The sequence below is a fragment of the Excalfactoria chinensis genome, chromosome 18 (assembly GCF_039878825.1).
Source record: "Excalfactoria chinensis isolate bCotChi1 chromosome 18, bCotChi1.hap2, whole genome shotgun sequence".
In the NCBI taxonomy this organism is placed as follows: Eukaryota; Metazoa; Chordata; class Aves; order Galliformes; family Phasianidae; genus Excalfactoria; species Excalfactoria chinensis.
Window position 1 is genome coordinate 5,899,091 of NC_092842.1, and position 121,896 is coordinate 6,020,986.

The following is a 121,896-nucleotide window of genomic DNA, read 5'->3' on the forward strand; positions in this document are numbered from 1 at the left end:
ATATTTCCACTTTAATACTTAACAAGGATTTAAAACCCTTCTGCAGCCGGAGTTTGTTGGCAGCGATAAATTTTGAATAGCTTATAAATAATGGAGGCAAGGTGGTGCCTCCGGCTGGGTGAAGGGGTGAGGCCCCACCTGCCATGAGGATGGGGTGAGGAGCAGCCCTGGTGTGCAATGCTCAGTGACGATGGCATCACAGTGCACAGCCAAACATGGCCACGCTGCTTCACACCTCCTGATAAGGATCACCCAGCATGCAAGAATCACGGGATGGAATTATGGATGGACAGAGAAATGCATGCAGTTCCTTTCTATATATATGTGTGTATATGCATGTATAGAGAGACAAATACATAGAGCTGTACACAGCTACAAGCATTCAGTCTTGCATACATCTCTATGGGTCAAATTGCCCACCTGCCTTTGACCTCCCCTCCATGCCTTGCACCCATCGAACCCACATCCCACCCCATGTGCTGCAGATGCAACTGACAGCCCTGCAAGCAGCAGCTCCTGCAATGCACCCCACACACTGCTCCACACTTTGGGGCCAGAAGGGGATTTGGGCAGAGGGCTGGAAGGGATGATTTCATCCCCATGAGAACTGGAGTGTGTTTCTGCACGCCGCAGGGGTGGATGCAATGTCTGTTCTCTGCATTTCCCTGGCACCTCGTAGCAAGTCAGTAATTAGGTTATAGTACTGCTCTGGCTTAATTTCCACGCACCAACGTCCAATAAATGTGTATGGAGTTTGTATGTGTGCCTGTAGTATATAAAAGCTATAGGAAAATGGCCAGACTTCACTACATTAATTCATAAAGCAGGTCATTCTTGTCTGGCCCTTTACCTCACTTGTTATTTCTATTTATTATTAATATTGATGTTTCAACCAGGGATCAGGACCCCATTGAGCCAGCTTTAATAACAGAAAAGATTTAGCAGGAGAGAGCCCTGTAATGAACCAATAATCACAACACCAGCTCTCACGTAGTGCAGCTCACAAACACCGTTGTTATTTGGACAATGTTTTATTTGCTATTGCACTTTTGCAGCCAGCCCAGCACCTCACACTGCAGCAGTCTGGCCATGCAAAGGCTTTGTTGAGGTTGAAAATGGAATGAATGAGTCTTGGCTTTGGAGGGCCATCAGTGTGGGTTGGTACCCATCGTGTAAGCTGCCAAAGGGTTTGCTGTGCATATGGGTGAGTTCTCTTCTCTGCTCACATCACCCTTCCAAAGGGCTTTCACAACAGCTCCTTTTGATACTATCTTCTGCTGAAGTTTCGGCACATGATGGAGAGGACGGAGCACCAGCATTCTGCTGGCTAAAGCAGGGGGTGATGTGGGATGGGGAGATCCCATGGGGCTGTGAGTGATTGGGCAACGCAAACCCTAAGGGCTGGCACTGGGCTGCTGCCGGCACAGCGGAGGCATTTGGGCTGCATTAAGGAACGATCGCACACTGTGAATGCCAAAACTCATTTTTCAATCAGAACCACTTGGGAGCCGTACAAAGCCCAGGACCACATCTAAACCAACTTCAGATTCGTCGCCTGCTGAGACATTGAACACGAGCCAGTCCTCAGCTATGAGCCAAGATACACTCAGGGAGGGTTTGTCTGGCAAGAACCTCTGGAACTATTGATCCGTGAGAAAAAGTGATCAAGGGGAGAACAGCTGTCCTGGTTATTGCCTTACCGTGTTCTCTACCAGCTCCAAAGCTTTGTCAGCAGAGACAATGAGAGATGAGCTGCGCAGCATCCTTCCTTCGTGTAAACTCCGCTCTGTTCCTGAAAGCCCATTGCAAAGCTGGAGCTCCTGCAGCACTGGGGATGGTGCAAGGTGGGGAGAACTGGGGATTAAAGATCATCTTAATATGGATAAAGGCATTGCAAATGGAGCAAGGAGTGCTGGTGGATCTCCTGTCAGGCAGGATGGTGTTACCTCTGGATTTATACTGTAGTAATTTCTGTATTTCTGTAATTTCTTAAATTGCCTTTAAGATGATAATATTTCCTAGAACATGGTGAATAGATTAACTGCACGCTACGGCGCTATCCAAAACTGCTTCGAGCAGCATTAAAACCAGATGTTCCCAAAGAGCCAAGGGAAAATGTTACCTGTGCTACTCACCAGCCAAGGGGCAAACTGCCTGTGCCTTATGTAGCAATGCTGGTTTTCCTGGGATGATGGAAAACTATTGGAGCAGGCTGTGCAGGGAGGGCTGGAGCTCCAGAACTACAGCAGTGTGGCACTGCGGGAGGTGGTTGGTGGGCACAATGGGGGTTGGGGATCTGAGAGGGCTTTTCCAGCCTTAATGATTCTATGATTCTAAGAGCAGCAGCAGGACATGCTGTGCAGCAACATGAGGCATCTCCACACTGCAGCTCTGGCAACGTGTGCTCCACTGGATCCCCTTGGTTCCCATCCTGCCTGCTGCCATCCATGGTTGTGGGTCACAGGGACGGCATGGCCAGGAGCAGCAGCCTGACCTACTTCAATGCAATGCAATGGCTTTGCTACCATGCATCCTCCCACAGACACCAAGCACAGTCTGAGGGCAGCAGATCTGCATGGGATGGGATGCTGTCCCAGCCTCCACCAGCACTGTTGCAACTGCCTCCGAGTGCTCTCATCGCTGCATATCAACACACAGGCTCCATTAACAAATCAAATTGCCACTGATGTGCTTCTCATTATATCTCAGGGCTTACGCGTCGTTATTCCATTTAAAAGAAGGCATTTGTTTTCCCTTCCCTGATTCCACGTCCCCAAAACCTCATTAGGAGATCGCTGCTCGTTACGAAGCGCTGCTCAACTCTACGTGCTGGGGGTGCAGGACCCAGCAAAGAGCCCCATATGAAGGTGGTGGTGGTGGGGGGGTGTAATGAAGAGACACTGAATTAAGAGTGTTCATTTGGGAGGAGAGGAATGGACCGTAGATGTTGACAGCACCGTAATGCAAATCCTCCTCGGAGCACCCAAAGAGTCGGCCTGAATGGATTAATGTGAGGACGGAGAAGAAACGACTTCAGTTGTTTCCCTAATTCGATTCCATTTGTTTTTATACGGCGTCTTCATACAAAGTATCTCCCAGCTGCTTCATCCAGAAGAGGGATAACAGAGAATCACCGCTCTGGCACAGCTCTCACCAGTGCTGGCATTGCAGCAGGAGGGAGGAACACAAATGCTGCCCTTGAGGATTTGATTTCCCAAATCATCAGGAAATCATATGTCATTTTTCCCCCTTCTTTTTCCAGTTCCAATATTGGTAATTTCCCTAGGCTTTCCTCAACCCATCGCTGCAATATACTCAGGCTGATTCTAATCTCACGCTGCTTTTATAGCACTGTAATTCCGATCTCACACTGGTTTTATACTGGTGCAGCCCCACTTATTTCAACTGAGTAAATTCCTGATTTATGTCAGTGCAAACGACAGCAGGAATGGGCCTGCAGCTCTCCCTGGAGCAATGCCTGGCTCCCACCAGGGTGAAGAAGAGGAAGATCAGCTCATTTGCAATGCAGATGGTGTAGAAAACTGCTGCCACGTTACACCCAGACCCTCACTTTGCAATACACTTTTGCTTTCTTCTATGAAATGCGCTCTGTTGCATTTTGGAAATCCACAGGAGGTCATTAAGAAATGGGGACCGACCCATTTATCACCTTCACCCTTCTCTCTTCCTCAGCCTCACCACCATCCTGTTGCTGTTTTGAGGACATTTCATTGCCTTGATTTACTCTCCGTGACGTGAAGGGATGGAGCAGCCATCCTGATACCTGTCCCAGAGGCTGCACTTCACCAGTGCAGTGTTGGTGTTGGTTAAACAAGCCCCTTGCAGACCTCACCAAAGCAAGACTGTGACTGCTGTATCCACTTGGGCAAGCCGCATCCTCTCTTGCTTATGCTAAGGGAGGAAAAATAGGGGCTGTTGTAACTAATGGCTGTGGGGTGGAGTGATATACCCCTTTTGTTTGCTCTCAGGAGACAGAGCTGGGAGAGGAAGGCAGTCTGACACTGAGGAGGGATGAGGACCTTTGCTTGGGTGCTGGTCCCTCACAATGGGGGTCTGTGAGCTCCCACCCATTGCTGTACACTGGGGAGCACTGCTGCAGTGTTGTTCATCTGTGTGATGCTCAGACAGTGAGAAGGTGAAGCATGCTGGTATCAGCTCTCCTATGGAGCCGTGCAAGCTCATACTCACTGATGACCCTTTGCCATTGCAAAGTGGGGAACAACATTGTGCAGCCGCTGGACAAAGTCTTCCCTTCACATCCAGCATGGCAGCACTGAGCCCTGTTCCATGGAGAGGAGCAAACCCCGACCCCACAACCCAGCAGAAACCCCACAGCCCATCAGACAGACCCACAAGCTGACATCAGCAGAACGAAGCATGGCCCCAGCAGTAATCTGATAGAACCCAATGGCAGTTTGGGTTGAGGAAGGGGGGGAAGGGGGAGAGAAGGCACTGACAGAAGAGGCACTGAAAGTACACTTCCTTCAGTGCATTGCTGGGGAGACCATTAGGAAAACCACTAGATTATTTTTCACATTCTTCAGCGCAAAACTACTGCGTTTTATGACCACTATCAATAACAGCTATCATATTACTAATGCTACAGTTGCCACATATATAATATTTAAATCACATTTGTGGCTGACAGAGACCTATGGATATTCTCGATCCCAACAGGCTATTACAGTTCATATCGTGTCTGTCATATAAATATTATGAATCATTTCCCACTATCTTTATGGGGGCTACATTGACATCGTCAAAAAGGCTTTGGGCTGGATACTGGCTGCATATTTATATACACCTTATGTATATGTATGTGAATGGAGGGAGATTTATTCAACAATCACCAGTAATAAATGCCTATGATAAAGCATATTATCTTCACACTTCATTTGCAAAGTGTTTTGTATGCAAGGATGGGGGGTTGGCCCTGTTAGTGGCACGTCCTCAAGCTCTGGTGTAAGGCCTTGTGGTGAAGTTGCTCACAGCTGGCACGGCCCCATTGCAGCCCCAGGTGAGTCAGGGGGACCTCAGCTGTTACCCAGCCCTGGGCCATGTGCTGCTGGCTCACACCAGGTGAGGATCTGGCTCATGTCCCACCCTCAGGATGGGTGATGCATGATGTGTTCTCCCCAAGGAGCTGTAAGTCTCATACTTCACGTTCTGCACTTCATCTTCCATCAGTTAATGGATTGGTTTCCTTGGCTTCCTTGGCAGCCAGGCTCTGGTCTGGGTGATGAGATGAAGTACATCTCCAGGTGTTGTAAAAGGCAGAACTAGACTTTCCCTCTACAGAGCCTTCTTGCAAAGCAATTAATTAAACCAGGTGAGACGTGTTCACCCCAACCCACCAGCAAAGCATGAGAAGAACCTCCCTACCATCATTCAAGCCACATCCAGACTACAGCTCAGGTGCTCCATAAGACTTCCCCAAACCTGTGTCAACCACAGGAACACTTCATTAAGGCCGTCCCCACGTGCAGAGACAGACAAGAACAAGTGCAGCTTTATGGCTGGCAAGTGGGGAGGTCTCTAATAAGCATTTAATGTCCTGCTCTGAAGCAGCTGTAAGCACAGCACAGCTCCTCTGACTGCACAGTACTTCATCTGAGCAGCTTCCAACAGAGGGGATGAAGGCAGCGTCTCTGCCTGTCCCTGGCGTGGGAATGCAGCTCTCCAGCTCCAGCAGATCAAATAAATCATGTGCATTTCACTTCATAAACAAACATCATCAGCTTGTTAAATGCTGCTGGGGGAAAAAAAAACAACAAAACAGCACAACACACACAGAGCACCAAACAAAATAGGGGATTTGAATCTCAGACGTTGAAGAAATGCTTTGTGCCTTTGAGTATCTGCTGGTTTGTGTGTGCTGGGAGCAGGGACTCACCTACTGCAGCTCTTTGGGTTGTGAGGATGGGTTTGGATGGGGAGGGACTGCACCCTTTTCCAGGCTCTGTGGGGACAGCAGTGTGGGGATGGAGGGCGAATGGCCTACCTGACTCCTTATGCCACCTGAATATGGGATATCCCTTTGCCAAACCCAGCTAGGACTGAATGATGAGGACAGGGAGACCCCAGATCATCCCATCAGATATAGCTGCCCTCCTTCAGGTCTCACATTTTGCATTACCCGAGAGCAGAGGGAATAAGGACCATATGAAAGCTTTCCATACAGCTCTCTAGAATGGTGGAGGACCTCCAGGTGCCTTTACATCCCACAGAGGTACAAACCAACCTCACCCCTCCATGGCTTCAGCTCTTTGCAAGCAAGTGCGCAGCTGAAGCCAAGCAGAGCTCGTTAGATTAATGGTGCATTAAAGAACTGAGGGGAGGTGGGTGGGGGAAAAAGGAGCTTTATAACATCACAGAAATATTCTCACTACCTTCTGGCATCTTCAGGAGACGGGAAATGTGGGACTGCATCCAGCTGTCTTCTCTGGGGCAAAATTCCTTTGGCTTCTGTGGGAGGTTTTACCCAAATAAGGAGTGCAGGATCAGACCTGTTATTGTCACTGCAATTAACATTTAGATCCACATCTAACACAAACTGTTACAGGCTGGTTAGGGAGAAATTTAATTTGCTCTAAAGAGCTTGATGAGAGAGGAGCATGAAATGTCCCAGTTACGGTTAATTCCTTGGGTTGGAATCCACAGAAGTGGATTTTCAGCCTCGGATCAAAAGCTCTGCAGCCAGCAGTGTAAGCAGGCAGGTGTCCCCAAGGCCTGGCACTTTAGCCATGCCAACCCACCCGTGTTTTGGCCTTTTCTAACAACCTCAACTTTCTCTTATATCCTTATGTAGTATTTCCTCTTTCCTTTTTTTTATCCCCTGCTCCCAGGAGTTAATGCAACTCAGCCATAAAAACTGACTTGGAGATGAAACTTGGCATTTCAGGTCCCAGCCTGGGAGCAAACGAAGTTACCAGTTATAAACAGGCTCCAAAATCTGTTTGGACATGCAGAAATTACAGGAGCAGAGGATAAAAAGGATCCGAGGTGCTTTCTTATGCTTCAACTTCAACAGCTCTGAGTGTCGGTGATGCAAGATGGATCCTCTCAGTGTTTCTCTTCATAGAAAGGCCTGGGTTGCAAAGGCCCACAGTGCTCATCCAGTTTCAACCCCCTGCTATGTGCAGGGTCACCAACCAGCAGCCCAGGCTGCCCAGAGCCACATCCAGCCTGGCCTTGAATGCCTGCAGGGATGGGGCATCCACAGCCTCCTTGGGCAACCTGTTCCAGTGCATCACCACCCTCTGGGTGGAAAACTCCCTCCTAAGATCCAACCTAAGCCACCCCTGTCTCAGTTTAGAACCATTCTCCCTTGTCCTATCCTCTTGCTGCAATTAAAACTGACGAGTTGCAGCACACTGCTTGGTGCTGGGAAAGGGCACGGGTCCTGCACTGGGACCAGGAGGGAAAGCCAATAGGAAAGGCAGGGATGCATGCAGGAGCAAGGAGGAATGGGGTGCTGGGGCATCACATTGGGCCTCTGCGATGTGCATAGTGATAGTATAGTGATAGCTATGGGATGGGCTGATAAGCACAGGCAGGTGATAGACTGGGATATGGCAATGGGGAGAGAGATAAGGGAGTGCATTTCTACAGGGGGAGGTGCTAGGGCGCTAACATTTATGGCACCGGGAGCTTTGCCAATGAAAGAATCAACCGGGACAGATAAGAGGCTCGGAAGTGCTGGTGATCACCCAGAGAGGTGATGGTGGTGACAATGTATCCCATGGGGGTCACCCACAGACCCCATTGAGAGGTGTTCATTGGCTCTCCACGATGGGAACCCAAAGCTATTGTGCTCTGAAGGCCACTGGGATGCAACAACTGGGGTGCACAGAGCCCTTAGAGGAGGGGGCTGTGGGGGGTTCTCCTTGTGCTCCACAGATGCCCCCACCCCGGGGCTGCTCAGCACCTCCTACCGACACCTCCCATCTCTCTTAACGTTTACTGTTCCTTTCCCCCCCATCTCTTTTAGTTTTTCCTTTTCCTCACTTTTGTTTTCCTTCATTTTTTTTTTCCTGACACTTTTTCCCTTTTTCACAAATCATTTTTTTTGTACATTTCCTTTTCCCTGCTTTTTTCCCTCTCCCCCCAATCACACTTTTAACCTTTCTCTTCCCCCCTTATCCCCCAGCTTTCCTTTCTCCCCCATCACATTCCATCACCCCCAATCCCCCCCCACCATTCATAATCCTCCTCATTTTCAACTTCCTTTTCTCCCACTTTTAACTCCCCCATTTCCCCCCCCCCCCATCACTTTTAACCACCCTTTTTCCACCCCCACTTTTTCCCTCCCCACTCTCTACCCCAACCCCCCCCCCTCCTTATTAATTCTCCCTTTTATTATTACTATTACTTTTAATTCTTTCCATCCTCCCTCCCTCCCCTTTTTCCTCTCCCGGGCGCTGCGGGGCGGGCGCTGCGGGGCGGGCGCTGCGGGGCGGGCGCTGCGGGGCGGGCGCTGCGGGGCGGGCGCTGCGGGGCGGGCGCTGCGGGGCGGGCGCTGCGGGGCGGGCGCTGCGGGGCGGGCGCTGCGGGGCGGGCGCTGCGGGGCGGGCGCTGCGGGGCGGGCCAGGGCGCTGTGTTCTCCATCCCTCCCTCCTTCCCTCCTTCCTTCTTTCCTCCCCCCCCCTCCCCTCCTCTTTTCCCTGCGCGGGCCCCGCGCGGTGGCTGCGCGGAGTTACATTGTTGGGAGTTTGCACAACTCGCGGCTGCGCGCCCTGCGCTGCGCGGGGCCGCCGTGCGGGCCGAGCCTTCCCCTCCCTCCTCCTCCTCCTCCTCTTCGCCCTCCTCCTCCTCCTCTCCCTCCTCCCCTTGGGTGGTTTTTTTTTCCTCCCCTCCCTCCCTTCCCCCTCCCTCTCCCCTTTCGCTTTGATTTCGCTCTCCTCCTCCCCCTGTGCTCGCCGTGTGTGTGTGTGTGTTTTTCGCCGCCGCCGCCGCTCTCCACCGAGCCCCTTGGCATGAGTTAAGCACCAGCGATGGACACCAAACACTTCCTGCCACTGGGTGAGTTGGGTTTCGAGCGGCTGCTCGGTTCCTACAGCGGAGGAGGAGGAGGAGGGGGGAGGGAATAGAGAAAATAGAAAAGAGCGCAAACAGCCTCCGGAGCTGCCGCCTCCCCCAGCCCGGAGCCGGGATGCGCTTCGCCCCTTCTCGGGGAGCGCTGGGGGCCGTTCCCCCCCCTCCCCCCCCCCTCAACCCTCCCCCCATCCGGCTGTCGACTTTGTGCCTTTCTGCGCTCTCGGGTTGGATTTTGTATTATTGTTATTTTTATTGTGTTGCGAGGCGGCGCAAGCGGTATTTTCAAACGGGGGAGCCCCCTCGTTGCCCGGTCTTGGTGCTGGGGGCCGAAGGGGGGGGGAGGGCTGGCAGCGCGCTGCCTCGGCTGTTGCTCTCCTCTCTCCGTTTCTCTCTTTATTATATTCCCCCCCCTTTCTTTTCCTCCTCTCTTTAGTTCCATTCTCAACCCTCTTTCCAGCTGGAGTTTGCCATCGTTTCGGTGTTGGAAAGTCAAGTCTTGGCTTGTTAAGGGCGAATGCCTCCCTGCGTCTGGCGTTCAGCAGAAGCGATATTGCAGAGCTCAGGGCTCGGGGAGGGGGAAGAACAAACTTTTAGCGAAGTCGCCTGGCGCCGAGCCCTGGGAGGAGGAATTGGGGCCGAGCCCGCAGCGCTGCCACCGCACAGCGCGGCCGGCGGGGCTTTAAATCACTGCTGGGGCTTTAAATCAGTGCTGAGGCTTTAAATCAGTGCTGAGGCTTTGGAAACGGAAAGGTTTTAGGGGGTTGGGGGTGTTGTTTGGGTTTTGTTTTTACCGTATTCCACCCCCCCCCAGAATCACGGTTGTGCAGTGCTCTGTGCTGATGGCAGAGTGCTGCTCTGCTCTGCCTGCTCCAGAGTTAGTGCTGGGGCTGAAAGCATCTCCCTGCAGGGTCCATCCCCCCCCCCCTCCTCCCAAAATAAGAATCCCAGCCCTGTTATAGGGTCAGCAGATGGATGCAGGGTCACGTACCCCCCACCCCCCAGATAACACCCATCTGTGCCCACACTGTTGGTTTAATAGTGAGGCTGGCTGCCCAAAGTTGTGATGTTTCCTTTGGTGAGGGACCCTGAGTGGGACGGGCAGGATTAGGCCCTGCTGATGTGCCTGGGTTTTCCTGGGGAGCCCAGCTTAACTGTGGATGCTGATAGCATGCTGTGCTGTTAGTCATGTTGAAGGGGGGTGGGGGGGGGGGGGAGCAGCATGTGTCACCTTGCTGCTGTCTGGCAGAGGGTTTGCATGCTGGTGTGAGTGAAAAACAACGGGTTGGGCTGCTCAGGTTTAAACACTGTATGTGTATGTGGTGAGGAGGGGGGTGAGGGGGACTGTAACCAAGAAATGCAAAGTTATGAGAGAATGTGGCTTGCAGTTGATGGAAGTGCGTGGTTGGGGTTTGCTTCAGGAGAGACTCTCCAACTTTATCCGTTGGCCTTTGGTCATGTGTTGCTGGAAACCTCAGATGTGCCTCTAAGGGCTGAGATTGAAAAGGGAGAGTTGGGTCTTACTCTGAGCTTGGGGGTGGGCAGAGCCCCAGAGCCTGTGGGCAGCTGGAGAAGGCAAGGAGCACAGCAAGTCCTTGCTGAGCCCTAAGCAGGGGATGGAGAGGAGCCCACTCCTATTTGCATGGCACTGGGGTGCTCTGCCAGGGCAATGGCTGGGAGCTGGGCAAAAAGTAGCCGAGCTCAGATGGTTGGTGCCTTCCTGGAGCAGCCGGGGGCCAAAAGTGGGATCTGGTACTGCTTGGCTGCATCAAAATCTCAACTCAGTTTGGCCTAAAAAGGATAACGGCGTGGGGGCTCGTGGCCAAGCCCTGCCCTTGGTTAGACTCAGATAACCCCGCTGATGTCATGGGTGGAAACGTGGCCAGCACCAGGCACTTTTAATAGTAGGATCTCGTTTTGCTGCTCACCTTGGCAGCTGGTGGCAGATGCCAAGCAGAGGCTCCTGCCAGGACTCCCCATCCCCAGGCATCTCTGCAGCCCCCAGTGCTCTCTGTTCTATAACTGCAGCCAGGTCGGGTCAGTGATGGGTGTGAAAGCAGCAGAGCTTGGTGCTTCGGGCAGCCTCCTTTTCCCAAATCTCTTGAGTAAAAGCATGCCTTGCTGTGGCCATTGCAGTCCTTTCATTGCTTCCTGAGGAGCTTCCCTCATTGCTCCTGAGGAGGCAGAAGGTCCTGAGAACCCCTTGGTGCTGGGATGAGGATGCTGTGCAAACCTGGCTCAGTGGGAACCCACACCTGTGTGCAATCCCCCACTCTTTTAGCTGCTGGGAAAACCCATAAGGAGGGCAATGAAAAATAGGATGGATGCACACAGTGTGTCACTGCCTGGGTGAGCGTCCCGGTGAGCATCACCATGCCCGTGTCTGGGGGATGCTGAGTGGTTCTGGGGTCCCTATGGGATCAGGAGATGAAGAACAGATGCACTCAGAGCTGTCCGAGCTCAGGGCTCGACCTCTCCTGACTGACACATGCGAAAGAAGCTGGGAAGGAATTGTTATCTTTATCAGAATCTTAGCTGAGATGGTGAAATAAACCCACAGAGGGTCCCTGAAGTTACTCCGTGTTGTCCCGCTGGGTTGGAGAGAGCATCTGTGCTGCTCGTGTTTGGGGCATTTTATTTATATAAAGGAGAGCAGGGGAGAAAGCCGCAGAATTTTAGTTATTCATCGCAAATATTATGATTGGCTTTTTGCTCCCATTGAAGGAAGGGGAAAAAAAAAAAAGGGGGCAATCCAAATACGCCCTGCCTTCATCCCACCCACATCTGGAGGGTGAAAGTGAATATTGATGGAGAAATGGGTTTAAAACAAGCTTTTTTGTTGATATCCCTGGCTGTAGGGATGGATCTCCATGTGCCGGAGTGGTGGATGTTGGGTTTGGTTGTGGGATGGTTAAAAACCAACCAGGGGTTGGAGGTGTCTGTGGGGTGAGGTGGGGGCTGCCTGTGGTCCTGTGCTGTCCCAAAGTGTGCCAATGCATGGGGTTGTGTGAGCAGGGATTCCCTTCAGGCTCTTGAACTTGGAATCACTGCATCGCTCTTGCTGTAAATAACCTGAGGCCCTGTGTGATGAATATCCCAGACCCCCTGTCATACATCTACCCAGAGCCTTTATGATACATCTCTCCTGCTGTTGGCGAGGGGTTAGGAATGCCGTGTGTGTGCCTGGGGACACCTCATAGCACTGTGGAGCTGCTGGGCTGTTCCCCAGGACCTCATTCACCTCATGGGGCTCTCATCAATCCTACTGCATGGATCCCATCCCCAGCACATCCTCCTCCATTTGTGGGTCTCCCCGTGGTGCCGAGCGATGCTCAGGGTGGTGTGTGGGGTCAGTGCTGGCAGTTCCTTGATTGCTCCCTCCCAGACCCAGTGGGGCTCTCAATTCAGCCCAGCTACAAAGCAATAGGGGAGGCAGCCCGGGTGGTTTTATTCTAATTGATTTTGTCAGGAGTTGCTGTATTTTATTACACGGAGACTCCGGAATAACTTTGAACGTTTGACACGCGCACGAAGAGCAGCTTTCTGACGTTTCCTTCTTTGCTCAGCTATTATTCCTCCCCCCCCCTTCCCCTTCCCCTTCTCCTCCTCCTCCTCAAAGCAAAGCTGTGCCTGCAGGGAGGAGCAGTGGCTGCGTCTCTCCAAAGGCTGCTGGAACATCAAGGCAGCACGGAGCAGACGAAATCATATTGCAAATAAGAAAGCCCTGCAGAAGGATCTGTGATTTTTCAGACTGAAAATGCCCTCTTGTTAAATAAGGACCGGCTCTGGGAAGTGGCCTTGTTTTTTCCTTTTGGACTGTGTTTTGGTTAGAAAAAAGCGAAGGAAAAGGTGAAACAGCTGGAAATGGAGCGTTTGGAAATAGGTGGTGTTGTCTGGGATGAGCAGGGAGCAGTTCCCATACTGACAGTTCACATGAAGCCCAAATGCTGCTTCCACCCCCCCCCCTCCCCAACTTTGAAATGCTGTTTAACGTGGAGTTAAAAACTAATCCTGTTCAAACAGACCACGCTAAGCACTAAACTTTAGTATGGTTGGGTTTTTCAGGCTGCACACGGGGCTGCCCAAAGCCCAGGGTGTGGGGTTGGGTGCTGGGATGGGACTGGGTGGGACATGGAGGATGGGTGGGATTTACTGGGGGGTTTGGGGGCCTTTGGCCTTGTGGTGGTGATGCCATCGGGCTGTGCTTGTATGCTTTGGGCTTGTGGTCACTTGGAGGTTCAGGTGGCTTTTAGGGCTGGGAGCGGGGAGAAGCTTGCATTTGAGTGCTCTAAGTGAGGAAAGAAGCAACACCCCAAGTCTTGGTTCTGTTGGGGTAAGGATTGCATCCCCTCCTCCTGCTCTCCAATGCATCCCAATGTGAGGTGACAGTGGGAGCTTGGTCCCCCGAAGTGCTTTTGGGGTTAGTCTCTTGCTTTCCACTGTTGCATTGGTGGTGATGGGAAAGTAGCTTTGGTAGTCTCATTGCCCTGTGGGGCTGCAGGGTTTCCCAATGGCTGGCACTGGGGGCCATTGCACCCAACTTTCTGTATGGTTTGAACCTCGAGTTTGGGTCTGGTCTGATCCGTGACCCCTTCCTCATATTGCATGGGGTGTGAGATGGCAGCGGAGCGAGGAGATAAAAGGTTCAGCCCTGGTATTTGCAACCAATAAAACAGTAATGGCATTCCAGCCTGCTCGTTACTTCTGGTGCTCTCCTCTTTCGTGCAGTCTTGGCTTCCTTCAGATCACACTGACTTAAAAGAAAAGAAGGGGGGTGGGGCGGGGGGGAGGTGAGGGGCAGCCCTGCAGCTCTATGGCAGATCCTTTGCAGTGGGGCTGCCAACAGCTCCTAGGCTGGGTGCGTTCCTGCTTCCAGCTGGTGGTGTGAAGAGGCAGCCCTTTCTCATTCTTGTTTTTCCATTTTTGGCCGATGGGTGAGCGCCGCCGGAAAGTTTTGTGTGTGTGTGTTTATATCCGTGTGTGTGTGTGTGTGTGTGGGTTTCTTTTTTGCTGTGAACTCTGTGGGCTGCGATTTCGTCTCGTGGGCAGCGCCGGCTCCCACGTCCCCATTGCAGAGCGCGGTGAGGCAACGCCGGCGGTGATGCAAGAGCGGAAGGGCTGGCACGGAGAGGCTGTGCTGCTTGCAGAAGGAACAGCCCCTGTGTCCACCTCGGTCGTTCCGTGCACGGATACCCCCCAGCTCTTCATTTTGGTGCCCTGTTTTTGGAAGAGGATTGGCTTTATCGGGAGCTGGAGGCTGTGCGCAGAGGAGAGGTGGCCCCTAATGCTGCAGCTGGCGGCAGATAGCGGCGTATCAGCAGAGGTTGTGCCGGAGGTGCTCGCTGCTGGGGATGTGCACAGCTCCACATTGCTTGGCTGAGTTCAGAGCTCCTCGTGCCTTAGTGGGGCTGGGATGCGGGGTTGGAGCTGGAGTGCATTGCGAGCTGCTGGCTGGCAGCTCAACACCTGCAGATCCAGCCCTCCTCCCGACCTGCACTTGCTCAAGTGTGGCTCTCAATGGATCGTAAAACCCAGCGTGATTCACAGCTCTCTGCCCTCCGGCCCCCAGCTCCGTCTCTCCACATTCACTGAGCATGAGAGAGAAAATCACCCTCTGGTTTGTCATCCTCCTTTCTAACGGGGAGCTGCTGCTGTGTCCGGCTGTAGTCCTCCCCCCATGTAACACCTCACAGTTATCCGTGCTGTAATGTACAATTTCACTCTCATTTTTGAGATATATATTTATTTTTGGGGGGTAATTAAAGCATTTCAATGCAAGCCCCAAATGTGGGGAGGGAGGGGGGGGACGGAGGTGCAGTTCCGTGCATGCGTGTGGCTCACAGACAGTGAAATTGCACCCTAGAGTTATAAAGCAATTGTCTAGCTCAGCAGCAGAATGAGCATGAAATGGTGCAGAAAGCAACTAAATAAAATTGGGTAAGGCAGATGCATGAAAATAATGACATCTCTATAGTGGAGTCAGGCACGCTCGCTCTCGTGAGAACAGATAAACTTTCAGAACAGCCTCAGTGTTTGTTTTCCCAGGGTCTCTTTTGGAGTGGGAGCACAGCAGCTTGGCTGAGCCCTCTGCCTTCTCTTTGGCTATGGGGCTGTGCTGAGCCCCTTTCCTCCCCCCCTTCTACCACTCCCCAACCCCCTCTGCTTTCTCTGCTTGTTTCCCGAGCGGGTTTTTCTGCTCCGCCAAGCACCCAAGCGATAACCTTTGCAACTTCATTTCCCCGCTGTGCAGCGCAGGACTCAGGGATGCTGTGAGCTGGTGGCTGTGCAGGAGACCTGCCTGGTGCAGTAGCAGTAACACCGAGCAGCTCTCCTGGCTTTCTCACCCTGCAGCTCTCCTGTTTCCCAGCCTGAAGCGTGGCACTGTGCTCCTGCCCCATCCCTTGCCCTGCTCTCTCCCCCTTACACCATCTCTCTTGGTGCTCAGATGCAGCCTGGAGCCTTTAACCTCAGCAAAGGCACGTTCCCCTCTGTCAGCTCAGGGAAGCTGAGATGCTTCCTGACATTGTCTGACGTTCTGCGCCTGGATTCCTCCCAGGTTGGAAACAAGCTGCTAATCCCCCCACTTAGGGGATATGGAGGTGGCATGAAGGCTGTATCCCCACCTGGTTGCAAGGCTGTTCCATCCAACTTTAAATCCATCTTTTGCTTTTTGGGGCTGTGCTTGCCCCCCCCCTTGTAGCAAACACCTCCTGGTGTCCTGTAGGGCTGTGTCCCCACAGTCCCTGCTTTGGGACGCAGGGATATGTGCACGCTGCCATCTATCCTCAGAAGGTTTCCCTGCAGACATTGCTCCAGGCGGGCGTTGAGGTGTCGCCGTGTTTTTTTGCTGGTGGAGAGAGAAAGGGAAATGGAATTGCATGCATGCAAAAAAATCAGTGTGAAGGCATAAATCAGGGCCCGAGTGAAAGGTTAAAGAAATCCAGAGGAAACGGAGCGATGAGCACGATAGAAAGGAGTTTCCTGTACCTACATGGGCCACCCAGGCTCCTTTCCTGTTGGGGTAAACCTGTCAGAAGCTGAAGTTTTCTGTGCACCTAAGCAAGTTGTGGGCATGCTGTGCTGCACAGGGCAGTACCATGCTTTGTACCATGAATGTTGCTTGTCCTGAGCCTCAGTGAGGGATGCTGCTGTCCAAGTGGGGTGTGAAGCAATTACCCGGACTGGAAGCTGTCCTACACAGGGCAGCACTAAATCCCTTGTCCTGGCAAAGAAAAGGCTTGTGTCTGCCCGTCTGTCTGTCCTGAACACCCAGAGCAGTGCAGTGTTGGCTGTGGTTGGGGGAAGAGTTCACGCTGCAGGGATGGATACCTGTGGGGCCCCCATTTAAGCACTTAGGAAGGCTTAGCTGTGATCCCTGCTCAAGATAGCCTGGCCCCAGGCCAGCTGATACCCATTGTTTGCAAATGTCAGAGACTTTATCTAAACAGCTCCCAGCGGGCTCAGAGCATCCCATGTACACCGAGGGGCTGCTGGAGGGCTGCTGCACCCCACATTGTCCCTCTGCTAGCAGGGTTCTCTGTTGCTTATAGGGTTGGGAGACATGGATTTAATTCGTTGGGATTTTGGGGTCGGACCTGGCCCTGTTTTGGTAACCAGGGTGGTGCATCCCGTTTAGCTTCTGCTCGGGGCAAACCAGCAGTTCCCATCCAGAGCTCTTTGGGCCTCACCTGCAGGGCAGGTTTAACCTGTGGGAACAGGAGGCTGTGGGTCACCGTGGGGTTGCTGAGCCCGGGTGCTTGGTTTGCTCACAGCTGCTGCTTTTCCTCCAGGGCCGGTCGGCCGGGTGCTGCACCATGGGAGCGGAGGCAACACCACGTCTGGGTTCTGCAGCAGAGCCTTGGGGCCTCTGGGTGTGTGCAGGAGGTGTTGCAGGGCAGGGATTTCTCATGGGGAGCAGCACTGTAACCCACATACCTCCACACATCCCCTGGATGCAGGCGCTGTGGGACTGATCCATGCACCTGCCAGATCTGCTGCTTGGACCCACTGGCCCCCGGGTCTCTTTTTGTCACCTGTTCAGTCCAATGGATGGATGATGCTCTTGTCCCTACTGCTCTGCTGTGAGGGGCTGGGAGCAGAGGCTGTATGGAAAGCTGGGGACTGTACAAATGAATCAGGTAAAAGTGACTCTACCAAAAAAAAAAGAAAGTGTTGGCCTGTCTCATAGTTATCAGCGTGGAAAGGACAAGCATACAAGGACTTCTGTGCAAATGATTAAACCCACAGCCCTGCTCCAAAGCCTGTGGAAAGGAGCCCTGAGCTGTGGGGCTGGGGGCTGCGGGTGCTCCCCCCCCCTCCCCTAACCTTGGAGTCGGTGTTTGTCATTGACCCCATTGGGTAGGCTGAGGGTCCCAGCGGGGAGCTAAGGGCTGGGACTGACGTGCAGTGATTTGCTGACTTTATTGTGAAGGCAATAGGAATGGCTGGGGTGGGCAGCAGGAGTTCCTGTGTTCCAGGCTTTTTGGTATATGTTTTACTGTGAAAAGGTGAAATCCTGCATGTGCTTTGGAGGAGAGTTAGGAGAAACTTCTGGCCCCATCGGTAGCTGCAGAAGAGGAATGTTATAAGGAGCTATTCATCATTGCAATTACTTTATTAAGAGTACACAGTGTGCTTGGGAGCTGGAAGAGATGGAGCATTGGGATGTTTTCAGCATTATAAATACCAGTTGATTACATCACCCAGCTTTTAAAAAAGGATACGTGCAGCCTTGGTGGCAGAGGGGCTGCAGCAATAGAACGGTGCTGTCAGTGGGGCTCTAGTAGGGGTCTGACACCCCATAAGCACAGCACTGCCATTGCTCTGCAGCAGCACCGTGTGACCTCACCCTGCCTTCAAACCTCACCCTGCCTTCAAACCCCACGCTGCTCTGAGTCCCGGTTTGCAGTTTCCTGTCCTGTGTTCTGCAGGGGACGCCCACCTTGGCAGCACCCATCCTGCAGCTGCCCTGTGGCACTGCTGTGTTATCGTGGCTGTGCACCAGGGCTAAAGTCCGCAATGGGAAAATGCCTGATGGACTTTAAACCAGTGAGCCCAGCTGGAAAACCTTTAACTGTTTCGTGGCAATCTCTGCTGGGAAGCAAACAGAGGAACAAGGCAGGGTGCAGCCAAAGGGGTGATGCATGTGCTGTGTCCCTCATGTGGTCCCACATCTTGCTTTCTCCTGGCTGTGCTGTTGGCCCCTTGACTCTCAACCTGGCTGTACAGTGTGGGTTGAAAGTCTGGTTGTAGCACGAGGAGGCTGCAGCTGCAGCACCGGGCTGTTCTCCATTGGGCACATCATCTCACCCAGGGCTGGGAGCTGCCCTTGGCTCTCCTGCTTCATGCTCTGAAAAGCTTCACCCTGTGCAGCGGGCAGGGGGTGGGCATGGCTCTGCTGCATCCATATCAATGGGAATCAGCATCTAAAGCTTAAAAAGGAGACCTGCTGCTGCTTTTTCCCTCTCCTGTAGGCCTCCTTTGTATGGAGGGGGGTTATTCCAACATTCTCACCCTTAATCTTTTTGGCCTTTTTTTGCTTTTGTTTTTTGATCCTCCAACAGGGCCATGGACTTGCAGGGTGCACAGAGCTCAGCTCCCACGAGCTGCAGGGCATTGCTGCCATTTCCAGGCCCCTTTCTCCTCACTCTGGTTGAGGCTGGGCAGGCTTTTCCTGCAGCCTCAATACTCTTTGCAGAAAGGCCCCATTCAGCTCTGAGGGCACGAGGCCAGCGCGGGAGGGATGCTGATACTCAGAGCTCAGCACTGGGCTGGCATTGCGGGTCCGGGTGGATATGGGGAGGCACAGCTTCATATGGGAGCCCAATGGCTTCCCCTGGCTGTGCCGTCAATAGAAGCGATTCCAGGGTGAGACATTCCAAACGTGAAAGCCTTTATTGCTGGGTAGAGCTAGGTTTGTTTTGTTTATCATCCATTTACTTGGCTTTGGAGGCATGCCCAGATTTCTCCAATTCGGTGTGCGGGGATGTGTGATTTAGGAGGATTCAGGTTGGTGTTGTTGTTGTTTTTTTTTCCTTTCCTGCTTTAATTTCACTTCCTCAAGCTGACAGGCCGGGTGAAGAAACTTCTTTTGGATGATTTCCTCTATAGTTTGAAGGGGATGCCTAAAAATAAAGAGGGGGAAAACAAAAAAAGCTGAAGTGGGGCTGGCAATCAGAATCCACGCACTTTGCTGCTGGTGTGACAGCAAGGAGAGCTCAGAGGCTCTGAGTGCAATGGGGTTTCATATTGGGGTGTGTATGGCCGTGGGCAGCCTTGTATGCCTGTAGAGCCCCATCGTGCTGCAGTCCCCACTCTTAGGCACACTCATAGCATGCGAGTGGCCCATAAAAATAGCTGTGCATGTCTAAAGCTTTGCCAGCTCGAAGCGTCGGTTTCCTCTCTTTGGTTTGATCTGTTCTGCAGCAGTCAGGAAGAGGATGGGGGGGGGGGAGAAAAATCTATCTAATACTGGAAAACAGAACTGCAGCCCTAAGGAAGCAATGGGGGGGGGTGGGAGGAGCAGGCAGGTGAGCATGGAGCACCTGCGGCCGCTCGGAGCTCTGTGTGTTGCTGCTGTTCCTGCAGAGTTGGGTGGGTTTCGCAATTGCTTTTTGGGCTTTCGAAATGAGGAGCTGGGATTTTGCTGGGCGTTCTCCTGGGCCGGCCCTGGGTGTGCTTGGTGGCAGGGAAACCACAGCGGGGAGGGGTTGGGGGGGAGACCTGGAGAGCTGTTCCCTGTCTGTCAGTCCATCCGTCCTTATAGTGCCTGTCAGCAAAGAGATTGAGATGAAGGCAAACTTCTCCCCTTGTGAGAGAAGGAGGGAGGAGGAGGAGCGAGAGGAAAAGATTTTTCCCCCCGGGGATCAGCGGTGATAAAAAGCCTCTCCTTTGAAAAGCAACGAGAGAAAAGAAGTGTGTCTAATCCTGCAAGAGAAGAAAGGAGAAACATCCCTCCACTGAGAGCTGCCCTGGGGATGGAGGGACCCCGTGGGGATACGGGTGCTTGGGCTGATCCCTCTGCAGGATGCTTATTTGGGATGGATGAGGATTGGCTCAGAGGAGCTGTGGCTGGGAAGAGGCTGTGCCCCACTGCTCTCCTCGTGCTGTCATTGCAGCTCAGCAACGACATGTACAGGTTTTCTTTCCTCTTCTACCCTCAGTTCTGGGGCTGGGGAAGAGGAAAGGGGAGATGCTGTGTGATGACAGATGCTCATCCTTGCAGTGAGCATCCAAGGGACTGGCTGCTTTTCTACAGTAGGCCTGGAAAGCTTCCATCATAAGGCTTTGACTCCAGTGGGTTCCCCTTGAGCTACGGGCACCAGCAGTCCTGCACAGCCTCCTGGTTCTGTCCTGTCACTGTGGTTGATGATTTATCCTGAGCTGCGTCCGCCCAGTCTCATGACTGGGGTGAAAAACTCCATGAGGGCAGTGCAGGGCTGTGAGCTCAGAGTTCCTTCCCTGTGCCCTGAGCTGCACCGTGCAGTGCAAGCAGCGGTGCCTTTGGGAATGCTTTTATACCAGAGGGGTTCACCTGGCTGCTGAGAATTTCCCACGTCCCCTTGAACTGAGTGACGATGACATTCAGACAGCTGAAGTCCTTACTGTGCTGTAGTTAAGGAGGTGGTTTCTGACTGAGGTTTGGGGGGAGGTCGTCAGTGTTCTGCTGTTGGAGAATGGGAAGCACTGACTGACTGGTGGGTGAGGATGGAGTGTCCCTGTGTGCCATGAGCCTTTCAGGAACTCTGCATTAGCACGTATGGGGTGTCACCTCCTGCCCTGTCCTGCCTGTCTGTTGCTCTCCTTGCAGGGGGAAAGCAGCACTGAGGTTTGGTGTCCCTGTTGGTCTGGGGCAGCCCGCAGCACTTGGGGTTTTGGCAAAGCCTCCCCCCCCCCCTGGCCTTTGTTTGTATACAGAGGGAGTGAGTGACTCACAAACCCTCCCGTGGAAAGGGGATCAGGAAATTAGCTCAGGCTCTTGTGAAAGACTGAAGCCAACTCGAGACCTATAATTAAAGCGGGTGTCAAAGAATGAAGTGCAAATTCCTCCGTGGGCATATCACTGGGAGGGAGGGCAGTGCTGGCCCAGCAGCAGCTCCTGAGGGGGGGCACAGGGCTATGTGTGACCAGGCTGGGGCCATGCATGTCTGTGTGCCCCAGTCTGGGCTGCTGTCTCTCTGGGGAGAGCAAACCTATACATGAGGTAATGCCAATGGTGTCCCTTCCCGTTACCATCCATAAAGGATCTAGCTGCAGGACAGTGTGCTTGGAACAGGTTTGCTCCATCCTCTTGCACTATTAACATCATTATATTTATTACTGGCTCCCACTGCTGCTTTTTTTCCTTTCTTTTGGGACATGACCAGGGCTGGGACATGCTTTTGGAGAGGTCGGCATGGAGCAGAGAACTGTGACATGTGAGCTGCTGAAAATCAGGGTTTTGCTGCATCCCAGACAGGTATCAAAAACCATGCAACAAACAGAGCCTTGCAACAGAGCCATGCAATGAACAGAGCCTTGCAACAGAGCTGTGCTCCTCCAGGAGCTGTTCTGAGCAGCAGCTGGGGGGGGGAGGCTTTTACCTCTGCAGCCCAAGCACAGCTCTGAAGGATGGGCCTGCTTTGGGAGGGAAAACTGAGGCAAGGAATTGCTGCTGGTAGTTTGTAGAGCGCTCACTGTCCCTGCTTTTCCCTACCTGCAGCCCCTGGCTTTGTGACAAGGACACAACAGCCCCTCTTCGGTCCCCCAGCAAATGTCAAATCTGCTGAGCAGATGGAAAAAAAAACAACCCCAAACCCAACCCCACTGCACAAGGAAGAAATGCTGGTGTGTCCTGGGTGGATTAGCAGAGACTCCTCGGCGGATTCCTCCGAAGGGAGGTGCTGGAAACCAGCCACCAGCTGGGCCTGCTGCATTTTTCCTGGATTCTCTTACTATTCGGGGACTGAACTTTTGTCTGAAAAATATGTATTTTTAACTCGGCGGTGTCTGAAGCTCGGCTTGGCTTTGGGCTCTGCTTGCCTTTGTGTTGTCTGAGATGGAACTAGGGCTGAATGCTGCTACCGGCCCGGGGTGGGAGGTGAGGATGGGTAGGTTCTCCCTAACCCACACCCTGTGTTGGCTACAGCTGCCTTGGGAACCAGCATGTGAGATGTACCCATCCCCAGCTGCTTGCTTGCATCCCAGCTGCTGCAGGGCACCTGAGTGCCACCCAGCTCAGCCTCCGGGGCTGCACTTTGGCTGCGGTGAGCTCTGCAGGCTGTGTTTCCATAGGGTTGCTGTGCTCTGTAGTGCTATTAGCTCACCCCCCCCCCCCCCCCCCCCCACGAGGACAGCGCCTGCCCGAAGCAGCAGGACCATCCGGGCTGTGTTTTTCCTAATGAAAACAAATAAAACAAACCCATCCGCGGCGCTGTTTACAATAAGGAGCTTGGGAAGAGTCAAGCTGAATATTGCTTCCTCGCTGAGTTTTTTTTCGCACACGAGTTTGTTGCTGTTGGCCAGCTCTGTGTGCTGGGCTGCCGTCGGCCCCCTGGGGTGCTCAGTGTGGGCTCTGACCCTGGGAAGGTGCCCCAGCAGCGTGGTGCTTTGCTAAGCAATGAGGGTCTGGCCATGGGGATCTCTTTGGGGTGCAATAATGCTTTCTGCAGAGGGATGGAGGGTGGGTTGGCCAACACCTGTGCTGCTCACATCCATCTCAAAGGGCTGCACTGTGCATGCTCCAGGAGCATCGCTGCTGTGGTTCGGGGTGGGAGCTGCTCTGCTCCTGCCACCCTGGGGATGGAGAGGGGATGCAGGCTCTGGGAGAGGAGGTAAAGTACATGCACAGGGAGCTGTGCATGGCTGCACCGTGCAGGGATGGCTTCCAGCTGCGCACGGAGGCTGAAGTCTAGCTAATGAGTCAATGGCAATTAATTAACTCCAGGGCACTTAACAAATATGAACTAATTGTTTTCCTCTAAGCAAGGTCCGTCCAATTACCCCACCGGTTAGGCTGAGCGTGGAGGAGCAAATTGCACGTGCAGTTTTGCAGCCTGAGCATCTCTCCGCTCCCCTATGGAGGTTTCCAGTGCTGGTGATGATGGCCTGGGTTGTGACCGAGCTCTGAGCCATGTCAGCAGAATGCCACGTAGCCGTGGGTGGCAGCAGTGGTCGTGTGGGTACGTTTATTTTTAAAGGGAACAGTTCGGCCCTCAGGTGGTTTCCAGTTTGTTTGTTTATTTACTTCATTCGGATGGCCAGAGAAGTTTGCAGAAAGGTTTGCAAATGGCGGCTTACGGTTAGGAAGGGAGTAAATCTCTGAGGCCCCATTGTGCAAACAGAGCTAATTTTAGACCTCTGATCTTATAATAGATGAAGGGGGGGGGGAGGGCTTTTCCCCTAGGCCAAGGGAGGGATGCCCCAAGGAAGGGATGCAGCCAAAGCCAACAGGGGGACAGAGTGGTGGGTGTGGGAGCTGATCCCACTGTGGTGCTGGGAGCATTGGGCAGCATGGCTTCATGCTCTATGTCCCCATCCCCAGCTTGGGGGTGGGGGGGGGCTCTGCAGAGGTTAGGAAGCATTTGGTGGTGGGTGAAAGTCCTCCTGTGAGCAAATATTCCAGCTATATTAAAATGCTTTGGATTTTCAAGCGAATGCAAAGCGCACCGAGCGGTGCCAAGAAAAATTCAGCAGCCTCCAAAAACAGCTTTCCCAGAGGGCTGTTGGTTCCCACTGCCAGGAGGAGCCCGGTGGGTGAAGATGATGCAGCCTTGTGTGCCCCATCCCCATCCTGGGTGGCATCATCAGGGTCCTTGCTCTGCTGGGACGATGGTGAGAGCGAGCAGGGTGTCTTGACAGCATCCTGCAGGCTTGTCAGCACTTTGTAATCTCCTTTCTCCTCGCTCCCCAGGAAACTTCTTGCAAAGGTGTTGACAAATTCAGAGGATATTACAGCTGAGGTTCTGCTGAGCCGCAGGGCTGTGTGTCCATCCCCTCACCTGGTTCCTGAGCTGCAACCCAGTGACCAGAGTGGAATAATTCCAGCCATTCTCCTCATAGCAAAGCCGGAGGGTGCTGAGAGCCGCTTTGCAAACCGACAGGCAGCAAAAATGCGAGGCATGCGTTCCGGCAGAGCGTCGCTCTCTGGGTGTTTTTGCAGGGGAGAAATCCATACAGTTCCATTTTCATGGGGTTAAAAGCTGTCCCGTGCTTCCCCCCTCCTCAGTTTCCATGGGTGTGTAACCAGCAGCTCATCTAAAGGTAGCATCTGTGTGCTTCTCATAGCTCTGCCGTGCACCTGGGAGGGGAGGGAGAGGTGGGCTGCTGTCGTATCATGTGATGGCATGAAATCAGAGCCACTTTGCATCCATCGAAGGCACCCGTGTGGGGGCTGCGGGGGGAATCTTACCCTATATGCACACACACACACACACACACACACATACACACTGCTGTCACCCCAGCGCTGTGCTTGCAGAGGGGGAATTCCATCCTGCAGCCGGAATTTGGGTCAGAGGTGTTTTCAGTCCACGGCGGAGGGATCTGATTGGGGCCCTTCTTGGTGTGTGTTTGTTTTCTTTTGCAGGGACTTGTGCAGGTGGGGGGCTGGGAGGACAGCCTGGTGTGTGTGTGTGTGTGTGTGTGAAGGGGAGGGGGATATGATGCTGGGATTTCCCAGGGTAGGGATGGGATATGGGATGGAGATATGGGGTGATGATGGGGAAGAAGGGGTGGGTGCGTGGTGGATTCTCCCCATAAAGAGCCCAGAAAAGCAGCTTGTATGAAGAAACGCATTGGTTGTTTTCAGCCTCTTAAAAACTGTTTTCATCCCTGCCATTAACGCGGGGTCTAAAATAAGAACTGCAATTTGCAGACACTTTTGCTATTAGCGATAGGCAGGAGTTAACCATTCAAGCTTAAATTAATTGTGCTGTATGGGGTTTTTTTTTCTTGCCTCCTTCCCCCCCTTCCCTTATTGATGCATAATGTATGATGAGAAAAAGTGAAAAAATAATTAAAGTCTGAAGAGCGCTGCATGGATTCATTCATTATGAAATCTGGGTCAGCAGTCGGAGAAGGAAAACGAGGAAGGCGGGGTGTGGGGGTGTGGAGTGGAAAAATGGGACTTCAGAAAGGCTGTGGGTATGGGGGGGAGTTTGCAAAAGGCCCTTTGGAGGCAGCCTGGGCAATGCAGGCTGTGTGGTGCTGCTCCTGGAAGGGATTCCCTGTCTGGGAATCACTCCTTGGGGATGGGTTGGGGGGAGCGTTGATGGTTTGTTTGCTGCTTGGGTCTGAGCGGTGATGTGCTTCCTGAAGCATTGCTTGCTGCTGGGCAGGGCTGAATCAGGCTGGGAAGTTCACCCATGATGAAGCTGGGATATGGGAGGGCTGCTTGGTGTGCCCAGTGGGGTGATGGGGTGCTGCCCTGGGGTACGAGCCAGCATCCATGGGAGAGCCCAGATAGGGACAAAGCAGAATGCCACGTGTTGTTCATCTTCCATTCCAAATTCTTGCTATTCTTTTAACAGGACTCAGTAAACCAAGAGACCCTTTCTCTTGTTTAACCCCACATAAGCGTGGAGACGGGCACAACAAACACGGAGAACCCCCATAATAACTCCTTGTCTGCAGGCACGTGCCCATTTGGTTTTATCTTTCACGAGAGGTCCGTTTCCTGCTGATGCACAGATCTGTGTGCGTCGTGTGGAGCCCACAAATCAATTGATGCTGAGTTGTGATGCTTCTGTTGTAGCGGCGAGGCTGATGCGGTGCTGTGGTCTGGTTTTGGGGCTGGATGTCATCCATTGGTGTTGGGTTGGGGATGGGTACCAATGTACCAAGGATGGGGATGATGATGCTCCACTCCATCATGGTGGTTTCTCTCCCATTGCCTTCATGCTAATCTATTTCCAGGCTGTATATAGGGGTGCTTTGGGGTCAGGAATGTTGGGAAGAAACGGTTAAACACGGAGGGTTGGGATGTTTTCCCACACCCTGAATGATGGGGGAACACAGAATACGTATTGAATCGGAGGGAAGTAATAACGCTTCTAATTTTCCTGTGTGATTTAATAAAAATGTAAATTGACTTCGGCTGGATGACTCACTATGGAAGGTGGTGTCGATCAAGATTAATTGGGGGCTGCACGAAACCAGTTGGGCTTTGTTCCTTCCCCTCGAAGGCAACTGGAATTCCTCTGCTGTAATAACGATGCGATGTCCCGGATGGGGGCTGCACAGTGCTGGGGGGGTCACAGATCCAAAGTCATGGGGTGAGGGGGTCCCGGTGCCGTGGGGAGGCAGCCCCATTGGGTTGGGTCTTGCTAAGTGGCACAGTGTGGGATGCAACCCCACAGCACAGGGATGTCATCGTCCCACTGCCACCGAGTGTGGCAGGACGCTGCACTCTGACCTGAGTTCAGCTCTGGACACTAATGGATTACAAATAACAGTAATAAATTACAGGAGATGGGATAATCTACCTACTGTAATGTTGTATTACCGTGACTGTTAGTTATATATTAATGTATAATTGTATTACATGAGCTACATATGCATAAAGTTCATGCTTCGGGGCCTCAGCCAGCCTTTAACTCTCTGTGGTTCACAAAGAAACGTGGATCAGGGCTGATATCCCATGGCATCCTCTTTCTGGGTGTCTCATTTGGCAATGGCTGGGCAAGGAAAGAGGGGTCCCCATGGTCCCCCAGTTCCCCATGTCCCCATTTTGCTTTGCTTTGCACCTGAATGCACGCGGTGCCGGATGGCTCCCGGCTGGTGCTTGGTGTGACCACAGACCCAGTTCTGTCGAAAGGAATGAAAGGAGAGCCTTTCCCTTCAGTTATTTTTAATGCACTGAACGCTGTGATGGTTCTGCTTCAGCTCTTGGAAATGGGAGCGAGCTGCTGTTGGGTCGCAGAGCTGCCCTGTGTCCCCTGCTCCCCACTGGGGCTTCTTTTTTCTTCACATGCTTTTCCCTCATCCCATCCCCAGCAGTGCTGGTTGCCTGCAGGGTGGAGAATGCAGCTATGGAGGAAGGGGAGAAAGGGATTTCTGCCCTTCTGCCCATGCTTGGAGCATCCACCCCCACCATCCTGCCTCTCTTGCTGCAGTCTCTGTCCTCCCGCGGGCGCGAGAAGCAGGGGCAGGAAGCGCAGCCTGCTGCCAGATGGCTCCAAACGTAGCATCTGTATGACTTGATCAGAAGAAATTACGGCCGAGTCGCTCTCCCTGATTAAACAGCCTGGCCAGATCTCCTGCCAGCCAGCTGGGCGGCCTCACCCTCCCTGCGTCGGTGGGGAGGTGACAGAGATGGGGACACGGGATGGAGGGTGGCAGTGGGATGGAGATGGGATCGGACTGACCCTGCAGCGGGGTATCCTTTGGGCACACTTTCACCTCTGTGACTGCCCCATGGCACAGCGGGCATCCCCTGCTGGCACCCCGACATCCCAGCTCTGCTTCCTTGTGGGATGCTGTGAAAGAGGAGCGTGTAGGAAGTTGAGTGAGAAGGGAAACAGAGTGCAGGTCTTGGGCTGCTTCTGAGCTCTGAAAGGTCACTGAAAAGCTCGCAAGCGACCTCGGAGCAACCTGTCCTCTGGCTCACCCTGCCCTTGTGCTTGTACTGAGCTCCGTGGCCAAAGCGCAGCACTACTGCTTTGAATGGACTTGGCGTAGGGATGGCTGTTAGATGAGTTCACTCTGTCTGGCTCCATCTATGCTGGTGAAATGCAGGCGTGGACTAACACCATTCATTTCCACTAATACCGGTGGAAAATCTCTGGCACTGAGTACGTGGCTTGCAGGGAGCACATCCAGGTTTGCTGCAGCGGTGCTGGGCTGGCATTGTTTTCTGAGGGGAAAACAGGAGATATCCATACTGTTAAATGCATGGGATTGACTGTAGGCTGGAGGAAAGAACCGTGAATAGCATGAAAGAGATGGGGAGGGGGTATCCAGGCATGGCTTTGCAGAGGATGCTCTAAGCGTGCTGCTGTAGCAGTGCTAAGTCAGGGCCTGAAGCAGTGATTGAGCACCTGGTGGGAAGGCAGGGCCAACCCAGGGGAGCTCAGGTGTATTCAATGCACTGAGTGACCAGAAGGGCTGGAGCCAGGATCCACCCCTGCCCAGACCTCATTTAAGGGCTGGCAGTAGAAGTGAGGACTTTTTGCTGGAGATTCCTGCCTACCTGAGGCCTTACAAAGGTAAGCAAAATTTGTTCTTCTCTTTTTGTGTCTTGTGGGGTTTGTTCTTATTTGCTCCAACATAGGATTGTGCCGCCTTGCTATTACTGATGGACTTGTAGCATTACAAATGCCACTTACCAGTGTGTAGCCACTGAGCCCTGTGGCACCAGGTTTATGCCCTTGGTGGTGACGAGGTGGCTATCCAAGGCAAGCTCTCATTTAGCACGTTTTGCACACGCAGGCAGCCGGAAGGTGCTGTGCCTGCTTGGCATCAATGCAGAGCAGTGATTTAAGCAGATCAGTGCAGGGCGATGGTGTGAGAGGGTCTGGCTTAGGAGGGGCTGAAGAAGCAACATGGTGATGAGAATGAAGTGCGGTGCATTTCCCTATGGGGTGAGAAGAGGCTGCTGTGGGGTGCATTCAGGCCCAGCATCCCCCTGTGGGGTTGGTTCGGTGCTGCTGCCCTGCTCCTTTGCTTGCCTGGGAGCCTATAGCTCAGGAGGAATGTGCTGGGGGGGAACCATACACCCTGAGAAACGTTATCCCTTTCTTCACCTGTAAATGTTTCATGAGCAGATTAAAAATTGAAGCCCAAATGAGCCCTGCCATCAGAAGCCAGCGGCTCGGTTTCAAGTTCTGTTTAAGTATTTTTCTTGATAATGTCGCTGTGTCAATTAGAAAATGACATTGCTATTTAAAATGCTGTTCCGTAGGCCCTCTTTAATTAAGGCAGCGATATAATACCAATCTGCTCTCATTAATGAATTTTTAACAATCAAAAATGAGGGCTGAATGGCGCACGGTTGGCTTCACGGTGCGGGCCTTCCTGGAGATGCTGGGAAAGGGGAGGAGGGGATGGATGTGACCCCAGAGGAACACATTGGCTGCTGTAAAGGGAAATCCGAGGCTTCAGCCTTCTGCAGGGGGGGAAATACCAGCAGTGTGCTGAGGCGGCAGGGCATGGGTTGCATGAGTTGCTGACCCCCAGTATAACTGGCGAGGTGCTGTGCTCTGCCATTGAAGGGTTTGTTCAGTGCTGTTAGGGCAGGTGGAAGGATGCTCCCCAGCATGGCTCTTGCTGATGGTCTCCCTCTTGAGCACCCACTCGTGGCTCCATCCTTTCCCCAGATGCTTTGAGGATGGCACAAGGATGTCTCTGTGGTCCATGCTGGTGTCGGGTGGCCATGGGCTGATGGCAGCCCTGTGGTGTGACCACAGCTGCTTGAATGGGTTGAGGTTTCCTGGCTGAGTTTGTGTTGCCATAGGGAAGAGAAGGGAAGCCTGGAAACCATCTTGTGGGTGATGGGAGGAAGTGTTTGGGGATGGGGGTGGAAGGGAGCAGAGGGAGAAGGGCAGCAGTGCTGTGCTGAGTGGTTCCTCACTATGAGTAAAAGAGCTGGGGGGGCCTCCATGGGTCCTCATTGCAGGGCTGGGATGGGGAAGAATGTATTCCCAGCAAAGAAACCAAACATGGCATATCCTTTGACAGTTTCGTGTGGTGGAGAGAAAAGTGAAGGCGGCTCTGAGCTTTTGCCCAGGAAGAGCCAGAGATGTGCTTACATCCTCCTGCAGATAATCTGGGAGCTGAGTCATCTGCAATTTTGCTGCTCTTGAGATAGGGTCAGGAATAAATGTCCCCAGCACATCAGATACGCATATTATTTTTGCTTTGCTTGTTGACGATGGGCTGCATTAAGAGAAAAAACATCCCAGCCGACCTCTCACACAGACATCCTTGAAGTCTGGGTTCTTGTTGCTCATCTCCACTTCAGACACCTCATGGGGACGTGCCTGGCTGGGGTGGGTGTGCAGGCAGACAGACGGGACGGGTTGGAGTGGTGCATTCCTCCTTGCCCGTAGTGTGCCCTGCAGTGCAGGCAGCAGTTGGAGCTGGGGCTGTGCATGCTCGGACTGTGGGATAATTAATTGCAGAGGGGCAGGGGATGCAGCAGGAAGCTGCGTTTTTGGGGCTGCGTAGCCATGAGGTGGCCTCACTTGCATCTGGACTTGCTGGGTTGGCACAGGGGTGCATTGAATGGATGGGGTGCTGCCCTGTGCATCCTCAGCCCCTGCAGCTGCTGGCAGCTCAGGTGTTGGCTCCTTGGGCTTAGGGAGGTGGTCCAGAGTAGTGTCACACCACTGCCCTGCAGCTCTCTGCGCCATTGCTGCCATGGTGAGGGTCAGTTGTGCTCGGTGAGGGCTCACCCTGTGGCTGCAGCCATCAGAGCAGGTTAACTTGAGTGGTGCACAGCACAGAGCTGGTGGGGCTGCTAGGCCCTGACCTGCCCTGCAGTGCCCATCCTTGAGCACCTGCAGCTTAACCCATGGTGTGCCAGGTAGCTCCATGCAGCGCTCTGAGTGCCAACCAGGGCTGTGCTGATTGCAAGGGGAAAAAAGCAGAAGCCTGGCTGTGCCCCAAAGCAGCACGAGGGAACAGATTTCCCCAAGGAGAGGAATGCCTTTTGTCATCAGCCTGCTGTCAGATCTTTGCTGTGGGGCAGCTCTGTTGCTGCTCCTGGTGTGTGCGGACAGGCTGAGTGCCATTGCGTTGCCCTCTGTAGTGAACACCACACCAGAGATGCACTTGAAAAAGGGAAAGTTTTTATTTCAGCTTGGTTTTCCCATGTCTATTGCTCGGGGTGTTGCTGGGTTTGCACTGAGGCATGGGAACTTCCCAGTCCCAGGATGCAGCCATGAGCTCCGCTGCTGTGTATGGATGGCTCAACTGAGCAGGGACAAATCCATTCCCTTTCTCTGCACTTTGGCAATGGGAAAAACTTTCCAGGCTGGAAAGTCCCCTTCTTCTCTCGCACGTTATTACTGTCCTGCAGCTTTTGGCACTCAGGGATTGCAGGAGGGACACCCATCCCTCTGGCATCTGCCTGTCCGTGCACATCCAGGGCTCTGCAAAAAGCCACAGCCTCTGCAAAATGCACTTTTCCCCCCTAAAACTGCCTCCTTTTGGGGGCGGCCAGGGCTGTGTGTCCATCGGTGCAGCTGCCTGCAGCAATACTCCATCACCCAGCCCCACACCTGCTCCCTCCCAGCACATGAGTTTCATTAACGTACTAATTAGGATGTCTCTGTCAAGTCCTCAGGGAGGGTGGCTGGGCGCTAACGAAGCTGCTGTCACAACAAACACAGCACATGGCACTGTGGCAGTGATGTATGGGGAGGCCTCGAGGCGCACTGCTTTGGTTTATGGAGGTGAGAGATGTTTCCTCCTGCTTTCCCATCCCTTGAGTTTCCTTCCAGTCTGGATGCCGTCGTGATGCTGTTTGTATCTGTAGTGTTTTGGTGTGTCTAAAGGTGGCTGCTTTGCACACAAAGGGTTGGTTTTAACTTTGGGGTTTGCTTTAACCCTGTTCTCCTCTTGCAGTCCCTGCTGGGATCCATCTCCCAGCAGTGTTGGCGTTGCTGTCAGTGATGCTATTTGTCTGCGTGGAGCTTTCTGTGGCTGAGCAGCGCGTTCCTGTGTTGTCACGAAACAGAAGATGGGATAATTAAATTGCCCTTTTCCCAGAAAAAATGTTCTTGTCTGAGTGTGCCGGGGGCTGGAGGTGGCCCAATGCCAGAGGCACATGGCTTGTGCTGCTGGGAGGTGTGAGAAGTGCCGGGTTGGGGATGGAGGTGGCAATTTGGGGCGCTTTGAGATGGCAGTAGCGATGCCATGGAGTGATCTTAGGGCACCTGTGGGTGATTTCCATCCCATAAGCAGCTCAAGGGCTCCAGGTGATGATAACGGAGCTATTCCTGGTGTTAAGGCCCTGGGTTGGGGGTGGTGGATGTTGGTGCAGGGATGTAACACCTCCATAAAGACCCCCGTGGCATTTGTGTGGATGTCTGACATGAAGCTGCCGTGCAAAACCAGGCTGTATTTATGCTGTTTGTCACCCTTCGTCATCTGCGTTCTCCTCCTCCTCTTCCTGCAGCGGCAGCTCCTCAGATCCGTCAGCATTATTGCTTTGCCTTCAGCTATAACCCGCTCGTTGACTTCCCAGGGATGGCTGTCCCCAGCCTTTGTCACCCTTTCTCTCCTCCCCTGCCCCCAAATATTAATGCCACAAATCACAAGTGACAGCAGCTCGGCTGGAGCCCCCCGCTCACTCCATCTCCTCTCCGGAGGGCAGTGATGGAGGAGGGCTGAGCTGTGCCTGGCTGTCTGCTTCTCCCTTGGGGCTGTATTTGGCTCTGGGGTCAGAGTGCAGAGGGTTAATGCCTTTGTGAGGTTGGGAGGCAGAGGATGGGGGGGACCCAGGCAGGGGCTGGCTATGCTGGATGCTCCTTCCCTTCCCAACCCACGTGCCACCCCTGCTGTGGTTTTCCTCTCCTTAATGCTTCCCAGCCAGGACCCCCCCCTTGGCTTTTCTCCCTCCCTTTGGCACAATCCAAAGCCAAATCCCTGCTCTGTCTGGAACTATTGGGTCTCTCCTTGGGGTGTGAAGCGTGTGATGGACACTCAGTCAAGGCACAGCAGTGAATGGGAGCTGCTTGCCCTGCACTTGACAGACAGTGAGTTTGCTCAGTGGGAGCAGCAGGCATAAGGGAGGTGGTAAACAGCTCTCAGTATGTGGGCATGTGTGTGCTTGGTCTTTGGCCCTGTGCCTCAGTTTCTCCAGCAGTGAGGCAGGAATGGGAGCTGTGAGTTGCTTCCCACATCTCCATGCATCCTTCCAGATTGCAACCCTGGGGGCTTCTCTGTTTCTCTCATCACTTTAGGAGCTTGCCAGGGGAATGAGTAGGGGGTGCAGGTTCTTTGGGTACGTGGGGCTGAGTGGAAGAGGAGGGGGGTTATGTGGGCAGGGGTGGGTGGGAGCGTTGGGCTGTGTAATTCAGGGACTTGGGCTCACTAGCAGAGGTTAAAAGGGGAGCGGTGGGATCTGTTGGGAAAATCATTACTGCTAACCTCTGCCACTTGAGCTGCTCATTAAGCTCCCTCTGCACTTCCACCTGCCTGCCTCCTGCAAATAGAGCAGGAGGAAATTGCTGTGGGGGGGTGTGAGACTTCTCCCTGTGGCCCATCTATGTGGAAACAGCAGTCCCTTCAATGGATTACAAACAGGAATGGCCCTTGCGCACGACGTGGCCAATTCTGCAGATGGTTGGCACTCTGCTTGGTGGTGTTCTGGGTGACTGAGGACCCCCATAGGTGCTCCTTGAATCCTTTAGAGGTCTTTTATGGGGGTTCCACTCTTTGGTTCACTCCGCAGCCTGTTGGGTCCATGGAAGCTGCTCTCGGACTGCAGAAGTGGTTCATCATCTGGGGGAAGAAAGAGTTGAGATACCACAGGAAATGCTGTTTGTCTGAGATATCTGCCTTGGTCAGAATGGGTGAAGAAACCACCAATCTTGGTTGGCAGTCTGGCTTCTGTGAGGATCACTTCACCCCAAAGAGCAGGCAGGGTCTGAGCACTGAGCAGGCACAGCATAGCCAAGTACTGGTGGCTGCAGTGTCACCATGCTGGCCACATTGGGCTGCCTGCACCCTAGCAACTCCAGCCTGGAGCAGAATGGGCTGAGTTTTGTTCAGCTTGCAGCAGAATTCCCTTGGCAGAATGCATACCAACCGTGGCATTTCCCAGGCAGCAAGTGGAAGCAAATTTCAGCTGTTGGGGACGTGGGGAACAGCGTGGTGGCTGTCCCATGGTGCATGAGCTGCCCTGGAGCTTGTAGCCAAACCAAGGCTTTATTTTGCAAAACCAACCATGCTTGTGGGTTTTGCTGCATGTCAGCCTCATACGGCTGACTCAGAGGTGAATTTCCTGACTCTGGCTTTGGGTCCTTTTTTTTTCCTCATGGCAAACATCCGTTTTATCCCTCTGCAAGTCCATTATCACCAGTTAAACTGTCTGCCCGGCACGGCCGGCTGTGCAAACACAGCACTGTGAAAGCATGGGGAGCAATGAGCTCTTTGCATGGGGCACCCCAAGGGCTCCCTGCCCCATCCCACTGAGTTGCATGGAGCAAGGGGTGTGCATATGTAGGTAGATGTTCATATCTGTTGCATGGCTGTGAGTTTGCAGTGTTGGAAGAGCGAGGTTGCAGGGCAGCTCCCTGTAGGGCTGCTGCTGGATGAAGTGGTGGGCTTGGGTTAGGGTTAGGGTTATCCTTGCTTGTTGGGGGGGAGCATGAGGTGTGCATGCAGGGCAGTGTGCTCAGTGCTGCAGTTACCTGGCGAGGAGGCTGAGCCTCCCCCTCTGAGGAGGAGGCAAAACTAATAATGCACCAGCCAAGAGAGTCGGAGCTGCTGGGAGCGTATTTATCACCACGAAGAAAAAGGCTCTGTTCCCTGCCTCTCCGCAGCGCCTGTTTATCACACACACACAAGGGATGGAGAAAATGTTCCATTTGTTGGCTACGGCCGTCAACCCACACAGTGTATAAATTAAGGGCTTTTTACATGCAGGGTTCCCGAAATAAAACACACACACAAAAGAGAGAGGAGTTTTGTATCGGCCCCGGCTCTCTGCCTCTCCCTCGCTGTCTCTTTGCCCCGGCAGGCGTTGGCTCTCATTCAGGAATTCCACATTATCTCAGCCCGTTTCCAGCTTCCTCAGCAGGGAACAGCTCTGCTTCTGTCTTCCTGCAGCCACATCTGGAAAGCGTTATGCGGGGTGTCAGCCGTCAGAGCCGGGCAGCTGGCATGAGCTTCCCCCCCCCCTGCTTGGGGTTCTCTGTCTCATCCTATAGGGAGATCTTAGGGGATTCTGTGGGGTTGGAGTGAGAAAGAGGTGGCTGCGGTGCCCTCGGGTTGATCTGGATGCCAACAGCAGGGATGCTCTGTGCCTCGAGCTGCTCACTTGTAACAGTTGTGGGTTTCTTCATGTGTAATTGGGGGCATTGGGGTGTCAACGTCTCAATCCTAGAGTCAGTGCTGAGGGGGACACACAGCTGTTTGCCCAGGGAGTGATGGAGTCCCCATCCCCAGAGGTGTTCCAGAGTCACATAGATACGGTGCTGAGGGATGTAGTCAATGGAATGTGGGCTTTTTGGGTCTGAGAGATCTTTTACAGCCTTAATGATTCTGTGGGGCAGTAACAGTGACCTGGAAGCAGGCGTGTGTGCTGTAATGGGTGCATGTGTGATGCACATGGAGGTCTTTAGCAGCGAGACATGGTGGAAGTGGTTAAATGGGCCCTAAGTCATCATCAGTGGGAATCAGAGAGGGTCCCCAGGGGCAGACTTCTGGCTTTTGTCGTCTTTTGTTGTTGTTGTTTTGGGGTTTTGCTTTTAAGCTGGTGGGCCTACTATTATGGTATTTAAAATTAAAAGGGGGGGAAAGAAGGAGAAGAAAAAGCAAACAGGCCTTGGTTTTATAGACCCTACAGATGCATCCGGCACCAAACTGGTCCCAGATGCAGCTCCACTGTCAATAGCCTTACACGAGGGATCAATCCCATTCATTGTTTTATGTGGCCTCTCCAGCATCATCAGCTAATTAAAGCTAATGGTTCCCAGAGCAGCACTGACAGAGGCTGATGCTATCGGTGTGCAGCCGGGGCAGTTTGCTGGGGCATTGCAGAGCTGCATCCTGCTCAAAGCCTGCGTTGATTTTATGGCTGATGGGAGATGTCATTGGGCAAACGTTACTGTGCTCATGTTGGCTCTGTGGTGGATGGCCCAAGGCTGCTGGTCCTTAGGGATCCAACGGCTCCCTGTGCTGATGTCCGAAAGAAACTCTTGGGTTGTTTTTTTTTTGGTGTTTTAAAAACGTATCCCACTCTTGCTCTGAGATGAAATATCACCCTGGGGAACTCTTTTATTTGCTGGCAAAATCAGGAGGCATGTGGCTTGGCACACGGGTGCCTCCATCCCATCCCTATAGAGCTGCTGCAGAGCTCTGTGCATCATCAGTGGGTGCTTGTTGTCCTCCAGGAGTGGGACCCTGGGGTCAGCCCTCCCTTGGCTGTTGTCCTGGTGCCTGCGTGGCAGTGGATGGGCAAACACAGCATGGCTGGTTTCACTGGGACCTTGGACTCTGACCTCCTGGAGGCCGAATGGAAATCAAGCCTACTAAAATTAGCTGCTCCTGTCCCTACAAGGCAGGAACTGGCCAGGGGAATCCTCGGGGTGTTGCAACCCCTGCCACTTTGGTGTTGCAATCTGCCTCATTGGTTTCTGTTGTCTCACTGCAGCTCTGTTGGACCAGGTAATGTCACCTAGCAGAGAGAGCTGGCACTGAAGGTCCTTGTGTGAGGAAAGTTGGTGCTGGTATCCCTTGGATCTACCCTTCTGTCCCTGTGCACTGCTTGAATGGAGTGGTGCTTGTAAGGATGCTCCCCCAACAGCATATGGGTGCAAGGATGCTTTCAAAGCCTTTGGGATTTGCACACTGTTCTCCTCTTGTTGCTCAGGTCTGGACTCTGTGGGTGCTGTTCTTGGGGGTTCAGATAGCCCATACTCCCCCCACAGCTCAGATCAGCTGGGAGGCAAAGTCCTTTGGCTGGCCAAAGGGCAGGGGAATAGGGACAGGCTTACAGCACCCTGCTCGGTAAAGCAAGTTGATAATTAAATCCTGTGGCTTTTATATGAATTCCAGGGCATTTTCCTTGGGCTGGAGCCATCTGCACCGTGTACCCCACCCTCTCACTCCTCTCCCATTTGCTCTGTGCAGCTGAAGCTTTTTGCTATAGCACTGGGTGAGCGCAGTGCTGCAGGGAGCTGCTTTTAATGGGGTTTGTGGGGAACACGCAGGCAAAATGGGAGACGAAACTGATGGGGCTGCAAGTGGATCAGGCGCTGTCATCATCCTGGTTCCATTGGGAACAACTGTGCTGTGCTCATCTGCTCAGCTCTTCCCCATCATGAGTGGCTTGGTTGTTGTTTGGCAGTCTGTGAACAGAGGTGCTGGGAATCTTTGGGGTGTGCTCGGATCCCCCCTTTGCCTGGGCTGTTTATGGGATCCAGGGCTGTATTTCTAAAAGATGTCCAAGTGGACATCCAAGACACCTTTTATCCACGGATGTCCACTTAGTGGGGCTCTGGTGGGACTGTAGGCATTTCTTTAAGCTGATGGGATGTATCCCACAGCCCGGAGGATGCTCCAGCACCAGGAAGCATTGCCCTGAGGAGCTTTGACTGGGGGATGTGGGGAGTAACAGCCATCTCTGGCTGGGACAGTGTTGCCCAGGGTCCATCCTTTGGGACTCACCCTTGGATTTGGACTGTGCGCTCCCCTCTATCTGTGCAAGACTTATAGTGAAAAGAAACTCAGCGCAGACTCCTTCCTATTTCTCCCTCTCCTCCTGCACCTGCTCGCACTGGATGCTTCTTAACCAGGGTGTTCCCGCTGAGCACGATGAGAAGATTGGAGCACTTATTTGAACTGCAGACTCAAAGGAAGCGACAGCAGAGCTCCCCAGAGCTGTTCCCAGCTGACATCTGGGCGCGCAGCCGAGCTCTGGTGTCAGTGAGACGTGCGGTTGAAAGAAGAGGAGGTGGGAAGCCCAAGACACCTGCAATTTGGTTAATAAATATTTATTCGGAGGTGACAAATAGTCTTCTGGGTTAAAACAAGAGTTAGCAGAAGGATTGCGAGGGAGTGACAGGGCGTGCTTGTAGAGGAAGGTTTGCAGCGGGGATGTTGAAATGAGCTGATGATGTCGAAAGCTGCGTTTGTTTCTCAGCTTGTGATGTCAGAATGCAGGCAGAAGTCCCACCTCACTGAGCCCCTGCCTGGGGAAGAACCCCTCCTGAGCTGGGTGAGAGCATCGCTGTGGGGCCCTTCTCTGGGCACCTCTCATGGGGTAAGGTGCAAAGGGGTGGGTTGGGAGCTGCAACAGGAGCCTGGGACAGGGCAGAGTGCAGGATGTGGAGCTGCTGGGTCTGAATGGCTCAGTTCCTTGCAGGGCACGTCTGCTGGCACGCAGCTGTTGGGGCACATCGGGGCTCTGAGCCCAACATGCTTCTCCAAGCGGATGCGAGCACTGAGTGATTTGTGGTCTTGATTTTTGCACAAGCAAAAGGTTTTTTAGAGCTTCCTGCAGAAGAGCAATGGGGACAGCCCATGCTGGGGTCAGTGTCTGTGTTTATGTTCACCCATACCATGTCCCAGGGAGCTCTGCAGCTCTGCCATCCAGCTGTTCTTGGTTGTATCTCTCTCTGGGCTTTGAGCCCCAGTGATGATGCTGAGATGATTTGTCCCATCTTTGTGCAGTGGGTCCAGTCGCAGAAGGCAGCTGGTTTGTGGGCACTGCTCGTTTTGGGGTGAAAGCTCAATGCCAGCCCTCAGGGATGCTCTGAGTGCAAGGAGCCATCCCTGCCCCACTGCTGCCTGCTCACCTTTGCTTTCTCGGTGATCTCCAACCTCAGCAAACACCCAGCCCCACACAGGGAAGTGGTTTTGCCTCCCTAGGAGCAATACAGCTGATGTGAGAGCAGAAGGAAGGGGCTGCAGTGCTGCTCCTGTGGGGTCCGGGTTGGTGATACTGGGACTGGTGGTGAGCCCGTGACCCGGGAGGTTGGTGATAGAAGCACTGGCATCCGTTTGAGCTTAGTGAGAGAAAGCTCGGTGCCCATCTCGCCCAGCATGTAACTTTAATGTGGAGATAATGAGCAGTGATATTTATTTGTAAAAGATCTGGAGATATCACTGCCCGGAGAGCAGCCAGGAGCTGTCAGAGTCCAGCCTGGCCCCGCAGCTGCTGCGTGGGGCTGTAACCCAAGCGCCGTGCTCCGATCGCTTTTCATGCTCCAGCTCTGCTATCCCAGCAGGGCATGCAGTCCCGTGGCTGAGATTTACTGGAGCTGATGGTGGTTGGGCTGTGGCAGCAAGGGGAACACTCTGGGTCCCCAATCCCAGGAGCTGGGGGATATACAAGGCTCCTCCTGGTGGGGTCAGCACAAGGGGATGCTTGCACAGAGATGTCCTCATGTTGTGTAATGGCAGGCTTAGGTGGGGTATAGCAGGTGGGTGTCCCGTCCTTATTAAGCTATCCCCTGGGTAATTACTAGGTTAAGGCCTGATGGGATAACGCTTCATTATTTTTGTGCTGTGGAGGGATTAGGAGCAGCAGGGATTTCTTGGAGCTTTATCTCTGCTAAGGCCCTGGGGCTGCAATGGCTCCTTGCAACCTTCCCAGCTCAGCAGGGCTGGTACAGTGTGATGAATCTGTGCATTTCTCTTACATGATGTGAGACAGAGGGGGGAGAAGAGGTGGTGCCAAATAAACAGGGAGGTGGGTGGCACGCACCCTTCCCCAGAGCCTGGCTGGCTGCTGGTGGACCTGGTAATTCAGTGTCCTGTGTGTGTCCTAGAGAGATGCTCCTGGGATGGATTTAGATGGCAGGAATGGAGTGAAATGCATTGAGCGGGCCCCAAGCTGAGGGCTATGAGCTGGCACAGCGTGGGGAGCAGGCAGGCTGGCGGTAGGCCAGGCCGTGCACTTGATCCAAACACAGCTGGAGCTGATCTGATGAAGTGAGAGGTTAAGAAGAGAGCATCTGTTATCTAAAGGGGACACACAGTGGGGAAACTGTAAGCTCTTTATTTCCCCCCCTCCCCCCCCAACCCTACCCCCTCTGTTCAGTGCATCATCCCTGACTTTATTTCTTTGATTTATTAAGGAAGCCTATGCTTCCGGGGCTGTAATTAAGTGCCACTGTGTGAGCTTTTGATAACAGGCGGGTGATGCAGCAGCTGACACATTCACTGGCTGGAGGAGAGCTGTAGGACCAAGGTAACAGGAGAGACCCACCTTGCTGCTCCCTTGCCCTTCCCAGGGCTCAGTTCTACCTCGGTCAGCCCTGATCCCCTCTGTGCTGTGCTGCTCTTACATCAAGCTTTCAGGAAGATACGGTTCTCTTTCTGCTCTACAGGCCGTGTTTTATACATAAATGGGATGATTCAAATCATAATGCTTCGCAACTGTTAGCTGGAGATGCTCAGAGCTCCAGCACTGCATCCCCCAGCGAGGGTGAGAGGAGGAGGAAGGGTGAACACCCCACCTGTAAATAAAAAGTGACGGAGATTATGCTCTGCTTAATGAACTGAAGCATCCAACCTCCCGCCGAGCGCCAGCGCTGTTTATAAACTCCAGAAAGGGCTTTATTTTAATGGGCAGTAAATCTCATTCATCCCAGTGCTGGCAGTCACGAGCACATGGGATTAATGGGATCGCTGAGAGGGGCTCCGTGCCTCCTCGCCCTGCTCCCTGTTGCCCTCCTTTGCCCACAGTGGCTGTTCTCCTCCCTTCCTTCTCTCCTTAATCCAACCCCTTCCCCATCCCTGTGCTGATAACCAGGGTTATCTGGCCAGGAAGAACAGAGGGCTCTGTCCCTGTGACTCTGCATGTCACATCCGTTCACTGCTTAGGTTTGTTTATTCACTTGAAAATTGCCCCCACCCTGGCAGCTGGGGGAGAGCTGAGCTCACACACACCGTGCATTACTTCTTTTTCTTCTCCTTCTACATGAAACCAGCATCCCCTCCTCCAGCACCCAGTGCCCCATCCCGAATCCAGGTGGTAGCAAGCACAAAGTATTTTGTCTTAGAGAGGAAAATAACTGAACATAAACAGAATGTGACCTTCTGGGGGAAGGGATAACAGCGGAGCTGCTGGGGAGGGATGGTGATGAGTTGTTGTGGGCTAAAGCCACCCTGTTGAGGAGGTAATCAGGCCTGGCGTGACACACAGCTGTTCTGGGCGAGTGAGCTGATGGGATTTAAGCCGATCACTCTCGAGGCTTTGGGAGCTGTTGTCACCATGCTGCAGTGATGGAACGGGTGAGGGACCGCGGTGCGGTGACATCGGTGGGGCGTTGGGGTCCTCCTGTGCCACTGTACTCTGTGGGGCTGCAGGGTGGGATGTGGGGCTGTGGGGCTGTGTCCCTGGGTGCTGTCCCTGCAGGTTTGGGGGGCAGGTGTGGTTTTGGATGTGCCTCAGTTTCCCTCTGGACACAGCAGGCTCCTTGAGGACTGCTGGCTGTAACTCACAGTGTGATGCACTCCTAAGGCGAGATAGAGAAGAGCGAGTTATCTATTGCAGTTTTAGTTTAATATCCATAATCTGCCATTAATCAAAATAGGGCTGTAAGATTCTTACTTAGGCCTAATCAGTCCATAATGGATTATCTGCAGGAACTAATAAAAGGTAATTATCTATGCTTTGCAAGTTCCAATTACTGTACTTATATGATCAATTAATTCTTGTAGCAGCTCCGCAGGTGCAGGCACTGCTGGTGGGGATGTGTTCCTTCCCAAAGCAGAAGGAATGGGACTTTGCACGTGGATTAAAGCATCGCCCTGATAGCAGCCTTCACCCTGCCCATTGTCAGCCCTGCTCTTGTCAGGCTGCAGAGTTCCTTTCTCTTCTTTGTGTTTATTCACCTTCTGGCCCTCAATCATCCATATTTTGGTGTCCCTGAGGCTATGCTGTGTCTGGGTGATGCTGCTCACCTGTAGTCCTGAAGCCTTATGGGTGGTGTTACGAGGACATGGGTAATGTGTGACCTCCTCTGATCCCATGGGGCAGGAGCCCGTGGGTCCCAGATTGCATAGAGGGCTGAGCAACGAGCAGGATGCATACCCAGAAAGGAGCAGTCGGGACATTTTGGGTTGATTTCAGATGTTCTCATGGCACTGCAAAAGGACAGTTTGAAGCACGAGTTTGTTTCAATGCAGAACTGCATTGAAAAAAAAGAGTCTGCATGGGATCTTCTGACAGTTTCCATTGTTTCCCCCCTTCCCTCTAAACACAAAATTTATTCATCTCTGTAATTTCTTGGGAACAGCCTTGGTTTCATTGGCTTTTCTGTTTAAAGAAGAAAAAGCCAAGCCACAAAAAAACCCAGAACCCTTTCCCCCCAATCCCTTCTGCTTAAAAATGAAACTCCCAGCCCTTCCAGTGATCAGAATGCAGCTGTGCTCAGTTCCCACCATGGCTGGGGCTGTCCCTGCTGCTTGGGCAGGGTTTGGGGCGTGGAGGCAATGGGGTGTTGTGAGGTGGTGCTGCAGGCATTGCACTTTGGTTGGGGTTTGGCAGTGCTGCAGTAGAGGTACGAGGAGTTGGTTGGGGTTGGCAACACCTTCACCTGCAAGGGAAACTGAGGCATACAGACGACCAAAATCCCAATTGATGATGCCAAGGAGTAAGACCCATCTTTTAGCAACACCACGCCATGGTGGGAACATCCCACAGCCTCCTGGCTTCCTCTCCATCTCTTTGCTTTGGGTTTAGAAGCTGTGGGTACCAGGCTGGCGGTGCTCCATGGGCAGGATGTGTTCTTCGTGCTGCTGGTGACCACAGCGCTGAACCTCTGCCACCCTCTTCTCTGCCTTTTGTTTCTGTTCCTCTCTCTCTTTTTGTTTCCATTTTCCCCAAGCAAGCCACCACAGGCTCCTTCAAACATTCCCCCTAAGGTTATTCTCCTGCTTGTCTGCAGCATGTTTTCAGTGCTGAACCTCTCATTACCCCAGTCCCAGCCCCCTATGCTGGCTTTCTGCTCTTGGCTTCCCTTCTGAATTGTAGGGACTGAGTCTGGGCACGTCGGTCCCCACTCAAAACATGTCTGTACCTTTTGATTCCACCTTTCCCTGGCAGTCCTGAGGCTGGATCCTGGGGGCCTTGCAAAAGTGAGTCACTGCTTGCAGGCCTGGTGCATGGTTGGGTGCTGGGTGCAGGGTTAGGGGTCAGGTTAGAGTTAGTGATAGGGTTGGGTGGGGTTAGAGTTGGGTAGAGTTAGTGATAGGATTGGGTAGAGTTAGCATTAAGAGTTAGGGATAGGGTTAGAGAAGATTGCCAGGTAATCTGACCAAGATGCCTGTAGGGCTGTAAGGTCCCCAAATGCAGCCCTGTGTGATGGTTGTGTTGAGCTGGGTGCATTCATGGTGCCAGGCAGTGCTTAGCATTCATTGAGCAATACTTCCATCCACACCAGCTGTAGGTGCTGTTTGATAAAAGCAACTAACCAAGCCAAACTGGGCCAGTCAACCTTTTTGGATAGGATTTACACTCCCGGGTTCTCCTCCAACCCAGCAGGTGTAAAAGACCAGAGTACACCTACATATGCAACCCTTGTTGGTGTAGTGCTGCTACTGGACACTGCTTGGCAGTGGGGGAAGCCCAGCAACTGTTTGTGTGGATTATGAAGCGTGTGGTTTGGCTTAGGGAGGATTGCATGCAGATAGACACACGTTCTGGGCAATCTTTGCATTTGTTTGCTTGCTTTGTTTCCAATGGAAATGGAAACCTGTGCTCAGTGGTTGGACCCTCCCAGCTAAGTAGCTCTGTGCATACAGAAGTTTTGTAAGGAAGAGAAAGGATGCTGGATGGGGAGCAACTGCTGTTAACTGCGAGCATTCTCTGACCTTTGTGAACAAAACCACTGGCACTCCTCAGTTTGCTTCTCTGCGCTCAGCCCCTTTTCCAGCACAGTTACTTTCGAAGCAAACGGTTGAAGGTTTTATTACTGCCAATTGTTATTTAAATAGCTCTAAAGGTGTGCACAGCACCATGCAAACATGGGGAGGGACAAGGTCCTGGCTCAGGGGAATGGCTGGGATGGTTCAGAAGGGTGTAGCAGTGGTAATGAAGGCTGAGGTTGGTGTCAGCTGTGAGGCAGAGGCTTTGCATCAGCCCTTGGGATGGGTCCCCTTTTGGTCCTGCAGCTGAAATGGGGATGCTGGTCTTTAGCAAGGTAGGTGATAGGGGAAGCATTGGCTCTGCCACACCGGATTAAGCCACTGCATCTTCAAATGCTGCTGTGTGACGTGGGTGAGAAGTGAGGGCTTGGAAAAGAAAAGGGAAAAACCAGTCGAGGGCTTGTGCCACCCGGTAATTCACTGACCCAATTGTGCAGTGCTGTGTGAGGGGAGAGAAATTCCTTCCTGACCCTTGTGCTCATCAGCCTATGCCCTGAAGCATGAGATTTGATTTTCTTTATCTGGCTTTCTGTAATTGCAGATGTCGTGATGGTGCTCCCTGTCTCCCACCCCTCGGAAGTGGCATCTGCCTCACTTAACTCAATGGACCTTCCCCTCTAGGGGTTTGTTGCTGACCCCTTTCTGGGACAAGCAGGAATGGAATATAAGTCCCACCCATTCACCTCTTTTCCCCTATTTGTGGTCCTGTTTCCCTCCGTCGCTGTCAGTGAGGGTCATTCAGCTCCATAACTCCTGCCTTTCTGCTAGAGGCAGAGATGGTGCAAAGCCCCCCACAGCCCCCATTGCCATGCAGCGATCTGCAGTGCATTGCAGCAGTGGTACCTCTTGTCCCCAAGTCTGGGTGTTCCATGGTGGGAGGGCAGGGGGGAGGGTGAGGAGCTTTGCTGAAAGGGTAATGCACGGGGAAGTTGGATTTGACACCAAAGCCTTCAGTCTGAGTGTTCCTCAGCTTATAAAAATGACTGATGAGCACAAATCAATAATGAGGTTACTGTTCTCTGGGCATGCCAGGCACGAACCCATCAGCTTGGGTGATGCATTGCCATGCTGTCCTGGCATCCCCTGTCCTGCAGGGCATCCCCATCCCTACCCCTGTCCCCACTGGAGCTCTGCTCTATGCCCTTTGCACAGAGGCTTGGGGTAGTGTTTCCGCAGCACTGAAGTGGTTCAGGAGGCCTCGTTTCCTTTTCCAGAGTGACTCTGGCATTTCTGGGAAGGAAGCAGCCTTCTCCTTAGATGGCTGCAAAATCTTTAGCGTTGCTCTTTGCAAATGCAGTAGTCAGCACATACTGCGGTGCGGAACAGATGTTGTTGTTGTTATTTCTTGTTTTGATATGGATGCCTATGGAAAGGGATGTTTAATCCCTTTCCACGTTCAGCACTGGCTGTCTGAGCTGCCCCGCTCTTCATTTCAGTGGCTTTTCTTCAATTAACCCAATTCCAGTTCACAAACTCCTTCTGCATCATAGGTGTGAGTGGAAGCTTGCTCTACATGAGCTCCCAAGCAGCGTGGGTTGCCCAGCTTTGAGTCATCCCTATGCCAATGGGTAACTCCTGCAGCCCCTTTTCTTCAATGAATGGGACTGCTGCAGATGTGCCACACTGCAGCTGTCCCAGTACACCCAGTATCCAGCCACTGGGTGCCCTCAATGGGCTTGGGAAGAGCACTGGAGGCACTTCCATCGTGGAGAATAGATCTCAGGCCCCTGGGGAGAGTCAACTGCTGCACAGCGAGTGCATGGGGTTAATGGAGGATGGGGGTGATGGATGCGTGCCAAGAGCTCATCAGGGAAAATAGCATTCCTTCGAGGAAATCGATAATCCGGGGATGCTTATGTTGCTAATTTGCAGTGGGTCGGCTTCATCACGCCTGCTGGGTGTGCAGATGTGGGTTGGTGTGAGCAGGGCCTTTGGCTGTAGATTTCAGTGACCACACTTGTGTGCATCACCTGTAGTTCCCAATAGTGGGGCTGCTCTGAGCCGTTTGCTCTTCCTTCTCCCTCTTATGATGTTGGTAGGAACTTCCCACGTTCCCAGTGATTCGAGATGCAGCAGAATGGAGAATGCAGAGAGTAACCCAAATGAGAACCTTTGGCTCCAAGAGCCCTGAGAACTCAGCAAACCTAAAAAAGACCCTAGGCACAGCTCCATCGCTGCAGCCCTTGCATCTCAGCCCCACATCCCATCACACGTGGTGGCACGGGGCCAGGCTCCGTGCTAATGAGACGGCTTCAAATCAGAGTTAATCATTTACCAGCCTGAATGCAGTCGGGGTGGATCTGAATTCCTCGCTCCTATAGAAGCGCTGTTGCGGATTTGATTGTCGCGCTCTCCCCAGAAGCTGCTTTGCCAAACGTTTTGCAACCAAAAAAAACCCCAAACCACATGAAAGCAGCCGAGTTTCACGTTTCACCGTAACCCCAAATTCAGGTTTGCCAGAGGGTTTCAGTCGTTTTGCAAACCCTTTCCCATGAACCTTCAGCAAAGGCTGCAGCTTAACCTGGGTTTGATGAAAAACCAGGTGTGTGACACTGCTGCTTTCGAACAAACCCACAGCTTTGTGCCACGCTGGAGCTTGAGCCCAATTGCACAGAGCATTGTGCATGCTCTAGGAAAGCCCAATTACACACATCTGGGCCCAAGCTGCAGTTTCCCTATTGGGGACACAGCCACCGTAGAGAGCCCATAACAGCCCCCAACAAGCTGTGAGCTGCCACCAGGTGTTTTCCAGCCAGTGTGAGCACCGTGCTGTGCTTTGGTTTGTTTTTAGAGCCTGCTCACCCAACCTCCATCGCTGTGCAGGGAGTGCCAGTGGTTTGCATGGGGACATCCCGCAGCATCTATTCTATTGCTGTGGCAGCTTTGCTTTGGAGCAGCCAGGGGCTGAGCTTGGGTGTTGCTTAAGGAATAACCACAAAACTCAGCGCCGTGCAAAGAGCTCAGGGCCTGTGCCTTGCAGGGTGGGAGTTGGGCTCTTTGTGAGCCCAGCCTGGGGTTGTTGATGTGTGTTATTGTATCCACACGCGGATCGCTTTTTCGGCAGCGCCGGTCTTTCCTTTCTCCAGCAATTTCCTGAAATAACGTTAGGGAAATGTGAAAATCTTGAACTTTTGAACCTCCCCAGAGGACGGCGTGCAGGGGGTGGGTGGTGGCAGCAGGAGGAGGGGTCGCCGGCCTGCTGGCTGCCGTTTATTTTGGCTATGGGGCCCTGGGGGTGCACGGCGGGGTGGGGGGGAAGAGGCTCGCTGGCCCCCAGCCCCATAGAGGAGCCCCTTCTTAATGGTTGTCCCATCGGCGAGCTGTAGAAGTAAGGAAGGCAGAGGAAGTTTTCTTTTGCTTGCAGATGCCGGGAGGAGTAAGGGGTGCTTGGGCTGGGTGGTGAGGGTAGGAGGTGACACGCGGGGTGATGGATGGGAGTGGGTTTTCAGCTGGGCTTTGGCCATGGGCAGAGGAAAGGAGAGGGGCAGGCAGGGGGGGGATATGGAGAGCCTGGAAAGTACTTTTCCCTCTGATGAACTTCAGAGGCGTATAAATCACTGCCAGGCTGCAGCTGTGGAGCATGTGACGCTGGCAAATGAATGTTCCTTCGGAAAACGGCCCGGCTGCGTGCTCCCTGCTCACCTCTTAAAGGCACAGCCGGGGAGTGTGGGCTGTGGGAATGGGGCTGGGGGTGCTGCATGCACCGGTGGAAGGGAAGAAGGCATGAAGGGTGTCCTGCAAAGCTCCCTTTGGTGCAGAGCTCTCCGTGCTGTGGTGTTCTTTGTGATGCTAAGCTAGCTGTGGTGCTAAGCTAGCCGTGGTGCCAAGCTTGCAGTGATGCAAAGCTTTCCATGATGACAGTGCAGTACTTTTCATGGTGTAGAGCTCTCCATGATGCAAAGCTCTCCACAGCACCAAATACTCTATGGTGCGATGCTCTTGTGGTCCAAAGCTTTCCCTGATGCTCTGTGTAGTGAGCTTCTGCTCTGCTAGGTGCAGTCAAGATCAAGATGCTGCTGTGGACAACCTGCTCCAAAGTGGCTTGGGTGCACATGGGATCTTTGGTCCGTGTGTCACGGTGCTGCTGCTGTGCTCTCACCCACCTGGGCTTTTGTGCCCTGTGGGGACTTGCAAAGAATGGAGATGCGTAATTTGGGCTCCAGGGCATGCCAGAATGTTGCAGTGACAGTCATTGAGCTAGCAGTGTAGGTGGCATCACACTGGGTGCTGGCTGCCTGCTCTGCACAGCGGTTGCCAGATGCTGGAGCAGAGGGTGGAGGAGCATCTTCCTCATGAATGCATCATGGGAGGAGAGGAACCCAGTGCTGCAACTTCTGCCCAGAGCTGCTGGCATGTGGGAAGGGGGGGGAGCCCAGCCAACAGCAGAACAGCTAAAAATGACTCAGTACTTCCATAGTACCATTACGTTTCTGTGCAAGCAGTTGCCTGAGGGCCGTGGTGGAAGCTGTACTTCCTCACTTGTTGCCCCAGTGCTGGGGTGGGGGATGAGGTTCCCAGTGAAGCCTGAGTGGGGAGTGAGTTTGGAAGGCTCAGCGAGGTTCTCAGTGGGAGTGCTGGGGGGCTGCACTGCTTTTTCTTACAGTGGGATTGGAGCTGGGGGGCTGCCGGGGTGCGCTGCATCTTCATTCACTGCTTGTTCTCTCACTGCTGTTTGAGCAAGGAGAGGTGGGTGGGCAGGCAGGGAGGAGAAAACCCAAAGCCAGAGCCCTCTCTGTGGTTTACATGGTGAGGGGAATAAGTGAAGATTTGAAGAGAAGGGAATATCTAATTGTAACGTGAGCACGGATCCAAATGGAGAGATCATAAATAGAATACTGTGCTGGGAGAAGCAGAGGTTTTCAAATGCTTTAGCACCGCTGTTGGAGGCAGCAGCAACCTGCCCAGGGAAGGGACATCTCTGATGTCTTCTATCTGTCATTCAGTGCCCATTTCTCTGGGTGAGACCCTGAGAGGTGCACGCCAGACAGGGGGCTGCTTACCACGTTATCAGCTCTTCCCATTGGGACCCCTCCATCTGCTGGGGCTCCTGGGTTGCGATGCTGAGGTTACCCAAGGGGTTAACCTGGGGCTGCTCCCTATTATGGAAAGGCTCTGGCCCATTTGTGCATGATAGGAGCATTTTTAAGGGTTATTCCCCTTCCCAGACCCTGCCTGTTATCTGTGGGCTGTCAAAGCGCCTGGAATGCAGAGACCCGCTGGACATTGACCCAGCTCAATTAGTGAGGCTATCTGATTGGACTGTGTGCAGCCTAATTAGCTTTGGCCTCCAACCAGGAACTCAAACCCAAATGCAGGCAGAGCATCCTTCCCTGCAGCTCACCTTGGGAAGGGGTTATCCAAGCCTGGGAAGAGAGAGCCTTCCCCAACCTGTCCGTCTGTCCATCTCTTCCTCATAGTAGCTGATTCTGGGGAGAAAAAACTCAATTTGGGGATAATCTCGTTGCTGCCCAGCCCCTGCTGCTGAACCCTGGAGGTCATGTAAGACCGGAGGCAGCTTTTTTCCCTTGAAAAACAGCACGTGCTGTCTGGTGTCCAGAAGGAACTTGCTTTTACTGAATGCGCCCTGGCTCTGGCAGCTGCCTTCCCTATCTCATCAAGCCTTCCTGCAGCACGTAGGCACCCAGTTCCCAGGCTCCTTGTCCCCAGACCTTCTGCTGCTGTGGATGGGGATGTGGGGATGAGGTGAAAGGGTCAGCATGGTGATGTTGTGTTTTGGGGACAGCAGTGTGGGGACTGGACTCCATGGTCCTTGGCTTGCCTTGGGTTTTCAGCTTTGAGTGCTCTTCCAGCACACAGAAATGGAGGTGGGGAAGGACCCGGGGAATCCCTTGGAGCTGGAGGTGGGCACTTCCCCAAGGAGCCCTGGGAAGTGCTGTTTGTGGGCTGTTCTGATGTCTTCTGTCCGAAGGCTCTGTGCATTGCTATGCTGGGTCTCACCTGGAAGACCCTCACAGTTCTGTCCTTACCATCCCCTGTCACAGCTTCCCCTGCTACCCCAAGTTGCTTCCAGCTGCTGGAAACCCACTTTGCAGCATTGCCTCTTGTTGCCTGTGTTGTGACTGGTGGTGTTGCAATGCCAGCTGCATGTTGGTGGTGCACACCGGTGCCTGCCGCATTGGATCAATTAAAGCCCATTATGCCAAACGAATGACTGTAATTATCTCAAATCTGGCTTAATGCACGTGCACAGCACCGTAACTCAATCCGTCTGGCTGACGATGAGCGGGTTGGGGCTGCAGGAGTCGCTGCTTAGGATTTGTCTGATCCTTGGTGGGAAGATATTGAGAGCTTTGGGGTCTGGGCAGGGTGGGTGTTCTGTTCAAGGGTTAAGACTGCACAGTGCTCACGTTACGTGCATGCGCCCTCTGTTCATTTAAGATCTGTTTGCAGGAAGGGAGGGGTTGAGCCAAGCCCAGGGCTGGGCAGTGGGGGGGGGAATCAGGAGACCTGGTCTGGGTTTTCCTTGGGTTTGTTGGATCAAGGTTGGTGTGCAAACTTGTATTGAGCAGATGCTGACTGCAGCGTCAGCAGCATCCTTCCCTTTGGCCACTGGCAAAGCTGTGGATGCTCTGGAGAAGGTACTTTTTCACTGGATCTCCAGGTCTTCCATTCTCACCTTCCACCCACATGAAGTTGGAGTGATTCTCTCTTCTATGTTGCTATTTGGTATTGTCTTATGATCTATGAGCAGTGGTGCAGCTCTCCCTACAGCAAGACATGTGGGTGGTCAGCCCCATTTTGGAGATGGAGCTGCTAGCTCTCCTTAACCAGAACCCTCAGCGCTGCTTCCTTGCACTCTTTTTTGCTGCTTGTATCCCTTCCTGCTTTGGAGAGGGAGACTTTAGGGTTTGGTGGAGTGGCTTTCCCCAAGGCATGGAGGCAGAAGTCCATGGCTCTGCATGGCTATGGGACCTGTGTGCTGGGGATGGTAGGAAGGGCACTGGGGATGCTGGTGATGCTTTACTGGTGCTGCCCAGCCACTGCCATGCATGCAGCCTCAAACTTCTCCTTTTGCTGCAGCTAGAGCATGCCTAATACTTCCCAGTTCCCTTTGTATCTTTCTGCCTCCTGCTTGGTTTTCCATCGCTCACAGCGTAGCACCCCCACAAGGACAATTAGATCACTTCCAATTTGCCCATGAGCTCATAAAACTGCAATTGAATGTAATTAAAAGGCCATAACGAGCTTCAGCAACCTGCGGGACCGCTGCGCTTTTGCTCTTGCTGCATTGGTTTTGGAGAAGGGGATGAAGGCGGGGAGGATGCAGAGGACAGTGTGGGGATCTGAGAGTCATAGAAACTTAGGATGGCCTGTGTTGGAAGGGACCTTAATGATCAGCTGATGAGGAGGATGAGGAGCCGTCTGCCAGCCCTGCAGCCCCAGCAGGACCCTGCACCTCTCCTCTGCTATTCCTGCATCAGGTTCCCAGCCTGTAAATCAGGGGCACTCTCTGAGCCGCTGACAGCAGAACAGAGCTCATTGTGAGAGCAGGGACAGCGCCGGCCCTTGAGGGATGAAATAGGAGCCTGTAATTTCTCAGGACTTGTTGTGACATCTTTGCACAAGCGTGTGATTGAGTCACATTTGCTTTATCAGCAGAATCCTTGTTTGCTTGGGTGCACCCCCTCCGCCCCCTCCCCACTCTCCCTGGCCCCGCTGCAGCGTTCCCCCCCTCCCATAAGGTCACGCTCTCTTCTTGCTCATGCTTCCTGCTTTTGCCTCCTCCACCCATAGCACTGCTCACAGCGAGGAGGGCTCAGATCCTGCCCTGGAATATCTGGGGGATGCTAACCCCAAAAGTCAGTGTTGTGGGTCCTGTGGTGTGGAGTCACCAGAACTCGGGGTTCTGGCAGTGATGGGGTCCCAATGGGCTGAGCATCTCCCGGCAGGGCCCTTGTGGTGCTTTTAGGGTAGGCTGCCAATAATACAAATGTTGGTGAGCCCTTCCTCACCCCTGCAGGTTGTGTTTCCATGGGTGCTGGGGAGGTTTGATTTGATCCACAAAGTTGTGTCTGGAGGACAGAGAAGATTGCAAGGGAAAGAAGCGCTTTTGCTGTTCTTGCCCTTGATATGTTCATGAGGAGAGCAGAAGCTGCAAATGGAGTCAGGGTTTGGGGCTGGGGATGCCAGGGAAAAGCTGCCCACGGGTGCTGTGATTTAATGCTGCAGTCTCATAAGACGAAATGTAGGCTGGAGGCAGCGTCTTGCATTTGCAGGGTGTTTGCAGAGGGGTTGGGTTGGCAGAGCTGCACCCTGTCTTAGTGCTGTGAGCCTCTTCTGAAGAAGGAGGAGACCCCAGGGAGGGACCTACAGCCCCCAAACGTGTCCGTACCCCATCTGACATCACTGAGTCTATGGAGGTGGGGGAGATGGGGGAGCACAGCTGTGTGGCTTTGAGGTTTTAGTGCGATCAAAGCGAAAACCTGCAGGGAGGGGGAACCCACTGTAAGCAGTGAAACTGAGCTCCACGTCCTCGGAGGAGGGAAAGCACCCTCGTGGCTGCAGAGATCGCTCCCGGAGGAGCAGAAGCAGGCTGTGATTTCTTAACACCCACAAGAAGAGGCATTTACATGCACTCTCCCTTGTGCAGCTTTTAGGGGAGGGCCTGAAAGAGAAAGGGGGGGGAAAAAAGAAGAAAATTCAAGTGATGTGTTTTTTCTTTTGGGTGAAACCGCATGACTTCCTCGTGGCTGGTTTGGGGGGATGGGCTGCCTCTCCTCGCTGGGTGAAGGGCTGTGAATGCTGTGTGGTTTGGTGTCTTTGGCCACAGGATGCTTCTTGCTCCTTGGTCTCGTGGGTGCCGCTCTGCTGAGCGGAGGGTTTCCCGAGGTGTAAAAAAGCAAAGTGTGTTTGGTGCTGTGTGCCACCCTTGATTGGCTTCTTCATCTTGTAAGCTGCCGAGTGGAGGTTGCAGAGCTCAGGGGGAAGGTGGGTGCAAGCTGGGCGTGACTTTGGTGTTAGGGATTGTCACCTCGTTGGAGGTGGCAGGATGGGATCTCATGCTGTGCCTTGTTGCAGGATGGGGATCTTGCTTTGCTGGTGTAAATCCAAAGCAAACTCACTCCAGGCTGGGGGCTGTTGAGTATCACACACTGCAAACTTGCTCTCTTCCCCAGGGACCAAAGTGAGGACCTGACCTCTGGTGGTCACCACTCCCATGGCAGTTTCCAGGTGAAAGCTGGAGTTAAACCCTTGGGTCCTGCCGTGCTACGGGGCAGGCATTCATCTCTGCACTGAGGTTCCTTGGGGGAAAGCCTGCTGGGGTGGGGGGACTGCTGTGCTGCTTTTGAAGCATGAGAGCAAATGGGCAGAGATTTTTCACTGCTGAGTACAGTTAGGGAACCTTGGCACCTTCAGAGTCACCAGAAGGAGCAAGGAGAGCTCAGGGTGTTGCATTGTGTTGTAGATTCACACGTGTTTGGCTGTGGGAGCTTTGCTTGTAGCCAACCCCAACGTTATCCCTGGGAGCAAAACAGGAGGAGCGTTCAGACAGCCCCATCCCTGCTGCTGGTCCTGACCCCCCGCCTCCAAACACGGCCCTGCAGTGTAAGAACTGCACTCCGGAAGGGAGAGGCTTCCCAAATTTAGTATTTCCTGCATTGCAATACCCAGAATTGATCTGTGTGCTGATTACAGAGGAAGAGGTGCCGAGAGAAAAAAAAAATGAAGAAGAAGAAAATAAAGCAAATAGCGGAAGCGTGGGGGTGCAGGCACTGTGCTGGGGATGCTCGGCTGTGCCACCATCTGCAGGACAGTGTGGGTGCTGGGGGTTGGAGATGGGCTTTGGGGTTTCCCCTTTACCAGCAGCACAGTGAGCTCCTGGATAGACCAGAAAAGGGTTTCCAGCAGAGCTAGGTCACTGTAGTTTTACTGGCAAAGCCTCTTAAGCATCAATGAAGATTATACTGGTGAAAGCTTATGCTGGTACAGTTTATTCTGGTACAAATGAGCTATCCTGGGAAAAAAAAAAGTCTCCTCTATGCTGTTGTAATTGTTTCTGGTCTAGAAGCGTTAAAATCACAGCCCGTGGTATTGCTGTGTCAGCAGCTGATGGGCTGCCTGGGGCTCACTGGGCAGAGCAGGGCTGAGAAATGCAGCACTGGTGATGAATGCAAGTGCTGAATGCAGGAGGGAAGCGATGCAAGGACTGCTGGCTTGCTCAGGTGCTTTAGAAGACCTGGGGGCTGAAAGCTGCGTCCCGCAGGCAGCTGTTGGTACAATTGGGAGCTTCGGGCTTTTGGCCTCAGGAATGCCAAAGGGGATGGAAAATAGTGGTGCAAAGCTGCAGAGGGACATTTTGTGCCTGTCTGCTCTGCTCCTAATGTAGCTGGATGAGGATGGGGGCCAAAAAAAAAGGCCAAAACCAAGGAAGGCTGATTCAGCAGCTGAGATACTGCCCGGGGTCTTGCTGTACCCAGGAGCTGTTCCCAGCTTTGGCTCTTGTTTCTTGCGTGACCTTGGGGAGATGGTGGGGCTGTGCCAGCATGGTGCTGCACTGCTGCAGCAAAACCAGGCATCGTGGGGTTCTTGTATGCCTTACTTTCTCCAACCTGATATTGTGCATCCGTCCTGGGCTCTTCTGTTCCATGGTTCTCCCAACCAAGCTCTTCCATGCATTGCTTTCCCCAGCCATGAAACCATGATAGTAGCACTCAGTGGATGCATTGCAAGAGTGATGAGCACAGCAAGACCAAAAAACCCCAATCTCTTGCAGAATGGGGCTCCTTCTCGTGTGGTTGGATCAGAACCCGCCTGCTCTGCTCTGTGCAATGCTTTATGCTGGGACACATGGAGCAGAGCCCAAAGCACGTGCATGGCTCTGCGTGGCTGCTGCATTCCCCACACCATATGGCCCTGCTCTCTGTGCCCATATCTTAGGGAAAATAGCCCTCCAAATTCAGGTTCGTAGTTCAGAGAGAGAAAAGAGCTCTGCTGCACATTCTTCAGCTGCTGAGCATCACTCCCTACTGCCATGGGGCATCTTATAGGATATATAGAGGTCGTTGTGTTTAAACAAAGGACACACAGAGAAAATAGCCGCAATTTATGGGTGCGGCGAGAGGGGAAATGCTTTGAGAACTGCTCTTTTTTTTCCCCCCTTCTTCTTCTTTTTATTGTGTGTGTGTTTAGAAGCAGACGCTGAGTTTATTTTGGTCAGGAGATGGTCACACACAGCAGCTTTAAATGGCAAAAATACGCAAGAAAAATGAACTCACACTGAAGCAGCCTTTGGGAAGTGACCTCCCCACTGGTTTGCTTAGCCAAAGATGTATCCTTCAGTGTAGGTGTTTATTTGCTTGGAGTTGTTTATTTGAAGGATGTTTCCTCAATCTGGTTTCAATGTAGAGAGACGAGCACGTTGGGCTGTGCTTGGAAGGCGGCTCATCCCAGGGCTCCCTGCCCTGTTTCCTTATAGCTGGGTGAGATTTGGAGGTGAGCACGCTGTGCCAGAGGCAAAACAGGTCCTTGGTTGTTTGGGATCTCTGCAGACAAGGAAGCGTTTGGGGGGGGAAGAGTGGAAACTTCCTGGTGCTTTGGGCCACGCTGCTTCCGTGTGCATGGCTATGGGCTTTGGGTGCAAGCACACCCCAACACGTGGCCGTGCCTACACACACCTCTCCTTGATTTGCGTCTTCAGCACGATGTAAACAGGATAGGTGCGGGGTGTCGGGGAGCTCTGTGCCCTGGGGATGGTTATTTCAGGAGAGGGGCTGGGACAGTGGGTCGGGCCCACACGTGCTTTGCTGTCTGACGTGCTGCAGTCGGCACGGGCTGCTCGCCAGTAACCTGCCTGCGACCTCATCTCAGCAGCAATGCCTGAGATTCCCAGGACGTGCTTGTTGGAGGCAGGGCTCTATGAGCTTCCTTCGCCCCACTGCCAGCATGAGGGCCCTATTCCCTTCAGGGTTGTGGGCTCAATGCATCCTCGGTTGTGGTTTGAGACGTCCCCATCCATCGCCTCAACCTGGGACATCTCCATCCCCATCCATCATTTTAGACCCCAGCTGCTGCAGTTTATGAGGCTCCTCCAGAGTAGGGCTCTGTGCCCAGATGCACAACCTGCCGTGGGATAAACACCTCCTTTTGCTCTGAGCACCCTGAGAGTGAAGGACAGGAGGGTGACAAGGCCCAGCCCTCATCCCCACGTCTTTGGAGCTCATTGTGGTGTCAAGCCCTACTCCAACCCCTTAAAAAAGCCAAAAAAGCAGAGAACTGGGAAGCACGGTCCTGAAGCCTCGAGGAATGTCCTGAGGTTCCTGTTGTGCAGCACTCATGTCACTCATCCGCAGATGACGCAGTGGCTGGTGGTTATTTTAAGTCAACATCCTGCAGGAGCCAACAAGAGGCCAAGGGAGCACACGGAGATGTGTGCCAGGGCTGGGCTTTGCCATTGCTGGTGGCATTGGATTTGGAGCATGGGGTTGGGATGTGTGTACCCTGTGTGTGTCTGAGGTGGGATGCTGAGTGCACTTTTGCAATAGGAGCACCCACAGTCTTGCTGGGGGTCTACGCTTCCCTGTAGTGGGGTTTCCTCACTCACTTGGTGCTCTATGGGGGAGCTGGCTGGGCTCACTGTGGGTTTGTCAGGCACATTTCCCGCTGTGCAATGCTTCTGTTGTTTAAAATCCTTCTGGTCTGTATCTGTTTGGCAAGAGATGTGTTTAGAGGCAGCAGACTTGCTTGCATCTTTCCCTCCTCCCCCCCCCCATTCCCTGGAGCCATGGAATTGCAGTGATGAGACAGAGCCTTGCTGCACTTACACCAGTTCTACATGCCTGTAGGGGCAAGAAGTGGGACTGGGGAGACACCTGACCCCATGCAGGTGACAGAAGCCATCATTTCCCAGGACAGCATTAACTTCAGCAGCCTGCAGCCGAATGCAGTGGCTCCCAGACCCCACCACGAGCCCCAGCTCTCCAGTCAATGGGCTGTGCTGTCACCTGCCCCTCACTGCCCATGCGATTGCTGCTGTGAGCCCAAGGCAGCTTGGGGGTCCTGGGGGGTTCCCATAGCTCCACCCCACTGCCTTCCGGCTGCTCCCCCTGCAGTCAGCCTGGGGGCCACGAGCCTGCCCCTTCCTTGCCTAGGATTGTTTTGCAAGCAGCGTGACAGGATGAGGAGGAAACGTGCCAGGAATGGCTCCATGTCTCCTCTCGGGAGAATTGCTGGCTATTTTTAAACACCCCTCTCTCACTCCCCTGGGACAGCCAAGCTGCTCAGAGTAGGGCGGGTGCAGCCCCCCACCCCACCCCCCAGTGCTGCCTGCAGCAATCAGTGTGTCCTCTGCACAGCTCAGCTTGCACAGCCCCCCAGCCCTGTTCCTTGTGCATGGTCTGGTGACCCTCTGCACCTTCCCTTCAGCATTGCCTTTAAATCTGAATTGTGGTCCTGGGTGAGCCCTGGTCCTGCATCCTCTGATCCTGCATCCCTTAGTTCTACACCCTGTGGTCCTGTACCCTTTGGGGAGCAATGCTGCTGAGTACAGGGGGTGAAGGAAGGAGGAGGGCAGTGACAGCTCTGGAGTTGGAAACTCTCTATGCTGGTGATTTTTGGGTTCTACATCAAAAAGACCCAAAACAAAAGGGGATTTCAGAAGCAGCGCTGATGGAGGAGGATGCATTAGGAGGTTGGGGGTGTTGAAAAGCAGCCTCTGGAGATCTGGCTGCAATACCAGATGAGACTCAAGCCCTTTTCTCTTTTTTTCTTTCTTCCAGATTTCTCAAACCAAGTCAATTCCCCATCCCTGAACTCTCCGACGAGCCGAGGCCCCATGGCCACCCCATCCCTGCACCCGTCCATTGGGCCGGGCATCGGCTCCTCGCTGGGCTCTCCGGGTCAGCTGCACTCACCCATCAGCACCCTGAGCTCGCCCATCAATGGCATGGGGCCACCCTTCTCCGTCATCAGCTCCCCCATGGGCCCACACTCGATGTCTGTCCCCTCCACACCCAGCCTGGGATTCGGCACCAGCAGCCCACAGGTGAGGGGAGGGCGGTAGGGATAGCACTGCTGGTTTGATGGGACAGAGCCGTGGTTTTGGGGTTCTATCCAGACCCCCTTCTGGTTACGTTCTCTCAGGTTCTGAAGAGCGAAACCCCACTGCAGATAGCACAGGGAGCAAAAACCCCATTTCAGACAGCGTGGAGACATAGGCAGGCGCCACAGGGTGGCAAAAAAGCAGAACCCAAAGGGGGAAATGAAGCCTGAGGCTTCCTGCTGCTCCACCGTCATACGGGGGACCGCTGGGGCGCAGCGCAGGACCACAGCCATCCATCCATCCATCAGCTGTCCCCTCCCTGCCCACTGCCCCTCTTTCCCTTTGCAGAAGGAAGGACCGGTGTTGGTTTGCTGAAGATTATGTAAAAAAAAGCAACCAACTCCCAACTAGCAAGAGATAAGCTCTTTTTAAAAATAGCAAGATCGGGGAGAGCTGGCCAGCCCCTGCCACCTGTTGCTGGCTGCTTGCACGATATATGTTTAGTAAAAGGGCAGATTAAGGAATTGGCTACCACCTGCCACTCAGAGCTGGTTTATTTATCCCAAGCCCTCGCTGGGAGTCAAGCACCTGCCAGCACCTTTATTTTTAAATATTGGCCTGATTTATTTCTAGCAATAACGGGGTCTTTTTGCCCTGGCTGGTTGGGGAGGGATGTGCCGTGTGGGCACTGTCAGCTATCCCCAATGCAATGGGAGAGGCAGTGGTAGGGTTTGCCACTGCCCCATAGGTTCAGAGGGAGCTTTTTGTGCTGCCTTTTATCCCATGGCAAAGGGAACCAAAATGGTACCTTAGAATGGGCAGTGCCAGCTGTGAAGTGGTGGGAATGAGCTGCCAGCTTGGGGGGGACGGGGAACGAGGAAGCTCTGCTGCTAGGCACGATGTGGTGTCGGAGCTGGAGGAACTGAAATCAAACCCAACCACGGGGCAAAAAGGGGAATTGAGAGCATGGTCAGATGGTGCTGGGGAGCAAGCTGGCGACACGGTGTCTCCCAGCCCTGGCAGCACAGTGCAGGCACCATCACTTGTGCACGGATGTGTCTTAAATGGTTTTCCTCCAGGAGATGGTGAGGAGGTTTCCAGCCTAATGGCTCCTGCCATCTGTCCCCTGTCTGGGCGCATTAAGGGCCCCAGCTCTGCAGCAGACACCTACCTGGGTCTGCATAGGAGCTCAGGAGGAGGAGGAAGAAGAGGAGGGAGTGCAATCCCCCCATCGTGCACCGGCCGGCAAAGCGCCGGGGTAATGAGGCGTGAGACCCCAGCCGCCGGGTGGGGATCGCCCTGATGGAAGGTGGTTTGCATCAGATGGCAGATGCCACTTGCCATCAGGCCATGCCTCGTTGCCTCTGGAAAGGCAACAGAGCAGAAGGGTGTGGGGCAGCCACGCCGGGGTGGGACGGAGATGTCAGCTCCCAAAATCCCGGTTGTGTTCTCTCTCTGCTGTTCCTTCCCATGCAAGATCTGACCCAGCTCCTCCCAGCCTGAGATTTGCCAAAAGACATCAGCCCTGACCTCGAGCATCTCCTGCCTGGGATCTCACGCAGCCTCCAGACACAGCCTGGCTCCCAGGGGGCTGCTGGGGACCCTGTGGGGAGGGGGCACGAGCACTGAGTTGGGCATGAGCTGGTGGAGTGCCTGAGCAGTTTGCAGTGAGAGCATAGTCCCAGCCTGACCAGAGGGCTGTTTGCTGGGATTTGGTGCATGTTTAAGCCCTCTTACTTAAAACTGCTGGGAAAAGAACAACAACAAAAAGCATAGTTTTCTGTAAGAGATGGAAGGGATGGACTTGTCATGCTGGAGGCTTCTTCTTCCCTCTTGCTCTGTGCTGCCCCAGGCATTGCTGGCAGCAGCCCGGGGTGCCTGGGGGCATGGATCAGGAGCAGGATTAGACTCCTCCAGAGCCTTTACACCATGCTTAGTGAATCTGAGCGTGTTATGGATGGAAAAAGAGGAAAGCTCTGGTTGCCATTAGACCAAAGGGGATTTGATTCCCCGTGCAATGAACTAAAAAGGGAAAAGAGAGGAGCCGAGGAGTCCCAGCACATGGGGTTGCCACGTCATTGGGGAAGCAGAGCAGCAGTTCTGTGTCTCTGCTCCATGCTGTGTAGGGTGCTCTCCCGTGGCACGTGCTCCCGGCTCTGCTCCAGCCATAGGGGAAGGAGTGGGGCTGGCGCCAGGGTGGTGTGGGAACCTCATAGCACGTGTGGGGCTGGGGCTGCAGGAGGAACTGGTGACTTCTCCCATCCTGGGGCTGACTCAGCTCTAGTAGGGCCGAGTTGTGGGGGTGGTGGCACCTCATGTCCTGGTACCCTTCAGAAGGATGCTCACATGCTTCTCACGTGGAGTTTGCGGCTGGGGGGGGGCTTGGTGGTGAAGAGCTTATTTTAGCAGATATTTGAAGTCTTCTGCCCCAGCTCTGATGTAGCACCTGGTGATTGGCTCCAAAAAGTGTTCTGGGGGTGTTGCTAGAGCCAGTGACTCCCATGTGCAGTGCTGCAACTTGGGAGGCTCATGCCCTTTCCCTTAGTGCTGCATCGCATCCCCATAGGATGCTTCTGCTGCATCTCTGCTCACTGGGGTGGGTTTGCCTCGCTGTGTGCTGTGGTTATCAGCCCTCTGCCTGCCAAGTGTTCCCACCAGCTTGGAGGCTTGGAAGTCAGAGGAGTGGTTGTGGTTGTCTGATGGACAGAACACGAGCGCTGGGACATCCCTGAATAAATCTGTGACAAATGCAGTTTCCCAGTGTCACTATTAAGGGAGAGAAAGACAACAAGCTGAGACACAAATCCTGTCTGTCCCACTTGGTTTTAGCAGTTGGCAGGAGCTGCAGGAGCCTGACTGCCCACATAGAACACCATTGCACTTGGGCTGGGTTTTGGTCCCCATTGGGTCCCTGCTGCATCCCTGTCCCCTCTTAATTGGGCTACAGGAGGGCACGGAGACACCAGCACAGAACATTTTTGCAGGGGGATCTTTCTGGTGGCACTGAGCATAAAATCTTGTTGTGGAGAAAACCCCTGAGGCCCTGAAGGTGCAGATGGTTGCTGCGATAGGGATGGCAGCTTGAAACCTGCGGGCCAGAGCTGCAGCTCTGTCCTCACACCTTCCCTTCACACCTCAGTGGGTTATTTGGGCTATGCAGCCAAGGGCAGGGGCAGGATAGCAGAGCACAGGCTGCTGTGAGCTTGTTCCCATTGCCAGGACTGAGCTTGTCTCACACCTCCATACCTCAGTTTCTCTGTGTGCAGGAGGGGAGCACAGTCCTCTGCAGAGCCAGGCCTTGTTGCACCTGGCTTACTAATCTTCGGGCTCAGGTGCCCGTATCCTTCTCTGGGCTCAGCACTGTGGGTTTTAAGTTGTTTGTCCCCATTTGAGGCTTGTCCCCTATTTCATATGTTTTCTGTACCCAATCCCATGTGCTCTCTGCTTGTGTCCTCATAGCTCAACTCACCCATGAACCCCGTCAGCAGCTCAGAAGACATCAAGCCACCCCTGGGGCTCAATGGAGTCCTCAAAGTGCCAGCACATCCCTCAGGAACAATGGCCTCCTTCACCAAGCACATATGTGCCATCTGCGGGGACAGATCTTCAGGTAAAGCTCCTCCTGTACTGCATGTTGCCAATGAGTGCTAAGGCACATAGAAGCTTGGCACCATTCCCCCTGCTTAGGGACAGAAGTGCCCCATGGAAAAGGGAAAGCATCCCCAGGCTTGCTTTCTCCCAGGTGAGATGTGCGGGGCTCAGCTGTTTGACCTCCCCATCCTTCACACTGCCTTAATGGTTACCAGAGAAATAAACAGTTGGTCAGGCTCCTTGGTAGAGCCAATCCCATGCTTTATCCCCAGCCCCCAGGAGGGAGGACCAGCCATTAGCTGACTGTCCCTCTCTCTGTATCCTTTGATCCATGGCTGGGCTCATCACATAGCACCAGATAAAAAGATGTGCTTTGTGGAGTCTCTCTACTGGTGGGAGATAAAGATGTGCTAATTCCCTTTATTCTTACGCTGCTTTAAAAGCTTTCAGCTCAGTTAGTGCCCTGCTGTCTAGGTTTTGTGGTCTGGAGGGATGCCTCCTGCTTATCCTATTGGGATGGGGAGGGTCATAGGGAGGTGCCCCCAGTCTTGCTGCATGGATAACCAATGGTGGTTGGGGCAGTTTGTAGCCCCCACAGGGCATCCTGGTGTTATGGAGATCAATGAAGTCAAAGCCTTCTTGCTGATGCTCCGAGGAGCCTTTGCCTTTCCCAAATGCTGCCCTGGGAAGGATCATGGATGGGTTGGGAGGGTCCTTTGAGAAGAACAGCAGGTCCACGCAAAGGATCTGTGGACACTCAGCACCCTTGCTGAGCCCTTTCACACCTCTGCAGGTAAACATTATGGGGTGTACAGCTGTGAGGGCTGCAAAGGCTTCTTCAAACGCACGGTGAGGAAGGATCTGACCTACACCTGCCGTGACAACAAGGACTGCTTGATCGACAAGCGCCAGCGCAACCGCTGCCAGTACTGCCGCTACCAGAAGTGTCTTGCCATGGGGATGAAGAGGGAAGGTAAGGCAGTGAGCCCAACCCCCCTGGGGTACTGTGTGTCCTGTGGGCACCTGGCCGTGTGGTTGGGATGACACACAGGGCTGTCAGGCACATGGTGTGCCCTGTGTGCCTATAGCATTACGGGTGACCCAGGAGTGTTTCCTAGCAGTGCTGGCTGGTTAGTTTCTTTTTCTTATTGGGAAGAAAGAAGAAATTCAGTCTTGTAAAAAGATATCCCTTCCCCTTAGTGGAATTTAAATGAAGGATCTAAAACTCCCTGGCAGTGCCTCTTTGAAGTGCTCTTTTTAAATGCTGACTGCATCTCTCTGAAACTGCTGGCAGAATTTAGGGCTTTTAGCAGGCACGATGGGAAAGTGACCCCGTGGTGCTGCTCAGGTCTCTGCTGCCTTCTCCACTTACACCCTCACTGGGGCAGGCAGAGCCCTTTCCCTGCTGGCATCTCTGTGGAAAGCCCCTGGGGTGCCCTCCCTGGTCCTACAGATCTTTGGTGCTTGGAGACTGGAGCAGCGATGGGTTGGCATCATGGAGGTGGCTTTGCCTATGCAGAGACCTCATTTGAGTGTGGTTTGGGGGAGTGGGTTCTCCATCCCCTTGGTTTGTGAGCAATCATATCCTATGATCATCAGGTACTGCTCCGTGCCCACCAACAGCAGCAATTGCACGGGCATCACCACTGAAGTTACAGCTCTATTAATTAATCTCTAAACGGTGGTGGAATTCCCCGGGGAGCTCGCGTACAGTGCGAGGGCTCTATTAATTCATCTTGATTAACATTATCGCAGCGAATAGCAAATGAATTCATAACGATCAGCCAGTTATTTAAAAGCGTGACAGATGGGAGCTTCATAACTCTCCAAGCGCGCTCAGGCGGTGCTGGCATGGCACGGGGATGGCTTTGGTGGTGCATAGGGTATGATCCCCATGCAGGCAGTGCTGGGCTCAGTGCCTTGCTCCCTAGGTAGCAGTAAGTGTGGCAGTGCAGTGGCTGCTGGCAGTGCAGAGATGTCCCACTGTTACAGCACACACCTGGAGCTGGAGCTCTCCAGTCTCTGGTTTTGAGTGGCTCTTTAGTTCCGATCCACCTGATTTGCCAGCTGATGATCTCTGTCCTGTTGCATCCATCCCACTGCTGCTGTCCTTCTCTGTTGCCAGCCCTGGGCTGTAGTTGTCCCCACAGCACCTCGTTTGGGAGCAGCTCTGGGCTGCATCGTGCACAACGGTTCCTTTTGCCCCAATTCTTGCTTACAAGAAAGCTGGCCATTATCCTCTGGTGTAAACTGTTACCTCTTTTAAGTAACAGAGATGGGGTAATGGGCCTCATTTCCTCACAAAATACCTCACTCTGGAGACCTAATTTACAACCCCATAAATGCAGAGCAGACTCCTGCTCAGAGGAATCTCTCCTATAGCCCAAATGTGTTTGTGTGTCATGGAAGGACAGCAAAACCCTCTAAATTAAGTAGTGAAGGAGACACTGTTCAGTGGTTCTCCAATGACTGCTCTACACCGTGGTGCTGGGAAAGGGTAGGACAGAGGGAGCTGTTTGAATGGAGGCTTTAGGAGCCAGGTCTTGGGGATCAAGGCTTATTGCAGGGCAAGGATTCCTTCTGGAGCATGCATCTCTGGCTGTTCCCTGTGAAAAGACATTACGGCACATCCTGATGCTGTATGAGCCCTATGGATTCTGGAGGTATTGAGGCTGTGATTAATAAGCAGCCAGGAATGTTTCCTTACTGTGAATTACTGCCAGCTGTGTGAGCCTTTGATTTCTGTCCTGTCTCCCAGTGAATACAACAACATTCAGGTTACCTTGACTAGTGCAAGGACTGTTGTAGTGGGGGTGGCAGTCTGCATCCACAGGTATGACTCTGGTTGGTCTGGCACTTGTTAGGGTCTGAGGTGAGTCTTGGTTCACTAAACAGCTTTAGAGCCTCTATGTGCCAGCAGCTTTCTATTTCAAGGGAAGAAGTGGAAGGTGAGTCAGTTAGGTGCAGTGGCAGCAGGAGGGGTTGGCTGTGGGGTGTACTGGGGTCCCTTTGTGGCTGCCGATCACCATATGTAGCCCCAGCCCTGCATTGCCAACAGCAGGGAATTGCTGTCCAGGACCTTTTTCCCATGCTCCCTCTGAGCCACTCTGGGGGCCCAGCACAACAGCCCATCTCATCCCCCTGCCTCCTGCTTGTTTCCAAGCAGCTTTGTTAATTGCAGGCCTCACTAATGGCACATGTGATAGTACCTGGTGGGATGGGTGCTGGTGTGTGTTCACCAGGGAACCTTCAGCACACCTGGAGACAGAAATCTGCCCCTGGCATTGCTCCTTAGGTGTCACACCATTGCCTGGCTCCATTCATAGCTTGCTTGCCCTATGATAGGACCATCCCTGTGCTCTGACATCCTCAGGATGAACAGGAATATGGGGGAGAAAGAGCAGGAATCGGGTCTCCATTTCAGTGCTCTGAGCAAATGCAGAACCAGGCAAGTGGCCACAGCCCAGTGAAGAGGCAGAGTTCAAGAGCACAGTTATTTTTAGGAGTAATTTTGGAACGGAAAATGCTTTTCAGCTTAATGAGCTTGTTTCTTCTATCCTTTTAAAGAGCTGCTCTTTAAACCAGCTGGTTAAGTGAAGCTGGGTTTGTTTGTTGTTTTGGAGGATGCTCCGTGGTTGAGAGTAAGGGTTTGGTTTGTGCTTTACTCTCGTTGCTTTGGCAGTGCTGTGGTCTGGTTTTGAGAGTGAAGTGACCTCGAGTTTTTGGTCTTTCAAAGCCATTCCCTGCATGGATTGATTTCATGCAGATGCTTCAATCCGCTTTTTAACACTCCCATTTCCCTGACGTTACATTCGTAGCGTCGCAGCAGAATTTTGCCCATCTTAAGAAATAACCCAAGTATGGGATTCAGTTGAAATGTGGAAGAAAACGGTGCCGTTGATTTCCTGTATCACAGCCTTTGAGGTTGTTCGTGGTAATAAGAAGCTGCTACATTGGGGGGGGGAGGGGGCAGGGGGGGAGAGGAAGCACAGCTACATGAGGGTGAAGCAGGAGAAATGTGCTCAGATCTGGTTTCCTATGGCAGTGCTTTGACTATAAACGGGTACCTGAGGAATAAGCACTTCAAGATGCACAGCTAAGATGTAACGTCATAAAACAAAACAAACAGCAGAGCCCAATAAATTCCACTGCTGGTGAAATGGAAATCCCCCAATAACCCTCCCTGAGCACCTGGTAAATGAACATCCACACGCTGTAGGCTATGGCAAACCCATGCAGGTTTGAGTCCTGGAGGCCACCAGAACCTCTGGGTCTCCAAATGGCATCTCAAAGCATGGTGGAGGGCAGTGTCATCTCCCAGTGCCCCAGTGATGTCCACAGAGCCATCCTGATTGAAAGGGGCCATTGTCATGGAACCATAGAATCTTTGCCTGGGTTGCAAAGGCTCACAATGCTCATCCAGTTCCAACCCCCTGCTGTGTGCAGGGTCACCAACCAGCAGCCCAGGCTGCCCAGAGCTGCATCCAGCCTGGCCTTGAATGCCTGCAGGGATGGGGCATCTACAGCCTCCTTGGGCAACCTGTTCCAGTGCATCACCACCCTCATGTATCTCTTCTGTCCATCATTGGCTGTGGCTTTCACTCTGCCTAGGGATGGGTTGAGCAAGGTGCCTGCTCTGCAGAGCCCATCTGTGGCATCTGACCCGAAAGAAGATCCCATTGGGATTTGACACATGAGCCCTTGGAGATGAGCAGCTCACTGTAGTCTGCAGTCCGTGGGACGAGGTGTTTTGGTGCTTTCAGAGAAAGAAGCTGCCAAGAAGTGGTCTGAGTGCATAAACTGCTGTGCTTGTCCTGGGAAAGTGCAGATGGGCTTGGGATAGTAAGATGAAAAGTGACAGCAAGCAGCCTTAGGCAAGAAGAAGCCAAATCAAGTGGAATAACACGAGCACATCTTCATCAGGTGCCATGGAAAACACAGGCTTCTGTCTTTGGCACGACTGAGACATAGCTGGAGGAGGTGAGGCTCTGACTGCAATAGCTTTTTTCTCCTCAAGTGGATTGCAAGTTTTAAGCCCTTCCCTTCTGTTAAAATCACACTACGAGCCATATGAGTCTCCTTGAAGCAAAAGAAAAGCATTGGCACGGCCATCAAATGGGGCTGGGGCAGATGCTCTTCATCACAGGAGTGTTCCTGAGACATGGCGAGTGGAAATCCTGCTTTACCTCCTGTTCTTAGTGCTGAACAAGTGCTGTGCTATGGCCACGGACATCAGCGTGTCTGGGAATGGCCTTGAGACCTCCAGGTCCCTGAGCTGCATGCCCTGCTCTTGTCCATCTGCACAGCAGCACATGTCAGATGGGAACAGAAGCATTCTCCAAGGCTGAACGTGGTTGTTTCTTCTTAAATACATGTTGGTTGTGTCACCAGGGAGAATTTGGGTCGAGAAAAGAACGTATGGGAATGAGAGGAGAGATTTAAGCAGGTTTGATGTTAGCCTGGGAAAGTACAGAGAGGAATCAGAACCAGACAAGGTCCTGGTAGACAGAAGGCACTGCACAAATGAGTGCTAACAGCAGCAGCCTACCTGGCCCTGGGCAGCCAGGCAGAAAACACTGTGTGAACCTTGAGAGCCTCCGCAGCACGTACAATTAAAAGCAGCTTGCAAAAGTAACCTCTTGCTTTTTTGCAGGAGAGCTTTCAGCCAGCAAACAAAACGTCCTGTTGGCATGCAGGGCTGCAGAACTGGGCAGCAGGAGGGCACTGCAAACAGGGCTGGTGTTAATAGAAGCGGTATCCATATAGGATAGCACGTGCTTTAATTTCCTGTTGTTAAGGAGTTTTATATTCTGGCTTGTATTTTGTTTTTTTGCACTCGGGATATGGAGTTGGTTTAGCAACCTGAAGGGTCTGATTGTGCTACAGACGGCTCTGGTTTCACTGCTGCAATGCCTGTGCCCCTGCTGCTGCTCCTCACATCACACAGCCAGCTTCAGATCCAGCAAAGAGGGAAAGTGTTGGGGTAATTGTTAATAAATAGCAGGCTTCGGCGTGGCTGAGTGCCTCATTCAGCTCTGAACAAAGAGCTGGGGAGGTTCAGGTGATGGTCTCTCATGGTGGCAGCTCCTGTTGCTCAAGCTGTGTCCTGTGGGAACCATGGATTTAGGGCATGCAACACTGTGATTGAGACAGAGATAGTTACCAGTGTAACTGCCTGCGTGAAGCTGCTTTCCAGGTTTAGCGACAGCCTTGTGCCAGCTTCAAAAGGAGATGATTAATAATAATGCTATTAGCATCTAACGAGCATTTTTCATCTATGTACTCTTCAGACATTGACTCATCAGCATGTGACATGCTTCTGGCTAGGTTGCTTCTCCTGCATGGGACCTGGGGCAGGTCTCTCCTGTCTGGTCAGAGCTGAGGGCTGGGTCCTGCTTTGCAAGCAGCGCGTGATGGCACAACCCCACTGCTGCTCCAGGGGCCTCCGTGGGAATCCAGCACCAGCAGCTTCAGGAAGGAGATGGTCTGACTTTAGACTTAGATCTGTAAAAGTGACCCGTTTCTCTTTTCTTTAGGATTCCCCACTGCCATCCCTTCACCTCCTCGTTTTCTCCCCCTGCAGCAGCGCCCATCCGTTCCTCGCGCCCACTGAGCACACTGCTGGCAAGCTCAGGTTGGAGAGCAAGGCAGCAGGTGTGTGTGCTCTGCAGCTCGTAGGGATGCTGAAGGTGTCCAAGGCTCTGTGGAGCTCCGGGGTCCAAGCTCACCCCTGGCACCGCAGTCAGGAGCCCTGGGCTGATGCTGTCCCTTTCTTCCCCTCCCCAGCTGTGCAGGAGGAGAGGCAGCGGGGGAAAGACCGCAACGAGAACGAGGTGGAGTCCACAAGTAGCGCCAATGAGGACATGCCTGTGGAGAAGATCCTGGAAGCAGAACTTGCTGTGGAGCCAAAGACAGAGACGTACATTGAGGCGAACATGGGCCTGACGCCGAGCTCGGTGAGGCACCTGCCCCCTGGTCCTCCTGTCCCTTGGTCCTGCTGTGTCCCTGCGCAGGGATGCAGCATTGAGCTGGTGCTTGGTGTTGGCATGGCAGTAACCCAGCAGCCAGCCTGTATTTGGGTCAGGGCAAGGTTAGCTTGTGGGAACCGGAGCTCAGCAATGCAGCTGCTAGATGAGCTCAGGTGAAAGCCTGAGGAAAGCAAAACCCCTCTGCCCAGTGCAACCAGCAACACTGGTGCTCTGCTGCCTGGCAGCCATAGAGAATGATCCTCATCCACAGCTGCAGAGAGGAACAGCCGCTGCAAGGTGTAATTAAAAGGACTCACGGAGATTTTGTTTTAGTTAACAGCCATTAGTGCTAAAAGCAGGAAGGCACTCCATGCTCTGAAGAGCTCATAGTCCAATCAAGGCAGTAAACAGAGCTTTGTGGCTGAAGTGCAAAGAGATAAGAGCTGTAAAATTGGGGCGTGACTTCTTGGGCGCTGAATTACGCAGCTGGGAGGCTGTGAGAAGGGGAAAGCTGTAGAAGTTGGCTCTCGAGTCCCTTTCCCGTTGGAAGCCTGTGTTATAGCAGGGCCTGCTGGAAGCAGCAGGGCTCTCACAGGGCCTTGTGCAAACAGGAGAGAGCTGGCAGGAGGAGAGTAAAGAGTGAGAGGCTGTCAGAGAGAAACTCTCTCGGTGCTTTTTCTTAGAAAGTTCCCTTATCAGCATCCTTGCTTTGAGAAAGCCTCGCTGCAAAACAGCTGCCTCCAAATGTGAGAGCCAGCCTAACCTCTGGAACTTGGTTTCTAGGACAGAGCCCTCGAAAAGAGCCTTATTGCAGAGCAGCACAGGGCCCAGCAGTCAGGATGCAGTGCTGATTGCTCAGTAACCTCAGTTCCCATGAAAGCAACGTCCCTCTAACTGTAGGGCACCCCTTTGCTGTCCAGACCTCCTTTAAGCTCCAGCTGGAGCTCTGGAGCACGCAGCTGCCTCAGCCAGGACAGCAGGAACATGTGCTGAAACATCCCTTTGCGTCTCCTATTGCTCTGCATGTGAGGACTGAGCAGGGCATATCTTATCTGGCAGGGTTTGGCAGGAGATCTTTGTTAGGGGTTAGGATAGATGCTCTCTTTAGCCTTTACCTACAAGGGTGCTTTGTGGCTTGCTAAGTGATGTGCAAGGCGCCTTGCTTAGCTGATTCCTAAGTGAAACTCTTCAGAAGCTCCTTCAGCGTGGCACTGCTGCCCCATAGCCAGGAGCTTGGCTGGAGGGAGCAGCACTGCCATGGCCAGCAAGGGGCTCAGAGAGCTCTCAGGAGTGGAAGTACTTGAGGGGAGTTGGAGGCAGCATTGTGCTGGCTTGAAAACAAACCCCAGAGAGCAAGGTGAAATAAATGGGTTCGTCTGGCACTGCGTCTCCTCAGCCTCTTGTAGCAAATTGAAAGCTGGTTCCTGCATAATTCAACACGCATTACTGTGAACAAGGATGTGTGTTGCATCTAAATAGAAGCAGGAGGCTTGTTGAAATGCCCTGTTGTTGTCGGGCTTTCTGCCGTTGAGGTGACATTTGTAGCAGGTTTAGTGGCTGTATGAGATCAGCAGCGTGGTGATGGTGAGGGGTGATGGAGGTGTTACCCTCCTCCAGTGCTCCACTGTGATGCGAAGGCACAAATTCAGTCCTTAATAGATGCATGCAAGCTGTATCCTTTAGCAGAGCAGGTTGGGTCCTTGTGTTTGTGCTCCACACCTTTGCATGTCTTGGAGCACTGCTGGAGGGGCAGCACCCAGGTGACATTCTGCTACCTGCTCTCGTGCTTGTGGCTCTCACCTTCCTACCACTGTCCCCTGGTGGCTGTGGGAGCAGAAGTGCCTTTGCTTTGCAGCCTGGCAGTGGTTTTATCCTCCAGCCATAGGGCTTTGGCACAACTCAGTGCTGATTAAAGGGGAGGGCAGTGGGGGGAATGCTTGGTTCTGTCCCTGCACTTTGGTTGGCATCAGGGGAGGTGGGTGCAGTCGTGGTATGAAGCCTGTGGTGGGAAGGGGTGGCTTTGCCTCTGCCCCTGCACCCTGGCAGCCTCAGCACTAACTTGGATGGGCTCCTGATTGCTGAAAGGCAAAGCCTGTAACTGAGAGGTTATATCGCCGTTAGGTCTTAATCGGCCTTTAGCTCCTGGTTTCAAGTCACCATTTTCTGGAAGATGCCTCCAAGCTCTGGTTTTCCAGCAGGATCAGGTGCCCTCCTGTCCTTTCATTCTGTCACACTCCGGCACTGTGCCCTTGCTATTTACTGCAGGGGGGGGAATTTGCTTTCCATGCACAGGGGCAGTTCTGAGCACCGCATTGCAGAGCCCTTCCTGGAGGAGAGTAGAACCCTCTGGCCCACGGGGTGTGATGCCTTCAGCTGCCTCTCAGCACTAAAATTCTGCCTGGAAGCACCGTGATGGTTCCAGGAACTGAGATGTGAGGCAGAATTAGCACCGAAAGCCAAGTGCAGATTGTGCTGCCTGCAGAGCAGCCATGGGTGCATGCAACCTGTGGGAGTTGGGTGCTGGCATTCCCCAGGGAATTCATACAGTCACAGAATTTGGGTTGGAAGGGATGACCTTAAAGCACATCCAGCCCCAACCCATACCATGGGCTGCTTGCCCCGGACCAGATCAGTCTGCCTATGGCCCTATCCAACCTGGCCTTGAGCACCTCCAGGGATGGAGCATTGCCTGAGCTCTCTTGAGCAGCCAGTGGGGCTGTGGGACCATCCCCATAATGCTCCCCTCAACCCATGGTGCTGAGCGCCAGCCCATCCCCATCCATCTCCGTGGGCAACAGGTGAGAATACTTTGAAGGCGGGTGCTCCTGCTCCTGCCAGATGCTGGTTATTTTAAGGCTGGAGATGAGAGATGTTGGTCACTGAGACACAGAGGTGGTGTTTGCTGCCAGGGAACAGCAGAGCCACCCAGGCAGGGGAACATAGGAATGGCTCTGGGCAGAACTGTAGGGCTTTTTCCTTTTCTCAGAGTGGCATTTCTCATCTCCCTTTGGTTTGTGAGCACCTGGTCAGCTCTGCAGTCAGCAAGGGAAGGGTTCTTTCCACACTGTTTTATTCTCTGACCTTTTCCCTTTCAATCCCCTGGGGCCGATGCATCCCTTATGGCGTGCTCACCTCCTGCTCCCTCCATGCAACTGGGTAAAGGGCATGTATTGCGTGCAGTGAGTCCCACGGTGTGCTAGGCATGTACCTCAAAATCCACAATATTGAGGGAATATGAGTGGAAAAGTGTGAAGTCAGCAGTGTGGGTGGCAGAAAGAAGGTGAAAAGGAGGGAAGGAAGGAGCACACCATGGGACACAGACATGTGCCTGGGGCAGCTCCTGCCTTGCCTGCACAGAACCCATGCCCCAGCCCCATGCAGTGCAGAGGTGCAACAAACACTCCTCCTCTGAGTTTGAAACTGTTCTTTTAAGGACATAGAAGAAAAATAATTGTACAATCAAAGCTGCTAGGTATCAGTGGGGATTACAGCGGGATGTGTGGAGGGGCTCATACATCCCTGTCCAGAGAGGTAAACCATATATACACACTTGTGCTGGCAGGGTCTGTCTTTGCTGGGGTTAGACGGTCTCTTCCCATTCCTAATCACAAGTCCACTTGAGCTGTTAGCAGTTCCTTTAAACAGGGATTTGGTGTGTTTAGGCTGACTGTCCTCCTTGAGAGCAGATGGTTTGTGTTACTGGGTAATATTTCAAAGGAGAGGGTTTTTCTCCTTACTGTGATGCCCGCTTCATGCTGTGGGGTGCAATGAGGAGGTGCTAGCACTTGGGTTGTGCACACTGCAGGGTCCCTGCAGATGATACCCACATAAACTGAGCACAGAGCTCCCAAACTTGGGGAGCCAGCAGGCAGCAACCCCTTCCCTCCTCCTCCTTCTCCTCCCATCTTTCTCCTTGCTTTCTCCAAACCTTTCCATCTCCTCTTTGCAGCCCAACGACCCGGTGACGAACATTTGCCAGGCGGCCGACAAGCAGCTCTTCACCTTGGTGGAGTGGGCCAAGAGGATCCCCCATTTCTCAGAGCTGCCCCTGGATGACCAGGTCATCCTGCTGCGAGCAGGTGAGCCCCGATGCACTGCATCCCTCGATGGTCACGCTGGGATTTGGGTGCTGGCAACTGGAGAGCCTTTAGCTGCATCCGAGGAATAGCTTCAGATCATTCCACTGCTAACTAGGATTGACGAAGCCCCAAGGGATGTGTTGCTGAATGGGATCCAGAATGTTGCACCAGCTGCCAATGGGCTGAAAAATGGCCTGGCCTTGTGTGTGTGATGAACGAGATGCTCAGGAAATCAAGGGCACGATGTGCCAGCATCCTCCTGAGCTGGGACTGGAAAGACTAAGGGGGTTTGGGTCTGTATGAAATGTCATAGAACTGCAATGTTTGATCGTAATTAAAAGCAGACGGGGGAGAAAAATATATCTCGCCTTCCCTCTCCCACCCACCAAGATGAAAATGAAGTTCTTTGGGTTTATTTTAAATTTCCTTCTGCTGCAGGGGGTCTGGGAGGTTACAGGCAGTTAGCTGGGAAGGAGGTCTTCTTCCAGCAAGTAAACGCAAGCCTCAGCTGCTGGCAGGTCCTGCACAAGGGTTGGAAGGGGGGGGGGAGCAGGAAATTACAAGCAGACTCGATGAGGGTGCATTGTAGGCACGAAGCTCTTCACATAGCTCTCATCATCAGAGAAGTGAGTACAAAGGCTTTGAGTCAACGCAGCAGTTTTGTTCCCTCAAACAAAAGGGGCAGGCAAGTTGTTGGTGGGACGTGGGAAAACCCCTTCCAGCAAATGACAAACTCAGTGGGAAGGATGAAATTGGGATTGGAAAGGAAAAGACCTCAGTAGTTTTAATGTTCTCGTATTTTCCTCCAGATGCACTTAGAGTTGTATCCCAAATGCGTGAATCCTAATAGTTCCTAAGGCTGGTGAGGCATTGGCACAGGTCGCATCCCTGCAGACAGCCAAGCTCAGGCTGGAGGGGCTCTGAACACCCTGTAGAGCTGTGGGTGTCCTTAATCACTGCAGGGAGTGGGACCTGATGGCCTTTAAGGGTCCCATCGAACTTAAACCATTCAGTTATTCTGTAATTGCTGCAATTGTTTGTCCAAAGGAGGCTGACGGAGGTTGAACTGGAGATGTTCTGAGCTGATGCTGTCTCGGTGTTGGTCAAGGGAGGGTGGGGGCTGCAGACTCCATCATGGACTCCTGAGCATGAGGAGCTCCCACAGGTTCCCCACTCCCAGCATCTCTGCAGGGGCCTCAGATAACCTCCCCCAAGTCCTTTAAGCTGTGGCTTTATCTATTATTGAGTGGCGAGAGCACAGCTGTCCATGAAATATTTAAGTATTAAAATTTAGCTAAGAGCCTCCATCAGGTGCACTCATGCATCCTCTGAGGCAAAACTAAGTGGAGCACGCATGGAGGAGCAGTGCTGGGTGGTGGCTGCAGCCTTCCTCTGCAGTCCTGAATCATTTACAATCTTCCCTCCTTGGGCTTTTTGGAGGAGGAAACCCAACTTTTTTCAGCCTGTTTTGCCTGGCTTTCCTTTGTGCCAAACCTGCTGAGACAGCAGTGATGTTTTATAGGACTGAGAGGGGGAGAGCCTGGTTCTGGTTCCTTTTATAGGGCTGAGCCCACAGCACCTTTCCATGAGTCACCATCTCTCCAGGTCCCCTCCAGCTTCCTGCAGGCTCTCCGTTCTTGGCTTTCTCAGTGTTGCAATCCCTCTGCATGTGCCAGACCTCACCCAGCGTGTAACCAAATAAATGGTCCCTTGATTGGGGCGGAAACGTCCTGTGGCCACTTAGGGAACAGTGAACTTTATTCCCTGGTAACATTTCGAGTGGCACAACAAGTCGCTGTAGCTGTAGGTAAACATAGCATGCATGGACCTTGCGTTTATTGCAGTCAATGAGAAAAGGCACATTGCTGTGGATGGAGGGGAGCTCAAGCTGGTTTCCAAGGCATGGTCATGGCCATGTGGGATGCCTATGGAGCAGCGCTGCTCCTCCAGATACCAAGCTACAGAAGCCATGTAATCTCAGCCATTGTATGCACTGGTGCCAGGGCAGTGGATGTGGCTGATTCCCTCACCTTGGGGATGCACAGCTCTAACCCACGTCCTTTCTGTTGTTTTCTCTGCAGGGTGGAATGAGCTCCTCATCGCCTCCTTCTCCCACCGCTCCATAGCTGTGAAGGATGGGATCCTGCTGGCCACTGGGCTGCACGTGCATCGCAACAGCGCACACAGCGCCGGCGTCGGGGCCATCTTTGACAGGTGGGGATGGCTGGCTGTGAGGGTGGGCAGTGATAGGACAAGGGGGAGTGGTTTGAAATTGAGACAGGGGAGGTTCAGGTTGGATCTTAGAAGGAAGTTTTTCACCCAGAGGGTGGTGACGCACTGGAACAGGTTGCCCAAGGAGGCTGTGGATGCCCCATCCCTGCAGGCATTCAAGGCCAGGCTGGATGTGGCTCTGGGCAGCCTGGGCTGCTGGTTGGTGACCCTGCACATAGCAGGGGGTTGGAACTGGATGAGCACTGTGGGCCTTTGCAACCCAGACCATTCTAGGATTCTGATTCTGATTTCTCTGTCCCAGCCTCATCCTGAGGCACTGACTTGGAACCAAACCACTGATGCTTCCTCACTTTGCAAGGAAATTGCTCTTTGGTGCTGGGTGACATCATTTGTTTCCTGTGAGGTCATAAGTGCAAGCTCATGACTTCACTGCAGGCTCCAACAGGAAATACAGGGCAATCACTGGAAAATATTTCAAGTCCGGCACCTGCAGAAAGAGCAAAGGGAGTAATAAAAATTACCAGCAGAGGAAATTGCTTTTAGATACCTGCCCTTTTTTTATTATTATTATTATTACTATTTTTTATTTTTAGGCAGCTTTTCTCAGGTGCCAAATTCACAGTGAATGCACAAAGCCAGTCCTGCTCATCTCTGCTCTGTCTCACAGGAACCACCAGTGTTCCTGATGAGTGCTTTTTGATACAGGAGGAAAATGAGGGCACATCCTGGTACAAACGAGCCCTGTCCCATGACTCTATATTAGACACCCGCTTCTCTCTGGGTCTGACACCTGTTTTCCTTTGTTTCCTGTTTCTTGTGTATGCTGATGCCTGTGCTGCTGCTTGTGTCCTTTGCAGAGTACTGACAGAACTCGTGTCGAAGATGCGAGACATGCAGATGGACAAGACAGAGCTGGGCTGCCTGCGGGCCATCGTCCTCTTTAACCCGGGTATGTGCAGCCACCTCCTCTTGTGGCTGATGCCGTGTCCTTTGGACTCCTTTTATTACCCATACATCTCTCTTGCAATTCACTGTGTGCACTGCTGAGAATGGGGCAGCAGGGACAGCTTACAGACATGTCCCATGTCAGGTCTGGATCCATGCATTACCCCCAGTGCATCTCCTTTCCAAGAGGTGTTTTCCCCTCCCTCTTTGGAGGGGCTGTAGGGAGTTGTTGCTAAACAGGAGCAAAAGTGGATCTAGGTCTTTAAGAAAGACACAGGTATGGATCAGGGCAGAGTCAGAACATGTTGTTGTTATTATTGTCCCCGTTCCCTGATCCCACGCCAGGCTTTTCAGCAGGGTTCAGCGCTGTCTCTCGGTTTCGTTTTTCAGCTTGGCTTTTTATTTCTTTCCTTCTTATAATCACCAGCAATTTGTTGTCTGCTGTTTGGGATTTAGCCGTATTTGGTAAAAGAAGGCGAATCTGGAGAGGTTCCCATCGTGCATGTGCTTGGGGACAGTGACTTTGTCCCTGCTAAATCCAGGTCCTTGTCACATCACGGGGACCCCAAACAGGGGCTTTTCTTACAGCCCTGCTTATAGGGCTTGGTGTTGGAGGGAAAAATCCCTCGTGCTGATGCCTGGAAGGCTTTCAAACCTTTTGCTGAGGGTCTGTGACCACTGGAACGAGCCAAATGGTTTGGGTTAGGATATGGAGTGTGGTGAAACGGTGCACGGGGAGGCCTTGTACCCATCTTAGGGCTGGCAACTGATGCTCCTTCCCTCACCCTTCAGACTCAAAAGGGCTCTCCAACCCGGCTGAAGTGGAGGCACTACGGGAGAAGGTGTACGCATCGCTGGAGGCGTACTGCAAGCACAAATACCCCGACCAGCCTGGGAGGTGAGTTGCTGCTGCATTGCCCCACCACACTGCTCCCATAGAACTGGAGAAGAGTCCTTGTCCCCCTGCTAGGCATTGCCCCACAGCCCAGCAGGACCGGTCCTGGGGAGCCCTGGCTTTGCTGGAACGCCCACAGGGGTAAGGGGGTATCATTTCCCTTTTGGAAACCACGGAGAGCAAACCACAGCTGAAACAGGACACACACGGAGTTAATTTTCAGTGGCAGATGAGCATCATTGCTGGGAAGTGAAAGCCTCAATTGATGCTCCTCTCTCCTCCCCGCCTCCCCCAATCCAGCTGGGAATGGGAGGGGGAATTAGGAATGCTTTCCTGGACTGCTCTGGAGCTGAGTGGGCGCATTTTCCCAGTTACAGCCTTGAAGTTGGCAACTGCCAGTTTAGAGACTGACAGTCATTTGAGAAACCAAAGCAGAGCACTCCAAAGCGCTGCTGAGGAAAGAGCACTGAGAAACATGGCTTCGGCTGCTGGGCTTCATGTCTCACCTGCATTCCTGGTGTGAGTGGATTGGAGAGAGGATGCTCTTACAGCAGTGGATGCAGTGGGCAGTGGACCTGGTTTTGGGCTGTCATTGTGCTGGTAGATGAAAAAAGACATGTTGTTAAGAGGCTTCTTGGTGTTTGTGGTTGGATTGTCGGTGTATAAAGGTCCTCCCCCAGTGGAGAGCACTCTGAGCTTTGCACAGGCATCCAGAGTCTGCAGTGGGAGCCATGCTGGCACCAGAGTTGACTCTGGAGCTTGGTTTGCTGGCTTTGAATGGATGTGGGGACCTGCTTGTGCCAAAACTTCTAGGGGTAAACCTGTAGGGCTGCCCACAAGGGCCAGAGTTGAGCCCTGTTCCAACATAGGACCCACTGCAATAAGCCCCAGGGACTCAGCAGGATTAACTCTTGGGTTTCGAGTCTGGGGTTACACAACCCCTGGCACAGCGTGATCCCCAGCTGGGGCTGGAAGCAAGTGGTGGAGCATTGCCTGCTCCCTGCTGCTCTGCAATGAGGGCACGGGCCTTGCATGCTTCAGGGAGCAGGGCTTGTTCCTCCCAGCACACTGTGCTGCAGGCTGGTGAGCTCACAGTTAAATGCCTCTGAGGGTTGCAGCCATCATCTGGTTTGGTTTAAAGTGAAACTTCCTGAATGGGATGGTAGGGCTGATTTGTTTTTCCTGGCTCTGCTCCTGCTGTTCTCGCCAGCTCAGCAAAAGAAGAAAAATAGGGAAAAGAGAGAGAGAGAGAGGGAAGTGTGCATGAGTGTACAACGTTGGTGTGTTCGTGCGTGGGGCTGTGTGTGTTTGTTCTGCAACCCCTTCTCTCTGGGCTGGCCCTGTCCTGGCATTTGCTCATGTTGAAACCCTGACTGTGCTGCATTAAAGCCAGTCAGTTAAAGGGCTTTTCTCCCTTCTGGTGGGTAGTGTGGGGGGCTCTCAGGGTGGTCCTGCTGACCCCCCCAGGACCCCTTTCAATTCCTCAGCTGCTTTCCCTTTTGTCTGAGCAGGCTAAGAGCTGCTGTGCTTTCCTTGCTGCAGAGACCCCACAAACATCTCAGGCTGCTGTCTACATTTAAAGCATGGCACGGCCATAGCGCACCCAGCCCAGGGATGGCCCTTGGTGCCTTATTTTCCTCTTTCAGTTGAGCAGATGTTTGTTTTAAATATCTGCTACAGATTTTCAAAGCTGGGGGTGTAATTAACGATTTCCCAGTGTGATTTCTTTGCTTTGGGAGCAGGAGAGCCTGTGAGCTCCCAGCCTGTGGGAGGTGCAGCTGAATGCCTTTTAACTGGAACATGTTTCCTACCCCCAGGTTCGCCAAGCTCCTTCTCCGCCTGCCAGCCCTACGGTCCATCGGCCTCAAATGCCTGGAGCACCTCTTCTTCTTCAAGCTAATAGGCGACACGCCGATCGACACCTTCTTGATGGAAATGCTGGAAGCACCCCATCAAATGACTTAGAGAACTACCGCTGGGTCAGTCCTTCACCCGGCCAGGGCCATGCGGGCTCCGTCCTCTGCTTCCTTCTCCTCTGCCCCAGCCCCCTTCCCTCTGCTCCCCAAATGCTGGAGGCACCGTCCGAGCTTCTCCGCGTGGTCCCCGGGGTGAACCCGCACCTCCTTGCCGCCTCATCACGTTGACCCTTTTGTCCGTTCGCTGTCACTGCTGCATCTAAAGACCTCTGATGGCTGTTTTTAACCCTGCGGTAGATGTAGAGGAGTGGGGACGGATGGCTTCGCATCAGTGCCAGAGTGGCACACACGTCATGGGAGCAGGGATGGTCCCATCCATCCCATCCCAGCCCCACAGTGGGGTTTGGACTAGTCAAGGGAGTCGTTCGGCTCGCCGGATTGCAGCTGGCAATTATCAGAGGATGGAGTTTGTTGGTTGTTTTTTTTTTTGGTGGTGTTTTTTTGGTTGTTTTTTTTTTTTTTTTCTTTTTTGTTTTGTTTTTGGTTTTTTTCTTTTTTTGGTTTTTTTTTTTTTTTTTGGACAAGAGAAGAGAAAAAAAAAAAAAGAAAAAAAAAAAAAGAAAAAGAAAAATGATTCTATTTTTTGGTTTCTAACTATTCTTAGTAGTCTCAGCAGTTCCTTCGCGAAGGGAGAGGCTGTGGGGAGGGGTGGCCCTCATTGGGCCCTACCGGTGAGTCACCGCATAGAGCCTCATCCTTCCTGCTCAAAGCAAAGGGTTTGGGACTGAGCTCAATCCCCCTTTGAACAACATGGAGCTGCCCTGACCCCCCTCTGCTGTCCCCCAGTGATGCTGCTCCTCTGGGACACGTGGCTGTGGTGCGCTTGCTTTAAGGCTGATAGGGATGTGGTTCCACTTTCCTGCAGCTCTTGGGGGGTCTTGCTCTGCCCCTTGCCCTTATTGCTGTGCCCAACGTCCTGGCACAGCCCTGCAGGAGCTGCCTTATTGCAGAAGCTGTCATGTTGGAGCTGGTGGCTCAGCAGTGCTCCTGCTGGATTCTGTAGTCCTGAGTTCGTGGAGGGGTATTTGCAGCCAGAAGGTGGGCTCAGCAAAACACCCCACGTGCAGCCTGTGGGGAGCAGCAGCCCTGCGACTGCCAGCAGCCCACGCATGGTGTTTCAGCAGCTGTGGTGCAAGGCACTGCAAGGCAGCAGTTAGTGGGAGCTCTCAGCTGTGCTGCTCCCTGGGGGTGTTCATTGGCAATGATGTAGGAATGGGGTTCACTGTCCTTGAATATCCCTCATTGGAATGGTGGAGCGCCTGTGTCCTTCACTTCATGCTCTTGCATTAACCAGGTGAGAAAACAAGTGAGGAAAGCAGAGTGAAGTCTCTCAATGGGGGTTTCTCCCTCCATAACAGGACCGAGTGTCCTGAACTTGCCATGGGCTGGGGGGATCCAAGGCTGAGTGCCTGCAGTTGGCCCTAGAATGAGGGCTTCCCCGTGGCTTTCATGTCTGCTGTGCTTCAAGACAGCAAAGTGTTTGGATCCAAAGAGAATGCGATCTCCTGCAGAGCCCACCACCATCTGCTCTGTGCCTGGGGAATGCAGTTGTCACCTGCCTGTTCTCAACCCACTGGCAGCTCAAGTCCCAGCTCCATCCCCATCAGACCATTTCCTTGCCACAGAAGTACTCAGGATTTCAGGTCTGGCCCGCAATGGCAAATCCACAGAGGTGGGGAAAGTCTTTTGGCTGTCTTTCTCCAGCAGCCTGCATGCCTCTGAAAATATTATTAAACAGCTTCACCATGGAAGAATTTGCCAAGAAAATAAGGCGAGAGAAATGAAACGTAGTGAGGATGCTGACAAACAGGGCTGCTCAGTGCCAGAGCAGTGTGAGGCTGGGGGCTGGCAGCAGTGGGGTCAGGGCGTGCTGGGGGTCGGTTGGTTGTGCACTATAATAAACCTGGACCCTTGTTTATCTCCCTTGGGTAGAACCACTTCTTTTTTTTTGTTTCTTTTAATGATTGACTGCTTGGAAGGGGCTGTTTTGGTTTGCACTGTTGGGCGACTGAGCATGTGCCCTCTTCCCATCCTTACCCACCCCATCCATCATATCCATCCCATCTCTTCAATCCCATCCCATCTAATTGTATCCCATCTGTCCAGTCTTATCCCTTCACCTCCATCACATCTTATCCCATCCATCCCATTTCATCCACCTCATTCATCCCATTCCATCCTTCCCATCTGTCTCATGCATCCCATCCTTCACACCCCACCCTCTCCCATCTATCTCATTCATCCCTTCCTGTCTCACTCCATCCCATCCATCCCAGCCTAGTTACTGTTTGACCCCTACAAACACAAATGCTGCAAGCAGTGGACTGCCCTCAGCATACAGCAGGTTGCAAAGCCCCCATGCTGGGGTTCCCAATCAGGACACATCTCCGTGCCTTGGTTTCCCTGGAGCAGCACATTGCTGGGATTCCTACCCCATAGAGATGAGGCTTTAGGGAAAGGCTGAGTGTTGTCTTGGCATCAAGGGAGCTCCCACCTTGCTGTAAGTCAGCATAGCTCTCTTTCACAGCAGCAGCCTTTTGGGGCTCAACCCCCAGAGATGAGCCCTGATCCCCCATCCAAGGCAGCCGTCCCCAGCAGAAGGATGAGCTCCCATGCCCCGCTGTCACCTGCCTCAGCAGCCTTAAAGCAACCCGCTCTTGCATGAGTTCGGCTCTTTCATCTGTCTTCTTTTCCACTTTTTGGCTTTTAATTAGTATTATTTTTTTCCCTCATCGTAGTTATTCTGACTATGTTACATGCTTGTTCGAAGAGGTGATACGTGGGTAAAAGAAAGGAAAAAAAATAAAGGCACATTATCCGCTAGCGAGGTAGGACTTTCATTTAACCAGATCTTAGTACTCTTGCCAACAATCTGGTTCCCATTAGGGCGATTAGTTTTGAAATATATCTATATTTTGAATTTCTTTCTTGGTGGGACAATCTTTAATTTTCTAAAGATAGCACAAACATCAGCTTTTCAGCTCCCATCATCTGGGCTCTAAGGTGATGCTGTCCCCATCAGAGACCGCCGCTCACGGCCTGGGCTCATCGATATGTGCGTGTGTATACATGTATGTACTGTAGATATATGCACTGTACAAATAGCCTCACTCACATATACATATATTATACCTGTAGCAATGACAGACTTATTTTTTTGGTGTTGTTTTATGTCGATTTCCCCTCCTTTCCTCCCCACAACGTGTTGTTTTTGCTACCCGTGAGCGAGTCTGTTGTATGCAAACCCTTTCCTGATTGGCAAGCAAGCGCCAAATCTGGGTCCTCGTCACTCGCGACAAAGGAGATGCATCTATTTTAAGATGCCTTTTTGTTTCATTTCTGTTTCGTTCCCTTTGGTTCTTTTTTATTTTGGTGTTGTTTTGGGTTGTTTTCCCTTCGGAGCAGCAGGTGGTGGTGAGGAGAAATAGCTTTAGATGTTCCCAATGCTTAGCGATGGATGCCTTGGCTATAGGGGGGTTGCGTAGCTGAAAGAAAAGAAACTACAGTAAAATATAGAACGATAACAGGAAAAAAAAACAAAAAACACAAAAAGAGGAAAGATAAGGAAAAAAAAAATACCTGAAGTGTCAATAAAAGTTTAAAGAAAAAAAAAATAAGAAAAAAAAATAAGAAAAAAATATCTATTTTTGTACAAATGTAATTTTATCCCTGACGTTATGACTTGGATATATTATTTTTTTTTTTTTTCTCCTGGATTGTTTTTTGTTTCTTCTTACAGAGGTTGTTATAAACGCTGTCTCTCTCTTTTTCTCTCACTTCTCCCTCTCTCTCTCTCTACGGGATAGCGCTCATAAGGGAGGGAGGAACTTCGTGTTTTAAAGGCTTTCTATGAGATCTCTCTTTTTTTTGTTTGGAATGATTGGGGTTGGTTTTTTGGAACGAACTTCTTATTTCTTTCTTATTTCCCCCTCCTCTCCCCCTTTATCTCCTCCCCCCCGCTTCCAAAGGTGTTTATGAAGGGGGTAGGGAGGTGTATATGGAGGGAGGGGGGGGGGTTGGGCTGGGGGTGTCTTTTGTCACACGTATATCTGGCGTTCCCGCAGGGCTGTATTACTGTGAACTCACTACTACCGTCTGTTATTATTCACTTTAAAACAAAACAAAAAGGCAAAATGGAGAGAAAAAAAAAAGAAACCTAAAAGAATTGCTGCTGGAAACGCCAGTATTTTGATGAACAATTGTTGGTAGAATTGTGGAGAAAAACAAAACAAAACAAAGAAAAAAAAAGAAAGAAAAAAAAAAGAAAAAAAAGAGAGAAAAAGAGAAAAAAAAAAGAAAAAAAAGAGAGAAAAAGAGAAAAAAAAAAGAAAAAAAAAAAAGGAGAAAAAAAAATATATGAGCATTTTAAAATATAACCCAGTGCAAGTCCTTGTTTGTTCTGCAGGGGGATTTCCTTATGGTCTGGGGGTTCTGTCCCTCTCAGGGTGGTCCCCTGTGGGGTTCTGCCTCTATTGGGGGGTCTCCGTCCTCCTGCACCCCTCTCCCACCTTCAGCTCTGCAGGAGGAATTCCCCATTCCTTTCACCTTTCCATGCTGGTGGGGCAGCTCAGAGCCATGTGGAACATCAGTGCTGGGGGAGCCCCAGGCCCCATGGCATGTCCTGGGATCATGGTATATCCTAGGGATATGGTATGTCCTAGGATCATGATACCTCCTGGGGATGTGGCACATACTGGCATCATGGTACATCCCAGGGTCATGGTACATTGCTGGGTCATGGTACATCCCAGGTAGCAGCAGCACCCAGCCATAGGGATGGATGCAGTGACAATGCCATCACAGTGCACATGGACAGAGCTGTTCTCAGCCTCCCTCCCCTCCTGGTGTCACCATACCGAGGTACCCCGAGTGTCACCTGCCCTCGTTGCCAGGTGCAAATGAGACTGAACTCACTCTTGGGTTTAAAGCAGAGATAATTCCCCAGCAGCAGCTGCCGAGTGGTGACACAGAGATGGCAAATGGGTGTTTGGATGTGGTTAGCACTGATCTGCATGCTGCCAGCTCTGCCACAATGTTATTTCATTTGGGAAGCACAGGGACACGAGGGATGATGCTATTCAGAGGTGACGGCTGCTGCCTGCTGTGGGACATTGCCTGATGCCTCCCATCCCACGTGGGCAGCACCCGCAGGCACTGGGCTCTGAGCTCACATATGGGCTGGATTCTGTTCCAGTGGCTATTTGTCTTGTTAACCTCCAGGCAGCAGTTTGTGTTTGGAGAGTAAATATTGACCTCCTCCCTCCCTGAGGTTTATTTTTTCTTCCCTTCTTTTCCCCTTATTCCCGAGGTGGATGAGCTGGGATGCGTGGCCAAGGCTCCCTGCTGTGCCCATCCTCGTGCCACCACCCATTGGCACCAAAACCATGCTATGCTTTGGAAATAGGGCTTGCTTCTCTATTTAAAGCAGCTAACACCAAAAGGAAAGGGAAAGCTGAGCTGCCCACTGTTTCCTTTCTTGCCCTGTTCCCTGTCCCCCTCCATGGTGGCACAGAGGAGGGGGAGGATGGTCCTTTGGTGAACTCATGCCTGGTTCTTAAGCTTCAACTGGAAGCGAGGTGCATGTTCTGCTCCCCTCTCCTGATTCCTTGATGACAGAAGGTGGCTGTAAGGGGACAGAATACTTTGCATGTGCAGTAGTTGGGGTTTTGCTTTGCAGATGGGCTGGGTGTGCACAGGATTGGCCCTTGCCCTGGGTGCAGCATGGATGGGGCACAGAGATGGCACAGAGGGACGCAGAGCTCTCTGATCTCCTAATGGCAGATATGCCAGCAGCCTGAGCTCTTGGACACGTGCTTCCTCTGCTCCTCCAGATACTTTTTGGGCACAGTGTGGAGGATGTTGTTTCAGTGGGTGCAGAGCTTTCTCTTATAGATGCATCTCACTTGGTGGCACCAGGCTGGCTGCTTAATTCCTGTGCGTGCCAGAGCTGACAGAGATGGAGTGAGGTGTCAGCAGACGGTTTTGAAAACCTTAAGAGAAGGGCTGTGATCCCAGTGCTCTCCATGCCTTTGCTTTGCAGCAAGGAGGGGCTCTACAAATAAATACAGACAGATGAGCTCTTTCACTGGTCATTTGTCACTTCATAATTGCCAAAGAAAAGCAGGTTAGCTTTCTCCTCCTGACCTCTCTCAAGGAGCCTTTCCACCCCAGCTGGGCCCGTGGCCAGGTCAGGTCCCCACGGGGCAGGGCAGCCTTTTCCCCGTGCTGGGGCTGCAGGGGGCACCTCAACCTGGGCTCTGCGTGGCATTTTGTGGTGCTTTGTCCACATATGGGAGCAAAAGGGCTGGGTGAGTACAGAGAGCCTGGAGTGCTGGGAGGTCAGCACATGGATGGCTCAGGGGACGTGGAGTTTAGGGTCCCCTGGTGCAAACAAAGTGTGCTGAGCTGAGCCGTGCCAAGCCGTGCTGTGCCATGCTGTGCCAAGCTGTACTTTACTATACTAAGCCATTCCATGCTGAGCCGTGCTGTGCCATGCCGACCCGTGCCGAGCCGAGCCCAAGAGCAAAGTGCTGCTGCCCCCTCCCGGCCCCGCTGCCCGACATTCCCTCCACCTCCCTCTCATCCATCAAGATTTGAACACGATTTTCCATCCACAACTCCTTCTCTTTCCTTCGCAGTCCGATGAAGAGTTAACCCAGAGCTTGCAGGCAAAGCATCGCCTAAAAACGAGTATCCTTCATTCCCAAAGAACTCGAGATCCCAAGGCACAGGCGAGAAATACTAGCCACAAAAATCCAGCATCCCTCTCCCCCTTACAGCACTGGCAGTGAAGCCTTGTTTGGCTTTATAGGCAAGATTTTCCATACCGTGCTCCAACGCAACTCAATTCCACCCAAGCCCACATCTTGTTTTTCTACTGACAAAGTGAGGTATGATTCTTGGCTGGCTGATTTTCTGCTGTGGAGGCCTAAATGAAAAGATGCTTTTAAAGCTCATTCACTCAACACTCAGCCCAAAACCCGGGGGGAGGGTCAGATGGAAATTCACTGTAGCTATCGGATGGGCTTTCTGCTTTTACACTGGGGGTGAGGCTGAAGAAAATGAAATGAAGGCTGAAGTGTTTGCTAGGATACCAGTAAAGGTAGAACGGAGCGCCGAGTAAAACAGCCAAGTCATTTGATTTGTTTTCTTCTAAAAAAGCTTCTGTTTGAGTCACTGTGATTCCTGAGGACAAGGCTGGCGGTTCTCATTCTGTCTGGATCTTTTAAGTTCTGGCATAAAGTCATCCTACCCCACAGGAAGGGCAGAGCATCCTTCTGTCCGCACAAGGAGCGAGCAGCAGGGCCAGAGCAGCAGGATGGGACAGGACTTGGGGGGGACAAGTGGCCCAGTTCAATGCTCAGCAGAGCAGGAGCTCTGCATGGCATCTTTCTGCTTAGGGATTTTGCACTCTGCAACCCCTTCCTGAGGCTCCGTGACCAGTTTTCACTTCTCCAGCAGTTGCTTTGGACTGGGTTGGGGTGAGCAAGGGGCAGAGTGGGAAGTCCCCAAGGACAGTGTGACATCAGGAGGGATGCAGGGCAGGTGGTCCCCGTTGTCCTTAAGCTGTGAGCAGCATCACACTGCAGGGTCTGCTCTGCTATGTCCACAGCCCCCAACATCTGCTCCCTTCCCACAGCAGGACGTGGGTTCCTGGGCGATACAAAGACATTACCTAATGCTTTGAAACCGGATCCTCCCGTCAGACTCCAGTTGGATGGGAAAAGCTTGCTCCGGCCTGTCTGTTCCTGCTCCAAAAAATGTTTCCCTCCTTATGGCAAAGAACAAGTTGTGCACAATTTCCTGCTATCTGGAGGGTGGAGGTGGATCCCCAAAGACCCCACGGATTAACCCCTGCTTGGGACGTCCTGCTCTTCATGCTTTGATAGATCTTATTGCCCTTAAGGGGAGCACCTTTCTATGCTGGACAGCCCCACATCCTCAGTCCTGCCCCATGGAAGAGGCTCGTTTAATGGGAATTCAGGCAGCTCCTAAGTGTTCCCCATGGGTTCCAGCCTCCAGTATGGCTTAGCCCAGCCCTTAAGCTGCACAGCACAGTGTTCCCAAGCACCAACCAGGCTGTTCTGCTGACAGTGGAAGGAATGGGATGGCATGAGCAACGTTCCCAACCTTCGGAGCCATTTGCACCATCCATCCAGCTGTAGATTCACTGGCGTCTAATACAGGATGCTCTCACCCAAGAGCTCTGTCCCTGCAGGGACTGTGATAGGAGGGGTTGTCCAGGGCTGGGTGGGATTTGGGGATGTCCCCTGGATGTCTCCTTTGGCTGCATACAACCCATTGCAGCCCTGTTGGTGGGTGATGCTGTCTCCAAGCACCTCTGCCTGTGGAAGGCTGGCAGGAGAGACAATTTGTGGCTGGTTATTTGCTGTTGTCACTCCGACCATTTTACCTTAAGAGGCAATAAAGATGAAAGCCAATAATAAGCAGCCAGCCGTCATTTTGGGGGGAGAAAAGCTATAATTTAACCCGTCAGGGCTGCAGGGAATCCATTTGAGGCCGGTGTTATTGACAAGAGGTCTATATGGTTTGTTTCTCACAGTACTTACGTGCACTCCGAGCAGCTGAGGGTGACATTTTTGGTAATCTAAAAATACACAGCCAGGAGCACAAAGTCCCAGCAGCGCTGAAGGGAGAAGGATTTATGCCCAGGATGTTTTGAACCTTATAGAGAAATACGTTTGCAGAGGAGGCTGTTAGGGGGTGGTATAAGGGGAGCTGCCCTTGGCTGGATGGGGGCACTGATGTGGCTGTTGGGACCTCATTGTGGACCAAGGTGAGTCCAGACCCAGAGTGGACCCCCTTTGGTCCAGAGGACAGAATGGCCACGTATTCACTGTAAAAACATCAGAAACGAGGTTTTAACCTCAAAAATGGTCTGGATTTTCATTTCCTTCTCAAAACAAGCAGTAGCTTTGCTGATGGCAACACTTCACCCCAGAGCACAAGAGCTTGACCCTGCAAGTTCGGGGAGCCCAATGGCTAAGAGCCATGGTAGCCTTTCTCACACGGCTTGGATTGTCAAGCCCTTCCTTCTCCTCTTGTGGGGGAGGGAGGAGGTGGTTTCAGGAAGCACAACGGGTGACTAATCTCCCTCCTGCCTCTGCCAAGGAGAGCAACCAGCCGCAGCACCTCCCCGCTGCCTGCCGTGTCAGCAGGGCTGTGATTTACGGCCATCAATCCATCAGCCTTATTTATAGCAGCAGCTCTCTGTGAGATTTCACACACCAAGGCTGGCTTGCTCCACAGCTTCACTCCTGCCAAAATCCTCTCTGGGCCCCATCATCCTCCCAGAGGCTTTGCTGTGCCATGCCCATGCCCATGCAGGGAGGTGCTGCTGCACGCTCCTTCCTACCCCGTTTCTCCCCCTTTGGGGACTGTGAGCACACAATTCCCACATCACCTCCTTTTCCCTTCTCATTGCTTCTATCTTTAGAGAGGCAGCCGGAGTTTCCACGCTGAGACGGGAGGGGAATTGCTTCTGTCCTGCAGCAGTGGGCAGGAACAGACATCTGCAAGCAAGAACCAGTGTGATCTGCATGTTTCCTTATTCAAGAGGCGATCTTTATCTCCATGCTATGTCCACCATGACTATTCAACACTCTGAGCTGCTTGCCAGCTGTTGTTGTGCAGCCCTTCCCTGTCCTGCTGTTCCTGGGTGTCTCTGTTTCTCGGGTCTATGTGGGACAGAGCTGATTTCCAGCTCTATGGGATCTCCATTTGGGAAACCCTGCAAAGCAATGGGGACTTTGAAGCTGCTTTGTGGCAAAACGTTTGAAAGCCATGGCCATCAGAAATCACTTGGCACAGGAATAATCCTATAAACCCCTTGGTTCTATGACTACAGAGACGCCTTGGGGGTCACCCGGTGATCCTAATTAGGTTTTCTCTCTGATTAAGCTGGGAACGGGAAAGCCTTTTTTCCTGTGGTCACGGCAAGAGAAAGTGTTGCAGCCTCTGTTTAAACCTGAGCTGCTCTGCGTGTGATGGATGGGGCCTGGGGCTGGGCTGCCTGTAACAGCCGAATCACTTACCTTGAAAATGCAAACCTTATGGAAAGAGAATCAATAACTCCTGCAGCCTCCGCTCTGCTGACACGCGGCCCGAGCCCGCAGGAAATAAACCCTTTGTTAATCTTTCTCAAGAGGCACGCAAGGCTCCTATAAAAAAAGCTTCTGGAGTAAGTAACTCATTATGGGCTGCGCGAGGCTCCAGTCTGTCACCCCGACAGCTCCGCGGTGCTGGGATGCAATGCTGCTGGTCGGGATGATGGACGAGCACACGAGCTCTCGGCTTTGCTCTGAAAGAGGAAGGGACTAATGGGCAAATAAATTACAAATCAATTATTAAACCTTAGCAACGTGCAGAGCCCCCGTTCGGGCTGGGTATCAAATATACATTTCTAATTAACTCAACAGTTCTAGTCTAAGGCTCACTGGATGCTGCCTGCTGCTAGAGATATGAATTTGGGTCACGTGTGCTGGATGGAGCCTTGCATTTGTCGCTTTCCATCTGTAGCAGAGCACTCCTCGTGCTCAGGCTGTGCTGAGAGAGGGGCAGCTTTATGCTGGGACTCAGTGCAGCTCTGGGTGAGCTGGGAGGACTGGAGGGGGGATTTAATGCTGGAGTTGCCACAGTACCACTCACCCCAAAAGAGCCAAACCTTGAGGTGTCTGTGCTCCGTACCAAGGCAATATTTCTGCTGCTCGCTAATCAATTGCAACTCTTAGACAAGCTCCCATATGGTGCCTTTATAAATCACTCTCTCCAGCTATCAAGCCTGTCTTGTTTGCTTGACACGAGCTGTGAGGGGGGAAGGGGGGGGGAGAAGGGGGGGTGTTAGGCTAATGTTGACTGTACAGTGCACAGAAAGTGATTTATTTATAGAGTCTGGTAAAAGCGTTTTAAAAGTCAAAATCCGGGTCCTTGAGGAGCTCAACCAAAAGCTGAGGTCTCGTTCTGCTGTCGCTGTCTCGGCATCTTCACCCACAGATCGTCTTTATCCAGGGATCCATCCTATAAACCCTCAGCACTGAGCACAGCTGAGTGCAGGGTTTGATGGAGGAGCCGGGGCACAGAGCTGAGATAAGGGGCTGGGGGAGCAAGAGAGGAGCTCTTTGACCCTTATGGGAGCAGAAACCGTGATGTGTTTGGAGCACACGGGGCTGCACGAACTGTGAGCACAGAAAAGGGGGCTACGGCAGAGCTGGGCCATCTCGGCATGGGAAATACGACAGCCCCGCTTGGCTCTGGGTGCTGAGTTTTCTATCAGCTGCTGCTCACCTCGGTTCTCTCTCTGTGACTCTCTTGCTCCCCCCAGCGCTGCTGTAACATTTTAACCTCTCCCCCCCCCCCAAAGACCTTTGGTTCTCTTTAATTCTAGAAGTCTATGTGTGTGTGCAGGGCTATTTCTACTCCTGATAGCTCCGAATAAACAGCATATTTCATTTTCCCATGGGAAAAAGGTCAACCTGAAAGGAAAACCCAGAGCACGAGCTTGGTGCCTGATGGGAGGGGAACCTCCCTGTTAATAGTGAGTTCACATGATTTGCATGAGCTGAAGAGGGATAAATAATTAGGAAGCAGGCTGAGAGCTATAGGCAGGTTGCTCAGGAAGCTGGCAGCACAGTGACAGCCCAGCTGTCATCAATCTGCTTTGATTCCGGGTGTGAACAAGTTAGAGCTTGCACTCGTCTCAGAGCAGTTTGGGGGAGGAAGGGATGAAACCTGCGGCTTGTTAACAAGTTGCTCAGCTGGAGGGTTTATAAGCTCCGTTCTCAGTTGTTAGTTAAGCCTGAGGGGGAAGCTGGGCTCTTTTTGATTCTTGTTCTGTGCTCCAGCACTGTGTGGCAAAGAAATAGAGTTGCTCTACAGTGAAGCTTTGCTTTGCAAGCCGACTGCGTGGAGTTGCTCGGAGTGCTCTCAGCCCATGGGTGAGTTGAGGTGTTCGGGCTCCGCTTCCCTCTCATCCCCCTCTTCATGATTGGGGCCATCCCGGGGCTGCGCTCCGACGGTGCTGTGCCCCTCGATGTCCACCAGGTGGCGCCATAGCACCGCTCATCCTGCACCGCGCTCTCTCATTGGCTGCGTGTCGCCCCGGCAACGCTCCGGGCTTGGTCCTGTGCTCTCTCCCTCCGTGCCCATCACTTGGGGGGGCTCTTTTTGCCTTCTTTTCTTTCCTTTTTCCATGCTCTGAGCTGTTGTGGAGTTGTGTGGGCACAACTGGCCCCCAGTCAGACCCAATGGTCAGCTGCTATGTGCTGAGTTCTCCCTTTGTGCTGTCTGACTTGACTTTTATGCAACTGAGCAATCGTTCAACCTATCCATCACCTGTTTGGAGCAGGGAGATGCACGCATTGCATTCACTGTCATCCCTGAAACAACTCAGAGATAGACCTGGGGGCTCAGCTATGCTTCCTCCTTCCCCTCCATTGAGGGCAGGGCATCTGGGATGGGTTTGGTTGAGCTGTATTTGCACTCTGAACACAGGCTGGAAACCACCCTCAGGTTATGAGGAGTCTGAGGCTCTGAAGGCACTGAATGAGACTTAATTTCAAGGCCTTTAAGTTGATTCAGGGAACGAGCTTGACCCAGACTCACAGCAATTCTTGGCTGGCTGCATCTCTTCCTGCCCCTCCCATGCTATTGGTTCAGAGGGCTCTCCAGTCTCTAGGAAGTGCTTGATTTGTTTCGGGTAAACTCTATTTGAACCATTCCCTGAGATCTGTGTCCTCTGGTCAAGTGGTGTCATCCTGGTCTGTCTGTCCCTGGGGTTGCTTTCCCAGCCCTGTTATGCCCTGTGTGCTGCTCATGGAGAGGAAGAGGCATATCCAACAGGGTGTGACATCCCCCCCCCCTTTCTCCTCTCCCTTTGGGGAAGCTCAGCAGAGAGCAGGCAGCATTTCAGGCACCTCCTCTTGAGGTTGCGTTACCCTCCTCCCATCCAGCTCAGCCTCCCATCCAACACAGGGAATTACAGCCCTAATTGAAACCATGCCTGGGCTGTGCTCGCCTGTGAGCAACTTCTGCTCACAGTGAGGCTGTTTGCAGGGCCAGATGGGCTCTGCTGTGTCACTAGCAGGGCAGTCAGAAACTTACACCCTCCAACACAAGAGAGGGTCAGTGGGGGCTTAGATGCCACTAGTACACTGAGGGGGAGGGGGGGGGGGGCTCCTGTGAAGCTATATGGATTCAGACAGTGAAAGCTATAGGGAGTTGGTGTTCTGGTATGGAGGGACTGGGATGGATGGAGAGCGTGGTCCAGCAGCAGGGCTGCTCCAAGTCAAGGAGCTCTCACTGCCACGTGGCCTTTCCCTCTGCAGCCTTGCTTTGCATCTTGCTTTTTTTTTTTCCCCCTCCAGGAAACATCTGGAAGCTGAGTGAGAAACATTAAAAGGAGGGGAAAAGAGAAGGCAAAAAGCAGAGGGGAGGGGGGGGGGGAAAGGGATCTTGGGAACACCATACGATTTCACTTTCCTAAGACAACTGCAATTATACCTTTGAGGCTTTACCAGTCGCTGTAGATTCAAACCATGTTGGATGATGTCAGTGGGAAAATATGAAGGCCCTACTGGCTGCTCACAAGTAAAAAAGAGAGAGAGAGAGAAAAGGATCCATTTCTGGCACTTTATTTAGTGTTATGAATCAGAAGAAGGGCAGCAACCAGATGGGCTTTATCTTTATTGCTTTCCTAGGCTTTGGATGTGCCTTGCTGATCCCTTAGGAAGGGGGAAGTGCCTTCTGTGCCTGCAGGAGCCCAAAGCAAACACTTCTTGCTGTTATTTACCATGAGAATTGCTGTTTCCAGGCCAGCTTCCAGTTCTCTGTGCCTGTCTGGTGCTGCTTGGGGATGTTGGTTTAAGCGGAGCCTTGGGTCCAGCAATGGGACAGAGCTGTTCTGAACGGATCAGGATATTGCAGTCAGAATTAATGGGCTTTCCATTGGAAAAAAGCAGGAAGCTGCTGGGCCTTCAGCTGGCCAGGGGTTAAACTGTCATCAAATAGGCTTGGGAGTAAAAAATACTGCAGCTCCCATTGGAAGTAATTGGGTGAGCAGATAAAGGGGGAAGCCAGTGCCAAAAGAGGTGCACGAGAGCCATCCTGGGGTGATGTGCTGGGAGAAATGGGTGCTGAGCACAGGAAATGCTCCAGGAGTTTGGCTGGGGGAAAAAAGAGAATGATTTCCTAATCTTTTGGCTACTGAAGCTCAGGAAACTGATGCTCGGTTGGAATTTCTCAGCTCCACAACACTGAAGGCACAGAGCCTGAGTTAATAAATGAGATAGCACGGAGGAAAGTATCCAATGTAGAAAATGTGGGTTTTATCAGGAGAAATAGGGGAGAAAAAGCCCACAAAAACAGCTAAAGAAAAACCAAAGGGGAGCCCAGGTGGAAACTCAGGGCTGTGTCTCCCTGTGTCTCCCTATCCATCCTTCATTTGCTCCTCCATGCCTGGCTGATAGGCAGGAAGGTGCTGCTGAGGTTTGGCCCTCTTGGGGTTTTCGTGGCGTTGCTCCATTGTCTTGTCAAGTTTCTTTCCCCCTTGCTGTTTGAAACGGAGTGATCCTGGCAGGAGTTGGGCTGTGCAAGAGGGAATTGGTGATAAATCCAGGAGCTCATAAAACTCAAGGATGGGAGGGAGCCTCAGGGTCACTGCTGCTGCTCCCTGGCTCCAGCCCCAGATCTCTGTTCTGTCTGACTTTGAGCAAGGTTTTCCTGCCTTCTCATGGGGTCGGTGAACCCTGGGGGAAGGAGAAGCAGCAAAGGATACTTGGAGAGAGCAATGACTTTTCCAAGGATGCCAAAGCCATGGTTTTACTTTTGCTTTGCCTGAGGCCAAGCAGTGTTACAAACTCACTCACTAAGCTTGTGAGTTCTGCAGAGCTTTTGTAAAACATCATCTTCCTTCTCAAGCCCAATTGTTTGAAATGGGGCATGAACTGTTACAGAGCCCAGCTCTCCTCTGGCGCTGCTTTTGGGCTGTGTTGAAGCAGATGCAGCACACCAAGGCAGCCCAGACCCAACCATCCTGCTTGGATGTGCTTCCCCCATGCCTTGCAGTGTGCTGTAACTACAGGAGACAGCCAGGCCCCTGTTACAGCTCACTCAAGCCAATGCAAATCTGTCACTGTCTCCAGCAGGCTTGTTGTTAAGGAATGGGATTTTTGCTGCTTTTGGAGGTTATCAGTGCCAAAATTTAGTTTCCTTTCATGCTGGAAACAACAAAACAAATGTTCCTGGAAAGCAAATCCATCAGGATTGCAAGCATGGGCACAGTAACAGCTGTACTGGATTTAAGCAAAGGCATGTACTGGGGCACTGCAGGTGCAGAGAAGAAGTGGGATATGCAAGTGCTGGGTGTCACCTTCTGCATGCAGCTCCTGTTGAGCTGAGCACCAGCAATCCATGCTCAGTGCCCACATGCATGTGTTGTATCTCAGCCAGGGTACATCTCAGCCCTTCTGAGTACGTGTGTTTCTATCAGCCTGACCTTTTCAAGCTGTCTGTGGGCTGATGGCTGCAAGGCTTGTAGGATTTTCAGCCGTGGCAGTAAATAGCTTCTCCTGATATTGTTTGGAGAGAGTCAGCTTTGGCCTTTTGGTGATATGCTATAAACAGCCGACATGCCCCGCTCACAGCATCCTGAATGGCTTTGCTGGCTTCTTCTGAATCCTTGGGGGCAGACAGGAGTGAAAATGCAAACCTGAGTGCTGACAGCCCCCTTTGTGCATGGGAAACTCCTGTCCCAGTGGCCCCAGAGCACAAGTCACACCAGTCTGGGTGTTAAGTGCAGTTCTGCCAGGTCACCCCACATGGTGAGACAAGCAGAGCCTGGTGACAAATTGTCCCTGGTGTACCTGCAAATGTTGCACACCTCTGCAATGATAACCACCCCCCCAGTGCTCACTGCAGCTTTCCTAATGGCAAGAGGGTGAAAATATCATTCCTTCACTGCTATTCTTTGCACAGACTATTACCCTGTGCTATTGCAGCTCATGTTACGGCTCCAACCTCCCGGTGTGAAGCCAAGACTTGTATTAAATCATGAATGGATATTAGGCAGGTGGGGTGAAAGCCAGGGCACCTCACAGCGTGCTCCTGTTGGTGCCACTGCTGCTCTGCTGCTTCCTCCTGCACCCACTGCAGCTCTTCCTCCCTTGTGGGGCTGCAGATCCCACAGAGCACCCATGGCTGCTGCTGGTGCCCTTCAGCATAGGAAATCTGGCTCTCAGAAAGTGCAAAAAAGCCCTGAATTCCTCATATGAAAAGGACTTCAGCACTCAGATTACTGCTGTTAAATTGCTCCCTGTCCTAAAGCACATCCTGCATGCTGGCTGGGGCAGAGTCAGAAGTGTTGCAGTCTCTATCAAAGCCTGTAACTTCCACCATCCCTTTGGTGGCTGGGAATGGCGCCTAGATGTGAAATCATGAACTAAAAACCCCCTCCATGCATTGACCAAAGGAAACGAGCTGTCAAACAGAAAGATCCCCTCACTCCTTTCCACTCTGTGCTGTGTTGGGAAGGCAGCATGAGTAACTCAGCATGAATTCATCAGCGACGGCGTGCAATGCTGTTTGTGCAGCATAAATCAGTCTGGGACATGAAGAACCCCCATCTTCTTTCTTCCAGGTTTGCTCAGCACTTTATACCTCTGCAGGGAGGTTACGAAGGAGGTTTTTTGGCAGCTTAAGCTTGCTGTTAGGGCCTCAAGTATGTGCTGTCATCTCGGTGCTGTTTGCAGGAGGTTGTAATATCTCTCTTTCCTGAGCTCCAAAAAGACCCCGGTGGTATCTGTGATGCTGCTCCAGCACAAAGTGCTGCTGGAGAGGTTGGGTCTCTGTTCTCAGGGCTCTCAGCTCTTGTGCTTCTATGGCTGTTCAGGCTGCACAATGTGGGCTGTGAGTTCTGAGCAAAGAAGCAATTAGTACCGATTTTCCCAGACAGCTGCTCCCATCTGTTCTGTGGGCTATTTGTATTTGTTTGGTGTGGGCAGCAGATTTCTTGTGGGGTTTGACAGAGTGAGATGGGCCGTTTGCTTTAAGCCCATTCCTTGCTGTTGTTGCATGGAGCTTAGCTGAGGTTTCTATTTTTTGACTGCGTGATAATGCTGCATAGCACAAAACCTCCAAGGAGATGATGGGGTTAGAAATGGCTCGGATGCTTGGCTGATGAACTGCAGGAACTGAATGAGCTCTTCACATTGCTTTGCATTCAGTGCAATCATTGCACTTCTAAATGGTGCAGGTTCTGCTTAGCTCCGTGGGTATGAGCACCTTTCTTCCTCTCTTTCTCCTGTCAGATTGTAAACCCAGCTGTGGCCAGCAGACCATGATAGTGTGCTATGGCATTCAGGGCAAGAGGATGTGTGCTGGTTGGGGTGCACCTGCATGGGCTGCGTGCACCAGAAAGTAAGAAGGAAGCTGAACAGTATTTATTTTCTATTAATAAAGGTGGTTATTTGCCCATAGAGTTATCAGGAGGTGTTGCTACAACAGCCTTGCAGAGCTGGTTTCTGCTGCGCTCTGCTCTGCAGCCATCTGGAATGCATTTGGGATAGTGTGCAGCCCAGCTGGGCTCAGAGTTAACTGCACAGAAAGGAGCTGCCACGTCGTGGTGCTGCGCAGCACAGAGCTCTGATGCAATGGGTGGGAAGGGGCAGAAGTATTACATCAATCAGCTCACCCCATGGAGGAGATCTTAATGGGGGGTGATGGAAGTTGGTGAGTGAGTTGGAGATGACAGGCAAATAAGCTCATCATTTTTGTGTGATATTCACGTTCTTTGAGCTGGTAGTGAATGCAGGTGATGTAGTAGAGGGGAAACAATAGGAGATAGGGAAAGCAGGTCTTGGGGCAGCAGAACCAAGCTCCCACCCTGGGCACTGCTTCATGGTCAGGGATATCCTCCCTATCTCCATTTATGCTGTGCTCTGCAGCCTGCTTGCCTTCCTTATCGGTGTTTCAGGAAGGGAATACATCTCATCAGGCTGCTTTCTATTTGGTGTTGATTTCCATCTCATATAAAGCTTCTATTCCTCCCTTGTGACCTTCCATCCACTTCTTGAGGGAGAGTGAGGTATCCTGCTGTCTACATCCAAAGGACCACTGCTAACCTCACCTGTGAGTGCCTGACACCCATCCACTTGGTGTGCCCCAGGGCTGCCCAATACCTGCACAGGGCTGGGTGCTCTGGGGCTGCATTGTATGAGCAGTGCTGGCAGAGCAGCGGAGTCTCTACTCAGGCTGGATTGATGGGGCAGGGGATGAATAGCACTTCTGTTTGGTGTGGGGGGCTTGGGTTTCAGCTTGGAAAGGGAATGTGTGCTGGAGCAGCAGGAGAGGCCCTGGTTTACAAAACAAATAAACCACTGTGGCTTAGAAGCATGGGTAATCTGTTATTCTAAAGGGTCCGGGGATAATTTACCACCTGATGTCAAACTCTTACGTTTTGAGAGGGGAGGTAACAAATGGAAGCTGGTTCAGTCCCTTCTGACCCAGGCTATCCAAACCCAGCACAATCCTCTGCCTGTGGGGCATGGGATGGAGTGGCTGCAGCCCATTGTGGGCCATGACTGGGGATGCTGGGTCCCTTCCCATAAAATCCTCAAGGAGCAGAATAACCCAACCCTGATTATTTTCTTCAGCAGCTCCATCTGCAAAGGACTGTGGCCTTCCCTTCCCTATTTACATGACATCATTCCTGCACAGTCTGCAGTGCTTAGGCTTGGCCTTTTTGTTTGGACTACTTTAATCTTTCCATTTTCAAAATAGCTGATATTTCTAAACAGTTTTAAGCAAGAGGCAAAGCTAGCTGCTCTGTTTCCTTTCAGTATGGCACTTGCCCAACAACGCTATGCACAAGCTGCATCTGGACTGTTCTGTAACCATAAGCAATTTGGGTCTGAGATTCCTAGGAACAAAGCGTGTAATGGATGGGGCAGGCAGTGTCAGTGTTGTAAGCAGTCAGAGTGACTTAAGAGCCCGAATTATCCCCTGGCAGCCAGCTAAAATGCTGGTACTGTGGCTGTGCTAAAGGCTTTTGCAGGGATTTGGAGTGTAGTAGAGGCATCAGATCAACACCTTGCATAGTGGAGGCAACTGGTTTGCCCTTGCAAGATAGAAGCAGCGAGTTCTATGTGTTCCCAGGAACAAAACTCAGATCTTCCATAGGAGAGAAAGGTGCCTACAGTTGTTGGTTTTCTGGCACAAAGCAGGGTGAGGAGCTGGCAGAGCTCCTGGAATGGATGGCAGCTGTGACTGTGGCAGGGAATGTCCCTCAGAGGTGTCCCTGTGACATGTACATCACATCAGGGTTTCTGTCTTGGGGGTGCAGGCAGTGGTGAAGGGCTGTGAGGAGTGTGGGGTGGGCAGCTGTGATGGTCAGGATCCTGTTGCTAATGAAGATGGGCACTGCTGTGGGGGGACAGGGAGAAGGGAGGGGAGTAAATGTGGAAAGAGAGGGGGTGAGAAAAGGTAAAGGCAGGAACTCATCATGGCTTTCAGAAGCCCTTTTCTGACCTTAGCCTCTGCTCTGACCCCACTGTCTGCTCACCCTGCCTGCTGGCTGACTAAGCAGGAGCATGGCGGTGTGGGTCCCGCTGCTGAAACATTTGCAGGAGTGGCTTTGAGCACTTCCAGATGCTGGGCTGGGGTCAGCTGGGGACTCTGATGGCTGTTGGGGCTGCCAGGAGTGGGGACAAGCATAGGACAGAGCTGAGCATGTGCTTTGTGCACAGTGAAGGGAAGCGGGGCTCACCTCCTAGCATGGGGTGCCTGGTCCCAGCCTGGTGTGTGTATCTGATCCTGCAGTGCTGTGGGATGCTGAGCGGCACTGGGAGCTGAGGAGAGGGCATGGATCATCCCTATAGGAGCTAGGAGGGGGGTGCTGCTGCTGGTTTGCTTATAGGGTCTGCATCTTCATTTTGTACTGGGAGTCACTCAGTAGCTGGCTGAGTTATGGGTGCTTTGGTGATGCTGCAGGGGTATGCAGCCAGAGCCGGGAGGGAAACACTAGATGGCAGGTTGGGGCTGCATTGCTGCACCTGGATACCAACTCAGGTCTCAGAGCACGGCGATGGGCTATTGCTGGTGGCTTATAGGCTTGTGCTCACCCTGCAGGCTGGCTCTGTGGGATGGGATAGATAGAAGAGCTTTCCTGCTTCATCCATCTGTGTGTTTTCATAGAAGTTATTCAAAATTCTTCCCCTCGGGGCTCTGGGGCTCTGCCAAATTTGGCAAGGAGGATTTAGAGAAGGACTGACAGCTGTGCCAACATCGTGTCCTGAATGCATGCAGTGTACTGTGTGTGTTGTGTCCTGAACACTGTATGGGCAGAGATCTGAACTGCAAGATAGGCAGAGAGAATTCCAGCCCAGCTCTGTGTAGCCCCTCTCCATGCCTGAGTACCTTCTGGGCTGTAGAGCACAGACTGGGAAGAGCCATGCATATGGATATGGGGCAGGACCCCGTGGAAAATGCATCCCAAAATACCCCCTGCCAACCATCCTTCAGCCATCCTCAGGGGCTTTGCTCACACTGCAACACCCTGTGAACCCAGGACCATCTGGGGCTTCTCATGCAGAAACAGCTGCTGCTGAAGGATGACTTTTGAGGAATTGTTTTTCCTTTCTCTTTTTATTAAACCCATGCGAGCTGAAATCCTGCTTTTATTACTCTCCAGGGATCCAACAGGCACATGAGGGCTCATTGGAGACGTGCAGGGACTCCTTGAGGGACAGCCCATGGGACGAGAGGTGAAGATATCTTTGCACTCCCGTTGCAATTCAAGCAAGTCCCGCTGCTGTGTGCTGTTTCCAGGCTGCTTCACAAGGTCAGGACAAATGATGTGGCACGTCTTAGTGCATCCAGTTTCAAATCATCATCTGCCCCGTGCAATGCAGCTGCTCACTGACGGGGGGCGAGAGGGGCTGGAGTGAGCCTGGGCCACACACTTCGAGTGGGACACTGGAGGCTGTGAGGTGCAGAAGGATTGCACGGAGTTCCCAGGTTTTATGTGTGTGTTGCTTTGTGTGTAGTGCAGGTTTTTAGCCGCTCGGTGTCTCCGTGGGCTGCCTGGTGCTGCAGCAAAGCAGGGAGGTGAGCTGTGGAGGTCTGGGCTTCAGGTGTGCTTCTATTAGCAAGCATGAGTAGCTGTGGGTAGCTGTGATTGCATCCCAATCTCTACGATTTCTGCAGCAAAAGATGGCTAATGCAACAGAGATGGGAGCTGTGGGATGGTGCTTCTGGGCTCAGTAAGGAGCATCGCTCTGGTTGCCAAAAGCAGCAACGTGAAAATAATCAGGGCAAGTGGCAAACCAATGCATTTGGGCTGTGTGAGCAAAGAGCAGCTGGCTTGAGGGTGCTCAGTTTTTGTTCTGGTCGTTCCTTTGAATTGGGGCTGTGATGAGAACTTGCAGCAGAGCGCAGAGGTTTGGATGAGGAAAGGGTAGTCTCAATGTTGGTGTCTCCAGTGCTTGATGCACAGGGTTGTCCTGATGGGGCTGCCCTCCAGTGAGTGCTGGGATCCCCAAGTGGGGCCACGCAAGGCTCTCTGCTGCCTGTGGATCTGGGCTGTGCCTCAGCAGAAGGGAATGTTCTTCTCGAGGCTCTGCAGAGGCAGCAGGAGCTGCTCAGGCCAGCTCTCATGAGTCACCCCCAGCGCACATGTGGACCACGGCTCTGCTTCTTGCCAACAGCAACACCATGTAGCCTAGCAATCAGGAGCAACCCTACCATAAGGAACCCTAGGGAGAAGCTCTCATAACCCTATGCAGCAAACCCATCTAGCCTCGTTATGTTTGATGAGGATTTTCCAACCGGGTCTGCAATTACAGGGAAGGGATGAGCCAGAGGATCTGGGAATTGTTCATTGAGGGAGGATTGGTTCCAGATCCCAGGTTTCCAGAACAAGGCACTAAAAATGGGTGGATCCTGAGTGCTGTATACTGTGCCCTGTTTACTGTGGGTGGCTCTGGAAAGGAGAGCTCCTGCTGCTGCCCCTGTATTGTGGCTGCCCATCCATTCGGGTGATTCTCATGAACTACATTGCATCCTGCAGTAGGGCACTAACTCAGCTGCATTTACCTGTCCCTCACTGTTCCCCCAAAGGGCAAACACAGTAACATGATGGTGATGCTGAGGGGTGCCCTCTCAGTGTCCTCCAGAAGCTGTCATTACCTCCAGGGTGGAAAAACGAGGTATGAAGAGGGAAAGTAGAGACAAAGAATTCATCTGATGCAGCCTTGGGGTCAGGGCTCTGTTCTCCTCCAGGGATAGTCCTGTCTGGATGGTGCTTCCATGTGGGGTTGCTGTGAATCAAGCCTCTCCCTGGGACTTGAGCATGTGTTGAATGCTGTTATTTGGAGGGGGAGGGGAAAGGGGTGATAGCTCCGACCTGGCAAAGTCCCTCAGCCTGAAATACTGCTGTTGGAACGCACTGATTCTTGGAAAGGGAAACTTGTCACAGCTACAAAGCGGCTCTGATTGCACTTCGATTTGGAAAAGGGTTTTTCAGGTTCGAGATGGGATTTCTGGGCTAGAGCCTGGCCAAGGGAGGAAGGCAGCAGTGTCAGGAGGAAGACTGGGGGCCTGGACAGGGATAGGGCAAAATTGCTTCTCATCACTTCTGCGGTTGCCTCTGTCATAGGCAAAAAGCCTGGCAGGTCTTTGGCTTTCAAAGGATGGCTTAGAAAACAGATCAGCCCTCAGGAGCAGCCCTGTGATGAGGGATGGTTTGCTCACTCAGGCTGGCTCTAGGTGTGGGAAGAGGCACGGTGTGGAAAAACGCCGACTATTAGAGTCACCGATTGCCTGGTTCTGCAATGAGAAAAAACCCCATTAAGTGTTCCAAAATGAGATATAAATTAAGTGGCTTGGCTATGGTCATTTATGATGTCTTTCAGGTTAAAAAACTGTCCTCATTTCTAAGGATTTAGAGTTCCCACCTGCCTTTAATGGGACTATTCTCCTTGCAGCTATTGCTGCAGGTAAAGACTTAAAGTCAAGCAATAATTACTCCCAGGAAAGAAACACTGTTTTCTTGTCATGTTTCATTAAATAGTCCACAGCACGAGCCAAAGAATTAATAGCCTTATTATCTGGCCTTCAGAGTACATCATATTAAGGAGGAAAAGAAGCTCTGAAGAGTGCAGAAGGCTCCAAAGGTCCCAATGTCCCACAGCATAGGGATGTCGGGGTGTTCTGTGCCACTCAGCTCAGTATAGGTTCAGTCTAAAGGATGGATGGTGGCAGAGGGAAAGGACACCCTATGGACTATATCTGCCCCTGGATCAGAAGATGTTTCCTCTCTGCAGAGCTGAGGGTGATTTTTTCCTCCTCTCTCAGTGTGCCTGATGTGGGATGCTTGCAGCAGGTATCTCCGACTGGCATCCACGCATCTTTGCATGATGGCAGATGTCAGCTCGGGAAGTGAATGTCCCGCAGCCACGTGCTGACAGCAGGAATCTGAAATTCATCTGATTAACGCGTGGTGTTGTTGTTTCCCCTTGAGCTGGAGGAACCTGGCAGCTTCCCCATGGCTTGGAAGTACATCAAATCCCCCAAGGAAGAGAGGCAGAGTTCCCAGCCCTCCCCCGTGACTGCATGGCTCTCATGGGGAGGATTCAATGCTGTTCTTCTCCCGGACACCTGCAGATGCACTCAGGCGTGTGTGCTGTGTTGGCGGTTGGATTTCTTGTGGCTGAAGAGATTTGCTCCGTTTTAATGAGATCTGAGCAGTTCTAGGGTAGTTCTGATGATAGAATCATGGAATATCCCAAATGGGAAGGGACCAATAAGGGTTGCTGAGTCCATGGTCTGGCTGGGCCATTTGTGATAGAGGGGAAGAGGTGGTAATGGAGCACCCTGAGGTTTTTCCTTTTCCCTGCCTTTCCAAGAAGCTGCAGTAGATAGATCTCAGTGTTCAATTGACGGCATAGATATCGGTCCTGTGGTCATGCAGGGCTGAGTGTCTTTTGGACCATTCGCTATGGAGCAATCTCATGGGTTATTTTGTTTCCTAGCTAGCCTTCAGATAAGAGATGATGTCACTTCTCTTTGTTGGTCTTTTCATGAATATTAACTTGCAGAATGGAAATGAAGGGGGAAATCACTCACCTCTCTCATGGGCTGGTGTCCATGTTGCTCATTCATCAGTCCTTAATTAGCTTAAGGACAGGTCTGACAATATTTCCATCCCCTCTCTGTGGTCTGTGGAATAGAATGAGAGCCCTCAGATTGCATTCCCCCCTCCATCCTCTTTTTTCCTTTATCTTTTTTTTCCAAGGTTCTGCTTTACAACCTCTTGTAGAGCAAATGTTGTCTTTTCAAATCTGAATGGATGTAGCAGCTGTAACATTTTCAATAGCACCTTCCTCTTCTCCAAACCAATCCAGCAGCCCTACTGTTATATGCTTTGGCTTCTGTTGCTGTGTTTCCTTGCTTCCATTTCAATGCTTGTATTGCTGGAGGGACTTAAGCTTCTTTGGAGGCAAGGATGGGTGGGCCTAGGAGCTGTTGGAAGCAGCATGTTGGGTTTTTAATGTTTCAGCTCATGGAGGGGACTAAAAAAGCCCAATGACAGGAACGAGAAGAAAGCCAGGCTTGCTGTTATTAGCCAACCCATCTTCTTACAGTGCTAGGATCCATGGGGTAATATTCCCACAGTTACACTTGGGCACGGGAAAGTAGAACGTTAGCCAGAAATCGCCTTGGGTTTCTCTGAATGGGGAAAAATATAGAGCTCATGCCCTCTAGTGGCTCCATAGGCTGAGGTATGCGGCTATACGGCACTAGCAGGGTTCTTACCTTCTGGTTGCTATGGGTAGGAAAAATAATAGGGATCTCCTCCTGCCCCCTGCATTCAATGGGAAGTTCAGGGCAGTGGTTTTAGGAATATGTGACTCAGTTCTGCAGGTGTGGAGATGAGCCAAAAGGGACCAGGGGACAGAGGAGACCACTGCTTGTTGTCTGTCATCCATCCATGGGGTCTGCCCAGGACAGCAGGCTTTGCAGGAACGTGGAGCCTAAATAAATCACACGCAGCCCTGTTGTCATCTGGTTTTAAACTGCTCTGGAATGTCTAGTCATTGCCTGTCACTGGTGCAAGCCACCCCCTGACACACCCAAGTGCGTGGCTGAAGTATCTTTTAAGTCCTGGATGTTAACATATCATAACAAGAACAAAAATCCCTATAATTTAAGGCCCATATGCCTCCCCTCACGTGGACCTCCATTGGCATCTGCTTCTGATTAAACATCATTGGGTTACATCCTGAAATAACTTCAAAGATTTCTTGACTTCCATGATTTCTAAATAGCTCCTGAAGAGCATTGGAGAGCTGGTGCTGACCCAGGGGGATGAATCAGTGCTCGGTGCTCCTTACCCACCCAGAACCAATAGTTCTCCTTTTGCATGTCAACCTGAAGCTGTTTCTACTGTGAAACTTCAGGAGTTTACAATGAATACAAATGATGAGCTGATCAGAGATGAGTCCAGTGATCCACATTGCCCAACACAGCAGTGACCTCCCATTGCCTCTGAGAAATTCCTATTCCTTTGTGGTTCCAGTCCTAAAACAAGAGGACTACAACTCCTCCCCGTGTTTGTTTCAGTCCTCTTTATTCTAAATGGTTATTCTCATTCTCTCTCCAAACAAATGCTGAACATCTGCTCAAGCCCTATAATTATTTGGTGGTTGTAAGAGTGATTGGCTCTTTCCTTTGGCCACGGGCCTGTAGGGTGTCTGTCCCACTGGTGGTGATGTTAAGTCACCACTGGAGCTTGGTGGCTCTGGAATTGCCTTTTTGTGGCACATGAAGGTCAGGGTTGGATGGCTGCTGTGCTATGGGGTTGGGTAGGACATGCAGGAGGGAATATGCAGCCTCTGAGGAGGGTTCTGTTGAACTGCCCTGCTTTCCTTCAGGCTCTGTTCAAAGCATGGTGCCGCTTTCTGCCTTGAGAGCAGAGGCTCTCAAGAGGGCTTTTCTTTCAACCAAATATAGACGTATTAAAAAGCATGGCTCTGGTCTCTGCCAAGAGCTCCATTTCTGCTGGGATTTCAGAAGCTATTTAGTGTCTCCACTTCCTGGGAATCTCTTTCCAAGAGCTTTGTGTTGGTCTTTCCTCTCTTTGCTGTTGGTCCTTGGGGCGGGGGTGTGGGGAGAGTATTGAGATGCCCAGACATTGAGGAGGAGAGGAGCTGTGCTCTCAGCCAGCTGCAGAGCACAGTGCTGGGCACCATATGTAGGCTGGACCCAGAAACAGGGTTCTTCTTCCCAGTCCTGCTGCTTGGTTTCAAGCCAGAGACAACTCTGAGTGTTTTTAGTTGGGTTTGCCTCCCATTGACCCAAGTGGTTCTGTGCTCAAGATGCTCACATCCCATTTCCATTGCGATGATATCACTGAGCAGGCAAATGGCAGAGCACATCACTCAGTGTCAGTCTGATCTAAGAGGCAGAGACTCTAATGGGTTTGCACCAGAGGGCTGCTTTAGGGGAATGGCCATGCTCTGCACAAGCCAGAGCTCTGCCAAGTCTCTGTTAAGCAGCATAGCTCTGAACGAGGATGGGAGGATGCTGCTCCCTTCTGCCTGCCGAGAGGGGGAGGGATTGCTCACCAGAGCTGCTGATCCCAGACAAAAAGGAGATAGAAAAGACTCCGTCCTCACGCCTCTGTTGTGGCCTGGGTAATGTGAGTCACGCTGAGCGCCTGGGGCTCCCGGAGCTGCCTCCCTTGTGCTGTCCTCAGCTGCTTCCCTAGCACCAGGGCTGCCTCCGTGCCTGGCCAACGTGGCACAGTAATGCTTCTGCCTGGGGTTAAATGTAGGATGCAGAGGGACAGCCTCCAGCATGGGGCGGGAAGAACATGTCCCAGTACCCTGAGCTGCTCAAAGCAGAGCTGGTGTTCAGTGCAGGGCTCCAGCAGGAGCGTTCCCAAGCCTTCGGATCAGTGGTGGGACAGAGGAGTAAATTTGACACATATTTTCCATCCTCAGCTATTCACATTGCCCCTAACCTGATCCCAATTAGATACACAGAGGCAGCTGCCAAGGAACTTTTATGACTCATTTGAAAGGGAGCCTACACCAGAGCCGTGTATTCGAATCCAGCTGTCTGCACTCTGTTGTTGTTTAAAAGGACATTTGTTCTTGCTTAGCTCACCTAGGAAAGGGCCAGTGGGCCTCTGGACATGGGGGAACTGGTTGTCAGCCCAGGAACATACTGTGTATTCCATGAAACAGAGAAAGTGAGGAGCTATTGGCAGGGGCTTGAGAAGGGGACCCCTCCCTTAGAAAGTCTCATCCTGATCTATAATAACCATAGATCAACCTAAACCCTAAAGAGTGAGGATGAAAACCCTCTCCCAAATACTTGCTCTTATTCTAAGTTATTCTGGGCGATCACCTGGCTTGTAACCATGTTGGCTTTAGTATGGCACAGGCTGCATTCACCACTGACACCTTGCAAACTTTTACGAAGTAGAATTGTCCTTTGGCATCCCATCTCTAAAATTCAGTGTCCGTCCCTCACCCTTCACCTGGATTTTCATGTTTCTAAGGGACTACCACAATTTTAGCTCTTATTTTTCAACTTTTCCAATGAAACCCGGGGTTCCTGTCATGCAGAAGAGTGAGAGCTGAGTGGAGTGATGTGGTGAGCTCACTAAGCACCGTCCCTGCAGTCTCTACCTTGGTTGGGATCCCCCAGTTTCCCGGTCTCTGGCATTCTTTCCCCTGGATAGGACACCCAAAGCACCAAACCCACATCCAACATCACTAGATGGTGCTAATGCTTGCATTTTCCCCAGCTCAGCCTGGTACCCTGCAGCCTGCACCTTGAGGAGTGATGCTAAGGGCCCTTCTGGGCACCCATGTGCTGGGGCAATGCTTGGCCCACCCTTGGCAAGAGCTACTAATAGCCACGGTTACTAATAGCAGCAATTCCCATCTCTCGGCTTGTCTGCAGGCTTGTCAGGGGCAGAGCCCAGGCTCAGCACATTGCAGTGGTCCTGCAGTGTTATGCCTTCCCCACTGCTGCTCACTTTAGGGGTGCAGAGCCTGGGATGGGGCACAGGGATTGCATTCCTTCACTGTATCAGTTTTGCATTCATTTAAGCCTGTGGGGTGGTTGTCTCCGAGGGGCCAAAGCTGCACATGGGTAGGGGTAAGTGACTGTAATTCCTGGTGCTCCTTGTGCTGGTGATGGGCTGGGGACACACATCTGTGCACCCAGCTCAGAGTAGAAATGCACATCTTCTAGGTCCTATCCTCACATCACTGCTAGGGTTGGGCATCTGCGTGGGATGCTTTGTGGTGAGGACCTTCTTGTGCAAGGCTCACCACCTTTTGGGAACCCTGCTCCAAATGCCTGGTGGATGAGGCATGGATGAAGCACAGCTGGCTGAGCAGAGCCCTCCTCACTGCAGGAATGATCCTGAGGAGGTGCAGGGGCACCAGGAGGAATGAGAAGGGCTCACCCACGCGGCTGACTCAGTGCTGATAAGCAGTCACAGCCAGACACTAAACAAATGCATCTGGGAACGGCACAGAGACCTCCACATCTCATGGGGCTGAGCTGGGGAACCGTGCTGCCCTTGGAGGACACCACATAGAGCTGGTTCACTTTGGGGGTGCTGAGTGGGGATATTCTGGGTGAGCAGGGTAACAATTTGGCTGTGCCTTCCCATGCCATCAGCCCATGCTGTGGTCATTCCCAAGTGGGGAGATAACTCCAGCCAAGGACGTTTGCGAACAAGAGCCAATGTGTTCAGTAAGAGCAGCACTCACCCTGCCTGGCACCCAAAGGGTTTCAGTCCTGTATGGATGGAGAGATGGTTGGAGGAAAAATGTATCTAAAAATAATTTTTTCTTGCTGAATTAAAAAAGAGGGGCATCAATAATATGGATATTTCAAATCTCCAGAGAGCTCTACTTGGAAGGAAAGAGAAGGCAGAGCGCCTGCAGCAGAACCAAAGCTTCAGCTCACTGAATTCTCTGCTTTTTCCTTCTCCTTCTACAAAACCACCCTTCAGACCACCATTGGAAGCAATGTAGTGAAGGCCCATGAGCCTATGTGGGAGCTCAGGAAGGAAGGAGGAGGAGACCCAAGTGGCTGCTTTCTTGGTGCTGAGGATGATGTGCCCTGCTGCCATGTGCCAAACCTTGCACTGGGCTCCTCCATCCCCCATGGGCATCCCAGCACTGTGAGTCATCACAGCCATTCCTGCACCACATCCTCCAGACAGAGCCACGCTGCAGCTCTGGGCATTCTGTGAAGAAATTGCTTTCTCATAACTAAACGTCAGCATAGAGAATGAATGAATGAAGACCACAGATTTACTTAAAATCTGCAACCGATTCCTCAGCGCAGGGGAAAGTCTGGTGTTGGTGTCACATCCTGAAGCAGACGCGGGAAGGATGATCACTTGTGTTCACAGAATCCTTAAGGTTGGAAAAGACCACCAACATCATCGAGTCCAGCTGCGTCGGGGCATTTTGCTTGGACACGTCTCCTGTCTAAGAGCTTCCAACTTACTACAGTTTCTTATCCTCATGCCTAAGGGAAAGCACCAGGGACACCAAGGCACAGAGTCCATGTAGGCACGGCTGGCTGCCAGCCACCCTTGTTCTCTGGTTAATAGAGGAGCAAATGGAACCATTGTAGATAACGTGAACACTGCACAATCCCTTCGTGGCCAGAAATGTTTCAGCTGCATCGTTGTTATATATATTTTTCCTGCAGTATCTTATTTGCCCTTGGTTGTAAGAGGATTGAGCTGATGTTAGCACTGTTTCCAATTCTTTGGCAAAAAAATAAAATAAAATATGTATTTTTCATAAGAAAAAAGCATGAATAGACACTGTAGTTTTGACTGACCTGATAATAAATATAGGATAAAGCATTTGGTGTGGTTGCATTGCCTTGTTGTCATGGGCTGCAGATGGTCACTGAAGCTGTGCTCACCCCTCCCAGGTGCTAACACTCAGCCTCTGCTGGGCAGATGGAGCATAGCTGGGTAACAAGCAGGTCTTGATGGGCATTATTTGTTGGCCTGCCTTGCCTATTTAGGGACCTGACCCAAACTTGGGAGCTCAGAAACGTGGTGATCTCTGCTGTAACCATTCATGGTCTTCTTCAAATTCAACAGGTGTGCCTTTGCCACCAGCAGCAGTTTTTCTCCTTGGATTCCAGGCACCATTCACATCTCACTGTTTGGGATACAGCCATCACTACATTTATCTACCAGTCATGGAAGGATGTGTTGCTGCACTGCTGATAACCCACCAGAGGTACCTTGAGGGCTGGGATACACGCTGCTTTCTGCCCTGAGGCTGTAAGGTAAAAGATGCACCGGTGTTCATTGTAAATGAGAACCCTTTGCTTTGAACGGGGGGATTAAAAACAAAACTCTCTGAACTTCTTTGGTTATGTTGCAGAAAAAATTAGGTTTGTTTAAGTAGGGAACTGGAGCAGTTCTTTATGGCCACCGATTCCTTTCTTCCTCCTCCTGGTCTCAGTAACAAGGGCCAGAGTAGTGGACAATGTTGGATACAGCTATTTCCTTGCTGATGCTAATTGCAGCCCTTCCTGGGGAGGAGCAAGGCAGCTGATTTTTGGATAAACTGAAGGCAAAAAGAATTTCTGCCTGGGAAAAACAGAGCAGAAAACAAAGGAGTGGGAAGGGTCAGGAGTGCTGGCTGTGGGGCTCTGCAGGGTGGGGAAGGACGTGCATGGGTCTAGGAGAAATCCAAGGGGAAGCATAAGGAGGCAGAAAGGATTATTTGCTAATGGAATGAGCCAACGTGCTGCTAAAGACCCAGACTGTCACTGTTTGATGCAGGGCAGGGCTGGCTGTGGGGCTGGGCACGTTGTTGGGTAGTTTGGGATGGTCCCAGGTTGGTGCTGGGTGCGCTGAGAGCCTCCTGATGCTCCGTGAGACCTGGGAGAAGTGAGAAGGAGCACGAGCAAATGTGTTTCCACTTAGCTGCTCTGAAGAGCCAAATGATGTAACTGCTCGAAGCCCCGCACTATGTTGGCAGGAGGAGCCCAGTGACAGCTCCAACTGTAAGTTCCTGAGCTAACGAGCAGAAAAGTTGAATAAAACTTTTTTTTATTTTTATTTTTATTTGGCTTTTTATTTGGCTTAACATAGCGATCCTTCCCAGGGCTGTTCCTTCAGCTGTTCATCTGCTCAGAGAACAAATCCAGGCCCAAAAGATGCTGGCTCCTCTCCTCTGGGTCTAATGGGGTCAGAGCCAAGGGGTCAGTGCCCATTGGGAGCAATGCTTCTGAACGGTGCTGGTTGCTTTGCTTGGTGCTGGATTACATTCCTGCTCCAGGAGAAGCACTGTGCCATCCTTTCTTCCAGCCTTTAAGGAGTTAACCACAATTATTATTACTAAGGGTGGGTTTTTTTTTTCTCTCTCTCTCTCTCTGTGTTACCAGTAAAGAATGTTTTACTACAGCTCTCCACACAGCCACCAGCCTCCAAATGGACCACGTTACAGTAGGGCTAAATACTGTGTCAGGGACCATGTGTTTCTTGTAAGATGGGCTCGAGCCATGCATGTGTAGGAAATTGTTTATCTCTTCTCCCCCCCCCGCCTTGCCCCTTTTGCTGCCTTCATCCTCCCATGGGCTGTGTGGATGGCTGGGATGGGAACTTTCCTGTGATGCTGGCAGAGATTTTTGCATGCAGGCTGCTGTGAGGGCTGAGCTTTGGGTGGGACAAAGTGTCCCCACATCTGCTGGGTGACACTTAGGTCCTGCTGTCCCCAAAAGGTACTGGGGTGCCCTGAGGCATTGCATCATGCATGGAGGAGCACCACAGCTGCCTGGGGAGCCCTCTGCTAGAGGGTCTGGAGAGAGGCTGTGACCAGAGCATGGTTCTGATGTGTGTGTTTGGGAGTGAAATTTGGCTGGAGGGGTGTTGCTGCCCTGAGGTCAGGGTGGAGGTAATGCCATCAAGGTGGACTGAATTCAGCATGGATTGGGTCTGTTGGCCATGCTACTCCAAGCACTGCTGTCACTATGGCCCTGGTGGCACACACTGCTGCTCTTCTGTCTATACCATTGTGCTTGGGGAACAACAGAATGTGCCCCCTTGCAGAATGGGGCACATTCCTTTCCTGCACAGCTCTGCAAAGAGGGATGGCAGGGAAATCTGAGCTTCCCTCATGCCTTCCTCTCCCTATCTGTCCATCTTGACGCCATCCCAAAATACTAAAAGGCACTTTTCCTTTTTACTGTCCTTGCTTTCTCCTGGCCACTGATCTGCACAATAGCCTAATTGTACATAAACATCTGATTTCTTTTACTTTGCCTCGGTAATAGCTTGTAGCAACTCCTTCCAACAACTATTAATACTGTGCTATATATTAGATCCAGACTTCAGATCCCCAAATGTGATTGTCTTCAGAAAGAGGGGGAAGGTTGAGAGGAGATCTAACGTTCACCCTCTGGTCAATCTTAAATATAGCATAGGCTGCATCTCCATATGAACTCAAGTGGGGCTCTTAATGCTGAACACCTTGGACTTCTGCTGTGAGAGATGATAGATAAGGCCCTGCTCAATCAGAGTGATGATCTCTCACCATCAGCATCCCACTGCTTAGGGAGGGCTGGCTGACCCCAGGGCAGCTCTCCTCCCTCTGCCTTTTATGTGGAGTGGAACAGAGCTATAGCAGATCAAGATCTGCTCCCTTTATAGGGGAAAAGCATGAGAGCAAAGAGATGGAGTGGTCAAGGTGGCTGGATGGTGCTGCTGCAGAGGCAAAAATCAGCTAAAACATAGGGAAAAAAGAAAGCCAAAATATAGCTAAAAATAAGCATCATGCATAGCCCTTGTTCCTTCCTGCTGTGGAATAGGAGAATTTTGGAGCAATTCTGTAAATACCAGCTTGTGCTTTTAGCCTAAATGCTCAGGAGCTGCAGGCTGACAGGCCAGGTCAGAGTGAGGGGAGTGGGCAGCACTTGGGGAGCACTTCTCATTGGGGAATCGTCTTCTCTGTCCCAAGAGAGAAAATCCACACAGGTTGTAATGAAAGGAATCATGTTAGCCCTGATTGTATTGCTGGGAATGAGAAAATCAGCTGGGATTCAACCTTCCAGCTGGTCATAATCACTGGGAAGTGCCCCTGCCCTTCCTTGCTGGGACACAGAGATCCAGAACTTAAGACCACAGTTCTGCAAAAATTGAGGGCCCGTGTCCTCAGCTACATTTGAGGTTTCTTCCATTGCTGCATGGCATGCAAGCGTGCTGCTATCGGGTGGTCTGGTTTGCTGAAGCTGCTGCTCCAAAGCAGGGGCTGCTCTGTGCATCACTGCACTCTGCAGAGTGATCTATCAGAGGGCACTGACAGACTTGGCTTGGAGAGAGGTCTTTGAGGAGTGTTTGGAGCTGTCTGGTAGGTTTTCAGGCATGGTCAAGCTGCTAAAGGTGATCACATTCTCCCTTTTCTTCACCAGAAACAGCGGTTTGGTGATTTCCTTTGCTCTGTGTTGCTTGCTGCTGGACCGGCTGGGTAAAAGAGAGTGGCTGCACATCTTCCTGCACCTGGTGGCTGGAACTGTTGCAAGTCAGCCCTGTGCCATGGGTTGCCCAAGTTCTTCAGGTGATAACCTTCTGCAGCAGCAGCTGTGCTCAGAATTTATTGGGCTGCAGCTGGGAATCTTTCTCTTTGATCTGTCTCTGCTATTAAACAGCTTCTGATAACACCGCCGAGCTCACATCAAGGAGGGGAAGCCAAGCAACCTCAATTTTGGAGCTGAGCAGCAGTGGGGAGCCTATCTTAAAGCTGCATCACCTCACCAGCTTCAAAAGTGAAGGAGCTCCTTTTATTGCATTGAGCTGCTCTCCAGGAATGATTAAAGTCCTGTAAACGAGCACCTTCCTCATCACAGAGCTGTCTGCTGACAGGGTGCCAAGTACAACAAACCCAATCCAAAGCATCATCCCCTCCATGGGGCTAATTGTTGTTGCCTTGTCTCTTGAGCAAGAAGAGTGGTAAGGGAAAGCAGAACCTGGATACACATCCCTGTACAGAAATAACCCCTGAAATAGCACTGAAAAGCAATTGAGGAGTTGGTGTATGGGATTCAGACAGAGTAAAGGAGATAACCGGCAGCGAGCACTGGGAAATAATGCCCTAAATTCCCTCTGAGCCCGTTCATCACTGTGGCTTCGGTGATCATCTCAGCAACAAATACCCTTATCATCCAAGTGGAATTGGATGTTAATGACCTGTCTGTTATTTCAGAGGGAGATGGACTGGAACCGGTGGGTAATTGGTAGGAAAAATCACTGGGTACAGTAAAGAGCTGATGCTACTGGAGTAGTTACACCATGAGAGAGGGAGATTAGGGAGCTCTGCTTACTACAAGGGGCTTATTCATCCTGAATAAATGCATTAGCTGCCCAGGGCTGTCCTCCTATGCCCTTGTTCCTGTCTGGTGGGATCTCCCCACCACAGCTTACCCTGTTTTTCCCAATGAACAGCAGAGATACAGCCTGGCAGAAGCTGATAGAATCATAGAACACCCAGAGATGGAAGGGACCCATAGGATCATCGAGTCCAACTCCTGCTGTTGAGATGATCACAGTAAGGAATAACCTGCTCTCTCCAAGCTCACACTGATGTATGTGTTTATTTTGGAGTTCTCTCAGGAAAGACCATAATTGCTCTAATTTCTTAATTACCGAAATTATTCAGAATGATTCTGCAAACACCTCTGCCCTGCAATGTTTTGCACAAGCAGCCTCCCAGGTTGCAGCAGCGTTAGGATTTGGGTCTGTTTCTCTGCTGGAAGGATTCGCTGTGTTCACTGCCATTTCTTCTTGCCATCACGTTAGTGGGGCAGCCTGCAGCCCTTAGCAAAAATAGGATAACTGGAGAGCATCAGGGGAGAGCTAGAAGCAAGTCCAGAGGTAAAGCCTTGGCTCTGTTGCAAAGAAGAACAGCTTTGCTGGGACTTGATGCCTGTGCTTTTTCTCAACAGTTTCCCATTCCCACCTTGCATTTCCCAGCTAACGGGACCAGCACCAGTCATGTTTCGGTGAGCACACCTGCTTTATAAATTAGCTCCCAGGAGTATTTGCAAAAACAAAGCTGAACTGCACAGGCCACGGGACTGGGTTTGCTGCAGAAATACCAGCACGTATTCATAATAAAGCAGCTGCATGCTTTGCCCAGCTCTGTCTGTAACTTCCCGTCATGTCCTGTACCTTTCTGGGAAGAAAGAATGGGTGATGGTGGTGGGAAAATTGCTTCCTTGAGCCAAGAAGGATTTTGCAATCGCTCTTGATGGAGCTGGGGCTGCTTTTAACCCTACGTATTCCACATGTCTCTGTATAACCCTATGGGTTTTCCACTGTTGTAGGTAGCGATGGAGAAGAAAGAAAGGGTGAGTAGGATTTAACACCCAGCCAGAACTGTGCATAAGGGTCAGCCCTATGCTCTTTATGCACAGTAGGCACCACTGCTGCCTGTTCCCAGCATCACCTCAGGATGGCACAGGCTGGGGACCGTGAGTGATGAGGAGCTCTCGTGGTGCCCTTTCAATTTCTTCCCTATACCTGCATGAAATGCTGCTGACTGCTCCACCAGGAACCAAGGCAGTAATCCCAGCTTGTCACTTTCCTTCGCGTGGGAGACCTTTTGTGCAAAAACCCATCAGCAGAATGAATCAAACGCTGTGGTTGTGGCCCTGTTCCCACGTGCTCCGTGTGCTCTTCCTCTTGACTCACCAGTGGGGAGGCGATGTCATGGGGAAGCTGTTGTGGAAATGCTTAAATTGATTTAATACCTAGCTGCATTGGAGCAATAAGGTGTTCCCTCCTCGTGCCCAGGAATGGCAGAATGTCTTCCAGCTGCCCTCAGAGATGCTGCTGGCAATCCATGCCAAGCCTGAGAATGAAAGCTTTGGCAACATCCTGGACCAAGCTCTGCTATCTTTCCTATTGAAACGCATGTGGATTCCTGCAGACAAATTGGAGATGAACACACATCTAGAGCCCAACGTATCCGTAAGATAAATCACCACATAACTGCAAGACAGTATTTCTGCAAAAAAAGGTTTTCTTATCATGATTTTATTCTCTCTGTCTTGGACTCATCGCTACCAGACCAGGAACCTTCTAACAGATTTGTTTGAAGCCTTGGCATGGGCTCACAGTGGCTGGGAATCTTCTTGCTATTCCTACGAAAAACAGATTCTGGCTGGAGGGGAAGAAGAGCTCCAGCATTAGAGATGACCTAAACAGCACATGTTGCAAATGAGATTGGAAGTGAAGAACTGCTTGAAACATCTCTGACCCTTTCAGCAGAACTGTTTTCCCTTTGCCTTCTTAAAGCTGAGCTGCAGATGTTGTAAGGATGAACCCAGCAGCCTGCTGCTGTTTCTTTTTGCATGTTCACAAGGCAGCTTCTTAAATAAGTTTGAACTCTGTTGATCTTGCACTGAACAGCCTCACATCAGGCTGCAGGGTAGCTGGATCGTGCTGCCCTGACCTTGCTGTTCTTACTTCCCATGCTGGAAATGAGATGATGCAGGATGGTTTCTTTGGGTTTTGCAGTAGAAATAGGTTGCTGGGCTCTTGAAGACATCCCCAGGACTGCTATAGTCCAGAACAGCCCTGGGAAAGATGCTTTGCTTCAAGCTGGGGTTGTACTGGTGTGAGCTGGGGATTTCATGCCTTCCTCCAGTTGGATATTTCAACCAATGGCACAAATAATGTGACCTACCAAAAGAATGCCATCCTAAGGGCTGTCCCCCTAAGAGGAATTGCATGTCAGGAAATACATTGACCATATGATTTTGTGAGTTGTTTCTGTTGTGAACAGTGCACTAATCAAGATTTGGCTAATGGGTACGCTGGGACGTGCACATAGATATACTGTTGAGTCCTTTCTCTTTACCTTTCAACCTCTGAAATCATCCAAGCTGTTAACACTCTGAGGAGGGTGACTCAGCAAAAATAACAGTTTTAGCAAGAAGCAGAAAAATGAGATTTGCATATGGTTGTTTTTTTCTGGGAAAAATATCAAGTTTTCCTGCTTAGAAAATGAACGGGTTGGAAACCAGCTTGTAAAACTTGAAGCCTGACTCAGGCACTGATCTGTCACGGGGCTGTCACCTGCAGTCATTGTTAGTGAGGAGCCCTCAGTGTTCTGTCCAAAAGGAAAGATTGCTGTCTGCGTTACTGATGGATTCTTATGTGGGGAAGAGCAAATCCTGGTTGAGCTGGAGGACTTCAGCACACGTTCAGCAGCGGGTGAGCATAGTTAGTGGAATACAGAACCATCCCTGCTCACTGCAGAGCAGCTCCCAAGGAGCACAGTGATAAATTAATTGCAGAAAGCTTGGGGGGTTCAGCTCGGCCAGGGGAAATAATGCTGGTGTCCATCTGATCTCTGCAAACCTGATTTTCCACTCATGTGCCTGATGATAAATCAATGGTAAATGGGCTTATGTTGGCACGCCAAGTTTTCCCCTGGATGCTGCTCCATATGCATGCACTTTCTTGACCACAAGCATTCAGATCTGGTGCAGAAATCACAAACTGGCAGGTGGCATCCTATCCCAACAAGACTGCATTGCCCTTGGCCTGCCAGCCAGAGCCAGCACAGTGCAGCACAGCTATGGGAGGAGGACAGCAAGAGCACCAGGAGCAGCTCTTCAAACTGCAGAGAAGGCCTGATTTTGAAACTGGGGCAAAAGTTGAAATAGGATTTAATTTTATCTCAGTTGATTCATCTGTCCCTAATTAGTAATAACTTCCTAATGTATGACACAAGGATATGAGGAGGGCTTTTTTTTTTTAATGAATGACTCTTGGCTAAGATAAAATATTGCCGTTCCCAGATTGCCTCACATAGTTCTTTTTATAAGCCAATAGAGATTTGTGTAGACTTAGATGAAAAATACATGAGATCCTGCAGTCACACATGCTGAAGACTAAACTCTTATAGATTATAGATCCTATCTTGTTCCCAATTTATTCTGTACATCCCGTTTTAGTGTCTCTATTTGCTTTTACTGATTGAGGAGCCTCAGTCTCCCAGAATTGCAGTTTGTGATGCTGTGCAGGGATGGAGCAAAAGCTGATCCTTACACCCAGGGCAGTTTCTCATGGGAACAACGTGAAATTGCCAGTTTTTCCTCTTTTCAGGGTGAAAGTTGAATCTGCTTTGCCTTGTTTTCTCTTTCTGTCCTCTTCCCCATTTTCTCTCTCCTTCCCCCACCCATGGGTCAAAGGGCTGGAAGTAAAGCTGAGGCTGCTCGGGGGGGATGCAGGAGGAGGAGCAGTGCCTGTGGGCTGTGTTTGGGTTGAACTGCATGATCCCAGGCATCAGGAGGTGCAGGCTGCCCACAGCCTGTTCCTGGACAGTATGGCCAGGAGATAATCCTTCTCACCTTGTAATGCATTGCTCTTCCACATCATTCCTCTGCTCCGACTCATGCTTTGTTGTACCATCCAACATATTCCATCCCAATCCTTTTTCTTCACACCCCTCTGAAACCCTTCTAGGCTTCCTGCTATCGTGTCCCTTTCTCCAACTCGCCTCTCCAAGCCAAGCCATACACGCAGGCTCCAATCCCATCCCATAAATCAGTCTCTCCGAGGCCCTGACAGTATTCTGAGATTTCCAGGGGCTGTGCAGCCACTCCTGGGCTCACATCTCTTCTCCCTGCATCAATAAAAGCCTGGAGACACACAGCAGGGTGAGGCTTAGGTTTCTGGGCTCGTTTTATAACTGGTGCTGATCTGCACGGAGCTCTCCATGCAATGAGGAAGCAGGGCAGAACACGTTGAGCAGATGGCAATTCTGGACTGCAGATGAGGACTGAGTTACGGCGCTTGCAGCACATCTTTGATACACGTCCAGCTTTTATCAGATGGTTCCACTCAGTGTTTGGCACAGCTGATGCAAAGGGAAGGCTGAGGAACAGCTCAGCAGTGGGAGCAGCCCCCCATCTTTAGGGCTGTCTCCCTCTGTGTGCTGAGCTGGGGCTTCCCCTGCTTCTCCTACTCCTTCGGCACTGACACAGCTTTACCCCCCATGCAAAACTGCTGATATGCTTAAAGCTCCTCCTTAAAGGCTGCACAGGCTCCTCTCCCTTTGCCACATCAGCGTGTGTTGCAAGCAGCTGGGAGGATGGAGTGAGAGCATGTGAGCACTTCTTGGAGCTAGAAGGCTCTGCTCCTTGGGTTTTGGCTTCAGATGACCCACACTCCTAATGCACTCCTCACTTAATTCACCCTTGCCAGTGCAAATGCTCTTATTTATGAGGTTGGTAATCATTTTCTATCAACACACTCTGGAAGTCTGCTTCATCCACAGAACTTTCCCTCAATAAATCCGTCCCCATGAATATTCCCAGCCCGAGCTGAGCCCAAAGCCTGCTCATGGTGTAGGAAAGGCTTTCAAAGGACTCTCACTGAGTTGGGTTGGCTGAAAGCACACCCCAAGCCTTGATGCAAGCAGCCCCAGGTAAGCTCACAAGAAGGAAACTTAAACCTTTCCCAGAGTCCTTGGAACCACTGAGTTCGGTGTCTTTTTTCTTCCTTGACTCAAAAGCCAAGAAATGTCTGTGCAGGAGAATCAATAGCATCACAAAAGAACCTTCTGGATCCCATGAACGTCCATTCTTTAAGCCTTAGAATTTTACTCATCCTCCTTTCAGGAGGGAACACAGATATGTTTTCCATTGGAAACATCCCCAGGATCTTGTGCCTTGTGCTGAGCAGCAATCCCTGTGTCAATTAAAACGTGTTATTCTGCTGAGCTCACCCTTCTTTCAAGCCATAGGACAGCAGAGGTCCACACCAGGACAGCACCAGTGAACACAGAATGGGGCATATTTAGCTCTGAGCTTTATGCTCTGTATCTTTCAGCTCCTTCGTGGACCAACCAGAGCTCATATTGGTGCCATTTGCTCAGCTGTCAAGTGTTGTTTTTTTTTATCCTAATGCTCCACAGTGGGGAAATAGGAACCTGCATTGAACTTGCTTCAGATCGAGACATATTTAACTCTAATAAACCAGTGGCTGGGCTGAATAAACACTGCAGGCACTTCAGAAAGGATGTTAAGTTGACATAAGATCTGTTGGGTGAATTCAAGAAATGGGAGATTTGATGCTGAAGTCATAAATCTCCTGGGTTAAAAGGGGGACACTGCTGAGCTCTGCATCTCAGTGAGAAACAAAGGCAGGATGTTTGCTATCCCAGTCTGCGGGCAGCAGGTTTCTGTCCTATGGCAGCTGCTGAGAAGCATGGACTACATCTCCACTGCTCTCTTCTGTTTCTGCTGCTCTGCGCCAAAGCCAAGCAGGTTTTGCTGTCAAACCCTGGCACTTGGACATCATGAAGAGCAATGGAAAGCAGGGCTGCCATGCCAGTGTTGCTGGTTCATCATGCAAAATCATGTGTTGTTGCATGTTTCTGGGGCTGGCACAACTCAGGCTGAGCAGAAGGGAAGGTATGAAGGTGGCTATTGTTTCTACCTCCACCTCCAGCACCCATGTCTTGAAGACAAAGGTTGTGCTTCCTCTGTCTAGTGCAATGCATCTGGGGCTGCTCTGAGCAGAACACGTGCCACGTCCCCGTGTGTTCACTGCCGGAGGGACTCAGTAGGTCAAGGGGTGAGAGCTTGCCCCAGCCTGAGCTGGAGGATAGCAGATGTTTCATATTTCTGCTCTGAGAGGGAGAGAGAAGCTGCAGAGAAGACAGCAATATTTTTTTTTCAATACATTCCATATGTTTCCTCCATAAGTCAAGATTAAAAAGTGGTGCTGGTCCAAATAGAAATAAGCCTGCAGGCTTTTCTACTGCTTTTGGAGGAAGAAGGAGCCTCAGTCTGAATCACCCCTAAGGGCAGAAAGGCTCTGAGCCACCTTGAGAACACATTTCCATTGGACTTGTCACCCATGTTGTCCCTGCTCCCAGCATTGCTATTGCCTTTGCAAGAAGCCCTTCTCAGCCCTGGCCCAACTTCCTGGTGGAATGCACCCAAGTGCCTGACATCAATACAGGGTGCACAACCCATTGCCTTGGGACCAGAGCACACAGGGACTGCATATTACTTATTTCCTTGCTACCGTTGCCACTTTGCTTGCTGAGGTCCAAAAATATGGCAGGTCTGGAGGGAAGAGGAAAAACCAGCAAACACGAGGGAAAGGAATTTGCTCTCTCCAAAAGGCCATGCTTGGTATAATTGTGCCTGCCAAACGTGCACAGAAGCCCTCAGTAATTGCTACAATAATCATTTCATATGTGTGGGATTTTTTAGGCTAAAGCATAATTACGGCTAATTGCTGTTTGATGTTGTTCCTGTTTATATAGCCAGTAAGGGAACTGTTGAAATGTCTTTACTAAAAGACTTTCTCCCTTCCTTTTTCTTCTCTTTTTCTTAAATCATCCTGGAAAAGAAAAGACTGGATCGTGTTGCAACGCTGCAAGTTATGAATGGCCATCAGCTCTCCAACAGCTCACAGCAAAGAGCCACGTTCAGGCTTGATGTTTTCCCAGCATTGAGAACTGAAGGCACTCTGAGTTGCAGAACTAAGGAGAACTTGCAAAGGTCTTGGCTGCTGGTTAATGAAACCCTCTTGGGCAAGAGGCTGAGGATGAATTTATGCAGGGAGATGGGAGGATCTAAACTGCCCCTTGCAGTCTGTCCACTACAGCCTACAGAGAGAGCAGTGGGGCTGGTGGGCCTCAGCCCAGCTCCACCACCATGAGCTCCTCTTGGTATTGCCATTGCCTTTGTCACGCCTGGTTATCTTTTCTCAGCCCTTGTTCTTAACATAGTTGTCCCGTAGCATGACTCAGTGGGAATTAAGCATCAAGTTTGCTCCAAATGTTGGGAGTTTCCATGTTCAGATGGCCGGCAGTGAAGCCAGAAACCAGATGATCCCTTCATCGACCCATCAAAACAGACCTATATGTCTTTGGGGCTTTACTTTGCTTTTGGAAAATTGGCTGTATGTTTGGTGCTTGCGCTCACGCTGCCTTTAAACGCATCCTACCTCACTTGAATGCAATGTTCCTCCAGAGGGAAGAGAGACAGCAGCTCACGAAGGCTGCGATATTCTCCTTCCTGAGCACTGCATCCTTAGGAAGGGACCAAGAACACACAGAAACTCTCTTGGCTGTGGTCAGCCCTCAGCAGCTGCCCCAGCCCTGTGCCAGGCACTCGTTGGATTTGGAGCAGGGAGCGATCGCAGGGTGTTGTTGCTATGGGACAAGGTGGAAGGAGCAGGCGGGTGCCACTTGTAGCTTTCTGCTATGGAGAATGCAGAGCTTGTTTGCTCTACTTCTTATTCTTTTTTTTTTCCATTTTAATGCTCTTTCTATCTGGCTTCTGCCTCTGCTCCAGGAAGCCAAATTAGCTCATGGTCTGAGGCTCCAGCATTGAATATAAGCAGAAGCAAGCTGACATTGGCTTGAAATAGAAGCAGAAATTGAGCTGTTTACTGTCATGTTTCACTGTGACAATTCAAGGGAGCAGGAAACAATCCCAGGGCATTGGGCACTCACACAAGCACTAAAAGGGCATCCCTGAGCCCCAGTGTATCCATCACAAAGGCTTGGGAGCAGCAAACTGGGGGGAGTTTTAGTGCGAACACAGCCAGAAAGCTTTAAAATCCATCTCTGTGTGCTCTAAACCAGCAAAGCCAGGAATCTGGTAAACCAGGCACTTTGGCTGTGCCTGGGGTGTATGTACACAAGTGTAGGACATCAGCTACATCCCTCAGATTGACACTGCATCAGCTGGGTGTTAATTAACAGCTATGTATGGGGCTGTGTTTCTCAGCCTGACTGAAAGCTGGAAGCCTAAGTCTCAAAGTCTTCCAGCCAGGATGCATCTTTTGCTCAGGGAATACCAAAGGAAGATGGAAAAGCAGTCCCACAGCTGCCTGCTTGAGCCTTAGGCAGAGTCCTTCTGGCTGCTGGCTGTCCCTGGATGCTGCTGCCTCTCCTGGCACCTTACACTGCATGGTATGGAGTGTATTTTTAACTAGGAAGATAATGAGACAGTGGCAGCTCCTCCCTGCAATTCTGTGTTTGGAAAATTTCAGCCATGGTGCTTGCAGGTTAAATAGCAGGCAGAAGGAGAATGAGCTCTTGATTAAAATATGTCTAGACAGCCTTCTGTGTTTTTCAGTCCTAATTTAGAGGACGGAGGTAAGAAGGGATTTACATCATTTCCAACTTCTGACCCGTGGTTTCTGATGGTGGTAAGGCAGCTGGCACAGCCAGCCCTCACTTTTACCTGCAGTCTCATGACAGTGACTGCAGCCATGTGTGCAGCTATGGAAGAACTCCTTGTTTTTTTTTGTGGCAATAGGAAATCTTCATTTCTAATGGTAGCAGAGCAAATGAGACCCACATGAATAATATTGAGTTTGGCATATCCAAGCCATCTCATGATTTTTGAAGGCTTAGTCTAGGCCTTGGGCACACATATACTCCACTGCAATTATTGCTGGTGCTTGGCTTGATTTGGAAATCAAGATCCCTGAGTCCTGTCGCTAAAAGCTGTCACTGAGCCTGCAGTTTCCAATCACTGCCAACACAGCCCTGACAATCAGCTCCACTGCTTTTAG

The 121,896-nt window shown here is 51.8% G+C and overlaps 1 protein-coding gene and 1 long non-coding RNA gene across 4 annotated transcripts; both read left to right on the plus strand.

The window, feature by feature from the left end:
• The first annotated feature begins 8,873 nt into the window (after window positions 1-8,873).
• Window positions 8,874-81,866, plus strand: RXRA (retinoid X receptor alpha). Of its 3 annotated transcripts, none has more exons than XM_072352881.1 (10): window positions 8,874-9,042; window positions 57,318-57,583; window positions 61,040-61,190; window positions 61,965-62,144; window positions 67,958-68,127; window positions 72,089-72,218; window positions 74,300-74,432; window positions 75,308-75,399; window positions 76,188-76,293; window positions 78,108-81,866. In XM_072352881.1, exons 1-10 carry the CDS (start codon window positions 9,015-9,017, stop codon window positions 78,253-78,255), a joined length of 1,404 nt encoding a protein of 467 aa, XP_072208982.1. In that variant the 5' UTR covers window positions 8,874-9,014; the 3' UTR covers window positions 78,256-81,866. The 3 variants fall into 3 exon arrangements, with proteins under 3 accessions (XP_072208982.1, XP_072208984.1, XP_072208983.1); XM_072352882.1 differs by lacking the exon at window positions 8,874-9,042 and adding an exon at window positions 18,871-18,921 and having other exon boundaries at window positions 78,108-78,798; XM_072352883.1 differs by lacking the exon at window positions 57,318-57,583 and having other exon boundaries at window positions 8,911-9,042; window positions 78,108-78,798.
• Window positions 81,867-90,093: 8,227 nt separating this feature from the next.
• On the plus strand, window positions 90,094-113,609 carry LOC140260412 (uncharacterized). The gene is made up of 4 exons (XR_011905543.1): window positions 90,094-90,220; window positions 98,968-99,117; window positions 108,433-108,623; window positions 111,753-113,609. It is a non-coding gene; the product is annotated as an uncharacterized lncRNA (long non-coding RNA).
• The last annotated feature ends 8,287 nt before the right edge of the window (window positions 113,610-121,896 follow it).

What these genes read in the sequence shown, in the direction of transcription:
- RXRA (XM_072352881.1), top strand. Translation starts at nt 9,015, where the DNA reads ATGGACACCAAACACTTCCTGCCACTGG. An exon ending in CTGCGGGGACAGATCTTCAG is followed by an intron (nt 61,191 to 61,964) that starts GTAAAGCTCCTC and finishes ACACCTCTGCAG; the next exon opens with GTAAACATTATGGGGTGTAC. An exon ending in GGTCATCCTGCTGCGAGCAG is followed by an intron (nt 72,219 to 74,299) that starts GTGAGCCCCGAT and finishes TTTTCTCTGCAG; the next exon opens with GGTGGAATGAGCTCCTCATC.